The sequence below is a fragment of the Rhinopithecus roxellana genome, chromosome 15 (genome assembly GCF_007565055.1).
Source record: "Rhinopithecus roxellana isolate Shanxi Qingling chromosome 15, ASM756505v1, whole genome shotgun sequence".
NCBI lineage: Eukaryota > Metazoa > Chordata > Mammalia > Primates > Cercopithecidae > Rhinopithecus > Rhinopithecus roxellana.
In genome coordinates, this window is record NC_044563.1 from 7737968 (window position 1) to 7882146 (window position 144179).

Sequence of the window (144179 nt, forward strand, 5' to 3'; positions counted from 1 at the left end):
TTTATGGTTTTAGATTTTACTTTTAAGCCTTTAATCTGAGATAGTATAAATTTCAACTTGTAACATGCAAATTCATACATATTTATTTTATTTTAATGCTCAATTTAGAGCATTCAGTTTGAGAAAACAATTGCTCATGTGGGATACAAAAGCAAATTTTTTGTAAGTTTCAAAAAAATAAATCTAGTATGTAACTGAAAGAGGAAACCTTGCTTGTCAAAGAGGAAGCCAGAGATGTGGGGTGGGTGAAATGCGTGTGCAAAGACCGTGCTAGGGGAGGAAAGATACATGGTAGGGAAGGGGTGTTAACTCTGTTATCTCTTCCTTTCAGGTAGCAGCATGGTTAAAACTCATCTTGATAATTTTGCCTCACCAAAAAAGTCAGTCGTTTTGTCATATGTTTCAATGTTATTATTGTGAAAGATGACAAAACATGACTGTAGGGAACCAAAGTGTAGGCATAGAAGATAATAAGTAACTTACGAAGGGGCAAGGAGGTGGTTGTGAAAATTGAAATAGGAAACAATTTGGAGTCCATAAGGTATGACAGGTTCTGATTTTCATTTTGCAAGGTTCTGTTGACAATTCTCACAAAATAGCACCGTGTGCAAACACCAAAGACCATCTTCCGTTTGTTTCCAGTCTAAATCTCAACTTCAATTCCTTATTATTTGCTGCACAAATAATGAACTACTATAAACTACTAGGAAATGCCACACAGAACCATGACTTCAGGACTTTGCCCAGCAGGCGTGGGGTAATTTCACTAAGAAAGAGGCAATAAGGCTGGGTGTGGTGGCTCACACCTGTAATCCCAGCACTTTGGGAGGCTGAGGCGGGTGGATCACCTGAGGTTGGGAGTTCAATCCAGCCTGACCAACATGGAGAAACACTGTCTCTACTAAAAACACAAAATTATCCGGGTGTGGTGGCGCATGCCTGTAATCCCAGCTACTCCGGAGGCTGAGGCAGGCGAATAGCTTGAATCCAGAAGGCGGAGGTTGCGGTGAGCCGAGATCGCACCATTGCACTCCAGCTTGGGCAATAAGAGCGGAACTCCATTAAAAAAAAAAGAAAGAAAGAAAAAGAAAAAGAAAAAAAGATAAAATGAAAATTCGTGGCTGGGCACAGTGGCTCACTCCTGTAATCCCAGCGCTTTGGGAGGCCAAGGTGAATGAGTCACCTGAGGCCAGGAGTTCAAGACCATCCTGGCCAACATGGTGAAACCCTGTCTCTACTAAAAATTCAAAAAAATTAGCCCCCTGTAGCTGCACACTCCTGTAGTCCCAGCTACTTGGGGGGCTGAAGCAGGAGAATTGCTTGAATCTGGGAGGTGGAGGCTGCAGTGAGCTGAGATTGTGCCATTGCACTCCAGCCTGGGTGACAGAGTGAGACTCTGTCTCAAAAAAAAAGAAAAACAAGAAAATAGAAAAATGTTGATGCTATCATTTTAATTTTAAGTCTGGTCTCAAATGTTACCTTCTCAGGGAATTCCTTCCCTGAACTCTACATATCCCCTATCAGGTAGAATTGTTATACCCTTCTATGTGTTCCAACATCCTCTAGCCTCCAACATATTGGGTAATAACATATCATTTGTCTTTGTTCTATTCTGCTTGATTGTGGACTAGAAGGACCTGGGATTTTGGCATTCATCTGTGCATGCACAGTGATAAGGGCAGTGCCTGGCATGGAACATTAAGTTCTTTTTGGATGAACGTATAAGTGAGTAATCTCTATTCCTTAATTCTAATAGCACCTTGGTTAGGTCCACCAATTCCTGAAGACACCATGGGAAGATGACACCTGAGTTAATAAACTTGACTACAAAAGCTATACAAATATGTCTTTTAGTGTCCTCTGTTTATGTAAATATCTTAGTTTTCAACAAAAATACTTTCTTTTTCACATCCCCCCCCCCCTAAAAAAACCACACATGATTAGAGGTGTGATTTTTAGTATCTTAAAAATTATTGAAGAGCCATTCAAGGTTATGTTTACAATTAAACTGAAATAAAAGAGATTAAAACCTTCTGTGAATCTTATCTGTACTGATTTTACTATGGTCTAGCTAGTTACGGTACAATGATCACATGGTTTAGCCCTGATTCTAACTTAGGCATACTGTTTAATCCAATGCTGTTTAGATTTGCTAGTGGGATTTGTTATAAAGTTCATGCCTCTCAGTGTTTTCACTATCCCATTCATGCCATTGTAAAGATCTAAGCACCATCAGTCTAATAATTTAGCAGACAAGGGAGTCTTCTTAGCTTTTACACACTATCAGGTATGGTTCACAGCAGTTATAATGCAGCCTGTTGTATTTCCAAGACCATCTGCTGCAGAGAATCACGTAAACAGTTTCCAAAAGACAGAAAGAGAGAGGAAGATGATAGATATTAACGTCAGAGATGGATCTGGAGATTCAGAGACTAACACACACTCACTCACATACAAAAACAGCACTTCAGTTTTGGGTCCATGTGTGAAACCAAGTATGCCTTAAACAAGGAAGACAAGCTTTTCAAAAGTGCAGTTGGAGAACTTCTGCCAGAGAAATGGCTGAATTAGGACACAAGGGGGGGAAATTCCAGAAGAAGGGTACATCTCTTTCTTTTCTGCAGTTCGTTCTCACCTTCTCAATTTCTAGTAAAATGTCTCATTTTCAGGTTCTGTAAATCCTGCTAGTCTCAGGCAAAATTATGCTCCAGGAGTCTCAAAGTTTCTTATTTCATATGAGTCTTTATTTAGTAGACTTCTCAATTTTTCTATTCATTACAAGTGAAAGCCTGTTGATCTTAATCAGCCAGGAAACTTATCTGTCTGGCAAATGACACATGTATAAAGATAACCATCAGTGTCATGAGGTAACCCATTTCAACTGCCTATTCAGAGCATGCAGTAAGAGGAAATCCACCAAGTCTCAATATAACAATATTCTTTACTCCTGGATAGCTCAGTTAATGAAAAAATGGACACAGAAAGTCATCAGAGAGCAAATCTTTCTCTCCCACAAGAGCCGTCCAGGTAGGTACAGGGTATTATTTTTTTCTACTCTCAGTCACTTAGTGGCAGGGGAAGTCATAGTTACAGTGCTTAGGAGATGAAACTTTATTGATTTAGGCATGGATCCATCTAGTTTAATTAATATATTGGGTATGAGGAAGCTACTTGCCGTACTTTCCAAGAGATTCTCTCTCCCTGGAAGGGAACATTTTTACTCAGCTTGTAAAGTGGAAGTAACAGATTTTCTCACATTAGAAGCTCATTTTCTGGGTATGAGACAGGAGAGTTCATACTAGGTATGTAGATCTCTTGCTTCTGTGTCTGATATGTGCTGCAGGACACATATCCTTCACACATGCTTTTGTAAATACTTTATAAAGTAACCTGCTTCTTGATTGGTCTTTATGATCCACAAGCTGTGGGATGCTTCTTTGAAGATGAAAATAGTAAGAGTCCCATCTAGCCATTCAAAGTCATCCCCTCATTGCATTCTGTGTACATGAAGTTGGGGTTTGTTACTGACATAATATATTCAGATACATTTCTATGTTAAAAGGATTGTGAGATGCATAGGTAACTGTGTTTATTTTCAGTTTTACTTATCAACATAGATGAATGAGAAAGAACTTGAAAGTAACACTGGATTAAGAATAGGAAAATTTGGCATGGATTTTGTTCCATTTTGTCCCATCTAATCACTTGGATAGTGTTCAGGTGTTCTTGGTCAGTTACTTGGATGCTCTGAGTTTTAGTTTCTTAGTGATTACAATGAAGATTTGAGTTACAGGATGGCTTTGAAAAAATAAACAAAACGCCCCTTTCTGTCAGTCGAGGATGTTGCACAGGGAGTTAGAGAATGTTCTTATGACTGAATTGCTTTTAAATTTCACAGTGTGCCTGCATTTGAAGTCTTGGCAGTATCTCCCCAGGAAGAATCTTCAGGCGGACTATTGAAGTCAGCCTCATCCCCACCACAGCATACATGGCTGACAGTTTTGAAAAAAGAGCAGGAGTTCCTGGGGGTGAGTTAGCCTCCTCCAACTTTGACTCAAGTAAGGGTTGGGTCTAGAAAAGAATACTGAGTTGCATCAACTGTTTTCCCACTTGGATTCATGAGAGGTGGCAGGTCCTCTAAAAAACATGGTAGATAAAGTGTTGATACTAACTGGGCCCTTTTGGGAACAGAGAAGCATTTCCTCAAAAAGACTTTAAATTGCTAGGATGAGAATGGCCAATAGGAGTGAAGAATTCATCATCTTTCTCTTTACTTAGACGTAAAGAACAATTACTGATGTTCAACATGAGTACGTACATAAAGGCGCATGGAGAAAAGTATTGGTCATCCATGCATTAGGTAGTGCTTATATCAATTCCTATAGCGGCCAGGGTATTCTGGAAAGTCTTACGTGTGGATCACTTCTCAAGACAGTCTAGGACACTAAAGCAGTTTCTCATGTTCGGCCTCTATTATTAAAAAATGATACAATCTTGGGAAAATATTTTGATTTTCATGAAATTCATGTGTTTTTCTATAGGTAACACAAATTCTGATCGGTATGATATGCCTGTGTTTTGGAACAGTTGTCTGCTCTGTACTTGATATTTCACACATTGAGGGAGACATTTTTTCATCATTTAAAGCAGGTTATCCATTCTGGGGAGCCATATTTGTGAGTATATATCTATAATAGTTTCTGAAATAACGTTGAACATAGGTCTCTCTCTTGCTAAGAACTAACCAGTTATTTCCAGTATTAAGATGATATTTATAATTCCTAACATAGATATGCTCATTAACAACAACAAAACATTCTTTTTATAATTAACATTGGGTTAAACATTTAGCCCACAGTTTTATCTGATGAGAAACCTGAATCTAATTCAAGTTAAATGACTTGCCTAAGCGACACCTGGCTGATAGTAACTGAACCTAAACTTTCAGAATCCAACTGCAAGAACATACCTCTAGCACTATTCATCAATAAAGTTATACGATGACTACATACAGCTTTATATGTCAACTAAAAATAATAGCAGAGGTTGAGCATGGTGGCTCACGCCTGTAATCCCAGCACTTTGGGAGGCTGAGGTGGGTGGATCACCTGAGGTCAGGAGTTCGAGACCAGCCTGGCCAACATGGTGAAACCTCGTCTCTACTAAATATAAACAATTAGCTGAGTGTGATAGTGCATGCCTGTAATCCCAGCTACTCGAGAGGCTGAGGCAGGAGACTTGTTTGAACCTGGGAGGCAGAGGTTGCAGTGAGCTGAGATTGTGCCATTGCGCTCCAGCCTGGGCAATAAGAGCAAAACTCTGTCTCAAAATAATAATAATAGAAAACAAAGTTATCTTCATGAAAAATGAGGAAAGAGATTGCTGGGGTGAGAAAAATTAAGATCAATGGGCATATGGTGACCTTCTATGCCCTAGAAACTTTTAGGTATTTTCTCATGGCATCTCTTTTACTCAATGTTCTATGTGGAAAAACAGGTGGATGAGTGAGATAATAAGGTGTATAACTTTTTAAAGGTCTAATTGACATATAATAAATTGCAAGTATTTCAGGTGTACAATTTGCTCACCTTTGACACACATAGACACACATGAAAACATCACCACATTAATACAATGTATGTATCTATCATTTCCAAAAGCTTCCCTGTGTATCTTTGTAATTCTTTCTTCCTCCCTCCACTCCTTCTCCTCTCATCCCCAAGAAACCATTGATCTGCTTTCTGTGAATATAAATTAACTTACATTTTTTTATATAAGTATGTTCTCTTTACTGTTTGTCTTCCTTCGCTGCAGTTATTTGAGATTATTCATGTTTTTTCATTATATCGATACTTCATTCATGAGAATACATTTTAATTCTAAACTATATCACATTCACTTTGCATTCTGCTAAATCCTTAGTGCTCAGATGACTTGTTCAGGACTCTCCTTGAACCTCCACCCCTGTTACAATTGAAACTTGTCTCTACTGTCTTTTTATTTCAAACACAGCTTATTAGGTGTCTCTCAACCCATCAAACTCACAATCTGAGTCTTTAGGAGATTGCTTTGAATTTGTGCTATTGACTTATATTTATATCAAACATGTAAATGTTTGGTAAAAATATCATCATGTACATTTTCATAATTACTCTATATTCACATGATATATGTCAAACTCTGGAAATATGCATGCCACAAACACATGTTTCTTGCCTAGAGGAGCTGATGAAAGATGCACATACAAATAGACAATTGCAATAGAATGAGAGTGGTAGTCTAACAGATTCATGCCCCTGATGTTGCTGGACGTTGCTACTCCAAGATTAACCGCTGCATTGTCAGGGTTAGCATCTCCTGGGAGTCTCATGTAAATGAAGAATTTCATGCTCCATCCAGGACCTAATGAATAAGAATCTGCATTTTAGCAAGACCCTCACATGATTCATATACACTTTTTTTTCTGTTAGATGGAGACTCACTCTTTTCACCCAGGCTGGAGTGCAGTGGCATGATCTTGGCTCACTGCAACCTCCACCTCCCGGGTTCAAGCGATTCTCCTGTCTCAGCCTCCCTAATAGCTGGGACTACAGGCACACGCCACCATGCCTGGCTAATTTTTGTATTTTTAGTAGAGACGGGGTTTTGCCCTATTCGTCAGGCTGGTCTCGAACTCCTGACCTCAGGCGATCCCCCCGCCTCGGCCTCCCAAAGTGCTGGGATTACAGACATGAGCCACCACACCCGGCCTTATTCGTATACACATTTACTTTTGAGGAGCACTCTACAGAAAATAAGAATAAGGAAATACTGGGTTCACAGGTGACATTAATAAGTAACTTTATCAATACCCCAAATTGTACCTATGTTTGGAAGATGGGGTTACAAAGGACACATTGAAAACAAGAAACTCATTGTGGCTCTTTTTTCCTCCTTTTTGAACAGTTTTCTATTTCTGGAATTTTGTCAATTTTATCTGAAAGGAGAAATGCCACATCTCTGGTGAGTTGCCTGTTTCTGTCTTTGTTCCTCTTTGAAAAGGTAAGAAGAACGGAGTTTGAGGAGTCTTAAGGGGAACATTCGTTGTCTCCTATATTATAGTGAATGTGGATATATGACTTTGTTTCAATCTATTTTGTGTCCTGGGGCTTTTTGCAACAGAAGTTGGATATAATCATTAGAAACATAAATTGCACCATTTAACATACAATGAAGTTTATGTTTACCTTGATGCTCGCTCTAAAAAAAAGTGTTCCCACACCGGCATTGTCCTTGTAGGTATATTCACATGATCAAATAAATAATTAGTTTTCAATTAAGAAGGAGATTTGAGGAAAGACCGTATGTGTCCATGTGGTTCCTGAATGCAGTCCAGCGAGAAAGAAATATATGCTCATTAAACAATGCGGCCATTTTCAGGGCTTCCCTTTTTAACCAAAATTTGGAAGCAATGTGGAATTTACTGAATGCATCCAGCCCTGAAATGAAGACAGGTTTATTGAATGTGCCAGCAAGTGCAGGCCCAGGTCTGAGTGTTCCTTATTATCATCAGGCGAGAGGAAGCCTGGGAGCAAACACTGCCAGCAGCATAGCTGGGGCAACAGGAATTACCATCCTGATCGTCAACCTGAAGAAGAGCTCGGCTTATATCCACATCCACAGTTGCCAGAAATATTTTTCGACTGAAAAGTGCTTTGTGGCTTCCTTTTCCGCTGTATGTATTTTTTTGTGTGGGAAGACTAAGATTCTGGGTGCTAATGTCAGTAAGAAGCCCTCTTTTCTTGTTCCATGAACACCATCCTTTTCTGTAACCTCCATTACATAGTGCAGTGTTCTGTAAGTTCACACAGTCCAGGGAGATGCTGGCTGCCCGCTCCCCTCAATCCAGGCAAATTCCTTGGGGTTAAAGTTATCTACTACAAGTAACCATCTCTGGGTTTTCCTTTGTCTGCGTGTGTGCGTGTGTGTGTGTGTGTGTGTATGTGTGTGTCACTTTAGAAGGACTGGTCAGATGATGGGGAGATGAAAGCAGGAGATGCTTTAAGAAAATAAACTTTTGGGGCACCTACCATGTGACTCTTGTTGTTTATCGTTTGTTGCTGTTCAATAGGAAATGGTAGTGATGATGCTGTTTGTCACCATTCTGGGACTTGGTAGTGCTCTGTCACTCACCATCTATGGAGCTGGGGAAGAACTCAAAGGAAATAAGGTAGGTAGAAGCCTGATCTAAAATCCTGAATGACAGGTTAAAGAATTGGAGCTTTATTCCTTAAAAATATGGGCTGGGTTTTCTGAAACATTTCTTCCAGAAAATAGTTTCTCCAGGTTTTATTATTTTGGTTTCCAAATCTCACATTTTAAATCACATTTTATACTCATAAGTAGCACACATTTCATAGTATATCCCCTCTGAATGAGGGTTGGGAAAATAGGATCTGTATAATGTCAGAAAATATGGATGCCTTAAAGTGTGTGGAGCACGAGAGACACATGTGCAGGTGGCTTGTGAGGAAACCACCCAGGTATCTGGCCTTGTTTTCTGCCCCAGAAGTAACCGCCTATTCCTGTTTCTGTTTTATTCCTTTATTTCTTGACTTTTCCTTTCCAACTTGCTCTAAAACCTCAATATTCTTTCCTTTCTGATTCATGACTACCAACTGTTTCCACTTGCCTCACCCGCCCATTCTACCTTTGATGAGAACCACCAGCACCTGGTGCTCACGTACTTGCCCATGTCTGATGGATGAAACATACTCTCTCCATCTGTCCACTTTCCTGAGGCATTTAAGTCTAGCCACCTTTTAAAATCACTCTCGTCCAGGCTGGGCAAGGTGGCTCACGCCTGTAATCCCAGCACTTCGTGAGGCCGAGGAGGGTGGATCATTTGAAGTCAGGAGTTCGAAACCAGCCTGGCCAAATGGCAAAACCAAATCTCTACTAAAAAGTACAACAAAACAAAACAACAACAATGAAAACAAAAAAGGAAACATTAGCCCAGTGTGTTGGCAGGTTCCTGAGGTTTCAGCTCCCCAGGAGGCTGATGCAGGATAATCGCTTGAGCCCAAGAGGTGGAGGTTAAGTGAGCCAAGATCATGCCACTGCACCCCAGCCTGGGCGACAGAGCCAGACTTGGTCTTAAAAAAAAAAAAAAAAGTAGCCAGGCCAGTGGCTCATGCTTATACTTCCAGCACTTTGGGAGGCTAAAGCTGGAGAATCATTTGAGGTCACGAATTGGAGACCAGCCTGGCCAACATGGTGAAACCCTGTTTCTACTAAAAATACAAAACTTAGCAGGGCATGGGGATGCACGCCTGTAATTTCAGCTACTCATGAGGATGAAGCAGAAGAATTGCTTGAACCCGGGAGGCAGAAGTTGCAGTGAGCTGAGATCGTGGCTACTGCACTCCAGCTTGGGTGACATAGTGAGACTCCGTCTCCAAAAAAAAAAAAAAAAAAAAAAAAAAAAATCACTCTCTTCCAAAGATAGATAAATAAGACAGCAGATATACTAAGGAATAACCTCACCAACTTGTCATCGACTGACATGATTTCTTTTGGGCCCACTTAGCCAGTCAGTCTGGTTTGGTTTTCTGGAACCGAAAGAAATAATTAGAGTGTAATGACAGAGAGTGTGAGAGTCAGAAAGACAAAAGTAGATGAGTTAAGTCTCTTGAGCAAGACTTCTAGGGATGGGAAATTTGTGGTGATTGATATGAAATGATTTTTCCCTTATCAGGTTCCAGATGATCGTGTTTATGAAGAATTAAACATATATTCAGCTATTTACAGTGAGTTGGAAGATCGAGAGGAAATGTCTCCTCTCACTGATTTATAAGAATCACATATCCAGAACACTCTGATTCACAGCCAAGAATCCAGAAGGCCAAGGTCTTGTTAAGGGGCTACTGGAAAAATTTCTATTTTCTCCACAGCCTGCCAATTTTACATTAGATTTATTCGCCAGATGAGAATATTTTGTTTTTGTTGCTTCTGTTCCCCTTAATATTCTCCTTCCATTTGTAGATATGATAGACTCCTATTTTTCTTGTTTTATATTATGACTTCACATACCTCTCTGCTGGAATGTCAACATGTAATAAGCAAGATTTAACTGTTTGATTATAACTGTGCAAATACAGAACACCAGAAGGCTGGCTGAAAGTTGAGTTAAACTTTGACAGTTTGATAATATTTGGTTCTTACGTTTTTTTTTTTTATTTTTTAGCATTCCTAATAGTTACAGTTGGGCATGATTTGTACCACACACCCATACCCACACAGTCACACACACATATATATAACTTACACTATATATAACTTTCTATGTAAATATTTTACCACCAGTCAATAATACATTCTTGCAATGTATTGCATGAAGTTTTATAAAAATCTGTATAATTGCCTAAATCACCAGCACATTCACTGACATGGTATTATTAGATAATGTTTGCAGATTGATAAGTAGGAAGTGGGGAATTTTATTAAGTTACCCATTGTCTGGGGAGGTAGATAGGTAAAAACAGGGAAATTGCAAGTGGAGAGATCATTTAGTGAGACATTTGTGAAAAAAAGAAGAATAAATTAAGACCTGAGCTGAAATAAAGTGAGTGGAAATGGAAATAATGGTTATATCTAAAACGTGTAGAAAAAGAGGAACTGGTAGACTTTGTTAACAAATTAAAGAATAAAGTTAGACAAGCAACTGGTTGACTAATACATTAAGTGTTTGAGTCTAAGATGAAAGGAGAACACTGGTTATGCTGAAAAAAAGGATAAAAAGGACCAGGCACAGAGGCTCACGCCTGTAATTCCAGCACTTCCGGAGGCCGAGGCAGGCAGATCACGAGGTCAGGAGTTTGAGACCAGCCTGGCCAACATAGTGAAACCCCATCTCTACTAAAAATACAAAAATTAGCTGGATATGGTGGCATGCGCCTGTAGTCCTAGCCACTAGGGAGGCTGAGGCAGGAGAATCACTTGAACCCAGGAGGCAGAGGCTGCAGTGAGCTGAGATGGCGCCATTGCACTCCAGCCTGGGTGACAGAGTGAGACTCCGTCCCCTCCAACCCCCCCCAAAAAAAGAAAAGAAAGTGAATGAAGCAAACTTACTTGAATTTCCATTATATCTCCAGCCTTCTGCTGAAAGCCTAACTTGTGTTACTTCATTTTAATCTATGAAACAAACTCTTGAGGTAAGAAATACCTCTTTTTTAAAAACTGTAAGCGTCTTTACATAACAAGAATGAAAACAATTTGCCAAGACCACTTAGCCACGAGATTATGGAGCTGGGATTTAAACCCAGGCTGGCTTCACTTTAGTGTCTGTGCTCCTCCTACTTGGCTTAACTACCTGTCTTAGCTATGGGAGTTGTGAAATTAATGAACACTCTCCTCAAAATGATTGTGCATTTGAGATAGAAAACATGGAGCATTAATTGGTGGTACAGTTCTATGTAGTTATCTCTACATAACCATTAAAAAAAAAAAAAAACCTAGACACAAGAACTAACTTCTTTACACCTCACACTCCAGCCCCTGGAAATCACCTATTTCCAGGTCTCTGGTATCACCTGATATCTTGGGCTCTCTTCTACTAGGGTTTGTAACAGATGGAAGATGTCTACTTCTTTTAGAATTCCTCTCTGAAGGGAGGATGACACTCTGAATATGGAGTGCCCACTTGATTATCTTAGGTTTTATTACAGAATAAAGACTCTTGCTTCTAGAGGTGTCATGGCCTGAACTATGTTCCCCTCAGAGTTTATATGTTGAAGTCCTAAGCGCCAGGACCTCAGAATGTGACGTATTTGGAGACATCATCTTTAAAGAGTAATTAAATTAAAATGAGATATTCAGGGTGGACCCTAACTCAATATGAATAATATTCTTGTAAGAAGAGGAGTTCAGGACACAAACATGTACAGAAGGAAGACTATGTGAAGACAGCAAGAAAACAGCTATTTACAAGCCAGTAAGAGAGGCCTGGAACAGATCCTTCCCTTACAGTCCTCAGAAGAAACCAACCCTGCTAAAGCCTTGATTTTAGGCTTGCTATAGCCTACAGACCTGTAAAAAATAAATTTCTATTGTTTAAGCCACCCAGTCTGTGGTACTTTGTCATTGCAGCTGTAGCAAACTAATACAAATAGGATGAAAATTAGCAGTCTGAGAAACACCGAAATTCCCAGTTAAGGATAACCAAGACATTTGGAATTAGATTGTCTCCTCAAAGCAAACTGCAGCAATTTCTCAAGGAGAATTTAAAAGCCCAGGTGATAAATGAGCCTCAGACCCACAGGTATCTCTCTCTTCTTCAGATAAATCTAAAGAGAGAATAATGAAAAGAGATTGACCATACTAATTTACAAGATTTAAAATAAATGCACGGCCAGGAGTGGTGGCTTACTCCTGTAATCCCAGCACTTTGGGAGGCCGTGCGTGGAGGGTGGATCACCTAAGGTCAGGAGTTCAAGAACCTATTAAATCAGAATTGCCAAAAGAGTGAGCCTGTTGAGAGGGATAAAGCAACTCCTTCTTGGATGCTACTTCACCACGTTTGTAACCAGCAAAAAGGGTCTGGCTGCTTGCTGAACTTCTTTCTTACAGAATGACATCAAAATAATAATGCGTTATGATAAGAAAGAGTGATATTCCTTTATTATCCGTTCTAGGTAGGGGGAAGTGTACAGAGCAATTCCACTCTTCGATTTGTGGAGGGTACGCAGGGTGTTTTAAAGAAAGGGTTTGGAATACAGAAGAGAGAAGGGGCTAGGAGGTACCAGGTGTCACGACTTGCTCCAATGTCTCCTCTTGAATTATTGTCTCATTTGGTGAAGGGGTTGGCACCTGGATCCTGCCAGGTTATAAATTAGTTGCAGTCAGTCTGATTGTCACCTGGAGTGGATTCCATCCTTGAAGTAATCTTTTACTGGAGACAGAATTCCAGAAGTGCCTGGTCCCTATCAGGATCTGACCCATGAAACTTCCAAGAAAAGGTAGGACCAGATAAGAGAGCATGGTGTGTGCTTAACAAGTATGTAGGTAAATAAATGTGCATAAGTCATGGGAGCATAGCACGGGAGATGAAAGGGAGTGGAGGTTCACAAAACATTCTGAGCCTGGATTTAAAGACGAGAGGTAACACATACGCAGTTTGTCTCAAAGTTGTATCTTGAGACTGGGATGGGAAAGAGGAAAGGAAAAGATAAAAAGTTTAAAATGCAGCTTGAGGCTAGGTTGCCGGGCTGCTAGGCTGCTTGGCTGCGTGCTGACTTCTGATTGACCCCTGTTCTGGGAATGCCTCTAAGATTTCTACTTTATCTACTGTTACTATACATCCTGCCTTTAAGGAGATGTACACAATGTTCTTGCCTTTCCCTGGGGAATCGACTTCAATTGTCCTATTGTTACCAATCACAGGTTCTTAGACTCTCATGTAATAAGTGGCATGAGGCCCAACAAGTTTCCCAGTCAAGGCCTTTATTAAGGGTTTGTGTTGGAATAAAAGGGAGCCAGCGCTGGAGTTAAAGTTCTCGTGCTGTCTCCGTAAAGGCTGTGCATTGTGGTGCCTTAATACATTTATGCCTCATGCTCCATTATTAGAATGCTAAGATGTGGGAGTTATTCGTATCCTATTGCTCAAGGTCATCACCAAGGTCTGATTGCAAAAATTCAAAATATTGAAACCTCAGGCACAAGGGGGTTAAGGAGAGTGACACGCATAATTCATGCATGTCACCACGTGTGTGGGGTGCAGTGCAGGGTGCACAGGTATAGTAAGAAGTAATGCTAACACATACATGACATGGTTAGAAAATGGCAAATAAGCCTCTCCCTGGGTGGGGATTTTAGTATTATAAGGAGGCAAAGGTAAAGACCAGTCATCCTTCTGGTGTTGTGCACATGAGGGTGATAGGGTTAAATTCTTTGAGTGAAATCTATGTTGGAAGGCCATTTGCTCTAGCTTTTCAAAGGTCCTCCAATCAGAGGACCTTGAATGAAATGTATGGGACAGTATCTTGGCTTGTAAGGTTTTTCCATCAACAGGGCTGGCACTAGAGGAAGTGGGAGTGCAAGGTCTTGTCAATGAAAAGAGTTAAACTGTAAAATATTTTAAATTTGTTCTGAGTCAAATATGAGAAGCAATGATCCATGACGCAGCCTCCCAGGGGTCTTGAGAACATGTGCGCAAGGAGACTGGGATACAGCTTGGCTTTAAATCTTTTGGGGAGGCATATGACATCAGGCAATACATGTAACATGTACATTGGTTCAGACCAAAAAGGTGGGACAACTTGAAGGACAGAATTCAAAGATTTTTTGATTGACAATTTGGTTGAAAGAGTTTATTACCTAAAGACTTGAAATCAATAGAAGTGAGTGTCTAGGTTAAGATAAGGGGTTGTGGAGATCAAGATTCTTATGCAGATGAAGCCTCCAGGTAGCAAGCTTCAGAGAGAATAGATTGTAAAGGTTTATCAGACTTTAAAAGGAGCCACAATCTTAGTTGATTCTCTTCTGAACCAGGAAAAAGACCGGGAAAGGGAAGGAGATTCTCTACGGAATGTAGATTTTTCTCCACAAGAGACAGCTTTATAGGGTCGTGTCAAAATATGTAAAATATATTACAGAAATATATTTTGGGATAAGATACTTCAATTTTTTTCAGGGCTTGTTGGCTTTTGCAAACCAAAGGTATCTGAGACAGGTCTCAATCAATTTAGATGTTTATTTTGCCAAAATTAAGGCTATGCCCATGACACAGCCCCAGGGGTTCCTGAGAACATGGGTCCAAAGTGGTTGGGCTACAGCTTGGTTTTATACATTTTAGGGAGACATAAGACATCAATCAATATATGTAAGATGTACATTGGTTTGGTCCCGAAAGGCAAGACAACTTAGAGCAGGCATGGGGATGGAAAAGGGAGAAGGTGGAGTGTTGGTTGGGAGGCTTCCAGGTCATAGGTGGATTCAATGATTTTCTGATTGCCAGTTGATTGAAAGAGTTTATCTAAAGACCTGGAATCAGTAGAAGGCAGTGTCTGTGTTAAGATAAGCTGTTGTAGAGACCAAGGTTTTTACTATGTAGATGAGGCCTCCAGGTAGCAGGCTTCAGAGAGAATAGACTGTAAGTGTTTCTTATTAGACTTTGCAAGGTGCCAGAATCTTCCTTGATTCTCTCTTGGATCAGGAAAAAGAGCTGGAAAAAGAAAGGGATTGTCTACAGAATGTAGATTTTCCCCACAAGAGACAGATTTGCAGGGCCATTTCAAGAAACATCAAGGAAATATATTTTGGGGTAAAATACCTTGATTTCTTTCAGGGCCAGCTATCTGTCATGTTGGTATCCTATTATTATAAAGAGTCTGCTTTGCCAGTCTTAAGGTCACTGTTTTAATGTGAATGTTGGTCAGTTGTGCCTGAATTCCAAAGGGAGGAGGGTATAATGAGGCCTATCCAACCAATCCTTCCAACCATGGCCTGAATTTGTGTTTTAGGCTAACTTTTGAATGTCCTTGGCCAAAAGGAGTGGTCTATTCAGTTATTTGGGGGGTGACAGGGAAGCTTAGAATTTTATTTTTGGTTTATGCTGTCATGTGATTCTATGCTACAGGGGGTTGGAATTTGGTGTCTTATTGCTACAGAGAGTCTGTTTTGTCATTCTTAAGGTCTTGGTATTAATGTTAATGCTGGTCAGTTGTGCTTGAATTCCAAAGGGAGGAGATCATAATGAGGCATGTCCTACCTCCCTTCCCATCACGACCTGAACTAGACTTTCAGGTTTAGTTTGGAATACCCTTGGCCAAGAAGTGAGTTCTCTGTCAGTTGGGGAACTTAGGATTTTATTTTTGGTTTACAGTCTGGATGGTCTAGTTGGGATCTCCAGCAGCTATAGGGCGTTTACCAGTCCGTAGTACAGGCCTTAGGGGGATGGGGCACGTTGGGGCTTCTTTATTGAAGGTTATGGAGGAGGTGATGCAGGAACTCCTGGCTAAATTGAAATAGGGAAGTTGCAGGTTGAAGCCTCTGTCCACTGTTGCCCGATATTGCTAGGCCAGCCAGCAGCAGCAGTGTGGAGCCCTGGGGGCCACCTGATCTGCCATGAGCACTGCATTCTGCCCTCTTCTTGGGCTGTGTCCCAGCACCCCAGGGGCAGCATGCAGGACAAGCAGGTCTGAAAAAAATGCATTAGTGGGGTTGGGAGTGCCGAGTACCATTCCTATTGTGTCTTTGTACACATTCATTCCCTACAGTATATAAACCCTGGATCTGGCGGTAATGGCACAGCAATCCGTCGCCTTGTCACTTTGCTGTATGTGACATAGTCATGGCTTCTGTTCCTAAGTCTCTATTAAATGATTCTTTCTGAGAAACTGGATATGTCAGCCTCTTTCTTTGGTCTCTCAGATTTCTTGAAGTTTGGGGGTAGGATTGCATAGACTTTATTGCCATGGAATACCTGTCTAGTTTAAGATACATTGAGTGTGGTCAATGTCAAAGCCTGAAATTTTGATACACAAATGATCTGCCTATCACTAGGAACCCCCTCTAATGACGACATAGAGTAGAAAAACTGACTCTCAAGTGATCTTGATGTTCTGGTGCTGATATTTTGGAAAAGCTTTTCCTTCTCCAAATACTTTTTTTTTTTTCCCTTTCTCTAGGTACTCTAGACTATGATTGGTATTAAATATTTCCTTTTAGGAATAGTGGGGTATTTAATTATATTTTTAAAAGAGGACAATATGATTTTGTTTTGCTGCCATATTGCCTCTTCAGTCTGAGGAGCATATTTGTGACCATATCTCTCCCATTTACTTCTAAAATTAAATAATTACCCCATTAATTCTTCAGACAATTATTGCATGCTCATCTGGGCCAGCCGTATAACTTTTATAAGTTATAACAATTCACACATATAAGACAACATCTCTTTTGAGGAGCTGGCAATCCAAAGGAGCCCAAATACATGAATCAGAGCAAATCCAGAGCAAGTTCTAACTGTTCAGGAAGAGTTGCCTTGGTATTTGGACCTCTGGGTGCTATAATGGTCATGAAAATCCTTGTGGAAGAAGCCAAACTGTTGAAGTGTGAAATGAGAGGCAGACCTGAGAAGACTTGACTAATCTGCAAGGGATTCTGGGGTGAGGATGACCCTTCAGACTGTTCTTTTTTTTTTTTTTTGAGACAGAGCTGGAGTGCAGTGGCGCCAGCTCGGCTCACTGCAAGTTCCGCCTTTTGAGTTCACGCCATTCTCCTGCCTCAGCCTCCCAAGTAGCTGAGAATACAGGTGCCCGCCACCACACCCGGCTAATTTTGTTTTTGTGTTTTTAGTAGAGACGGGGTTTCACCGTGCTAGCCAGGATGGTCTCGCTCTCCTGACCTCGCGATCCGTCCGCCTCGGCCTCCCAAAGTGCTGGGATTACAGGCCTTAGCCAATGTGCCCAGTCCATACTGTTCTTAACATGTAGAAATGGCCAAGCTTGTTTATACTCCTGCCTTCCTCAGTCATCTGATATGGCTTGCCTGGGAGGTTTTAACATGAGTTGAAGCATCTCTCTAAATTTGAGGCAGACCAATACAGAGTTTGCTCACTGCATTTCTCACCCCTGGGAAGTAAGTCCTTCCTTGAAGGGGCATCTGGGCAGCACATCTTCATATTCACCTGAAGATCAGTCCTGAAAATGGCATGTGACAAGGGCATGCCAAGGGCACTGGGTGATTGAGCCATAAAGGAGGATTTGACCCCAGGTGCAACAGTGAAGTCTTAATTTTCCATTTTGCAATCTTCTGTTTCAGTTTTAGAAACATTGTTGCACTTCTCGAACTCAATTTTGAGTCTGAATTTGAAAATAAGCCTGACTGAGGGCCTGGGAATGCAATTCCGGCATTCTCGATCTTTTCTAAGACACCAGGAGAAAACTGGGACATTTCACTCAGTCAGAGAGGAGTAGATCCTCGTATTATTTTTCCTTGGAAATTCACGTTTTTCTCTTCTCTAATGGATAACCATCATATTGAAGAATAATGTTTCTGTAAGCTGTCAATTGCATTATTTTTCTATCATTGTTTGTGACAGGGGATTAATGTGAAAATGAACTATTGTGCCATTCTGTAGATGCTGTGTTAGAATGTCTTTGATAAAACCCTGAAACTTGCTGTTCTTGCCTTATCAACAAAGTTCTCCTACAGTAAGAGAAAAGTAGGTCACAGCGAAGTAGGTCAGAAGGACAAGAAATGGCAAGAGATTCTTGTTGGCTGTTCTAAACGTTTTTCATCCAGTTATCGCCTAGGTTTATTTCAGGAGTCTTATCAAAAATAGGAGCTAACAAGTCCTATTGGTTGTAAAACTGGTTCAAGTTGGAAATACGTCACTCATGAAAAATTGACTCCTGACTTATTTAAAAAATCAATATGAAAAACCAAATTTTGAAAACACAGACCCTGAGAGGTAAAATTTGTGGTGTCCAAGAGGATGTTGAGCACGTTCTTACTCATATGTGGGATCTAAAAAAACATTGAGTTCCTAGAAAAAGAGACTCAAATTATGGTTATTAGGGGGTTGGATAGGTAGTAGGAAGGGGAGGATAGGGAGAGATTGGTTAATGAATACAAAATTGCAGGTAGATAGGAAGAATAAGTTCTAGTGTTCTTTAGCACTGTAGGGTGAATATAGTTAACAATCATTTATTTTATATGTTTAAAAAGAGAATTTTGAATGTTCCCAATACAAAGAAATGATAAATGTTTGAGTTGATGGATATTGTAATTGCCTTTATTTGATCACTGTACAGTATACACAGGTCTGAAAATATCACTCTGTTCCCCATAAATATGCACGATTATGTGTCAACTAAAAATAAAAGGAAAAAAAGTGGATTGTGAGATTTTCTCCAGCAGAAATATGGTTACACGATAAAAAAGGAGTAATTCTAAACACTGTTTATTGAAGCTTAGAACTTAACGCATATGCCTGTTATTCGGAAGATTTATAAAACCCAAATGAAAGATGACAGGATTCTAGAATAGCTTGGTTATTTATGGCATTTGGGGAAGCACTTAGAACAATAAAAAGGCTTTTCAAAGCAAACTTAGTGATTTAAAAGCCAAGATTAAATATTCAAATTAGAGAGACCCTGTCTGCTTGTGACTACTACACTGCTAAAAGTTGGATAAACATTTAACACATTAGGTTGCCAATAGAATGAGTTACTCCAGGTTAAAGTAGAATTACAAGGAAAGAGCCAGATAAACAAGCTTCTCTCCTGTGTTCCATCTGCCTGTAAATTTCTTCTGTAAAATGTGTATAATAGAACCTATCTCATAAGGTCACTGTGAGAAATCACTGAGTTAATAAATGTAAACTATTTAGAAGAGTGCCTAGGGATGAGAATGTACCCCCAAAAAACATTGAGTTCCTAGAAGAAGAGAGTAGAATTGTGGTTATTAGAGTCTTGGTTGGGTAGCAGGGCGGGGATGATAGGGAGACACACACACACACACACACATACACACACACACTTACTGCTATTCTAATTACCTGACCAAGATAATAATCACCTCTCTCTTTTAAAGTAAAATCCACAAGGATACAGCCCAGGAGCAATGAGGAGATTACTATTGATTTCATTCATCAATTCACAAATTATTTATGAAGGGGCATACTTCCTAGGGCTCATTTTCACTCCGGAAGACACAGACTTGAACAAGAAGTTCTCTGCCCTTAAAGGAGGCAAATCAGAAAATAAGCATGTTGAAAACTAAATGCATTCATACATGTATGCACATATGCATAGATACAGTTATACATATGTCATAAATATAATCTTAGGAAGTGAATAATACTGTGAAGAAAATCTATTTAAGTAATAGGATAGAGAGTAACTAGTAGGTGGGGTGAGAGCCTGGTAACTGCGTGACTCTGGGCCTTTTGCTGAATCTTACTTTGCTTGTGTTCCCTCACCTGCAAATGGAGATAGTAACAGTATCTGTCTCACATCTTGTGGGAAAAACTGGTGTCACAATTTATGTATGAAACTCAGATATAATGATGGCAAAGTGATGATAATGTTGATGATAGTGATGATAATGTAGTTAAAGCTCAAAATTATTATTATACAGTAGACGGGGAACCTGAGGAAGTGATGTGAAAGCTGAAATCCGCATTTTGACAGGCGTAGAGCCATACATGAACATCTGAGGGAGAATCCTAAGCTGAACGAGCAAGAATTGCATGCACCATAAAACCAGCCCAGCCTCTTCATCTGAAGGATAGAGAGATTCTCAGAAGCCATGTTGAGGTTTTTACATTGTATTAGTCAGGGTTCTCTAGAGGGACAGAACTAATAGGATAAATGTATACATGAAGGGAAGTTTATTAGGAGAATTGAGTCACATGATCACAAGGGCAGCCTGCAAGCTGAGGAGCCAGGAAACCAGTCCGAGTCCCAAAACCTCAGAAGTAGGGAAGCCGATAATGCAGACTTCAGTCTGTGGCTGAAGGCCTGAGAGCCCTTGGCAAATCACTAGTGTAAGTCCAAGAGTCCAAAAGCTGAAGAACTTGGAGTCTGATGTTCAAGAGCAGGAAATATCCAGCAAAAGGGTAAGATGGAGGCCAGAAGACTTAGCCAGTGTAGTCTTTCCATGTTCCTCCACCTGCGTTATTCTAGCTGAACTGGAAGCTGATGAGATGGTGCCCCCCAGATTGAGGATGGGTCTGCCTCTCCCAGTCCACGGACTCAAATGTGAATCTCTTTTGACAACCCCCTCACAGACACACCCAGGAACAATGCTTTGCATCCTTCAATCCAATCAAGTTGATACTCAGTATTAACCATCATATACATCTGTCATTAGATTTATACCTATTTTATATTTTTGATGCTTCTGTAAATTGTATAATAGTTGATATTAAGATGATTATCAGTATACAGAAACAATTTTGTATTGGCATTGAAGTATTGGATCATGTCATTTGCTAATTAGTATTTCTTTCCGATCAATATATTCTATATTTAAAATATTTATTCATTCATTATTTATTTATGTACTTATTTTTTTAGAGACAAGCTCTTACTCTGTTGCCCAGACTTCATTGCAGTGATGCAAGCATAGCTCACTGCAGGTTTAAACTCCTGGACTCAATCCATCCTCTCACCTCAGCCTTCAAAGTATCTTTCTAATTTATTTTTAGAGCAGTTTTAGATTTACAGAAAAATTAAGCAGAGTACAGAGAGTTCCCCAATACTCCTCTGCCCTCAACAGTTTCCCCTTTTATTAACATCTTGCAATTGTGTGGTATATTTGCTACACTTGATAAACCACAATTATGGGGTAGTTAGGATGACAAAAATAGCATTAAAAAAAAAAAGACATACACCACTGAATCATATAGCTGAATGGGCACCTTCTCTGATTTTTTTTTCTTTTTTACACTCAATTATTTACCAGATTTGAGTTCCTCTTTCAAAATAGCCTCATTTTCCTATGAAAAAGTACAAAATGAACTTTTCAGGATGATTCTATCATCTCCAGGTTCAATGGATAGCATGTCTCTAAGCATAAGTGAATATAGCAAAATTTATTTCAGGGAACACTGAGGGTCCCCAAGACCTTTACATGGTCCATGATATCAAAACTATTTTCACAGTAATGCTAAAACATTACTTAGCTTTTTTACTCTTCTTGTCTCACAAGTGAATTGTCAAATATTTTAGAAGCTACCTTAACTATTGTATTACAACAGGTTAAACAATGAATCAAAATTAGAATCTAGATGTTTTCTATTAAGTCTAGCATTAAAAGACTTGTAAAAGTGTAATGTGATGCCACACATGTAGCATGTTTTCTTTCTGTTTTGTTTGTTTAGAAAACTTATTATATGTTATTAAATGTTATTTAACATAATTGGTTTATTACTATCTTTAAATAATAAACATTTTATAATTTTCTCAGTATTAATTTCTAATACAGTAGATAACTGTTAGATACAACTTACAAAACCAAAAACTTTTGGAGGCCTTCAATCATTCTTAAGAGTGAAAACTTTGAAGATCGAAATATTTGAGAATTGCTGAGATAATCAATTAAGTCTGTCCCACTGACCATATTGATTGATTCAGGCAAATATGGACCAAAGTTTGAAATGCTTGGACAAGAGGTCTTCTTTTCAGGTTGGGCGCGGTGGCTCAAGCCTGTAATCCCAGCACTTTGGGAGGCCGAGACGGGCGGATCACGAGGTCAGGAGATCGAGACCATCCTGGCTAACATGGTGAAACCCCATCTCTACTAAAAAATACAAAAAACTAGCCGGGCGCGGTGACAGGCGCCTGTAGTCCCAGCAACTCGGGAGGCCGAGGCAGGAGAATGGCTTAAACCCAGGAGGCGGAGCTTGCAGTGAGCTGAGATCCGGCCACAGCACTCCAGCCTGGGCCGCAGAGTGAGACTCCGTCTCAAAAAAAAAAAAAAAAAGAGGTCTTCTTTTCCTCTATTATGTGGTACACACATCTGAGGGCTAGACCTCTGAAATCTTTGGTGTTTTTAAAAAGGCATTCAGCCTGAAGATGCAGCCATCACTCAGAGAAGAGCAGAATTCAGAAGAGTAGGAAATTGGATGTGGAGCACTTGTGATATCTTGAATTTCTACAGCAAACTATTCTTAAGGTCTGCCCTACTTGTGAGCTTTTACATGTGTAAGCCAGCAGTTACTCACTGTTGGGTTTGTGATCATCTTACACAATCTAGTGAGAATGAGAAAATGGTTAGATGAGTGAGGTGAAAGAAAGAGATGAGTGAGATTGACAGGCTACAAGTTCCAGTGAGATTGCCAGGCTACAAATTCCAGGGGGTTGCCTGGCACCTAAGCATTCTGGGGAAGGTGGGGAAGCAAGTATAAGTCAATTAAATAAAAGTAGTAGATTTCTTCTTCTTCCTCTCATAAGTGGATTTTATTTCATTTTTAAAAAATAGATCACCGAAGCTGGTGGAAAGAAGCATAAGCCCATTTACAAATCAGCCACTTATATAGCATGATCAACCACAGAAGGAAAAGGACAAAAATCTGTTTATATAATGGGGTCATTTAATCCAGGGGCCCCCAACCCCCAGGCCGTGGACTGGTGGCCTGCTAGGAACTGGGCCACACAGCAGGAGGTAAGCAGCAGGTAACCAGGGAAGCTAGATCTGTATTTACAGTCACTCCCATTGGTCACATCACTGCCTGAGCTCCACCTCCTGCCAGATCAGCAGCTGCATTAGATCCTCATGGGAGTGTGAATCCTATTGTGAACTCGCATGTGAGGGATCTAGGCTCCGTGCTCATGAGAATCTAATGTCTAATGGTCTGAGGTGGAGCTGAGGCAGTGACGCTAGTGCTGGGGAGCGGCTGCCAGTACAGATTAACACTAGCAGAGAGGTTTGACTGCACAGAGACCGTAATAAATCAATTGCTTGCAGACTCATATGAAAATTCTATCAGTGAGTGGCAAGTGACAACTATACGCTGCATCTGTTGGCAGGCTTTATAGTGCCAGGTGAATTAATATACTTAAAAGTGATGTACTGCCGGGCGCGGTGGCTCAAGCCTGTAATCCCAGCACTTTGGGAGGCCGAGACGGGCGGATCACGAGGTCAGGAGATCGAGATCCATCCTGGCTAACACGGTGAAACCCCGTCTCTACTAAAAAGACAAAAAACTAGCCGGGCGAGGTGGCGGCGCCTGTAGTCCCAGCTACTCAGGAGGCTGAGGCAGGAGAATGGCGTGAACCCGGGAGGCGGAGCTTGCAGTGAGCTGAGATCTGGCCACTGCACTCCAGTCTGGGTGACAGAGCGAGACTCCGTCTCAAAAAAAAAAAAAAAAAAAAAAAAAAAAAAAAAAAAAGTGATGTACTTAAAAGTTGATATACTTAAAAGTGAGTGGATGGCCTTAAAATTATGTTTGAGACAACTTCAAATCTCTGTACGTTCTGAATTAAAGTCAAGGCAGAATCTCCTGAGATTGCTACAAAAGCACTGAAAAGCCTGCTTCCATTTCCAACATCCTATCTTTATGAAGCAGGGTTTTCAGCAGTGACAGCAACCAATATGGTATTATAGAGTAGATTGGACATAAGCAGCATGCTTCGGGTGTCACTCTCTCCCATTGCCCCCAGACAGGACCATTTAGTTGCAGGAAAACAAACACGGCTCCCACTGATTCTACATTACGGTGACTTCTGTAATTATTTCATTATATGTTACAACATAATAATAATAGAAAAAAGCACACAATAAATTTAATGAACTAGAGTCATCCTGAAACCATCCCCCCCGCTGTAGTCCATGGAAAAATTGTATTCCACAAAACTGGTCCCTGGTGCCAAAAAGATTGGGACTGCTGATTTAATCCTTACCACTAGAAACAACAACAACAAAAAAACCCAGAATCTTATTATCTCTACTTTACAAATGAAGAAACAAATTGGGCAAAGAGAGCTTCAGGTAGAGTCCAGATGGGACCAACATTCTTGCTCTTAGTCATTCTCTTGGCTTGCTCTGAGCTTTGTGATTAATTCCATAACAGAGGCCGACTTGGGTTATAGACGCAAATGGGATCCAGATTATGGATTCTGAAAATTTTGGTGATTAAAGTGGGGGCAGCATAACACATGAACCTCCTTAAAGCAGGAAATGAAAAGAAGGGGAGAATGGATATAAACCAGAAAGTGTGTCTGAGGCAGGTGTCAATCAATTCAGAGGTTTATTTCACTATGTTTGAGGATCCACCTGGGAAAAAAGACACAAGCTACAGCAGGATATGTGACCTGTGTTTTTTCCAAAAAGGCTTTGAGGACTTCAATATTTAAGGGGGAAAGAGTGGCATAGGGGAAAGAGGAGAGGAAAAAAGGAGGGTAGGTAGTGAGATAAGTGTTCCTATCCTTATGAGGCTTCGATTAGTGCTCACTGAATCCACATGTTACACGTGAAAGGAGAGGACAGAGACACAGTCAACTGTGCATTCATCTTGTGCTTAGTAAATCTTCATTTTACATAACATAAAACTAGACATAGAGTAGAGGAAGAAGTCAAATATGTATTTGTCTCAGGCCACATGTGTGTGGTCTTCCGGGAAAGGACTGTTATTAATTTTGTGTCAGAGTCAAGCCATAAACTAAATTCCTTCCCAAGGTTAGCTCGGCCTACGTTCAGAAATGAACAAGGACAGCTTAAAAGTTAGAAGCAAGGTGGAGTCGGTTAGGTCTGATTTCTTTCACTGTCGTCATTTCCTCAGTTATAATTTTTGCAAAGGTGGTTTCAATCCAAGCCCTCTTTCTTTCTGTAACCTCAAGATGGCATATAAGCTTCTAAACCCCATTAAGGCGTAGGAGTAATCACTCTGTGGTTCTTCCCTGTGCATGTTAATAAATTTGTATGCCTTTTCTCCAATTAATCTTCTTTTGTGGGTTTTTTCAGTGAACTTTCAGAAGGTGAAAGGAAAATTTTTCCTTTGCCCCCTACATGGTTTTAGAGCATTCAGTATACTTAATTGTTGTCCCAATTAGTTTGAATTAAGTTCACTGTCCAGATAATTTTCAAAATGTGGCTGAGCCATCAGGCATCTGTGACACCCGTTTCTGCAGCCTTCAACCTCTTAGTGATTCAAGGGGTTTAGAGTGTTCAACAAATTAACATGATTTGAGAAATGTCATTAGGAAAGGAGGGAGATTTTTCAGATACTGATACATTTCTTCTCTTTTCACTAATTTATCCTTTTAGGGTTCTCATCAATTGCAGCAGCCCAGTGTTGACATTTTTCTTTCTTGATAGTTTAAAGATATTTTGAGTAATGTTTTTAAGACAGGAACAGGATGATTACTGGGGACTGATTGTACTGCTATACTCAATTATCTTCAAGGTGAACTTTCAACAGTCACCACATAATCAGAATTTTCAGTCACATAAGTACCACACATTGTTTTTCTTGGATACCATTTGAAGTGTGGTGGATGAGAAATTATACCTGCAAGTGCAGTGAAGAGCAAATAGAAGTTTAAGCTATGCCTATGTTAAAAATAAGAGCTTGGAGTCATAAAGAAAATGAGCACTGAAACAAAAGATTTCTCAGCAAGGCAAGTTTACTTCTGCAGAAGGGTGCAGCTTGCGCAGTCACGATCCCAAGAGCACACCGAGTGGGGTAGGGCAGGTGTTTTTAACCCCAAGGCAGTTCCTAACACTTCTGTGTTCTTTCCCCATTGGCTGGGGTTGGACCTCACAATCTAAGCTAGTTTGATTGGCTAAAGTTTAAAATTGAATAGGGTCTATTAGGTGGGAAGGAAGAGAGACTGTCTGTTACTAGGCAGGAAGGTATATCTGGACTTGTCTGGGCACAGCAAAGGCGGAAAGGTTACAGAACAGGTAGCTACGAGACAAGTACAAGGAAGTGGTCTCTTTATTTACTAATTTTTCAAAAATACATTGAGATATATGAATTTAAGAATCCTTGCAATAAATGTTATCTATTCTCCTCTGTCTTTCTAAATGTCCAAGGATTTAAAGTTCATAGTTTGTGAAACACTGGACAATATTTTATAATAGAGCCTAAATAACATACTTTCCTAGATAATTGACAGGTTTTTCTAAGAGAATATTTGAGGTAGGGTACATGTTCTAAAATTCCACACCAAATATGATCTGATGCAGGCTAAACATATGGAAATTTCTCAGTGAATAATAGTGCACTTAACAATTGATAACTGCTTGCTTTTAGTTCATTGTACCTTGGGATTGAATGTTGTCCACATTGTGGTTACAGGCTGAGGAACCATCCTCTCCATGAAACAGTTTAATGTTGTTTAATTCTCTTTTCTGTCTTCATAATCATCAATCCTGGATGTCTGTATTTTGAGACCTATTGTTTTAACTGTAAGCATTTGATCTCTAGGCTGGTTAACCTGTATTACTTTGATCTTAATATTGGTCTTTGGCTCTAAATAATTAGAAAAATTTTAGATTTCAAGAAAAATTAAGTTGGAAATTATAGAAGATCAGTCAGGGTGGTGGGAAAAATTATAGGAGGAAGCAGAGGTTTTGCAAAAGCTTCAGGAAAGGATGTAGCTGAAGGCAGCTGAATTCTCTCAGAGTAGATAACAAGGAAGCACAATGGAATTGATCTAGATAAGTTAGTTTACTTAGGTCTTGGAACTTGGCCTTTAATTATCTGCATGCAGGACTGTTCTCCCTGGGGGCGGGGCCCAACCATGTTAATTACTCAAGGCCTTTGTCATTAAATCTGTACTGAATAAATGCCCACAATGCTGGCTTGTTGAGGCTGTAGCTGCTGACTCTTTATGGCACCCTCCTCAGTGTCTTTGAGCAGCCCGGTCCCCTACCCACACGGACAGGCAAAAATCCTGTGTCTGTGTACTCCATTCATCCATGGCTCTGTCAGGGACTGAGGGTCAGACCCAGCAGGATATCACAGGAAACTGTTTTTAAGATAGATTGCTGTTTTACATAATTCTTCCAAAAACGTAGAAAGAACAACTCAAACTGTTTTTCCTCTGCTGTCACACCAGAATAATCAACATAGACGTCTGCAACCGAATGTGTGGGGATTTCTCCCCACCAAAAAAGCAAGCAATCATTTCTGGCGTGAACACCAGCTGGGTGTCCTTCAATTCTGTTGAGATACCATCTAACCTGGAGATAATATCAGATTCCATGGTTTGAGGGCTCAGTCTCACAAGACTTTTCCCCATTTCCAATGCTGACCAGAAGCCCTGGGTTATTTTGCCTGTACTTCTGACTCACCCACTATAAATCAGGGATCCCATGCCCCCAATCTTGGACTTAACTAATTTGCTAGAGCACCTCACAGATCTCAGGGAAACATGTTTATCAGTGTATTATAAAGGAAATAATAAAGGATACTGTTGACCTAAACAAAGAAACCAAGACAAAATTAATATAGGTAGAGAGTGTATTTTGACTAAGGTTGAGGACTGAAGCCCAGCAAACACTGGGAAGTGCTCCTGAGAACAAAGAAAAGGCTCACGTTTTTAAAGAGAAAAGGTAGAATTAGGGGAGGTGATGACAAAAGTTCTCTTTTCAGAAATTTGCACTGATTTACAGAGATAACATGGATTCATGATTGGCTATAGGGTTTGAATTATGTTACCTGCATATGGTGTCATTATGTTAATTTATAGCTATTGATGTGACTCAATCTAGAGTCCATATAGCAAGTGGCTTAAAATGATTACGTAGCTCAAGGAGGAGAGGGTGGGACGTAACTGTGGTCTAATTTCTTTTTTTTTTTTTTTTTTTTTTTTTGAGACGGAGTCTCGCTCTGTCACCCAGGCTGGAGTGCAGTGGCCGGACCTCAGCTCACTGCAAGCTCCGCCTCCTGGGTTTACGCCATTCTCCTGCCTCAGCCTCCGAAGTAGCTGGGACTATAGGCGCCCGCCACCTCGCCCGGCTAGTTTTTTGTATTTTTAGTAGAGACAGGGTTTCACCATGTTAGCCAGGATGGTCTCGATCTCCTGACCTCGTGATCCACCCGTCTCGGCCTCCCAAAGTGCTGGGATTACAGGCTTGAGCCACCGCGCCCGGCCTGTGGTCTAATTTCAATGTCTCTCTGGGCTTGATAATTTGAAAGGGAGATCACATTTCACAGATAAAAAGTTTCTTTTCTTTTGCAAAACAACCAACCAGATAAAGAGGTATATAGGGCAAGGTCCAGAAGGGTCCCAAGCACAGGAGCTTCTGTCCTCATGGAATGTGCTAAACTCCCTGCACATTGAGTTCTTGTTTACCTTCTTGTAAGCCTGTGCATTGCCTGGAAACCCTCCAAAACCTGTCCTTCTGGGTTTTCTGAAGGCTTTGTTATATGGGCATGACTAATTGAACCACTGGCCTTTGGTGATTAACTTAATTTTCAGCCCCTCTCCCCTTCGTGGAAGTTGAGGGTTGAGACTAAAAAATCCAACCCTCTGGGCACAATGAATGGTTCCCCTGGGAATCAGCCCTCCATCCAGTTGGTTCTAGGGCTTTCTAAAAATTGCCTTATTAACATAAGCTTACGAATATTTTAAAGCACTTGTTGCAAATAACAAAAGACTGTCTTTCAACTTTATCTTTTAGGAGTGACTTCAGGAGTGAAGGACAAAAGTCAAATACTTTAACAAAAGATATTCTTACTGCTTTAGTACTTGGGGCATGAGAAGGCTTATAGGAATCTTCCTAGTTGAAAGCTAGGAATCATGGATGGACATAAACAAATTATATCTATCATAACATCATAAATACTTATAAACATAAAAAGAAAATAATATTTCTGAGAGCCCAATATGAGGCAACCCCATTGAATGACTTGTATATGTTAGCAGGTTGGATACTAGCAACGCTTTTATTTTTGTAATTGCTCGACAGGTTTTTCTTGCCCACTGCACAGCTGGAACCAATTCGTAGACAGCAGTATTACAGTAAAGATTTTAATAAATACAGAGCTAGCCAAACGGAAGGACAGGAGTTTATTACTCAAATCAGCCTCTTTGAAAGCTTGGGGGCTAGAGTTTTTCGAGGATAGTTTGGTTTGTAAGGGGCTAGGAAATGGGAAATGCTGATTGGCTGGGGATGAAATCATAGGGGTTTGGAAAATAGTTCCTGTGTGCAGGCAGCATCTGGGTGGGGACCACAGGATCAGTTGAGTCATGAGTCATGAGTCCAGGTGGAGTTAGTAGGTTATCAGAACGCAAAAGTCTGAAAAACATCTCAAAAGACCCATCTTAGGTTCTACAATACTGATGTTATCTCTAGGAGAAATTGGGGAAGTTACAAATCTTGTGACCTCTGGAACATGGCTGGTTATTATCTAGGTCTGCCTACATTTTAGCAGAAGTCAGGCCTCTCCCATAATTCTAATCTTTCATTAGTTTTACAAAGGCAGTCATGTCTCTGAGCAAGGAGATTTGTTTTGCAGAGGCACTATTATCATTCTTGCTTCAAAGTTAAACTCTGACCTAATTCCTCCCATGGTTAGCTTGGCCTACACCCAGAAATGACCAAGGACAGCCAATGTTTGAGTCTAAAAGCAAGAACAAATAAGCCATGCTAAACTTCTCTCACTGTCATAGTCTTTGCAAAGGGAGTTTCATTCTTAAAAACTATAAAAAAATCCAAAGATGATTTCTTTAATAAGTATTACAGCTATAATTTAAAATCTAGCACCTCTGAATGCAGTGTCTACATTGTTTTTGCCATTATCACACTGGTACCAACAAGAAAAATATATAATATAAATGAATTATAAAACATTTTGAAAGACTTGTCTGCTGACACTTCCTTCCTCAAAGACTGTAAGACCTTGCTAGAGATCAGGATTTGTGTTTTCCAGTATGATTCCAGAAGCATGAATACTTAACTGCCTCTCTAACGGCTCTTAGGGTGTTTAGAGCTCACTGAATAAAATCTGATTTTCTGGTTAATGTTGGAGCTCAGAAGCCAATAACTCAAATTATGACACTTTAACATGCTGAACTGAAGAAGGCTCAAGGTCTTTCTGACCTTCCTTGGGCTTCCACCATTTCTCCCAAAGAAGTTGAAGTGCCTTTATCTGCCTAAATTCCGGACCCACCAAGAAGAACAGTTGGATTTTTTCTTTGCCTTTCTGTAAGACCAAAAATGTAACAACACCTGAATAGACCCTTTCACTGTCAAAGAAAACTATTTAAAAGTTAATCTGTTCCCAGGGATCCTTTTATTCTTCCTAGTAATATCCTCAATACAATTCCTCTTCTCTCCCTTCCCATAACCTTTTTGGCCAGTATAATGTAGTAGCATCATTGTCTGGGATAATTTCCAAGGTTCGTTGTCCTACGACATGGAAAGCTAGGAGGCAGACACATCAGAGTGAGGTTAAGCATGGATATTTAATTTTTTTTATTATTATTATAATACTTTAAGTTTCTAGGGTACATGTGCATAATGTGCAGGTTTGTTACATATGTATACTTGTGCCATGTTGGTGTGCTGCACCCATCAACTCGTCAGCACCCATCAATTCGTCATTTATATCAGGTATAACTCCCAATGCAATCCCTCCCTCACCCCCATGATAGGCCCCAGTGTGTGATGTTCCTCTTCCCGAGTCCAAGTGATCTCATTGTTCAGTTCCCACCTATGAGTGAGAACATGCGGTGTTTGGTTTTCTCTTCTTGTGATAGTTTGCTAAGAATGATGGTTTCCAGCTGCATCCATGTCCCTACAAAGGACGCAAACTCATCCTTTTTTATGGCTGCATAGTATTCCATGGTGTATATGTGCCACATTTTCTTAATCCAGTCTGTCACAGATGGACATTTGGGTTGATTCCAAGTCTTTGCTATTGTGAATAGTGCCGCAATAAACATACGTGTGCATGTGTCTTTATAGCAGCATGATTTATAATCCTTTGGGTATATACCCAGTAGTGGGATGGCTGGGTCATATGGTACATCTAGTTCTAGATCCTTGAGGAATCGCCATACTCTTTTCCATAATGGTTGAACTAGTTTACAATCCCACCAACAGTGTAAAAGTGTTCCTATTTCTCCACATCCTCTCCAGCACCTGTTGTTTCCTGACTTTTTAATGATTGCCATTCTAACTGGTGTGAGATGGTATCTCATTGTGGTTTTGATTTGCATTTCTCTGATGGCGAGTGATGATGAGCATTTTTTCATGTGTCTGTTGGCTGTATGAATGTCTTCTTTTGAGAAATGTCTGTTCATATCCTTTGCCCACTTTTTGATGGGGTTGTTTTGTATTTTTCTTGTAAATTTGTTTGAGTTCTTTGTAGGTTCTGGATATCAGCCCTTTGTCAGATGAGTAGATTGCAAAAATTTTCTCCCATTCTGTAGGTTGCCTGTTCACTCTGATGGTAGTTTCTTTTGCTGTGCAGAAGCTCTTTAGTTTAATGAGATCCCATTTGTCAATTTTGGCTTTTGCTGCCGTTGCTTTTGGTGTTTTAGACATGAAGTCCTTGCCCATGCATATGTCCTGAATGGTACTACCTAGGTTTTCTTCTAGGGGTTTTATGGTATTAGGTCTAACATTTAAGTCTCTAATCCATCTTGAATTAATTTTCGTATAAGGAGTAAGGAAAGGAACCAGTTTCAGCTTTCTACTTATGGCTAGCCAATTTTCCCAGCACCATTTATTAAATAGGGAATCCTTTCCCCATTTCTTGTTTCTCTCAGGTTTGTCAAAGATCAGATGGCTGTAGATGTGTGGTATTATTTCTGAGGACTCTGTTCTGTTCCATTGGTCTATATCTCTGTTTTGGTACCAGTATCATGCTGTTTTGGTTACTGTAGCCTTGTAGTATAGTTTGAAGTCAGGTAGCGTGATGCCTCCAGCTTTGTTCTTTTGACTTAGGATTGTCTTGGCAATGCGGGCTCTTTTTTGGTTCCATATGAACTTTAAAGCAGTTTTTTCCAATTCTGTGAAGAAACTCATTGGTAGCTTGATGGGGATGGCATTGAATCTATAAATAACCTTGGGCAGTATGGTCATTTTCACAATATTGATTCTTCCTATCCATGAGAATGGTATGTTCTTCCATTTGTTTGTGTCCTCTTTGATTTCACTGAGCAGTGGTTTGTAGTTCTCCTTGACGAGGTCCTTTACATCCCTTGTAAGTTGGATTCCTAGGTATTTTATTCTCTTTGAAGCAATTGTGAATGGAAGTTCATTCATGATTTGGCTCTCTGTTTGTCTGTTACTGGTGTATAAGAATGCTTGTGGTTTTTGCACATTAATTTTGTATCCTGAGACTTTGCTGAAGTTGCTTATCAGCTTAAGGAGATTTTGGGCTGAGACAATGGGGTTTTCTAAATATACAATCATGTCGTCTGCAAACAGGGACAATTTGACTTCTTCTTTTCCTAACTGAATACCCTTGATTTCTTTCTCTTGCCTGATTGCCCTAGCCAGAACTTCCAACACTATGTTGAATAGGAGTGGTGAGAGAGGGCATCCCTGTCTTGTGCCAGTTTCCAAAGGGAATTTTTCCAGTTTTTGCCCATTCAGTATGATATTGGCTGTGGGTTTGTCATAAATAGCTCTTATTATTTTGAGGTATGTTCCATCAATACCGAATTTATTGCACGTTTTTAGCATGAAGGGCTGTTGAATTTTGTCAAAAGCCTTTTCTGCATCTATTGAGATAATCATGTGGTTCTTGTCTTTGGTTCTGTTTATATGCTGGAATACGTTTATTGATTTGCGAATGTTCAACCAGCCTTGCATCCGAGGGATGAAGCCCACTTGATCACGGTGGATAAGCTTTTTGATGTGCTGCTGAATCCGGTTTGCCAGTATTTTATTGAGGATTTTTGCATCGATGTTCATCAGGGATATTGGTCTAAAATTCTCTTTTTTTGTTGTGTCTCTGCCAGGCTTTGGTATCAGGATGATGTTGGCCTCATAAAATGAGTTAGGGAGGATTCCCTCTTTTTCTATTGATTGGAATAGTTTCAGAAGGAATGGTACCAGCTCCTCCTTGTACCTCTGGTAGAATTCAGCTGTGAATCCATCTGGTCCTGGACTTTTTTTGGTTGGTAGGCTATTAATTATTGCCTCAATTTCAGAGCCAGCTATTGGTCTATTTAGGGATTCAACTTCTTCCTGGTTTAGTCTTGGAAGAGTGTAGGTGTCCAGGAAACTATCCATTTCTTCTAGATTTTCTAGTTGATTTGCGTAGAGGTGTTTATAGTATTCTCTGATGGTAGTTTGTATTTCTGTGGGGCCGGTGGTGATATCCCCTTTATCATTTTTTATTGCGTCTATTTGATTCTTCTCTCTTTTCTATTAGTCTTGCTAGTGGTCTGTCAATTTTGTTGATCTTTTCAAAAAACCAACTTCTGGATTCATTGATTTTTTGGAGGGTTTTTTGTGTCTCTATCTCCTTCAGTTCTGCTCTGATCTTAGTTATTTCTTGCCTTCTGCTAGCTTTTGAATGTGTTTGCTCTTGCCGCTCTAGTTCTTTTAATTGTAATGTTAGAGTGTCAATTTTAGATCTTTCCAGCTTTCTCTTGTGGGCATTTAGTGCTATAAATTTCCCTCTACACACTGCTTTAAATGTGTCCCAGAGATTCTGGTATGTTGTATCTTTGTTCTCATTGGTTTCAAAGAACATCTTTATTTCTGCCTTCATTTTGTTATGTACCCAGTAGTCATTCAGGAGCAGGTTGTTCAGTTTCCATGTAGTTGAGTGGTTTTGATTGAGTTTCTTAGTCCTGAGTTCTAGTTTGATTGCACTGTGGTCTGAGAGAGAGTTTGTTATAATTTCTGTTCTTTTACATTTGCTGAGGAGTGCTTTACTTCCAATTATGTGGTCAATTTTGGAATAAGTGCAATGTGGTGCTGAAAAGAATGTATATTCTGGTGATTTGGGGTGGAGAGTTCTATAGATGTCTATTAGGTCCGCTTGGTGCAGAGATGAGTTCAATTCCTGGATATCCTTGTTAACTTTCTGTCTCGTTGATCTGTCTAATGTTGACAGTGGAGTGTTGAATTCTCCCATTATTATTGTATGGGAGTCTAAGTCTCTTTGTAAGTCTCTAAGGACTTGCTTTATGAATCTGGGTGCTCCTGTATTGGGTGCATATATATTTAGGATAGTTAGCTCTTCCTGTTGAATTGATCCCTTTACCATTATGTAATGGCCTTCTTTGTCTCTTTTGATCTTTGATGGTTTAAAGTCTGTTTTATCAGAGACTAGGATTGCAACCCCTGCTTTTTTTTTGTTCTCCATTTGCTTGGTAGATCTTCCTCCATCCCTTTATTTTGAGCCTATGTATGTCTCTGCATGTGAGATGGGTCTCCTGAATACAGCAGACTGATGGGTCTTGACTCTTTATCCAGTTTGCCAGTCTGTGTCTTTTAATTGGAGCATTTAGTCCATTTACATTTAAGGTTAATATTGTTATGTGTGAACTTGATCCTGCTATTATGATATTAACTGGTTATTTTGCTCGTTAGTTGATGCAGTTTCTTCCTACCCTCGATGGTCTTTACATTTTGGCATGTTTTTGCAATGGCTGGTACCGGTTGTTCCTTTCCATGTTTAGGGCTTCCTTCAGGGTCTCTTGTAAGGGAGGCCTGGTGGTGACAAAATCTCTAAGCATTTGCTTATCTGTAAAGGATTTTATTTCTCCTTCACTTATGAAACTTAGTTTGGCTGGATATGAAATTCTGGGTTGAAAATTCTTTTCTTTCAGAATGTTGAATATTGGCCCCCACTCTCTTCTGGCTTGTAGAGTTTCTGCTGAGAGATCTGCTGTTAGTCTGATGGGCTTCCCTTTGTGGGTAACCCGACCTTTCTCTCTGGCTGCCCTTAAGATTTTTTCCTTCATTTCAACTTTGGTGAATCTGGCAATAGTGTGTCTTGGTGTTGCTCTTCTCGAGGAGTATCTTTGTGGCATTCTCTGTATTTCCTGAATTTGAATGTTGGCCTGCCCTACTAGGTTGGGGAAGTTCTCCTGGATGATATCCTGAAGAGTGTTTTCCAACTTGGTTCCATTTTCCCCCTCAGTTTCAGGCACCCCAATCAGATGTAGATTTGGTCTTTTTACATAATCCCATACTTCTTGCAGGCTTTGTTCATTTCTTTTTCTTCTTTTTTCTTTAGATTTCTCTTCTTGCTTCATTTCATTCATTTGATCCTCAATCGCTGATACTCTTTCTTCCAGTTAATCGAGTCGGTTACTGAAGCTTGTGCATTTGTCACGTATTTCTCGTGTCATGGTTTTCATCTCTGTCATTTCGTTTATGACCTTCTCTGCATTAATTATTCTAGCTGTCAATTCTTCCACTCTTTTTTCAAGATTTTTAGTTTCTTTGCGCTGGGTACGTAATTCCTCCTTTAGCTCTGAGAGGTTTGATGGACTGAAGCCTTCTTCTCTCATCTCGTCAAAGTCATTCTCTGACCAGCTTCGATCCGTTGCTGGCGATGAGCTGCGCTCCTTTGCAGGGGTAGATGCGCTCTTATTTTTTGAATTTCCAGCTTTTCTGCCCTGCTTTTTCCCCATCTTTGTGGTTTTATCTGCCTCTGGTCTTTGATGATAGTGACGTACTGATGGGGTTTTGGTATAGGTGTCCTTCCTGTTTGATAGTTTTCCTTCTAACAGTCAGGACCATCAGCTGCAGGTCTGTTGGAGATTGCTTGAGGTCCCCTCCAGACCCTGTTTGCCTGGGTATCAGCAGCAGAGGTTGCAGAAGATAGAATATTGCTGAACAGCGAGTGTACCTGTCTGATTCTTACTTTGGAAGCTTCCTCTCAGGGGTGTACTCTACCCTGTGAGGTGTGCGGTGTCAGACTGCCCCTAGTGGGGGATGTCTCCCAGATAGGCTACTCAGGGGTCAGGGACCCACTTGAGCAGGCAGTCTGTCCCTTCTCAGATCTCAACCTCTGTGTGGGGAGATCCACTGCTCTCTGCAAAGCTGTCAGACAGAGTTGTTTGCATCTGCAGAGGTTTCTGCTGCTTTTGTTGTTGTTGTTTAGCTGTGCCCTGTCCCGAGGTGGAGTCTACAGAGACAGGCAGGTTTCCTTGAGCTGCTGTGAGCTCCACCCAGTTCGAGCTTCCCAGCGGCTTTGTTTACCTACTTACGCCTCAGCAATGGTGGGCGCCCCTCCCCCAGCCTCGCTGCTGCCTTGTGGTTAGATTGCAGACTGCTGTGCTAGCAATGAGGGAGGCTCCGTGGCCGTGGGACCTTCCCAGCCAGGTGTGGGATATAATCTCCTGGTGTGTCCATTTGCTTAAAGTGCAGTATTGAGGTGGGAGTTACCCGATTTTCCAGGTGTTGTGTGTCTCAGTTCCCCTGGCTAGGAAAAGGGATTCCCTTCCCCCTTGCGCTTCCCAGGTGAGGCAATGCCTCGCCCTGCTTCAGCTCTCGCTGGTCAGGCTGCAGCAGCTGACCAGCACCGATTGTCCGGCACTCCCTAGTGAGATGACCCCAGTACCTCTGTTGAAAATGCAGGAATCACAGGTCTTCTGTGTCGCTCGCGCTGGGAGTTGGAGACTGGAGCTGTTCCTATTAGGCCATCTTGCTCCGCCCCTTTTCTTTTTTTTTGAGATGGAGTCTCACCTTGTCACCCAGGCTGGAGTGCAATGGTATGATCTTGGCTCACTGCAACCTCCACCTCGCAGGTTCAAGCCATTCTCCTGCCTCAGCATCCAGAGTAGCTGGAGTTCACCATGGAGTCTTGAACCCAGATTCTGAACCCTGAACCCATCTCCTGAATTACTTACACTAAATCTAGCTATGACTGCCATTTACTCACAGTTTCTGGTATTTCTTTGGCATCTTCCCATACCTTTCAAATGGCCACCATCAGCCATTCAATTAGGGTGTGGTCGCCTTGCCTTGTCACTGCCTGATCACCTGCAATCACTGATGGCGGGAGGGATGAGTTGTAATGGAGGCCAATTTTTCCATTTCAGAGGCAGAGCAGATGATGCTGTTGGCTCCCTCATCCCAAAGATGAGGCATCCAGGCAGGTAGAGGTTCCCCTGAGTGCTGCTGACACTGTTTATCTAATTCCCACAACGTAATTGGGGTATAGGCACCATATGACATCTGCTTTGTCATGGTAGGGGGTCCCCAAGCCCAACCCTGGGACCCCAATGGCTGTTCCTGCTCTATTTTCTGATGGACCACTGGGCAAACCTGCAACTGACATTCTTATTCCTCAGTATCAGACTGAGCAGGGGTCTCTGACCAGGATGGTAGGCCCAAGCCCACAGTAATGGCAGCCTCTAATTCTCATTCCAAGCTGTGTATCTGGGCCTCCAGGTGTTCTGTTTGTACCTGGAGGTCCCCTACCTTTGCTGCACCCTGCAGGGACTGAGTGTGCACTTACCATAGTATAGTCAAAAACACCCATTGAACTCTGCCAGCAAAGGCATTGTCCTCTGATTGCTCTGTGCTTCCAGGTACTTCAGTGCCTTCTCCTTGCTCACAGGGGACCTGTCCACCACCATCAGTGTTTCCTCCAAGGCCCATCCTAGCAGCATGACTGCCACCAGGTACCACAACCGATGCTGGGGCCACATGGCTGACCTGGGATCATTGAGGCTGAGGGCTCATTCATCTTGGGATCCTACTGAATACGCCAATTGACAGGTTCCAACCTGAGCTGGGTTCTGAGGGGAGGTGGTGGACAGGTGGTGGGTGGCTATAAGAACACTTGGATTGTAGGCAGTTGGGACATGGCTTTATTCTCTCTCCTGTCCTACAGGGTCAGCAGTGCAGTTACATTAGTCACTGACGTAGTGGCTCAAAGCCAGGTATGAGCTCACACAAACAGGTTATATTAAACAGCTACATAATGCATGGGGTTGTGCACCTGTGCTCCAAACCCGCTGTGTCATACCATAATGGATGTCTACCTTGGCCTACTCCTGACTTAAGCACAGCTACTTTCCTTATAATAATAAAGAATTTTCGAAAAATGCAGTAGTTTCTCCTCACTGATGACATGTGGAGACACTGTAAAGGACAAAAGTGGCAAGTGTGATTTCCTATGGTCAAATTAGCTACCTCCAGTGAATTCTAGATACCTTGGTTTGCCTTTTTCTATTTCTCTTGGGAGGAAAGTTGTTCCTCATTATCACCACAAGGTGTCAGTAGAGTCAATTGTACAGAAATTGGGAAAGACCAATAATTGTAAAATCTTTCTCCTGCAAAGGGAAGAGAAAACATGCGTCCTACACAGTCTGAGTTACCTTATTTAGAGCGTTCTACAACTTTCTCTCTTTTTTTCCTTTCTTTTTTTTTTTTTTTTTTTTTTCCCAAGGTCTCACTCTGTCCACCAGGCTAGAGTGCAGTGGCAAGATCATGGCTCAATGAGCCTCAACCTCTCAGTTTCAGGTGATTTTCCTGCCTCAGCCTCTTGAGTAGCTGGGACTACAGGCATGTGTCACCACACCTGGCTGATTTTTTTTCTTTTTGTAGATGTAGGATTTGGTCATGGTCCCCAGGCTCGTCTCAAACTCCTAGACTCAAGCAATCTGCCCGCCTCAATCTCCCAAAGTGCTGGGGTTACAGGCATGAGCCATCGTGCCTGTCCCAGACTTTCTTGAAGAAATGAAAGATTAGATGAGTATAATTAGGTTCCAAATCCCAGTGATGTATTGGGGTTGAAGTTAATTTTAGACATAGAGAATGGGAGTGAAAGGGAAGGAAAGTTGGACTATGGAAGTGAAAAGCAAAGGGAAGTAAACACAATAAAACTCAAGTTCACTGAGCATCTTTCATGTGTCCGCTATAATGGTAACTGCTTTACAAAGGTTATCTCAATACATCTTCTGTCTCAAGCTAGGCATCATTCTCACTTGACTTGGGCTAAAGGGGCATGTCTACTTGAAAGAAAATATATCAGTGACTGACATAGCAGTGAGGTTGAGCCTAGGATAAAAGGTGGTTTTGAGTGTTGCCTAAAGGACTGGATGCCTTTTCTGATAAAGAAGTCAAAGCTGAAGAGAGACCCGGGGGCAACTTTGAAGACCAGAAGTTTGACTGCGTAATCAGTAAGACTTCTGGTATCCAGAGTCCTGTGGTGGTGGTGAAGACATGGTGGCAGGGGGTGAGGAACAAAGCTGGAGTGTGAGTACAGTAGATGAATACACCAATTGTGACTCTGCGTTATAGTTCTCTCCTGTGGCAGAAGGTGGCACCATGTGATTGATATGGGGGAAGGTGGATTTTCAAAGGAAGGACTCTCTCTCTCTCTCTCTCACATACACACACACACACACACACACACACACACCTGTTTATCTGTTTATCCCCTACATTCTTTTAGGCAGAAGAAGTTTGCTTTATTCTGTGTTCAAATAATAATTAGTGCCTGGTAAACATCCCTAATTTCATTGTCATCTCTGTTTCTCTTATTTGACATAGTGTCTCGTATCCAGTAAGTGTCAATAAAAGTTGAATGTGGGCCGGGCGCGGTGGCTCAAGCCTGTAATCCCAGCACTTTGGGAGGCCGAGGCGGGCGGATCACGAGGTCAGGAGATCGAGACCATCCTGGCTAACACGGTGAAACCCCGTCTCTACTAAAAAAATACAAAAAACTAGCCGGGCGAGGTGGCGGGCGCCTGTAGTCCCAGCTACTCGGGAGGCTGAGGCAGGAGAATGGCGTAAATCCGGGAGGCGGAGTTTGCAGTGAGCTGAGATCTGGCCACTGTACTCCAGCCTGGGTGACAGAGCGAGACTCCTTCTCAAAAAAATAAAAAATAAAAAATAAAAGTTGAATGTGCACAATAGGTAAATAAGTAAAAGAAATGGTGTGTGTCAGTGGGGGGTGCAATGGACAGGGAGAAGACATAATGAACGAGAGTTTGAAGATAAAGCTAAAATCAAAGAATCTGACAGTAAGCAGAAAAGCTGTCTGAGTATCAGGATATCTGATACAGTGGGTATGACCCCTGCTACCGTGGGTAAAAGCAAGAGAAACATGACCAGTTCTTTCAACGAAATGGAGCTCATGTAAAATTGAAATACTTTTCTACGTGTGTGTGTGCGTGCGCGCGCACATGCTGAGACTTAACATTTATACACAAGCAATTGGTCTTTCTTACAATAAGAAAATAAGTATCAACTGGTCGTTGCCTCATAACAAATAAGTATTCCTGGTTAGCTTTTGTTTGCTCATTAGTTTTGCTTGAATATTTGGTGGGGAGAAAATGGAGTTCAAATTTGGGTTTATGCCTGTCATTGTTGACTTATTCTGTGTTTAAAGGAAAAAACAACAAATTAAGTGTCAAAACAAAATATGCACTCAAAGATTTTATTTCGAAGCCAGCTACTTTCATGGACCCTGAGACTTCATTGTATGGGGCTTGCCTTTACACACTAATGAGTAAAATCCATGGGATAAAACACTGGCACCAGTATAAAAGAGTCTGAGCACCGCAACAAGTCAGTTAACTCCTGTTGACTGTTGACAATTAAGGGGTACAATAAAAGGTTGTGCCCTTTGCTTCACTGAGATCCATTGAAGGATCATTCTGCCTAGTTTTCTGGGAAACATTTTCTGGGAAATGTTTCTGGGAAGGATTATTCTGCCTAGTTTTCTGGAAATTCAGACTATTTGGCTAGTCTAGTAAATGGTAATTTACAGCTCTTTGCTTTTGCTGAAGTCAATGTCAGGCAAATCAAGAGATCCCCAATGAACACATATCTTAAATGACAGTGAAATAATGTTTTGTTTTAATGTTCATTACTTTAAAAGCTTACATTTGGGAAACTCAAGCTTTGCTTTTTTATAACGGTTAACTTTTCCATATTATCATAAGAATCAACTTTCTGATTAATATTTCTCCCTTTTTTTCCCTAAGAAGTCAATAGTTCTTCATATCCAGGGCCATGAGTCATCTTTGAGGACATGCCAGAATTATCGATGTAACTGTGAGGCAGGAAAAGCACACTCTAGAAGAAACAAAGTATGTTAGATCTTCAGACTTCAATCAGGTTCAAGATAGATGTATATATGCCATTTTTCCAACTGTATACATAGAATTCTTAGCTAATCCAAGATAAGTAGAGCATATTACCAGGTTCTTCAAATAATTGCAACTTATCACTCTAGTATTCATTCTACACTCTATAACACAATTTTGGATAAATCAAGACTTTTTAATTCAGTTAAATAAAGCCATGAGTCCATGGGGTGGTATCCCTTGGAATTTGATTCAACAGTACATTTTTAATATGTCTTTTAAAAGGAAAAAGAATTTAAAATCACCAGGAGCAAAAGCAGAGCATAAGACATTCACTGGATCCAGTCACATGTGTAAAGGCCCTTTACCAAGTCAATACTATTAGAGAGATCAGTGGTTGTGGCAGAAACTGTTTCTGCTTAGAAGCGAGGCAAGCCCGGTTCTAGTGTCCTCAGCACAGGCACAAACTCATAGCATAATGCCAGGCAAGTCATTTAACTTCCCAGGGTCTCATTCCCTTCATTGACAAAATGGGAAGATTGAACCAGTTGATTTCTCATGATTAACTATTTTCATATCCAGTGAACTCTCAGCTTGTCAGCTACTCAATTGCCATCTGCTTTTCTTCTCTGTCTTCCATCACCATGAAAATGCCCTCCCATGTGTATCTCATGACTGGCTGGTTGTTCCTTCTACCGTTCTTGGTGACATAGCTCAACACAGTGCAGAGATAAGATACACTAGGCAAGATTAAGCGAGGCTGGCCAGCGCACTCACCCCAGGGAAGTCAGAGTAAGCCTGTTTCCACCACAGCACAGCAGTGAGCACAGCTAGGCAGAATTCCAGCAGAGTGCAAATCAGCATCAGAGACAGAGTTCCCTGAAAGTCAAGAAATGAAAGATTGGTGGTGCTTAGGTCAGCTGAAGCTTTCATGCCTAGTTGAGAGGTGACCATAGAGATGAAGACTTCCTCAACCGTTAGAGAATGAAGTAACACCACCATCAGGAAGATAACGCTGCTCCTCCTACACCTCACAATTGTCTTAATTCAACCCCTTGACTCATTCATTTCCTTGAGAGGAGAAAGGGAGATGAATAGTAACTAAATCAAGTAGTCCACTTCATACACTTACTTCTTCTCTGAGACATCGATAGTTCTGATGACATTGTTTACTCGGCAAGAAAGCAGAGTGGTGTAATAACTCCCAGGACTGAGAATCAGCAGCTCCGTTCCAGTCTCACCTTTACTGCTGAGTAGCTGTGTAAGCCTGGACAAGTCTCTCTCTTTCTCTGTTTCCTCATGTATCAAACATGCCTACTAACATTTCTTTCTCAGAGATTTGTAAGGATCAAGGAGGCTTTGACTGTGCAAGTCCTTTGTAAAATTCAGTATTGACATCCCCGTCTATGTATCTGAACCCCTTTGGATTTCTTCTTGATCTTTCTTGTGGTTTCTTTGTTGTTTTTTATGTTTTTGCTTTTTTGTGTGTGGCTGGAAGGCTTAGAAAAAATCCATGAAGGTAGTAAACTGCCAGAATTGCTCATCACTACCACCAACTCACAAGGAGGGGTTTCTACCATTTCTGTCTTGAGACATTCTTTGTGCAGAACTGACCATCTGATAACAAAGGGAGATAATTTGATCACATGAACTTTTGGTTTGTGATATTTACACACAGTTAAAGAGAAGAAGATATAAATATAACTTTTTTCCATTACCTAGAAATTGTTCCAGCAAGCAAGTTCAACAGAATCTCTCTTATTTCCAATGCATCATGAATTTATACTTTTTCACTACCAAATTTCTCTGAAATTTCTCTTCAGAATTTTCCCAAGGTGGAATTGGCTGCGCCCAGTGTTAATCTGTACCATTTACTGTCAGCCTGATTTACTTGTACTTTTTCTCATTATACCGTTACCTGGGGAGCAAGGCCTTCTTTATAGTGAGTGCTGTACAAACATGACTTTCTCCAGACCTTTCTGTCTATCTTCCAGCTGAGTTCCTGGCTTATCTCATTTTTATGATTGCAGGACAACAAATATACTGCAATCTCTTTACTCTTTTTTTTTTTTTTTTTGACATGGATTCTCGCTCTGTCACCCAGGCTGGAGTGCAGTGGCGTGATCTCAGTTCACTGTAACCTCCGCCTCCCAGGCTCAAGCAATTCTCTGCCTCAGCCTCCCAAGTAGCTGGGATTACAGGTGCCCGCCACCACGCCCGGCTAATTTTTGTATTTTCAGTAGAGGCAGGGTTTTACCATCTTGGCCAGGCTTGTCTTGAACACCTGACCTTGTGATCCATGCACCATGGCCTGCTAAAGTGCTGGTATTACAGGCCTGAGCCACTGCGCCCAGCCATCTCTTTACTCTTATGCTGTCTGTTTTTTTCTCAATGTGTTGCTGACCGTGCACATGCCCCTTAATCTTTCAACTGCAGACACATTATTTCTGTTAGCCAAACTTCGTTGTTTTTCTTCTTGCAAAGAGATAGAATTCTCCCGCAATCATTCTCAGTTACACTCTGCATCTCCCTATATTTCTTATCTCCTGATTTAATGTCATACTTCTTTCAGCTATAACAAAAAGCAACAATAATATTGCATTCTCACATCAGTAGTATTCATTATTGTGATCATCATGAGAAGAAGCCCTTATCTTCTGTCCCCATATTTCCTATTCTCTTTTTCTTAGTACTGAATCTGATGTCTTCTCAAACCAAATTCACTCCTCACCACACACACATACTAGGTTTCCTTGTTGGCATATTCTGATCTCCTGGGTCTTTCTGCTCTGTTTCCATTCTTAATTCACCACTCCATGTACCGAAATTCTCAGTCTGATAAACTCATAATTTATGCTTCCAAAATTGGATTAGTTTGATAATTAAGAACCTCTACACACAATAAGTTTTATTTTTTCATCATCAACCTTATTTAACATTTTCAGTTCCACCCTATTACTATGTAATCGCCTTAGTCTCATCCATGTAGTCCCCTTTGATTTACATAATCCTGACCTTTCTCCAGATGCCCAAACCAGAACCAACAGAGAGATTTTCAAAAGAAGGAATAACAAGAAATCCAGGCTTTTGAATACCTCATAAAATTAGAACATCCCATCTAAAATACTTACAGCCAGACTGGCTTTGGCTGTATAGCAGTCCGTGGTATAAAGTGAATCGTGATAGTAGTAAGAAACATAACTTGTGGTTGGTGTATGATTTTTGTCCAACTCACACTGCAGTAAAGCAGGATTTAAGGCAGCCAGTTCGACAGACAGGATAATGAAACCCACCAGGGCAGACAGAGCACTCAGAATGCTTCCAAACAGGCTGCTATGTACCTGAAAGAAAAATGCTGAGTAAGGATCACTGCTAATGACCCATGAATCTCTTATATGTCTTTGCCATTAAATTGTAAGTTATTCCCTTATCTGTCCCCTCAGGAGGTCTGGGATTAATCATTTATTGCTGTATGCCTCTCCAGTGTACAGCAAAAATCTCTCAATCTCCGAGGTACATCTTGGCTGAACGAATGAACATATGAACTGGTTCCCCTTAAGCAGGATCTCGGTGGTGTGGTAGAGAATGTTACTCTCCTAAATTCTTTCCCCAGGACAGATAGCAGGGCTTTCATGAGGCTTTCCCTGCAACATTACCGAGACAGCGTGACCCAAAGCAAAGGTGGCAATGTACCAGATGCAGTTTCTCTGTCACTCAACTCAAAAACCCCTGGTGGAAGCATCAGCTACACGGAAAAGGTAGATCATGTATTAGCATGGTGCAAAAGGAATTGCGATTTTTGCTGTAAAGCCACAATTATGTTTGCACCAACCTAATAGTTCACTCTTGCGTGCCCATTGCCTCTCTCAAAAGCACACCTCTCAGAGATGAGTGAGGGGGTGGTTCTTAGTCTCAGGCAGGCCCTGGAACCTGGGCAGGCATACAGTTGGCCACACTGAGCGCAGCATGGGGTGACTGTGGGCAGAGGTCTAGGTGCAGCCCAAGGATGGTGTAATGTGTGGGAGGCAGTGGGAGGCATAAGAAAAAGGTCTGAACTGGAGATCAGAATATTGAGGTCACAGTACTAGACTTGCCTTGGCTTATACCCTTGGGTAATCAGTTCCTTGGTTTTAGTTCCCACTCTGGTTCTCATTTCTACATTTATGAAGTGAAGGGAATAAATAAACTGACCTCAGAAGTGACTTCCTTGACTCCCACTCACACAGAAAAGAGAATTGAGCTAAGAGCATTCTGAAAGCTATAGTTACAGGTAGGTAGGCTCCAGGGCACACCCCACAGCCGTACAGTAGAGAGTTATTTAATCCCACATGGGTACTTCTTCTTTTAGAAACTCACCAGTTAATGCTCTGGGACCCCAATTTCCCAACATAATGACTAAAGGGCCTCCTGGTAGCCAGTAGTAGTCTTGATGCCTAGAGTACATATTTCCTAGAATAAGCTAGATTTGTCTTGAGATGGCACTCCTCTTCAGTCTCAAAAAGGGCTGGTACTATGTGTGACAAGAGCAGAACTCACTAAAGCCTCGATGTTTCTGGTGAGTGTGAGCCCACCCCGAGACCATATCCTGCATCCTTGAGCTTCCTGCATGTTCACTGTGGGATTGTTCTCTGGAGTAAAAGGCCCATCTATTTCCTCCTGAAAGTTTGAAAGCACTAAAAGTTTGTGCCAGGCTACTCAGTGTGGTTGCCAATAGCCACATGGACTATCTCTATTTAAAGTAAAATTAAGAGAAATTTTTATTTGGTTGCACCACCTGTATTTCACATCATCAACAACCACATGTGACTGCCATGTTGTACAGTGCAGCTGTAGTGTATTTCCATCATCATAGACAGTTAAATTAAACAGCGCAGATCTAGTTAGTAGTTCAGAGTCTAACTGAGGGTTCCAAATAATAATCTCTAAATACTGATGAGAAAAAAATTGGCATTTTTCTGGGTACTCTTTCTCACTTCCTTGCTGACTTTGGGAGATTTTTGTAGCCAGAGCTTCTAAATTGAGTTTTGGTGCAATTGCATCATATGACGTTCTCTCACATCAACCCCTTAAGGGATAATGGATTGAGTGAAGACTTAATGAAACTTTAGAGACAAGAGAAGATTCTCCCTATAATCCAGCCTTTATCTCCTTGCCACTTCCAACTCTAGTTTTTGCTGGAATAAGGGTTAAAGACTGGTAAAGCTTTTTATTTTCTTTTCTTAGCCAATACAAATGACTAAGGACAACTTTTTAGGGTGCAAAAATTTATACTCAAACAAAATAAAAGTATTATTCTTCTGGTGAGGTAGATGAAAGACTACACTCAGCCAGCACTACCCAAAATGACTGAAGTCCTCAGGGAAAAGGAAAATCTGAGACAGTTTAAAAGAGCCTGAGGAGACATCATGCCTAAATGTAATGTAGTATACTATAGTAGCCTTTGTGTCTGCTTTGGATACCTCACATGAACAAAACTTTGACTCATTTTTTTTCAAGGGTTGTAACACCTAGGCTTAAAGAGTGGACTCCAACCAATAGACCCTTTATAACACTGTTAGCTTCCTTGCCACTGAAAACCTGAATTTGAAGGCCAATTGTCACCGAAAGGACATCATAACAGGCACAGTTTCTCTGTGATAGACGCTGCAGCATGGGCAGAGGGAATATTATAATTCTCTGAATGCAGACTTTGATGTAGGGCACAATAATTGGATAAATGTGCTCTGAACAAGGATACAGAGGATCCAGGCCCAGCTCCTAACTCTAACAACTGACTGCTCTGGAACTGAAAAGTTTGAAAAGTTTTCAACTTTTCCAAGTAGAAAGACTGACCTTAACGAGTTCTGTCTAAGTTTTATTTTGATCCATTGGGTTGTGGGTTACAGTTCTCATACTCACCAAAAGCTTGGTTAACCTTTTCTCTGTGGCGATTGATAGAGAGCCAGAAATGATAAACTAAGATAAAAGAGAAAATGGTCAGGTCACTTTCCATGTACAGAGTAACTGCAATGTCACTATCAAAATGTTGATAGAAAACTGTCATGGGAAAAGCCTTGAGAAACCAGTGATCAATGAGGTAAGTTCCATTTAAAGACATATATTTGTCCCTTTGTCCATATAACATTCAGATAGCATCAGAAAAAAAAGATAACAGAAATATATCCTAATAAAAAGTATCCCACTAAACAAAAAAATACCTTAAAAGCCAGGAAAGAATTTTTTTTTTAATAAAACGAGACAGTTTTGGTGTAAGATGTTCTCTAGGGAAGGACATGAATGCAATGGTTAAAAAACAAAAAAAGTAGTAATTTCACAGAGGAGAAACCTGGAAAATACTACCCCAACCACATGATCACCGATAATTGTGTCAGTGACATTATGTTGGTAACATGACCCTTGATATGACTTGATGAAAATGGTGCTTTACCTCGTCATCATCACCCAAAAATTCATCACCACACTCTAAACATAAAAAAAAAAAAAAAAAAAAATCAGACAAACCCAAAATTAGGAACATTCTATAAAAATCTCAGGCAGCACTACCCAAATCTATCAAAGTCCTCAAGGAAAAGGAAAATCTGAGACAGCCTAGAGGAGCCTGAGGAGACATCATGACAAAATGTAATGTAGTGTAATACAGTAGCCTGGCATGGATCTTGGAACAAAAAAAAGGTCATTTGGGAAAAACCAATGAAATCCAAATCCAAGTGTAACTTTAGTTAATAAGAGAAGAAAAATGGACAAGATACACAAAAAGGTGGACTTCTTGGTGCATCAAATACACAAATGTGAGAAAAACAAATAGCTACCGAATTGCAGGAAGTTGAAGGAAAAAACATCTATGAAAGGGAAACTTAACTATGAGAAAGCCTCCATCTAAGAGAAAGCAGTTCTCTGAGAAAAGGACTAAGTTCTTTTGAAACTCCAGACTTGCAGCTATTTCAGAGGAATTTCAGAGGAATCACTGGGCATAGCTATCGGCTCAGCCTTACCCGGGAATCAGTCAATGCAGTAAAAGTATTTTCAAAATGTTCAGAGATGTAAGTTTCCTTCCTCCATGATCCCCACAAGCATGGGGGGATCACAGTGTGGTTTCTCTGTGAGTGTATGCTGTCTTCCATTGATGCTCATTTTTTTTTGTATGAAATGTTCCTTCCCAACTTTATCGTAATTCATGGATTTTTTTTTTTTTTTTTTTTTTGGCCTAAACCTGGAGAGAAGTCACTAGCTTCATCATAGCTCAAGATGATAATGTGAAAAATAAGATAATCTTAAAAAGAAATGCTTATTTGAGTCTAATAATAAATTGATCTAAAATCAGGCAACCCCTGTCATCCTACCCTACTCAGTCCTCCCTGAACTACACACACAGGAGAACAAGCTTCACCATTGACTCCTTGCTCCCAGCAGATCAAACATAGCAAGGTGGCAGGTGGAAAGTCTAAGCTATTGGCATCTTCCTCCCCTCTTCGCCCCATCCTGCCCTCCTCAGAAACTCTACTCACAAAAAAGGGTCCTATGAATGGGTAAGCAGAGTTCAACAGTGTAGAAGTCACTTGGGTAAAATTTGGAGAGAAGGAAGCAGATGCCAAAATGATTCCCAAGCTCAACACCATCATGCCACACAAGATCTGGATAGTCTGTGGGGAGAGAAAGGGAGATTGAGGATGAAAACCAGCATTTGTAAAGACAGGGCCTTTTTGCCTCTCCCATGGCACTAATGCATTATCACCTTCTGCAAGATCCCAGTGAGGATACAAACCCTGTGGAAACTCTGGAGTGAGAAACATGAAAAGACACCCTGGAGGGTGTGCGGCTCTGCCACAGAAGCCACAGTCTCGGGTGTCTGGCAGGTGCTCAGGAAGGCTTCTGCATTTCTGCCTCTCAGGCCCTGGTGTGCTCACGGCTCCTGCTTCCAGCTCACAGCAAGTGCTGGGATTTCCTTTCCCAGTTCTCAGGACCTCTGAGTCCATGACTAGTTAACTGGCTTTCTACCTCCCTGAAAACAAGGGGCACCTGAAAGCCTCCACATTCCCTGCAGTATTGGCAGTGCAGAAGTCCCTCCCCTCATCTCCCAGACTCCACTGGACATGGAGTTTGCCCCTCTGGTCACCTCCTTGGAAACTGCAGTTCACAAACCAAAAGCTGAAGTTCTGGAAGCTCTTTCATTTTTTACTTTTATTTTAAGTTCAAGGGTAAAAGTGCAGGTTTGTGACATAAGTAAACTTGCGTCATGGGGGTTTGTTGTACAGATTATTTCATCATCCAGGTATTAAGCCTAGTACCATTAGTTATTTTTCCTGATCCTCTCCCTCCTCCCATCATCCACCCCCAGAAAAGCCCCAGTGCGCATTGGCCCCTTCTACGTGTCCGTATGTTCTCATCATTGAGAAGCCATCACCCTTAGCAAACTAACAGGGACAGAAACCAAGTACTGCGCGCCCTCATGTCTAACCGCAGCTCTGTCTTAGGCGGTAGTTTCCCTCCTGGACGTCCACCTCAGAGATTCACAGCTCTAATATCATCTACTAAGAAGTTTTCTAGACCTTATGTCACATGAGCCTCACAGAAACCCACGTGATTGTACACGAACGAGGCAAGGAAACCAGTCCCACCGGGCCCTGAAATCCAGTCCAGCGGAGTGCCTCACCTCAGATCACATAAGTGCAGAGGCAAACAGAAGGAGAATATCATTTCCATTCTCAAAAAAGTAAGGAGAAAAGAGGGAAAGGAGGTGTATATTTCCTCTAATTTGCAGTGAGGGTAAAATTCTTTGCAAAGAGTCAGTGTGGATTACTAAGCATGCAATTATGAAATATATATACACACACACACACACACACACAAAATATGTAATTATTTACCACCATTACTTTTGTAAAAAAAATATATAGAGAGAAGCACTGTATTGTAAAAATACAACATAGAAAATGAATTCCTCATATTCAGAATAAGGAAAAATATATTTCTAAGACAACCTCTTGTGGAAAAGTTCTGGGACAGTTTTCTCCAAGTGGCTTCTACCCTAAAATCCCTCTGGCAAAACTTAAGGGTCTCCACACGCAGGACAGATGTCCAGTCCCAAGACATACATCATCTCTAGGCACTTCCCCCAACCCCTCTCCAACATGTTCTGAATTAGATTTACCCCAATAACTTTGACTTCTGCCTGTAGACGTTTCTTCAGGCTATCCTGCCCCTGGTTGGTGGGTTTGGGTTTCTCTGCTTGGGAGAAGCTGATGACATTTGATGGGAGCACTATCACGGTCTCATTGGGAACAGGTTGTGACGTCATGATGGTGTTGCCAACTATGGAAGAAAAAATAGATTCAGCTCTTAAAAAGTACAGAGCTCTCAGTTTCTGGCTCCAAAAACTGTAACTTAGTCTTTGCCAATTAGTCCAGGCTTGGCCTGTCCATTAGAGAAAGAAACTAATACTATGGAACAGTGAAAACCACACAACCTTGGTTTTATGAGGATTTTTCCACAATGCTTGACACAGTCCATTACAGATAATAAACACATCACGGGGTGGCAACAACATGAATCTTGAGAGACCCCAATATCCAGAGGCAAAGGGTCACAAAATTTGCAATATGCAAAGGCAACCTCCCTTTCCCCCAGTCCTATGAACAACAACTGTATTGCCATATATTTGATGAATTTTCAGACTGAACTCTGCTTACTTATTTTTTGTCTAATAATACTATTTATTAGCATTTGTCTTAGATGTGTTTATCATATTTTACTAGACATGTTCTTAGTTTTTATCCTGCAGTGCTTTTAATCCTTATAATAGCTCTGCATGTTAGTTAGTAAAAACATGTAATAAATAAGGAAATGAAAAATAAAGTTTAAGTTATGAATGCAAATAATATACATATTGCGCATGTGTGTGGCCCAGAGTTAATGCTGAAGAAATATTTGCAGTTACCCTTATTGTTCACCCTGGTTCACACAGCTGGGAAACTGTAAAACCAGTCTTGGATCGCAGCTTTCCTGGAGTCTGAAGCCTTTGCATAAATCTCTAGATCATTCCACCTCTTCCTACTTTCCCACCTGGCAATGCCAGCCTGTGTCTGAGTTTACTCAGGCTGCTTCTCCTGCATGCAGTGGTATGAGAACAAGTCTTGGAGTCATAACATATAGGCTTGCATCCTCAGTCCTCCCCACTTTTTAGCATTAAGACCAACGAGGCTGTGGTATTTGTTGCTAAGCTCAGTTTGGATCCCTTTTCACTACACCATTCTCAACCCACAGGCTGCCCAGTTTACAAATGGTCTAAACACATTTGAAGAGACAAGAGCTCTGCTCCCATTAATTACACAACCTTAGGTAAGCGACTCACTGAGTTCATGCAATCAGAATACAGCAGAAACAGAGTTAAAAACAGATACTCCTTCCATCTGCCCACTCTATTTCCAAAAGGCTCTAGTGTCTCTTAACGGCTGTCAAGGAGTTTCAAGTCACATTACTCCTCTCATGAGGTCACGGCAAGGGAACGGTGAAATGAGAAAAGCCTTTCAGCATGACTTACCTGTGGCCGTTGTTTCAGCTGAGTCCTCAGAAGCTCCCAAGAGGTTTTAACTCTGGGTTCTCAGTCCCATCAACGGTTTCTACTTACCTTCATCTTCTGAAAGTCATCAGCCCGCCCTTATTCCAGCGTTTACAGCTATATAGGATGTGATACTTACAGACTGTAGATTTGTGAAATGCGCCTGCACTTCCTTTTCTGTGAACTTCTAGCAACTTCAGAAAAACCATGAAAAAGACCACCTCATAATTGTGGGAGTTCGGGAGTCACGGAGCCTTCTGTGTGAATTGCCACTTCGAGGTGTACAAGTTCCCTGTTATTAGGCAAGTCTGTTCTTGCAGCTTCAGTTTTCTAATCTGTTCAATAGAGGAGCAATACCAACACTGGAGAATTGTCATAAACATGAGCAAAAATATTTATAAAGAGCGTATGCTGCTTCGAGGCTTTCAATAACCTGTAAATAATAATAATAATAGTGCTAGTAATCATAATATAGATAAATAACAATATTCCATTGTATGTAACCAACCATAATAATATCAATAATAATAGCAATAATGACTATACTGCTTTAAAGGAACATTCAGTAATATATAGCTAATAATATAATATAGAACATAACAATTTTTTTAAAAAGTGTTTTATGGATAGAGTTTGTGTATTTGCTTGTTTTGTTTTGCTTTTCTAATTCTCCAAGTCTTGGCAGGCTGAAAGCAACCTTTCGATACTCATTGCCCAACTGCTGCCTACCCTGAAGTCCTCTTCCTCCTCCGGCTGCTCTCTTCCTCTGACAACAGATCTTTGCTCTCCAGGAAGGTCGGGCCCCTCTAGGGAAGTATTGAAATATTGAAATGGAGAAGGAACAAATGGGAAAGATTCAGCAGGACCTAAATGAATTCAGCAAACTCATATGTGGCCTGGTTTTGTGAGGACAGAGGCACCGTGCCCCTTCAAACCCTTGGGTGGCATTCTTTGGGAGCTGACTTCAATGTATCAGGCAAGGAAACCAGAGCCAGTCAGGGTGATGGCAAAGCCCCAAGCTGCAAGCTTCCTTCGTCCTTTCCTTGGGGGAGCTGCCAGAATGAACCCAGAAACACAACCTGAACCATCACCGCCACCTCAGAGGGTCATGGGTTCTGCACTTAATTCCACACATTAACTCTTCTGTTGAAGAAAGGAGTTAAGAAACACCATTCAGAAGGCTGGATTCGTTCTCAGCATCAGAATGACACAGACGTTATGAATGTAATTGACTTCTCTTAAGTTCTAACAATAAATCTGAGAGGGGGAATGGACTCACCCAGAAAGCCTGGGAGGGGGCAGAGTCACCTCCAACCTCACTCACCTGTGCTGCTGGTGTTCCCTTCCCCTTTCACAGAGTGCCGGCTGTGTTTCCGGCGGGTGCCCTGCATCTTTGCCATCCTCACAGCATCTGTGAAACACTGGAATGCAGCTCTCCTCCTGAGCTTTGATTAAAAAGGAGTTTGGGTCTCTTCAGGAGCAATCACACCCCCTTTCCCTTCTGGGGAATGTGCTAATAAACCAGTTTAAGTTGCCTACCCAAGCAAAGACTCCCTCTCCAGTCTGTTTTACTCTCTGTACTATTTATTTTAAAATGATTTCTGAGTTTTAAGGTTTATGTGAGACAACACACGTAAGGTGCTTAGCACAGAACCCTACAGAATTTGACCTAAAAGTGGTCTGCTGACTCTTTCCTCCCCCAACCTTCCTTTTTTTCCATTTTGACTTCAGTAAGCTCCAAACAAGACTCCTCTCTCTTGTCTTTCAGCTTACACTCATTCAGCCTTTTACATTCCCAGTTTTTTCCAGAGTCTGAGCTCTACCAACCTAACTAGAGGGGAGAAGACTGATATATCAATAACATATTCTGATTAATGATCTTGGACAGGTTTCTCAAATAAGCTACTAATGCCACTTTGGACTAGGCAATTCTTTGTAGTAGGTGGCTATCCTGCGCACTGTAGTATGCTTAGCAGACTCCCTGGCCTAGGCCAGCACAACCCTACCCTACATAACAACCAGAAACATTATCAGATATTGTCAGATGTCTCCTGATGGAGGGAGAACAAAATCCCCTCACATTCATGTTGAGAACTACTGACCTAGGAGCAAAAGGGCTTTTGTGTGTTCTGCGTAAAGGCAGGTGTGCAAGAAACAAAACAATGTTTTCTTTAAATCAATTTCTCAACTTCCATTTTTAAAATTTTAAATTGTGGTACAAAATACATATAATTCATTATTTTAACCACTTTTTTAGTGTACAAACCACTAATATTAATTTTGTTCACACTGTCGTGTAACAGACCTCTAGAACTTTTTCATCTTGCAAAACTGAAACTCTATACCCATTGAACAACTACCCCTGTCCTTCCTATTCCCAGCCCCTGTTAACCACCACCCTACTTTCTGTTCCATGTTTGCTCTGTGTCTAGGGGAGGAGATCACCCCTCATATTGTTTTATGCCTAATTTCTGCCTCCAAAGAAAGAAGAAGTAAAAACTAAAAGGCAGAAATGAAATCCACAGGCAGACAGCCCGGCGCTGCACCCTGGGCCTGGTTCAAGATCCACCGCTGACCTAAATGGTTATGTTATCTATAGATTCCAGACATTGTATGGAAAAGCACTGTGAAAATCCCTGTCCTGTTCTATTCTGTTCTGATTACCGGTGCGTGCAGCCCCCAGTCACATACTCCCTGCTTGCTCAATCGATCATGACCCTCTCATGGGGACCCCCTTAGAGTTGTAAGCCCTTAAAAGGGACAGGAATTGCTCACTCGAGGAGCTCGGGTTTTAGAGATGTGAGTCTTGTCGAAGTTCTCAGCCGAATAAAGCCCTTCCTTCTTTAACTCGGTGTCCGAGGGGTTTGTCTGTGGCTTGTCCTGTTTCATTTCTTGGTTCCCCTGACTGGGAAGCGAGGTGATTAATGAATGGTCGAGGCAGCCCCTTAGGCAGCTTAGGCCTCCCCTGTGGAACGTCCCTGCAGGAGACCCCAGCCAGCCTGAGTGACGTGGATCCTGAGAGCGCTCCCAGGTAGGCAATTGCCCCCGTGGAACGCCTCGCCAGAGCAGCGCGTGGCAGGCCCCAGTGGAGGATCAAAGCAGTGGCTGAATGCCAGGAAGGAGCAGGCACTTGAAGTCTGGACATCTGAAACTTGGTAAGACTGGTCTTTGGAACCTGCCCACTCCATTTGAGTGGAAGAGTGGTCTGATCACCCATGACGTGCCTGTACTTGCAGTTTGGTTTTTGTTTTTGACTTGTCTTGGATTGCTTGATACTTTGGTTTTGGTTTTGACCTGGCTTGGACTTCTGGATACTCTGATTTTGGTTTTGATTCTGTTTGATACAGTTTGGTGTAAACTGTAAAAGTGTGTGTGTGCCCTTTTTACCGATTCTTTGTTTTGTAGTGTGTGTGTGGTGTGAGCGTGGTGTTTTGTCTCAAGGAGACATGGGTCAGGCACAAAGTAAGCCCACCCCACTAGGAATTACATTGAAAAATTTCAAGAAAAGATTTAAGGAAGATTACAGTGTTACTATGACACCAGTAAAACTTAGAACTTTGTGTGAAATAGACTGGCCAGTATTAGAGGTGGATTGACCATCAGAAGGAAGCCTGGACAGGTCCCTTGTTTCAAAGGTATGGCACAAGGTAACTTATAAGTCAGGGCACCCAGACCGGTTCCCGTACATAGACACTTGGTTACAGCTGGTTTTAGACCCCGCTGTCCCCCCCACCCCTGCCCACCCACAGTGGTTAAGAGAACAGCAGCATAAGCGGCTGGCAGAGGCAAGGAAAGACCAGCAGAGAGAGAGAGAGGAAGAGACAGAGAGACACAGAGGGAGTCAAGGAGAGAAAGAGAATGAGAAAGAGAGAGGCAGAGAGAGAGCGAGAAAGAGACAGAGGCAAAAGGAAAGTCAAAGAGAAAGAGATAGAAAGTCAAAGAGAGAAAGAAAGAGATATACAAGTAGTTAAGAAAAAAACCAGTGTACCCTATTCCTTTAAAAGCCAGGGTAAATTTAAAATCTATAATTGATAATTGAAGGTCTTCTCCGTGGCCCTACAACACTCCAGCACCACCTTGTTGTAAGTGTAAACAAGGGCGTAGCCCAAAAGCACTGAGGCTGTTGACAACCTGTAGCCTTCCCATAAAAAATCCTTAACCTAGTAATCTGCGGATGGCGCAAATGCATTCTATCTGTAATGGCAACTGCTTTGCTAACAGAAGAAAGTAGAAAAATAACTTTTAGAGGAAACCTCATTGTGAGCACACCTCATCAGTTCAGAAGTACCCTAAGGAAAAAAAAAGATTTAACATTAACCACTGAAAATTCCCTTAACCCAGCAGATTTCCTAACAGGGGATCTAAATCTTAATTACCATATAAAGGTCCTACCAGACCTAGGAGGAACTCCCTTCAGGACAGGTTGATGGATGGTTCCTCCCAGGTAATTGAAGGAAAAAAAAGTCATCTATACGAATTCTAAGTTAATTTGGACTAAACAATGTCTTATTAAAAGCAAAGGATAATTGAAATCCCAAACTTACAACGTTTTCAACAAAAGTAAAGTTTGCTAAAAGTTAACAGTGTAACATGTATTATAGTAACTTCTAATCTTGTGGCCTTAGACAGTCTAGATAACAGACATAAAGAAAATTCGCTTTGGAAAAGAATGGTTATCTTCGAAAAAAAAAAAAAAAAGCAACAAAAGGGGGGGCAGAATTTATGTAAAAAGAATGTTATATGGTAAATTCTTGTCCTGAAATAAATTAACTGGTTGTTTAAAGAAAGAAATGTTTGTAATAAGTCAGAAAGTTGAGGTATGTCGAAGAATTGTCTGCAAAAGTCATGAAAAAGAAAAAAAAAGTCATAAAAAAATTTATGCAAGAAATGGTGTATAATTTAAAAGTAACTTGGCCTCCTGAATGTAAAACTATTGAAAAAACAGTTTGTGTGCAAGGTGTATAAGAAAAGTAAAATATATCTCTGGTAAAAGGATTACAAGGAGGCATAAGAATGTGGATTTTTACTTACATTAATAGGTTAAAAAATTGTTTTGAAGGTTTAAGTAAGTTTTAAAATATTAACTGTAAAGGGAATTCTGTGTGTAAACATATTGGCTAAAGTTAAAGGGGTATAATCCAGTTTTTCTGTGAACTGAATATTAAAATTAACACAACAGATTTTTCTTAAAGCATTAACCTGCTCTTCAACAAACACTACAAAAGGTTTAAAAGAGTCTATAAAAATCTTACTTTGTGGTCTGACATTAAAAATTAAATAAATATGTCTACAAAGCTTTATTAAAACTAAGTTTAACATTAATAGCACACTAGTATAAAGGTGAAATTTAGTTTACCTGGTCAAAAAATCATACAGGAAGCATTGTCAAATATAGAATGGTGTTTGGCTTCTTTGGTCTAAAAACTAATAAAAAATAGGTGCTAAAGGAAATTTCTCAGTAGAAAGGCACCAAGGACTATAAAGTCCACTGCTGATGTCCCCACATTTAAAACAAAAGGTCAATTTCTTAAAAATTACATACTTGGTTTATATTCCACTTCCCTTTCCCTCAAAACTAAAAGTCTTTTAGCACACGTACCACCCCTAGAATTTCCGGTAAACCAGCACCAGCTTGAAGATCACATTCTCATCAAAAGGTGAAAAAATAAAGTAAACTCAAGCCAGCCTAGGAAGGACTTCAACTGACCTTCCTCAGACGACCTTCCTCAGACTGAGGACTGTTCCCAGTGTATACATCAAGTCACTGAGGTAGGACAAAAAGTTGTTACAGTCCTATTATTTTATGGTTATTATAAGTGTACTGGAACTCTAAAAAGAACTTGTTTGTATAATGTTATTCTATACAAGGTACGTAACCGAGGAAATGACCAACCTGATGTGTGTTATGACCCATCTGAGCCTCCCATGACCACAGTTTTTGAAATAAGATTAAGGACTGAGGGCCGGGCGCGGTGGCTCACGCCTGTAATCCCAGCACTTTGGGAGGCCGAGACGGGCGGATCACGAGGTCAGGAGATCGAGACCATCCTGGCTAACACGGTGAAACCCCGTCTCTACTAAAAAATACAAAAACTAGCTGGGCGTGGTGGCGGGCGCCTGTAGTCCCAGCTACTCGGGAGGCTGAGGCAGGAGAATGGCTTAAACCCGGGAGGCGGAGCTTGCAGTGAGCTGAGATCCGGCCACTGTACTCCAGCCTGGGTGACAGCGAGACTCCGTCTCAAAAAAAAAAAAAAAAAAAAAAATTAAGGACTGAGGACTCGTGGGGGCTCATAAACGATATGAGTAAAGTGTTAGCCAAAACAGAAAAGAGGTGCCGAAACAAGTCACCTTAAAATTTGATGCCTGTGCTGTCATTAATAGTAATAAGTTAGAAATACGACGTGGTTCTCTTAATTAAAAAAGAGGCTATATGACAAAAAATAAGTACATTTGTCATGAATTAGGACTGTGTAAAAATAAATGTGGATACAGGTCTTGTGTCATTTAGGCTACTTGGATAAAAAAAGAAAAAAAATCCTGTCCACCTTCAGAAAAGGAAAAGTGGCCTTCCTGTACCAGTGGTCAGTGTAACCCCTTAAAACTTGGAATAACCAACCCCCTTGATACTCGCTGGAAAAAAAGGGGAGCATGTAACTGTTTGGATGAACGGAGGCAAGATGGCGCACTTCCGGGTTCTTCATCCCCCCCCCCAACTTTTCCCGCGCGCGCGAAAATCCAGCCAGCGACCCGGGAAGGTGCAGACCAACTAGGCATGCGCCAGGTGATGTCAATCTGAAGAGACCAAGATTTACCTGGTCGCACCTGCGGAACGCCCCTGGACACGCCCGTGCCCCGCCTATCGCCCTCCCACTCCTAGAAAAGCCGCTCCGGAGGATCGCCACGCGCGGACTTCCCAGCTTCCCCACTGCGGTCGGTTCCCCACTGCGGTCGGAACTGTTGGAACTCCGTCCGAGAGCTGTACGGGTGACTCTGGGGGCCCCTTTTGTCGGGGGCCAACAGACCTCTCCCTACCCACCTTCTTCCCTTGAAGCTAGGTGACCAAAATAAACTTGCAGTTTTGCTCCTACCCTTGCCTAGTGGCTGGTTCTTTTGTACCCGCTCTGGTGGTCTTAGAAAAACAAAACAGTAACCCTAGAAATCGATGGGGCTGGACTGGATCCTTGAGTAAATATTGTAGTTTGAGAAGAAGTTTGTAAACGTTCTCCTGAGCCAGTATTTCAAACTCCTATGATGAACTGATTGTGCCAGTACCAGAAATTCCAGGAAAAACAAGAAATTTGTTTTTGCAATTAGCTGAGCAAGTAGCCCAGTCTCTCAATGTCACTTCATGTTATGTATGTGGAAGAATTGTAATGGGAGATCAGTGGCCATGGGAAGCCTGAGAATTAGTACCTACAGACCCAGTTCCTGATAAATTCCCGGCTCAAGAAAATCACCCTGATAACTTCTGGGTCTTAAAAGCCTCAATCATTAGATAATACTGTATAGCAAGAGTGGGGAAGGACTTCACCCTTCCTGTGGGAAGACTCAGTTGCCTTGGGCAAAAACTGTATACTACAAACACAGCCACCTAGTGGAGTTCAAACCACTGCTAAGAAAAATCCATTTAGTAAATTCCCAAAGTTGCAAACCGTGTGGACCCACCTGGAGTACCACCAGGACTGGACAGCCCCCACTGGATTATACTGGATATGTGGACATAGACCTTTTGCCAAATTACCCAACCAGTGGGCAGGTAGTTGTGTTATTGGCACTATTAAACCATCTTTCTTCCTACTGCCCATAAAGACAGGCGAACTCCTGGGCTTCCCTGTCTATGCTTCCTGCAAAAAGAGAAGCATAGCTATAGGAAATTGGAAAGATAATAAATGGCCCCCTGAGAGAGTCATACAATATTATGGGCCTGCTACTTGGGCACAAGATGGCTCATGGAGATACTGGACCCCCATTTACATTCTCAACCGAATCATACAGCTACAAGCTGTCTTAGAAATAAGCACTAATAAGACTGGCAGAGCCTTGACTATTCTGACCCGGCAAGAAACTCAGTTGAGAAATGGTATCCATCAAAATAGATTGGCTCTTAGCTACTTGCTAGCAGTTGAAGGAGGGGTCTGTAGGAAATTTAACCTTACTAATTGCTGTCTACACATAGATGATCAAGGGCAAGTAGTTGAAGACATAGTTAGAAATATGACAAAACTGGCACATGTGCCCGTGCAAGTGTGGCATGGATTTGATCCTGGTGCCATGTTTGGAAAATGGTTCCCAGTGCTAGAAAGATTTAAAACTCTTATAACAGGAGTTATAATAGTAATAGAAATCCACTTACTGCTCCCTTGTTTGCTACCTGTACTTCTTCAAAAGATAGAAAGCTTAATTGCTACCTTAGTTCACCAAAATGCTTCAGCACAAGTGTACTGTGTGAATCACTATCAATCTGTCTTGCAAGAAGACATGGGTAGTGAAAATGAAAGTGAGAACTCCCACTAATGAGTGAGATTCTCAAAGGAGGGGAATAAGGGAGGAGACCACCCCTCATATTGTCTTGGGCCCAATTTCTGCCTCCAAAGAAAGAAGAAGTAAAAACTAAAAGGCAGAAATGAAATCCACAGGCAGACAGCCCGGCGCTGCACCCTGGGCCTGGTTAAAGATCGACCCCTGACCTAACCAGTTATGTTATCTATGGATTCCAGACATTGTATGGAAAAGCACTGTGAAAATCCCTGTCCTGTTCTGTTCTGTTCTGATTACTGGTGCATGCAGCCCCCAGTCACATACCCCCTGCTTGCTCAATCAATCACGACCCTCTGATATAGACCTCCTTAGAGTTGTAAGCCCTTAAAAGGGACAGGAATTGCTCACTCTGGGAGCTCAGTTTTTGGAGATGTGAGTCTTGCCAAAGCTCCTGGCCGAATAAAGCCCTTCCTTCTTTAACTCAGTGTCTGAGGGGTTTTGCCTGCAACTTGTCTCGCTACATATCTACTTTGGATACCTCATATGAGAGGAATCACAGAGTATTTGTCTTTTTGTAATGGCTTATTTTCCTTAGCATGAGATCTCCAAGTCTCATTCTTGTTGTAGCACATGATAGGATTTCCTTCTTTTGTAAGATTGATTAATGTTTCATTGTATGTATATACCACATTTTCTTTATTCATCCATTGATGGACATTTGGGTTGCTTCCACCTCTTGGCTATGATTAACAATGCTGAAATAAATATGAGTGTACCAATATCTCTACAAGATCATGTAACTCATAGATATTTATTTCTTTAAAGTTAGTTTCTGGAGATGTGTTGTGTTCCTTTAGTTGGGCCATGTTTTCTTTCTTCTCTGTATGCCTTGTGATCTTTTATTGAGATTTGGGCATTTGAAAAAAACATCGACCTTTTCCAGTAATTACAAACTGACTTCATGTAGTGGAAGACCTTTATTGGTTAGCATAGTTAGAGATTCTGGGGGCCCTTCAAATTTTTTTGGGATGTGTGTGTGTAATTTCCTAGTAAAAGGGTTTTGCCTGCTTCTTCCTCTTTCTCCCCCTGGTGTCTGCCTGCAGTACTACAGTCTCCCTAGTGCTGAAACAGGGGGCTTGCCTTTGTTCTCAGAGGCTCACAACATGCCATTCAACTCTGCACTGAGTCAGGCAAGGCAGAAACCAGTACCTTGGGTAGCCCCCACAAAACCCAGAATGCTGGACTCATGGTCTACTCCTCTGGCCTCTTTAAGGGAGAACCTGGTGCAGCGGGATAATTGGAGAGACCGAGGGGTTGAGGAGGAATTATTTAATTGTTTAGGTGCACCAACCCAGTCAGATTAACATCCAAAGGACTGAGCCCTGAGCAAAGAGTCTGATTAACTTTTAAGTATTTTGTGGGTTGCGGGGAGATCTGTGCAGGGGGAAGCATATTACAGAAGTGAGAAACAAAGACAGTTATTTAATTAAGACATGCATTACATCATTTCTTCCTTTTCAAGGAACAGTATGTCTTATGACTTGAGATTATCTGCCTGGTGACCTTGCAGCTGCACAGCTAGAGAAACAGAGTCTTCACAATGGCTGGGAAAGGGAGAGATAAGGCTGACTAGCCTCAGAAAGAAAAACAGGCAGTTAATTTTAAAGGACTCCAGCCTTTTCCCTTCCTTAAGGGGAATTGGGCTGTTTTACATACAACTGAGTTTTTGCTTACACAGTTTTTAATTTCTTTTAATTCCTGTTCCACCGGGACTTTAATGTTTTCTGTAGATCAAGTCGCATTGTGCCAGGGTGAAGGAGTAGCTGGGATGAGTAAAATGTGACAACATTTTCTCCTCATTTTGATGCATCTTTTCCTGGCTTTCCATTCACCTAAGGTGCTACAACTTCTTAACTAGTTTCTGGAGTTCTCACAAAGGCAATGTAGTTCATACACTGTTGTCAAGTCAGTCTCTCCATGGGGCAATGAGGGCCTGAGGCTTCCTATTCCACCACCTTGCTGATGACACTCAAGTCAGTTTCCTATTGCTAGAGCCTATTGTGCTGAGAGGTCATCTAGTTATCCCAAGTTCCTGTGTCAGAACTCAAAAACAGATGCTTATGTTTGACAACAAGGGGTTGGAGAGAAATGTTGGAGTTCCTCTAAGTATATATACAACTCCCTGTGCACATTCTCCATAAAATATATTTTATTCCTGCAGGTCCATGAGCAAGTCTGTCTCTCTGGCCTTTCTAGTTCCAAGGATCTCTCCTTAGAGAATAAGAAGGACTTAACTCTTTGGACCCAAAACAATTATTTGTGTTTTTGTTTCCTAGCTAGCCCTGTTTCCCAGGTCCCATCTGCATCTCAGCCTTCATTACCCACTTTCCAACTCCTCTCCTTTAGGACCAGAAAATCTTCTATTCTGTAAGGACATCTGTGCTTCTCTTATCATGTTATCCCTTCCATTCCATGGTACCTCTCGTACCCCATACACTAGGAACTCTTCCCTTTTGATATATCTTTCTGAAGCATTTATTGTAAAATCTCTAGTGAGATATTATTCTTTGGATCGCTGGAAAACAAAAGCTAGAAGCTGGTAAGCAGCATCTCCTTTTGCATATATTATCTTAAGCAAAGAACTAAGAAGTCCCTAAATGGCTGGAATAGAGAAGAAAAAAATGTTTATGTGCTTGTAAGAATTTTTTCTTATAATTTCCATTGAATAAATTAGTATTGGGCAATAGGACATCTTCAGTTGAAAACACAACTTGGCAACTATTCCAGCATTCAAGGGATTCAGAGAAGGAGGGGCTAATGTTCAGCATAAACTATTTCATAAAAGTGACTGTGATTTCTCATACATAAGTGAGAAGTTTCTTTCTATAATGGAGGAAAACAGGGAAGCGTGAAAGAAAGAAAGGAGGAAACAATGTCCTCAAACTGACAATTAAGCAAAATGAAGTGTGACTCTTTGTGAGGAGGAGGAATCAACAGCTAGAAAGAGTCCTCCAGGTCTGGCTGATCTCTGCGGCTCTGTGGGTGTTTCTAACACGATAAAACCTTATTTGTTATATGAATAATAGCCTCAGATCGATTCCTTTCTAATTGTGCCTTATATTTTATTGGTATATTTGTTTAATGGTTTATATCTCAAAATGTCTTGAAACATCTCTGTCCAAATCATTAATTTGGGTCAACTAATAAAGAGATAGCAGTTTTATGGTTTTGACAAGGTTGATGGTGTTCTGAGTAAGTTAATACTTGCACTTAGCACCTCGGCTATGCGAGGAAACATTGACTTACCTAAGATATATACATGGTTTAAATCATGCCATGAACTGACATGAGATCAAGGCTAATTTCCTCATGAATAATGAACATCGACACATAATTAGGATCAATTTATCTAAGAGTTTGCTACAATTATGTGTTCCCAGGAAATGCAAAACATTTATAGCTTGATATCCAAGTTTCTGTCTTTCAGTTATAACGAGTAATAAAGTAGAGTAACACATTTAGGCTGAGAATAGAGGATGAGATGACAAATTTAATGGATGCTAAAACCATCCAGTGAAACTATGTTTGGAGACATAATATTCACATTGTCTTAAAAGTATCAACCTACTGATTACTTTTTAGTTACGAAGTTAAAAGTGTACCTTTAAAATGAAGATAGCATGTGAATACCACCTGTCTTTGTTCACACTGTTAAAAATACCATAAACTAGGTAACTGAAACAACAAATATTTATTTCTCACCATTCTGCAGGCAGGGGCATCTGACATCAAAGTACTGGCAAATCCTCACGTCTGATGAGGGACAACTTTCTGATTCAAGAATCTCTGTCTTCTAGCTGTGTCCGTCCACACATGGTAGAAAGGAATGAGAGAGCTCTCTGGGGTCTCGATCTCTCTCTCTTTTTTTTTTTTTTTTTGTTTGTTGTTTGTTTTGTTTTTCAGACAAAGTTTCACTCTTGTTGCCCAAGCCGCAGAGCAATGGCACGATTTTGGCTCACTGCAACCTCTGCCTTCCGGATTCAAGCGATTCTCCAATTCTCCTGCCTCAGCCTCCGCAGTAGCTGGGATTACAGTCACCCGCCACCATGCCCCGCTAATTTTTTGTATTTTTAGTAGAGATGGGGTTTCACCATGTTGGCTAGTCTGGTAGCGGACTCCTGACCTCAGGTGATCCACCCGCCTCAGCATCCCAAAGTGTTGAGATTACAGACGCGAGCCACTGCACCCAGCCTGGGGTCTCTTTTGTAAGAGCACCAATCCCATTCATGAGGACACCACCTTAGTTACCTAATCACCTCTCAAAGGCCCCACTTTTTAATACCATCACATTAGGGGTTAGAATTTTAACATATGAATTTGGGGAAAACATAAACATTCAGTCGATAACACCATCTTAATCAATTGATCAAAGTAACCATCGCCAAAACTGGAGTAAACTTTTATCATGTGCCTCCTTGTGTGATGCAAGGGAAGGTTGGTAAGTAGACCATATACTCTATGTTGTGTTCTTATTAAAATAGTTAACTTGAACTCATGGAAAACAAGAAGAAATGCCCAAGATATGGGGTGCTATATAAAACAAATGCTCCAGACTGAATATAACAGTCGGGCCGGACACGGTGGCTCACGCCTGTAATCCCAGATATTTGGCAGGCCGAGGCGCATGGATCACCTGTCAGGAGTTCAAGACCAGCCTGGCCAACATGGTGAAACCCTAGCTCTACTAAAAATACAACAAATTATCCAGGCGTGGTGGCAGGCACCTGTAATCCCAGCTACTTGGGAGGCTGAGGCAGGAGAATGGCATGAGCTCAGGAGGCAGAGGTTTCAGTGAGCTGAGATCGCACCTCTGCACTCTAGCCTGGGCAACAAGAGCAAAACTCTGTCTCCAAAAAAAAATGTCATAAAAGGCTAAAACAAATACGAAACCAAACAACAAAAAAATAGTCAGAAGCTTCTCTAAGAGTAGATTATGGGAGACTCAAAGGACAGGAGAACCAAATGTATGAGTGAACCATAATTTATGTGTTTATTTACATCTAAACACATAATCCCCTCCTTTATCCCCAAAGTTTATGTAAAAATAATTTGGGGATAATGGAGGAAATTTTAATAGGAACTATATTTTAGATCATTATATTAATAAATTTGGGGATGTAATAATAATGTTAAAGCTACGTAAGATAATAGTATTCTTAGGAGACATGTTCTATGTATTTAGAGATCCAGTATCATGATGTCAAGCACTTACATTCTTAAATTTTATTGTACATATTTAAGGTATACAACATGATGTTATGAGATACATATGAAGAATAGAATGCTTACTATAGTGAAGTAAATTAACATATCCATTATCTCAAAGAGTTACCCATTTGTATTTCAATGTGTGGAAAAAGCAGCTAAAATCTACTCATTTAGCAAAAATGCCAAATATAATGCAATGTGATAAACTATAGCATTTATATGATACATTAGATCTCAAGATCTGCTCATCCTACATATCTGCTGTTTTGTATCTCTTGACCTACAGCTCACAGCTCCTCAGTTTTCTCCCTTTCTCCTGTCTTCTACCCCTGGTAACCACAGTTTTTCTCTGTCTCTGTGTATTCTACATTTGGTTTTTGTTTGTTTGTTTGCTTAGATTCCACATATAAATGAGATTATTCAATATTTCACTTAGCACTTAGCATAAGGTCCTCCAGGTTCTTGCTTGTTGTGGCAAATGGCAAGATCTCCTTTTTAAAGGCTGAATAACATTGTGTGTGTGTGTGTGTGTGTGTGTATGTGTGTGTTTCTTTATCCATTCATCTGTCAATAAAAACAGCACTCTGTGCCTGTTCTGGGAGTGGGAGCCTCAAAGATCTCCCAAATACCAGTGGGGTCATTCCTCCACTGGTGGAATGTCCTGGTGAGTAGCATCTGGCTTCCACCTACCCATACTGATTTCTTATTTAAAATCACTTAAAGTGACAAGCTTGGCCACACCGTCAGTCTTCTCCCCTGGACAGCTTTTTATCTCTACATGGCCAGGCTGATAATTTTTTTTTTTTTTTTTTTGAGACAGAGTCTTGCTCTGTTGCCCAGGCTGGAGTGCAATGGTGCGATCTTGGCTCACTGCAAGCTCCACCTCCCGGGTTCATGCCATTCTCCTGCCTCAGCCTCCCGAGTAACTGGGACTACAGGTGCCCACCACCATCCCCGGCTAATTTTTTGTGTTTTTAGTAGAGACAGGATTTCACCGTGTTAGCCAGGATGGTCTCAATTTCCTGACCTTGTGATCCGCCCGCCTCAGCCTCCCAAAGTGCTGGGATTACAGGGGTGAGCCACCGTGCCCAGCCCCAGGCAGATAATTTTCTAAATCTTTACATTTCAATTTTCTTTTGATTATAATTTTTTTGATTAATTTATTTCTCTCTTCTCATACTTTACTATAAGCAGTCAGCTCCCTAAACACTTTACTTGCACACTTATTTCACCAAATATCCTAGTTCAGTGCTCTTAAGTTTTTAAGTTCTGCTTTCCACAAAACTCTAGGACATGGACACAATTCAGCTAAGTTCTCTGCTGCTTGGTAACAAGGATGGTCTCTCCTCCACTTTATAATAAAATATTTCTCATTTTCATCTGACACCTCAACACAATGGTATTTACTGCCCCAAACCGGGTAATTTATAAAAAATAGCAAATTACTTCTTATAGCTTTGGAACTGAGAAGTCTATGATCAAGGTGCTGCAGGTTGAGTGTCTGGTTAGGGTCACCATGCTTGCTTCCAAGATGGCACCTTGTGGCTGCATCTTCCAGATAGGACAAACTCTGTGTCCTCATATGGTGGAAGGAACGGAAGGGCAAAATCGTCAAATGTCTTGTGAGGCCTCTTTTGTAAGGATCTTAATTTCATTCATGAGGGAGGAGTCATCACGACCTAATTGCCTCCTAAAGGCCCAAACTCTTAATACTATTGCATTTGAAATTAAATTTCAACATGCATTTTGGAGGGGATACAAATATTCAAACCATAGAAACCATCTATGTTTGGGTGTATTTCTTGGCTATCTATTCTGACCCACTGGCGTATATGTCTGCTTTTATGCTGGTGTCATACTCTTTTGATTACCATAACTTTATAATATACTTTTTTTTTTTTTTTGAGACGGAGTCTCGCTCTGTCGCCCAGGCTGGAGCACAGTGGCCGGATCTCAGCTCACTGCAAGCTCCGCCTCCCGGGTTCACGCCATTCTCCTGCCTCAGCCTCCCAAGTAGCTGGGACTACAGGCGCCCGCCACCTCGCCCGGCTAGTTTTTTTGTATTTTTTTTAGTAGAGACGGGGTTTCACTGTGTTAGCCAGGATGGTCTCGATCTCCTGACCTCGCGATCCGCCCGTCTTGGCCTCCCAAAGTGCTGGGATTACAGGCGTGAGCCGCCGCGCCCGGCCGATACTTTTAAATCAAGAAGCATAATGCCTTCAACTTTGTTCTTTCTCAGAATTGCTTTGGCTATTCAGGGTGTTTTGTGATCCCACATGAATTTTAGCATTTTATTTTATACTTCTCTGAATAAGGATTGTGTCAAATCCTTATATTATGTTGGGTAGCATTGACAGGGACAGGAGGCAGGGAAATTCTGGGCAGAAGAGAGCAGGTCCCGGGAGAGGGCCCCACTCTCAAGCCAAAAAGCCCAATACTGCAGCTCAAAGTGAGAACATTATATTCCTGTTTTCCTGCTTGAATGTTGCCTTTTCCAAAACCACCCATGGCCCACAAGCCCTCCATCCTGTGCCCATAAAGACCTCAGGTTCAGCCAGCAGACTGAGGAAAAGCAGGACATTGGAGACTACAGTCAAAATCAGAGAGAAGAGGCTTGTCTTCAAAGGAACAGCTTGACGGCATAGCTTCAAAGAGGAGTCCAGTCCAGGAATGGCTGGACTCCAAGGGAAGATCAACATCCCACTCCATCCCCTTTTCAGCTCCCCTTCCCACTGAGAGCCACTTTCACAGGCAATGCAATTTCCCACATTTGCTATCTTCAATTCCTTCATGCAACCTCATTCTTCCTGGACACTGGACAAGAACTCAGGTGCCATGAGTGTAGGTGCAAAAGGCTGTCACACTGACCCTCCACTGAGCTGTTAACATATAAGCTGTCTGCAGATGACAAAGCTAAAAAGCCCTGTAACACTGCCTCTGGGGCTTCAAGGGTCGTGGATACCCTCTCCTAGATGCTGCTGCACAGCTGGTATGAAGTTCACTCTTGGTGTCACCCAAAAGTGCTTGCCCTGACTCCTGCACCTGGTCACCTGCACACCCTCTCCCATGAGGGATGGAGCAGCAAGTGAGTGGAGTTTGCCTTTGCTGGCACCCATGCACTCCAGTTCCCACCCACAAATGGATCAGAGAAATATCCTGCTTCATTTGGGGGACCATCCGGGATATGTCAGAAGGTGAGTAAATGCGGATCTGCCAGATCTGTCTCTTCTTGTTCTCAAACTTTGAGAGTACAGTTGGATGTCAGGAGTTTGTGGCAGCTATCGTGACAGCATTGGTCATTTGAGTCCTCAGTGATAGGGCTTTTGGTTTCCTCTTTAAATCATTTTCCCCACACTGGAGAATCTTCGCTGAGGGAATCCCTTTTGATATTTGATCTAACACAGCCCACAGGCAGCCACAATAGTGTTGAAATACAAGGTACAGCCTCTTGGGGTAGCTGTAGAGCCAAGGTTCTGGACCCACAGTCTAGGAAACAACTTCCACCTAAGTCTTGGTGCACTGTTTTACTCTCCAGGTCATGGTGAATGTAGATTAGCCACAAAGCTAGAGTCTGTGACTCTGAGGTACCCCAGCAGCTCAGGCCCAAGAGGCAGGGATGGAGCTGTGACTGACTCTGCAGGGCAGAGTGAAGTATCACTATCGTTCTGGAGAAAAAGTAGGTGGTTGACAGGTTTAGGCCCTGGAGAACCAAGTGCATCTGCAATCAGGTTCTGGAGTCAACAAGGCGCAGCCAACTCAAGACTTCAAGGGCACCATTTAATTATGACTCTGGATCCTGGGTCATGAAACATGGCAGCAGCTCAGGCTCTGAGAAGGGAAGTGCAGTGGCAGCAAAGATGCAAGGATGGTGAGAGGCAACTGTAGCTTGGGCCCTGGGAGGCAGGGAGTAGTGCAGCGATGCTCCATTCCCTAAGAGACACCTTACCTCAGCAGCTCAGATTCCAGGTGACTAGTCTCATTCCAGGGAGGCAGAGAGCTCTAGATATTTAGTCCTCAGTGTAGGGCGGCACAGTTCGGTAAAGGCTTTGGTTCCCCAGGAGGTGAAGCACCATGTCAGCTCAGGCCCTTGTAGGCATGACTGCTTGACTTGACCAATATTCTGTTTCTTTAGAAGGCAGAGCACTGCATTAGCTGAGGTGCCACGAGGCATGACTATTTGGCTGGGCCAAGACTCTAGAGTTCCCTGAAATGGGACATTGCATGAGCTTAGGCTCTGGGAGCTGGGGCTGCTTGAATCAACCAAGATTTTATTTCCCAAGAAGGTCAGGCACTGTATTAGCTCAAGCAACCCCTGTCTGGGTTCATTAGGAAACAGAGCCTGAGATATGGATCTAATGCCAATACTTTAGTTGAAAGAGCACAAAAAGTGCGTAAATCATAAATGTACAGGTCAATTATCAAAAAGTAAATACATGTGTGTTCCTACCATCCAATTATAAATTAAGAAATAGCAAATACTAAGAAGGTATAGAGCCTTTTGCTCCCTTCTAGTCACTATACCCCAAGAGTAACCACTATCTCAACTTCTAATACCTGTGATTAGTTTCAGTGCTTTTGGTCTTTTAATTAATGAAATCATATGGCACACATTTTTTTATGAGTTTGATTTCTCTTCAGTTTTATTGTGTTACTTTGCTGGGTAACATACAAGCAAAAAACTCAGGGATTAAATTAAATCTGTATATTTCCTCTCAAGTTTGTAGGTCAGTGAGGTTTCAGTATGATGAAAAGAGGCTAATTATACGAAAAAAATAAAGTTAGGAATTTATGTCAAGTTTTTATTTTCACTTTTAACTGAGAATCACACTGAATGTGCTAAAACTGCCTCCTGAAGGATAACTGTAGAATGAAGCTAGAATGTCAGCTCCATGAGGTCATAGACAGCTCAGTTAGTTCACTCTATATTCCCAGTAGTGCCTGGAATGTAGTCAGTGCTCAATAAACATTTGTTGAATAAGGATATTTTGCTATAGAGTTAATTTACAGATGTATTTAAGAGCTCTGTCTTCAACCCTGAAGATGCCTAAATGTATGGATTTTGACTCTTTATCAAGCTAAGAACATTGGGATTTATACTGTGCCATTTAGAATTATTTAAACTCTCTTGGCCAACCCCAACGTCAATTTCTTTGTTAACGACTTGCAACTAGCCTAATGGGTTTGACAAAACCTGTTTCGACTTCTCTTCAATGGGGTACAGAAAGTTTCTTGCATAGATCTGGGCAGTTCAAGTCAGAAACTGGCATGGTTCACGTGTCTGGTTAGGCCTATGGGGATCTTGTACTGTGGAATGTCTCCAGTGCTTGCCTACTCTCTTGCTGCATTGTACCCTTTGCCTTTAGATAAAGCCTCATGTGAGTACATTCTTTGGTGTTTGTTGAGTCCTTTCAAATATCTGCCTGGGGAAAATAAGAGACTCTGACTTGGGCAATATAATTGGAAATAGATAATATATCATATTTATAAACAAAAACTTTGAACTGATTTTCTTCTTGAATCAAATATCTTTTAGATAGAAAAATAAAAAGTGACTGAAATATGAAACTTCTGCTTTCTAGGTAGGCTAAAACAAATATATGCATATGATACATTTATAAGCAAAATTTGCAGAATTTGCAGGTACATTTCCAGTTCCAGAATAAATTATATCAAAATTTTGAAACAATATGAACAAGTGCTAAATAACTAAATTTTCTAATCCTAATTCTAGAAAAGATAATCTTTGTCAACAAAGAAGGAATCTTATCTTACATGCAGATGGTGCCAGTTTTACAGCTTAAAAAAGTATATGCATATATGTATATGGAAAATACATACATTTGTTAAGTAATATACAAGTTATATATATATTAGTTATATTTTCAAATAGCATATATTTGTATGTAATATAAATGTTATTTATGTTTTTAAATGTTTTTAAAAACATACCTTTATATGTAATATACAAGTTATTTATATATTTAAGTGTATTTTCAAAAAACAAATGTGTGTAATATACAAATTATTTATGTATTTAAATATATTTTCAAATAACTTAAAAATATATATATTCCATATATACGTGTGTGCATGTATATGTATACACACACATATATATATGCATGTATGTAATTTTGGCGACCCTGTTAGGGGCACAGTGTCTGTGGTTTCAGAGCTGGAGGTAAGATGGAAATGTTTTCATTTTTTTCCAAATATGAGGGAATACTAAGTAGAAAAAAAATTAAGATAAAAAATGAATTACTGGAAGTAATCAGCAAGGGTTGAAGCACTTTGCTGCTGGCATAAAGGGAATAAGGGGAAAAGAAGCACCCTAGATGATAGCTAGCTAGTACAGCACTATGTGGTTCCTGAGCCCCGTCCAGACTGTGACTTTCCTCCTCTTGATGTCAAGCCCCTCCTGGCCGAACTGAAAACATCCATTTGAGAGATGGGAGCAAGTTACCCACTGCATCTGGTGAACCTGTACCTGGAGTCTGAGAAGGATGAAGGATGAAAACAAGCTGTCTTGACCTTTTACTGGGGGAAAATATCACCCTTTGCTGAAATTGATGATGAAAAGATCCAGAGGGGAAACCACAAGGAACTTTCTGAACTGCTTCTTCTGCTAGAAAGAGTGTACTTATTGGAGATGAATTGTTTTCTTAATCTAGTATGATCAGCCTCACAGAGTTATTCACAAGTAATTAAGTTCCTGGGAATCACATGAGCATTAGCAATCCCAAGAAACCTTAGTCAGTAAAAAAATAAATCGCTGATCTTGAAGAGATTCAAACAGGAAGGCAAGAGCGCCGTCAGCTTTGTTCAAACTGTATCTCAAATTTAGTTGTTTTTTGTTTTTCTATCCACCAGGCAATCAAAAGGATGTTGCTTTACACATCTTTTCTGTGTTTTCATACAGTAAACTCAAAATTTAAACCAAGGGACATATTTGAATTAATTAAAAGATTTAAATATTTTCCCTGGGAAGTGTAACAACTTTATCTTATTATATTTTTTGTATTTGTTGTTGTGTGAAGAAAAGACCTTTGAGCATATATTAAAACTGTCTGGATATTACTATATAAAACATTGGAAAATATCACAAATTAATTTAAATATAAAATAACTGGAATGTGATTGGGTCTTTTAATAGCTACTTCATGAAACTTAAATAAGGTGACTAAAAATAACAGCATATAAAAATGACAATACTTCAATTTTCTGCTTGGATATTTTAAATTAGAAGTATTGATTTAATTAAGTTACATATGTTGACATGCTTAAGTAAATTTTGAATATAAAGAAAGAAATAAAAATGCTAATATTTATATTCATGAGAATCTTTTTTTTTTTTTTTTTTTTTTTTATTATACTTTAAGTTCTAGGGTACATGTGCATAACGTGCAGGTTTGTTACATATGTATACTTATGCCATGTTGGTGTGCTGCACCCATCAACTCGTCAGCACCCATCAATTCATCATTTATATCTTGTATAACTCCCCAATGCAAGCCCTCCCTCCTCCCCCCTCCCCCCTCCCCATGATAGGCCCCAGTGCGTGATGTTCCCCTTCCCGAGTCCAAGTGATCTCATTGTTCAGTTCCCACCTATGAGTGAGAACATGCGGTGTTTGGTTTTCTGTTCTTGTGATAGTTTGCTAAGGATGATGGTTTCCAGCTGCATCCATGTCCCTACAAAGGACGCAAACTCATCCTTTTTTATGGCTGCATAGTATTCCATGGTGTATATGTGCCACATTTTCTTAATCCAGTCTGTCACAGATGGACATTTGGGTTGATTCCAAGTCTTTGCTATTGTGAATAGTGCTGCAATAAACATACGTGTACATGTGTCTTTGTAGTAGAATAATTTGTAATCCTTTGGGTATATACCCAGTAGTGGGATGGCTGGGTCATATGGTACATCTAGTTCTAGATCCTTGAGGAATTGCCATACTGTTTTCCATAATGGTTGAACTAGTTTACAATCCCACCAACAGTGTAAAAGTGTTCCTATTTCTCCACATCCTCTCCAACACCTGTTGTTTCCTGACTTCTTAATGATTGCCATTCTAACTGGTGTGAGATGGTATCTCATTGTGGTTTTGATTTGCATTTCTCTGATGGCGAGTGATGATGAGCATTTTTTCATGTGTCTGTTGGCTGTATGAATATCTTCTTTTGAGAAATGTCTGTTCATATCCTTTCCCCACTTTTTGATGGGGTTGTTTGTTTTTTTCTCGTATATTTGTTTGAGTTCTTTGTAGATTCTGGATATTAGCCCTTTGTCAGATGAGTAGGTTGCAAAAATTTTCTCCCATTCTGTAGGTTGCCTGTTCACTCTGATGGTAGTTTCTTTTGCTGTGCAAAAGCTCTTTAGTTTAATTAGATCCCATTTGTCAATTTTTGCTTTTGCTGCCGTTGCTTTTGGTGTTTTAGACATGAAGTCCTTGCCCATGCATATGTCCTGAATGGTACTACCTAGATTTTCTTCTAGGGTTTTTATGGTATTAGGTCTAACATTTAAGTCTCTAATCCATCTTGAATTAATCTTCGTATAAGGGGTTAGGAAAGGATCCAGTTTCAGCTTTCTACTTATGGCTAGCCAATTTTCCCAGCACCATTTATTAAATAGGGAATCCTTTCCCCATTTCTTGTTTCTCTCAGGTTTGTCAAAGATCAGATGGCTGTAGATGTGTGGTATTATTTCTGAGGACTCTGTTCTGTTCCATTGATCTATATCTCTGTTTTGGTACCAGTACCATGCTGTTTTGGTTACTGTAGCCTTGTAGTATAGTTTGAAGTCAGGTAGCGTGACGCCTCCAGCTTTGTCCTTTTGACTTAGGATTGTCTTGGCAATGCGGGTCCTTTTTTGGTTCCATATGAACTTTAAAGCAGTTTTTTCCAATTCTGTGAAGAAACTCATTGGTAGCTTGATGGGGATGGCATTGAATCTATAAATAACCTTGGGGAGTATGGCCATTTTCACGATATTGATTCTTCCTATCCATGAGCATGGTATGTTCTTCCATTTGTTTGTGTCCTCTTTGATTTCACTGAGCAGTGGTTTGTAGTTCTCCTTGAAGAGGTCCTTTACATCCCTTGTAAGCTGGATTCCTAGGTATTTGATTCTCTTTGAAGCAATTGTGAATGGAAGTTCATTCCTGATTTGGCTCTCTGCTTGTCTGTTACTGGTGTATAAGAATGCTTGTGATTTTTGCACATTAATTTTGTATCCTGAGACTTTGCTGAAGTTGCTTATCAGCTTAAGGAGATTTTGGGCTGAGACGATGGGGTTTTCTAAATATACAATCATATCATCTGCAAACAGGGACAATTTGACTTCTTCTTTTCCTAACTGGATACCCTTGATTTCTTTCTCTTGCCTGATTGCCCTAGCCAGAACTTCCAACACTATGTTGAATAGGAGTGGTGAGAGAGGGCATCCCTGTCTTGTGCCAGTTTTCAAAGGGAATTTTTCCAGTTTTTGCCCATTCAGTATGATATTAGCTGTGGGTTTGTCATAAATAGCTCTTATTATTTTGAGGTACGTTCCATCAATACCGAATTTATTGAGCGTTTTTAGCATGAAGGGCTGTTGAATTTTGTCAAAAGCCTTTTCTGCATCTATTGAGACAATCATGTGGTTCTTGTCTTTGGTTCTGTTTATATGCTGGATTACGTTTATTGATTTGCGAATGTTGAACCAGCCTTGCATCCCAGGGATGAAGCCCACTTGATCATGGTGGATAAGCTTTTTGATGTGCTGCTGAATCCGGTTTGCCAGTATTTTATTGAGAATTTTTGCATCAATGTTCATCAGGGATATTGGTCTAAAATTCTCTTTTTTTGATGTGTCTCTGCCATGCTTTGGTATCAGGATGATGTTGGCCTCATAAAATGAGTTAGGGAGGATTCCCTCTTTTTCTATTGATTGGAATAGTTTCAGAAGGAATGGTACCAGCTCCTCCTTGTACCTCTGGTAGAATTCAGCTGTGAATCCATCTGGTCCTGGACTTTTTTTGGTGGGTAGGCTATTAATTGTTGCCTCAATTTCAGAGCCTACTATTGGTCTATTCAGGGATTCAACTTCTTCCTGGTTTAGCCTTGGGAGAGTGTAAGTGTCCAGGAATTTATCCATTTCTTCTAGATTTTCTAGTTGATTTGCGTAGAGGCGTTTATAGTATTCTCTGATGGTAGTTTGTATTTCTGTGGGGTCAGTGGTGATATCCCCTTTATCATTTTTTATTGCGTCTATTTGATTCCTCTCTCTTTTCTTCTTTATTAGCCTTGCTAGCGGTCTGTCAATTTTGTTGATCTTTTCAAAAAACCAACTCCTGGATTCATTGATTTTTTGGAGGGTTTTTTGTGTCTCTATCTCCTTCAGTTCGGCTCTGATCTTAGTTATTTCTTGCCTTCTGCTAGCTTTTGAATGTGTTTGCTCTTGCCTCTCTAGTTCTTTTAATTGTGATGTTAGAGTGTCAATTTTAAATCTTTCCTGCTTTCTCTTGTGGGCATTTAGTGCTATAAATTTCCCTCTACACACTGCTTTAAATGTGTCCCAGAGATTCTGGTATGTTGTATCTTTGTTCTCATTGGTTTCAAAGAACATCTTTATTTCCGCTTTCATTTCGTTATGTACCCAGTAGTCATTCAGGAGCAGGTTGTTCAGTTTCCATGTAGTTGAGCGGTTTTGATTGAGTTTCTTAGTCCTGAGTTCTAGTTTGATTGCACTGTGGTCTGAGAGACAGTTTGCTATAATTTCTGTTCTTTTACATTTGCTGAGGAGTGCTTTACTTCCAATTATGTGGTCAATTTTGGAATAAGTGTGATGTGGTGCTGAGAAGAATGTATATTCTGTTGATTTGGGGTGGAGAGTTCTATAGATGTCTATTAGGTCCGCTTGGTGCAGAGATGAGTTCAATTCCTGGATATCCTTGTTGACTTTCTGTCTCGTTGATCTGTCTAATGTTGACAGCGGAGTGTTGAAGTCTCCCATTATTATTGTATGGGAGTCTAAGTCTCTTTGTAAGTCTCTAAGGACTTGCTTTATGAATCTGGGTGCTCCTGTATTGGGTGCATATATATTTAGGATAGTTAGCTCTTCCTGTTGAATTGATCCCTTTACCATTACGTAATGGCCTTCTTTGTCTCTTTTGATCTTTGATGGTTTAAAGTCTGTTTTATCAGAGACAAGGATTGCAACCCCTGCTTTTTTTTGTTCTCCATTTGCTTGGTAGATCTTCCTCCATCCCTTTATTTTGAGCCTATGTCTGTCTCTGCATGTGAGATGGGTCTCCTGAATACAGCAGACTGATGGGTCTTGACTCTTTATCCAGTTTGCCAGTCTGTGTCTTTTAATTGGAGCATTTAGTCCATTAACATTTAAGGTTAATATTGTTATGTGTGAACTTGATCCTGCTATTATGATATTAACTGGTTATTTTGCTCGTTAGTTGATGCAGTTTCTTCCTAGCCTCGATGGTCTTTACATTTTGGCATGTTTTTGTGATGGCTGGTACCAGTTGTTCCTTTCCATGTTTAGGGCTTCCTTCAGGGTCTCTTGTAAGGCAGGCCTGGTGGTGACAAAATCTCTAAGCATTTGCTTATCTGTAAAGGATTTTATTTCTCCTTCACTTATGAAACTTAGTTTGGCTGGATATGAAATTCTGGGTTTAAAATTCTTTTCTTTAAGAACGTTGAATATTGGCCCCCACTCTCTTCTGGCTTGTAGAGTTTCTGCCGAGAGATCTGCTGTTAGTCTGATGGGCTTCCCTTTGTGGGTTACCCGACCTTTCTCTCTGGCTGCCCTTAAGATTTTTTCCTTCATTTCAACTTTGGTGAATCTGGCAATTATGTGTCTTGGAGTTGCTCTTCTGGAGGAGTATCTTTGTGGCGTTCTCTGTATTTCCTGAATTTGAATGTTGGCCTGCCCTACTAGGTTGGGGAAGTTCTCCTGGATGATATCCTGAAGAGTGTTTTCCAACTTGGTTCCATTTTCCCCCTCACTTTCAGGCACCCCAATCAGACGTAGATTTGGTCTTTTTACGTAATCCCATACTTCTTGCAGGCTTTGCTCATTTCTTTTTCTTCTTTTTTCTTTTGGTTTCTCTTCTCGCTTCATTTCATTCATTTGATCTTCAATCGCTGATACTCTTTCTTCCAGTTGATCGAGTCGGTTACTGAAGCTTGTGCATTTGTCACGTATTTCTCGTGTCATGGTTTTCATCTCTGTCATTTCGTTTATGATCTTCTCTGCATTAATTAGTCTAGCTGTCAATTCTTCCACTCTTTTTTCAAGATTTTTAGTTTCTTTGCGCTGGGTACGTAATTCCTCCTTTAGCTCTGATAAGTTTGATGGACTGAAGCCTTCTTCTCTCCTCTCGTCCAAGTCATTCTCTGACCAGCTTTGATCCGTTGCTGGCGATGGGCTGCGCTCCTTCGCAGGGGGAGATGCGCTCTTATTTTTTGAATTTCCAGCTTTTCTGCCCTGCTTCTTCCCCATCTTTGTGGTTTTATCTGTCTCTGGTCTTTGATGGTGGTGACGTACTGATGGGGTTTTGGTATAGGTGTCCTTCCTGTTTGATAGTTTTCCTTCTGACAGTCAGAAGGACTGTCTGTTGGTCTGTTGGAGATTGCTTGAGGTCCACTCCAGACCCTGTTTGCCTGGGTATCAGCAGCAGAGGTTGCCGACGATAGAATATTGCTGAACAGCGAGTGTACCTGTCTGATTCTTCCTTTGGAAGTTTCCTCTCAGGGGTGTACTCCACCCTGTGAGGTGTGCGGTGTCAGACTGCCCCTAGTGGGGGATTTCTCCCAGCTAGGCTACTCAGGGGTCAGAGATACACCTGAGCAAGCAGTCTGTCCGTTCTCAGATCTCAACCTCCGCGTTGGGAGATCCACGGCTTTCCCCAAAGCTGTCAGACAGAGTCGTTCGCGTCTGCACCGGCTCCCGCTACTTCCCCTGTTGGTCTTCAGCTGTGCGCTGTCCCCAGAGGTGGAGACTACAGAGACAGGCAGGCTTTCCTTGAGCTGCTGTGAGCTCCACCCAGTTCGAGCTTCCCAGCGGCTTTGTTTACCTACTTAAGCCTCAGCAATGGCGGGCGCCCCTCCCCCAGCCTCGCTGCTGCCTTGCCGATAGATCGCGGCAGACTACTGTGTTAGCAGTGAGGGGGGCTTCGTGGGCGTGGGACCCTCCCGGCCAGGATTGGGATATATTCTCCTGGGGTGCCTGTATGCTTACGGCGCAGTATTGGGGTGGGAGTTACCCGATTTTCCAGGTGTTGTGTGTCTCAGTTCCCCTGGCTAGGAAAACGGATCCCCTTCCCCCTTGCGCTTCCAGGTGAGGCGATGCCTCGCCCTGCTTCAGCTCTCGCTGGTCAGGCTGCAGCAGCTGACCAGCACCGATTGTCCGGCACTCCCTAGTGAGATGACCCCAGTACCTCAGTTGAAAATGCAGAAATCACCGGTCTTCTGTGTCGCTCGCGCTTGGAGTTGGAGACTGGAGCTGTTCCTATTCGGCCATCTTGCTCCGCCCCCGAGAATCTTTTTAAAGTTGAAGCTCAGGTCTTCCAATTATGATAGAGCCAGACTTAATCTTCCACTCTGTACAGTTAAAAAACTGGGTTGGGCACAGTGGCTCATGCCTCTATTCCCAGCACTTTGGGAGGCTGAAGTGGGAATCCCTTGAGCCCAGGATTTCAAGGCTGCAATGACCTATGATTGCACCACTGCACTAGAACCTGGATGATAGAATTAGATCTTGTCTCAATAAAATTTTTTAAATCATAAAGAAAACTGGAAAAAAAATAAGTACAACTCTTTCCAGACATTGGACAAAGTTAGTGCAGGACTTTCAACATTGACAAATGAAAAAATAAAGTGAATATAATAATTGCTCTGGTTTTCTGCATGAAAAAACTTTCCATACCATGGTCAGGGGGAGAGATTTATTCTGATGTTGCTGAATTCAGAAGACAAAAACCAGAATTTGAGGGCACTGAGACAGCTGGAATTAGTGAGAAGAGAACCATAACAGGGATAGCTCTACAGAGACAGAGTTCCAGAAATCTGCAAGTATCCTAAATTTGTTGTCCAATACTAAGCTGTACCTTTGTAGGTTGAAATTTTAAAAGTACAGTCAAGGACTAGCCAGGTAGTTGTGAGCTGTATGATTATCAGGGCTCACACAATGCTGAGAGACATTCAAGTTCCAATCAGCTAGAATGTAGGGACTTCCATGAATACTTGGGTGATAGAATAGAGACCTCCAGAAAGGTTATTAATAATAAGTCAATTATTATTGCTTTAATAATTAATCTGTTAATAATAAGCCAATTATTACTGAAGCATACCCCCAATTAATAACAACTATAAACTTTCTGATATTGTTTGGCTCTGTGTCCCCACTCAAGTCTCATGTTGAATTGTAATCCCTAATGAGGCCTCAGGAAACTTAAAATCATGGCAGAAGGTGAAGGTGAAGCCAGCATGTCTTATGTAGCGGAAGCAGGAGGAGGAGAGAGTGAGGAGGGAAGTGCTACACACGTTCAAACAACCAGATCTTGTGAGAACTCACTATTATGTGAACAGCAAAGGGAGAGTCCATTCCTATGATCTAATCACCTCTCACCACTCTCCGTCTCAAAACAAAAAAAAAAGAAAATATGAATGCCTATGCAAATTCAATACTTTTAATCTTATAACAAAAATATCACTTCCTCAGAAAGAACTTTCCTGGTTACACACATGCCACGGTAGTTTGCTGCACCCATCAACCCGTCATCTACATTAGGTATTTTTGCTACTGCTATCCCTCTCCCAGACCCTCACCCCTCAACAGGCCCCGATGTATGATGTTCCCCTCCCTGTGTCCATGTGTCCTCATTGTTCAGTTCCCACTTATGAGTGAGAACATGCAGTGTTTGGTTTTCTGTTCCTGTGTTAGTTTGCTGAGAATGATGGTTTCCAGCTTCATCCATGTCATTGCAAAGAATATGAACTCATCCTTTTTTATGACTGCATAGTATTCCATGGTGTATATGTGCCACATTTTCTTTATCCAGACTATCATTGATGGGCATTTGAGTTGGTTCCAAATCTTTGCTGTTGTGAACAGTGTGGCAATAAACATATGTGTGCATATGTCTTTATAGTAGAATGATTTATAATCTTTCGGGTATATACTCAGCAATGGGATTGCTGGGTCCAGTGGTATTTCGGGGTCTAGGTCCTTGTTTTTTTTGTTTGTTTTACTTCTTATACATGACATTTTCCAGTCAGTTTCTTTTTGGTTGCTTTTCTGTACACTTAGAAATAATCAACATCTTTAAGTTACTAAAAAACTCCTTAGGGCACACATTAATCCTTACAATTCTGCAATTTAATTATTGTTAAGTCAATTTCATATGAGACAGAACAGTTTACATGATTCACATCCATGAAGTGTTTTAACATATGAAACAAAGGGGGGGGGTTTCAAATAAATGCCAGTGTTTTAAGTTTTTATTAATATATGTCTATTCTACTGGTAAGGTGCTCTCTGTGACACATTTCACTAGACCATCACAGCTCCTTTTGTGCCCCCTTTCTTCCTTTTGCATCTTCATTTCTAAGTGTATTCAATCTGCCATAGATATGCATGAAAGGAATATGCTTTCTCTTGAAGCCAGGAAACTTAGGCTGTAATCCTGCATGCCCCACATACTGGCCCTATGACCAAGTTTCCTGAGGTTAGACAGTGTCCTGAATGGCCCTGGGTTACCTTCCTGTGAGTGTGTGACACACGGAATGAACTCAGCCCTGCAAATACCACTTCCTTTTTTTGTACTAGAGCAATGTTAAAGTCATTGAGACTCTCATTGCTGAAATCACACACACACACACACACACACATGCGCGCGCGCGCAGACACTTAGTTCTTACAATATAGAGATGCTTTGCTTAGACTGGGCTATATCTGAGAGATCTGATTTACATCTTATAAAAATAGAACATCAGAGTTAGAAGAGACGTAGAAATCTTCCTACACTGAAATATGAGAAGACTGTGGCCCAGGGAAAGAAAGTGATTCACGTGAGTCATGAAGGTAATGAATGTACAACCCAGATTTTCTGTTTTTCCTATTATCCCCTTCATGTTGACGTTGATGTGTCGTATTTAATTGAGCCACAAGAGGGAGAGAGTGGACAAGAAAATGTGCTTTGAATTCCTGCCTAATCTGGTGTCTTCTGGGAGGACTTTATGAAAAGCCAACTCTCAGCTCTGGTCTTGTGTACTAGCTCTGGGTTGGGTCCTATTTCTATCCCATATTTTCTGGGAATCTAGTGGATACAGGAAGTCATCCCTCTGACCCTCAGCTTTTTCATCTGCTAAATGTAGATATTATTTAGATATTATTACTTATATCAAAAGGTGTTAGTGAGGATATCTGAGAATGAATATTGAAAACATCACAAGTTGATTTTCAAGATAATATTAAAGTGTTTTAATTTCCAAGGGTGCTTTTCATACCATCCTAACTTTATACCACTTTTTTTATCCACCCCCACCCCATTCTCTGCACTCTGGATGAACTAAAAACATATTTTAGATTTTATCTAATTGTTATTTACTCTCGTCTCCCCTCCCCTCTCCTGTCTTTCTCCAGATTCTGTAAAATGTGAGCACATGCAGGATGGAGGAGGGTGTGGATACAGCTGGAGGGAGAGGCTGAGACTGCACATCTCACCTGGTCTCATATTCTGAAAAATCTGGGTTATAAATTACCATGCCCTCCTCTCTGCTTTTTGAAACATGGATCTTATTGCCAAAGGTGAGGGTTTGGGAAGGCTTCAGGATGAGTGGCCAGGTGGCACCACCTGTGCCTGGCTTCTTCCCATCTTGGTGGAGCAGCCGCTGGCCTCTCATACAGGAAATAACGTGAACCAGCCCGACCCTGAGAGCCTCCCGCATGGTGCTGGACTTATAGATCGCACATTAAGGAAATATGTCCATGAGAGATTTTGGGATGACGCATATGGTTTCATGGATCTAGAAGTGACTCTGAAAGTGAATGAGCCAACCTAGTTGTTTCTAGTGAAACTGACTAATGGAAATGAACCAAGCATTTATTTTCCAAAGCCATAGAGTGGGTCAGTGAAAGCTGGGTGGAGAGAGGATTTCAGCAAAGGGAAGATGCATCTTAACAGGATCACTCTGGCCACCTGTCTTGGTAAGAATAGACTGAAGGGAGGCAAGGGAAGATGTGGGGAGAATAGTGAGGAGGCTCCAGCAGTAGTCCCAGAGAGAGGATGGTGGGTTGGGTTGTTAGGACACAGCGCTGCTACTCACTAAAATCCTGGGAGGTGAGTGCCTACGCCTCTCTTTCTTTTACTCCCCACATTCAGTCACTTTGAAACCCTGAACAAACCAATAACAAGTTCTGAAACTGAATCACAACAAAAAGCCTACCAACCAAAAAAAAGCTCAGGACCAGATGCATTCATAGCCCAATTCTACCAGATGTATAAGGAAGAGTTGACACCATTCTACTAAAACTATTCCAAAAATTCAGGAGGGAAAGATCTTCTCTAACTCATTCTATGAGGCCAGCATCATTCTGATACCAAAATCTGGCAGACACACACACACACACACACTCACACACACACACACACACACACACAAGCACAAAAGAAAACTTTAGGCCACTATCCTTGATGAACAGAGATTCAAAAACACTCAAAAAAAAATACTAGCAAACCAAATCCAGCAGCACATCAAAAATCTAATCCACCATAATCAAGTAGGTTTTATTTCTCGGATGCAAGGTTGGTTTAACATAAGGTGAGTCAATAAATGTAATTCACCACATAAACAGAACTAAAAATGGGATCATCTCAATAGATGCAGAGAGGGCTTTTGATAAAATTCTACAGGTCTTCATGTTAGAAAACCCTCAACAAACTAGGCATTAAAGGAATATACCTCAAAATAATAAAATAATAAGAGCCATCTCTGACAAACCTACAGCCAACACCATATTGAATGGGCAAAAACTGGAAAGTTCTCCTGGTGGACTGAAACAAGACAAGGATGCCCACTCTCACCACTCCTTTTCATAGTACTGGAAGTTCTAAACAAAGCAATTGGGCAAGAGAAAGAACTAAAATGCATCCAAATAGGAAAAGAAGAAGTCAAACTATCTCTGATTGTAGATGATATAATTCTATACCTGGAAAACCCCATAGTCTTTGCCCAAAACCTCTTACATCTAACAGACAACTTCAGCAAAGTTTCAGGATACAAAATTAATGTATATAAATCAGTAGCATTTCTATATACCAACAACATCCAAGCTGAGAGCTAAATCATTCACAATAGGCAAAAAAAAAAAAAAAAAAAAAAAAAAAAAAAAAAAAAAAAAAAAGAAAAGAAAAGAAAAGAATAAAATATCTAGGAATATAGTTAATGAGAGAGGTGAAAGATCTCTACAATGAGGATTAGAAAACAGTGTTCAAAGTAATCAGAGATGACACAGACCAATAAAAAAGCATTCCATGCTCATGGATAGGAAGAATCAATATTCATAAAATAGCCATAGTGCTAAAAGCAATCTACAGATTCAATGTTATTCCTATCAAACTACCAATGACATTCTTCACAGAATTAGAAAAAAACTACTTTATAATTCATATGGAACCAAAAAGAGCCTGAATAGCCATGGAAATCCTAAGCAAAAAGAAGAAAGCTGGAGGCATCATGGTACCTGACTTCAAACTATACTACAAAGCTAAGTGTAGGAGGCTGGTACCTACACTTGTAACCAAAACAGCATGGTAATGGTACAAAAACAGACACGTTGACCAATGGAACAGAATAAAGAGACCAGAAAGAAAGTGACATGCCTACAACCATCTGATACTTGACAAAGTCAGCAAAAACAAGCAATGTGGAAAGGACCCCTATTTAATAAATGGTGATGGGATAACTGGCTAGCCATCTACAGAAGATTGAAGCCATCATGTTGTCAGCTGGTTATGTAGACTTGAATTTTTGTTCTGAAATTTGGACAGGAAGGCCCAAACAGAGCTTCCCAGCTTACCAGGAGTGGAAGCACCATAGGAATACATCAATTATAACTGATGAGCTGCTGGATGCTCACTGTGGACTAACTTGGGAGCTGAAACTCCATGAGGCTCAGTCTTGGGGAGAGGTCAAACACTTGCATGGCTTTTACCTCAAAGTGTCCTACCAGGTACTTAGTGTAAAGAACAGAGAAAAATCTTCTTGTGCTTCTGGTTAGGGAAGGTAATATAACCATTTTTGAAATACTCCAGGGCATTCTGTTGTCTTTAACAAAAAAGTCTTCCCTCAAGGGAAACTATGTTTTTCAGATTCTGATTGACTCTGATTGATTTGGATAATAGCAAAACCTAACCAGTCTTGGAAAAGGTCAATACGTAACTCCACCTTCCTCTATCCTTCCACGTGGGGAAATTGATATTCAGTTACATCTCTCTCTAGTGTCCTGCCTGACCTAAGTTCAAGTGGGAGCTAGGAAGCACTTGCAAAGTTGATAACTGAGGAGTACAAGTTGCTAAAGGCTGGGACCTAATTGTGATACTAGAGGATGTTTCCCCTCACTCTACACTACCATCAGTTGAATCAGGATCCTGTATGATAACAGGAGATTACAGCAAATTAACTGTTGAACTGTAAACCTCAGACCCTATTTAAGAAGTGGTGTCTAGGAAGACGCAACAATAATAGGGGAGACCAAAACAAGGACATTAGAGGAAATTTCAGCCTTTGACACAAATAGCTACAGCAAACAATAAATGCAGCCTAACTTCTAGTGAGATAAACATAATACCTTACATAAAAGGCCTATTTACAGCTATCAACAAAAAATTATGATGTAATTACAAGCAACAGAACAAGACTCAAATGCGGCAGAGGTTTTGGAATTATCCGATCAGAAATTTAAAAGAACAATGATTAATATTATGAGGACTCTAACAGGAAAAGTGTACAACATGCAAGAATAAATGAATTGGATAAGCAGAGAGAAGGAATTTCTAGGAAAGAATGAAAAGGTAATGCTAGAAATATAAAATACAGTAATAAAAATTTTAAAAATGTCTTTGATAATTTCATCAGTATACTAGGCGTGTCAGAGGAAAGAGTCAGTAGGCTTGAACATACGTCAATAAAAACTCCCCAAACTGAAGAGCAAAGGGAAAAAAATGGGAAAAAAAAAAAAAAAAAAAAGAACAGAATATCCCCAAAGTTCAGGACAACTACAAAAGGCATAACGTTACACATAATGGAAATACCAGAAAAAGAGACAAGAGAGAAAGGAAAAGAAGAAATATTTGAAGTTTAAATAATGACTGATATTTTTCCAAAATTAGTAACAAGCCAAATCTCAGATCCAGGAAGTTCAGAGAATACCATGCATAGTAAATAATAAAACATCCATACATGGGTATATCAAATTCAAAAGCAGAAAATCAAAGACAAAGACAAAATGTTGCCAGAAGCAATAAAGGAGAAAAGGAAACTTAGCTAGAGAGGAACAAGGATAAGTATTGCATTAGGCTTCTTTTCAGAAACTATGCAAGCAAGAAGGGGGTGAAATGAAATATTTACAATTTTGGAGGTTAAAGGCTCAGGCACCATTCACTCTTCCTTGTTGCAGTAGACACTGGTTGAGATGTCAGGTCTTTCAGCCCTGGAGTTCTGCCTATGTGTGCTGCTATGTTGTAGCCAGGTCAACTCAAAAGAGATTCAGGGGCTGGGAGCGGTGGCTCACGCCTGTAATCCCAACACTTTGGGAGGCCAAGGCAGGCGGATCATGAAGTCAAGAGATCGAGACCACCCTGGCCAACATGGTGAAACCCCGTCTCTACTAAAAATACAAAAATTAGCTGGGCGTGGTGGCGTGCGCCTGTAGTCCTAGCTACTCGGGAGGCTGAGGCAGGAGAATTGCTTGAACCTGGGAGGCCGAGGTTGCAGTGAGCCAAGATCGCACCACTGCACTCCAGCCTGGTGACAGAGTGAGACTCCATCCCCCCTCCAGAAAAAAAATCCATAACTGATCAAAGGTGCTCCAGGTCATTTAAGGGATAGGATTCAAACCCAGCTCTGTCTGATTCTAGAATCTTCACTCATGAGACAAATGCATATTTGCTTGTATGTGAGATAGTTACATACTAGACACACACTTTAAAAATGATAGATTAGGTGGTAGATGGATGGATGGATAGATAGAAGATAGATAGATAGATAGATAGATAGATAGATAGACAGATAGACAGATAGATACAAGATATAGAGAGTTATAGGTTTATGAACTAGATAGCCAAGGAATGGAATATCAAGTATATGCGATTTTTGCTTGGCCAGCATATTTTCAAAGATTTTCTGTAAACATACCCAGGCATTTTTCTTTGAGAAACACCCCTACACTATTGAAAGTGGGATATTAGAATACCTATACTTGTCCCTCCTCTTTCTCATACTAGAGTCATGTAGTGTTTTTGGTTCAGTTGTTATTTTATATTTTACATTAAAATTACTTATTTTCTGAGCTTAATTACTATCACTTATTTATTCCCTTAGACTTAAATCCTTATTGCTTTATTTGCTCAAAACTATTTCAAGTCTTTGAAATTTTTCATTAGATCTTTATTTTATTTTGCTGGATTATATCCTTTAATCATTTAATCAGTCAAAGAAGTTCTGAGGTAGCCTTCTGTGTCTTGTTATTTCTTAGACGATCCTTATTTTTTCTCACTTTCAAGCATAAATTTTTTGTTGGGACATCTCAGAGTTTTTAATATGTTAATGTGCATGGGGGTCTACCAGAAGGCTACGTTTCTAGTGCCTCCTAAACTTAATGGTCCATGAGATCTACTCACTCTGTGTTTGCTCCTCAAAGCATCTAAGAGAACTGGGGTTCAACTGAAACACCTTGGGAAATACCAACATAACCCACTTTGAAAACAGGAGATGATAGGAGAGGTGACTTCTGGCATTTGGTTGGGCTTGGCCAGTGGTAGGAACTGGAGAGTAGGAGAAGAGCGAGGCCAGAGGATTTATATAGGCATGGGTGATTCACCTTCCTATGATTCAAAATAAGAAGTACATATCCTACGCCCATTTTTAATGGGGTTGTTTACTTTATTCTTGTTAATTTATTTAAATTTCTCACAGATTCTGGATATTATACTTTTGTCGGATGAATAGCTTGTGTATATTTTCTCCCATTCTAGGTTGTCTGTTTACTCTGCTGATAGTTTCTTTTTGCTGTAAAACAGCCCTTTTGTTTAAGGAGGTCCTATTTGTAAAGTTTTGTTTTTGTTGCAATTGCTCAAAAGAAGACATACATGCAGCCACCAAGCATATGAAAAAATGCTCAACACCACCAATCATTAGAGAAATGCAAGTCCACAATGAGATACCATCTCACACCAGTCAGAGTGATTCTTACTAAAAAGTCAAAAAATAACATGCTGGTCAGGTTTGCAGAGAAAATGGACCACTTATACACTGCTGATGGGAATGTAAATTAGTTCAGAGATGGTGAAAAGTGGTTTCAAAATTTTTCAAAAAACTTAAAACAGAACTACCATTAGACTCAGCAATCCCATTCCTAGCTATAAACCCTCCAAAATATAAATTGTTCTACCATAGAGATGCGTGTATGCATATGCTCATTGCAGAACTATTCACAATAGTAAATACATGGAATCAACCTAAATGCCCATCAACAGTGGGCTGGATAAAGAAAATGTGGTACATATACATCATGAAATGCCACATAACCATGAAAAAGAATGAGATCATATCCTTTGCAGCAACATGGATGAAGCTGGAAGCCATTATCCTAAGTGAACTAACACAGAAACGGAAAATAATATACCACTTGTTCTCACTTATAAGTGGGAGCTATACAATGGTTACACATGGACACAAAGGAAAAAGCGATAGACACTGGGGCCTACTTGAGGGTGAAGGGTGCAAAAAGTGTGAGGATAAAATACTACCTATTGTATATTATGCTTATTACCTGGGTGATAAAAAATGTGTCCATCAAACCTTCAGGACATGCAATTTACTCATATAACAAACCTGCACATGTACTTGCTGAACTGAAAATAAAAGTTGGAAAGAAAGATGAAACAATAAGTAAACTCAGAGAAGTGAGTCCAGAATTTGTGATGCTTTTATTAAAGAGCATTTTCTGATTCTGGGAGATGTAGTGTGGTATCTAATTGTGGTTTTAATTTTCATTTTCTTGATTACTATTAAGGTTAAACAAAAGATGTTTTTAAATATCTTTTGGGCATTTGGATATTCTCTTTTGTGAAGTGTCTGGACAAGTCTCTTGAACAATTTTCTGTGGAGCTGCCTCTTTTACTTAATGCATACAAGCGTTCTTTATATATTCCGGATATATGTCCTTTCTTAAATATATGTATTAAAAATACCATCTAATCCTCTGTGGGATGTGAATTTTTGCTTTATATGTTTAGGAGGTCTGATATTAGATATGTACACACTTAAAATGATTACATCTTCCTGAAAATTGAACTATTTTTATAAGTAAGAAATAATCCTTTTGTTCATCACTAACATTTTTTGCTCTAAGGTCAGATTTGATAAGTTTTTTGGTTTAGGGTTTGCTTGATGTATTGTTTCTCATCCTTTTATTTCATACTTTTTGTATGCATTAAAATATACCACTTTTAAATAGTAAGTATTTCACTTTTGAGTTTTTAAGATTTTGTCTGAAATAGTTATACTTTATTACATATAATATATTTATTCACATAGTTAGGATTAAATCTACCATTACACTATTGGCTTTCCTGGAGGAAATGGAAGCTCTAATTCTTATTTAAATTTAATAAATCAAAAGCACATGCTTTAATTTTAAGATTAAAAGAAAAGACATAGTAAAAGACTTTATAATTATTAAATTAACTGGAGGGAGAAATAATGCAATATAGGGGAGATAAAGGTATGAAGCCAGGTTATAAATACAGATTGACTATGATCTAGGTGGGAGAAAGTCCTCAGCTTCTCTAGACTAAGGTGACCTCTGTGTCTTCATCATCAGAATCCCAGCTCTATAGTGTGAACTCAAGACTTTCATTTAATGATCAATTCCATAATCTTCTCTGCTTTTTTCTTTTTCTTTATACCCTGTTAATTGAAAGTTAGATGTGATTCTTGTCTCTTTCCTGTTTTTTGTTTTTGTTGTTGTTGTTGTTGTTTTTGACACAGAGTCTCACTCTGTTGCCCAGGCTGGAGTGCAGTGGCGCGATCTCGGCTCACTGCAAGCTCTACCTCCTGGGTTCATGCCATTCTCCTGCCTCAGCCTCCCGAGTAGCTGGGAGTACAGGTGCCCACCACCACACCCAGCTAATTTTTTTGTATTTTTAGTAGAGGTGGGGTTTTACCCTGTTAGCCATCTTTCCTGTTTTTTACTCAGAGCTGGCACTCACATTCTGTATACTTATCTAGAGCAGAACCATAATTTTGCTCATAAAACAGTTCCCATATTTTGTTTTTGGAATAAACACCTTGTTATGTGATGCCTGGGTGAGGGAAAGAGGATCAATTGGCCCAGTTTTCCATCATAATTTAAAAAAGCAATTACCTTGACAACTGCTCAGGGCTCCAACCTCCTCCCCTGCTGCTTCTAGTTTTGACACTGAACTTGAGCTCTTTCTGATTTGCTCTTATTTGCATAGTAGTTTTGTTAAATGCTTACTTTGAGGTAGGGTGATTTTATTATAAATAAATATATATATATTTCTCTGTCGAATTTCATGTTATTGTTCTCTTGAAATTGTTATCTACTAATAATAACCTGATAATGTCTCATTTCACACCATATGGAGTGGGAGGAGAGATTGATGCCTGTCCTTAGTCTAGAATTTCAACCTCTCTTAGGAAGTCGTGAAACTCTGTACCCTTGTCTTCTGCAATGCCACACTTTCCAATCTTGCCTGCTGTCTTCCTTACCCTCTTTTTCATAATCCTCTGGGAACTCTTATTTCTGATATACTGTTTCTATCCTCTAGAAAAACGGTTTGACATTTTCTGCCTCCACCCACAAGCCTGGGTGACCTCATCCCTCTGGATGAAGAGTGGTTGGGTTTACCTCTACAGCCATGGTCTCATTCCTAGCTCCTGCCAGTTAGCCAATTCTTGTCAACTTTGTTTGAAGGTGCCTACACAACTCTGATTAAATACGTTCAAAATTTTACTCTTTGTTCCTATAGTTCTGTCCTGGTTCATGTCTATTGCCTTACTGAATGGCTCTATCTCTCATTCAGTTTCCTAACCTGGAATCTGAGTGTCATCCTTTTTTTTTTTTTTTCTCCTGATTTACATATTCATTATACCAACAAGTACTGTCATTTCTCATTCCTAAACAGCTTTCAAATCCATTCATTCTCTCCAACTTCACTAGCATCACAGGTAGTTCAGGTAACCATTATCCCTTCCCTAGAGAACTGCCTCTACCTTGAGCCTAACTCTCTAATTTTATTATTATTTATCCCTGTTGTTTGAAACCAGGACAATATTTCTGAAATATAATCTATTTTAATTTTGAGAATTATAATTTCAGATTATAGACCACATAGTTTTTGGAATTAGGCAAAACTGGATTTCGATCTCATCTATACCAGCTATAGGAGTATCTCTGAGTTTCAGTTTCTTCTGAAAAATGGAAATAATGTTACCTTCCTTCATTCGCCTTCCATTTGTGCGTCTTTTGTTCATTCATCTTGTCTCCAATTAGATGTTCCCTTATCTAGGAAGTCTCCTCTGCCTACCCAATGTTGGGTTCATTGATCCTTCTATGAGCTCTCTTAGGATACCCAACTTTACCTTGCAGATCACTGATGATTTATTTGCTCATCTGTGTTGTCACTTTACCTTGCAGATAACTGATTGTAATGAATTGTAGTGATTTATTTACTGGTCTGTTTTTCCAAGTAGTCTACAAACTCTTTGAGTGAAAATTATTTTTTACCATTTTATCAGAAGCACATGGCACACTGCTTGGCTTATAATAGTTTTTCTTTATCTTTTTTTTTTTTTTTTTTTTTTTTGGAGTCCTGCTCTGTCACCCAGGCTGGGGTGCAGTGGCCGGATCTCAGCTCACTGCAAGCTCTGCCTCCCGGGTTTACGCCATTCTCCTGCCTCAGCCTCCCGAGTAGCTGGGACTACAGGCGCCCGTCACCTTGCCCGGCTAGTTTTTTGTATTTTTTAGTAGAGACGGGGTTTCACCATGTTAGCCAGGATGGTCTCGATCTCCTGACCTCGTGATCCGCCCGTCTCGGCCTCCCAATAATAATTTTTCTAAAGAAAATGCTGAATGAATGAAAACTGCACGCCATTTTGCTTTCCTCCTCCATGTAAAGTAAACATTATTTTATTTTATAAATGAATCGTAGGTTCAGGAGATTAACAAGGTCATGCAAGAAATGATTGTCATTGGTTTTATCTTAGTCAAAGGCCAGCTGGTTCTATGATACCAGCTGCTTCCTTCACTTAGAAACGTGTTGTTTTATTGCCATACAACCAACTTGTTGCCATTTTATGGCCACTCATGATGAATCTCTAAAGGTGGAAATTCATGTAAATAAAACATTTAAGTTGTGTATGTTAAGGTTGGTGCAAAAGTAATTGTGATTTTGGCCATAAAAATGGCAAAAACCGCAATTACTTTTGCACCAACCTAATAAAATAGTAATAGTAGCTCAACCTAATAAAATAGTAATAGAACACTATGGAAATGTGTGACACTGTGAAAGGGGGTATTTATAAAATACCATTTACTTGGCTTGTGTATATAATGCCCTTTGAAGAGGGTCTTGCATACAGTAAATCCTCTACCACTGATACCCACAGTAATTAGTAGTATTATTTTCATAGGAAAGACTGTATCAGGCAGCCACTGCTTTTTCAGCAAAATTCAAAATAGGCATCCGTACCCATATTGGGAACACAAAATCAGTTAATGCTTCCGATATAAAAGAGGAACTAGTTGTGTGTCTCAGAAATTCTCAGCACAGCCTTTAAGGTTCCAAACATCTGCTAGAAGAGGAATGCAGATTTAAACTGAGTGAGGTGTGGAGTGGTGGAAGCTGACTGGGTCTGGCCAAAGAACTTCGAGGAACTTGCCCTGAGCCCTGCATGCATCAGACCTACAGCAGACATTGCAGGCCTGAAGGAAGGTAGGTCCAGGGACTTGCCTTCCTAGGCTTTCGGGCTGATGGTTTGGTTCACTTCCTGGGTTTAGGATTTCTGGGAGTGGAATGAGAAAAAAAATGAGGCCAGTTCCCATGACACAAGCTGGTAGTCAGGGTTGGGGTGGGTTGAGTGCACCTTTAAATGTGCATTTGGTGAGGGTTGTGGTTGAATGAGAACAGTCTTTGCTACAGTTGATGGGAGTTAGAAAAGCCTCCTCAAGGCTGACATTGGAGGCTGCATAAGGTTGTTTAGTTACTTTTGTCCCCTAAGTCCTCAGAATACCAAAACACTGAAAGCAATATTTTAAACTTTTGACTAGTTACCTCATCTATTGTTAATGCCCTTCCTCCATGGTCTTTATTCTCTGTGTCTGACTGGTTATTTTTATAATTCAGGATTTAAGAACAGATGTATTGCATGCAGAATTTGGTGTACATGGAGTAGGGCACAGGCAGGGTCCCCAGCCTTGTATATTTAGATGGGCTGTAACCTGACCTAGTTCTCCACTGGTCTTTGGCACTCTTCATGGGGCACCCAGGCAATAAACTGAGGCTGCTCATGATAAAATCTACTAATGAAAAATGCCTTGTAGACTTTTAGCATTCTTAGGATAAGAAAGAAGCTTGTAAGTAGTCGTGGCCACTGTAATCTTTCCCCAGATGAAGTAAATGAAACCCAGAAAAGGGAAATAATGTACCCAGAATCACACAAGTTAATAAAAGGGCTGGGAGCAAACAAACAAACAAACAAAAAAGAATTCTTGGTTCCTAGTCCAGGCCTTTTCGCTTCCCGTGCCACAATTTCTGCATCCCCATCATCCTCCTAAAAACTATCCAGATTCAGGCCTCATTTTGGGTTTCTAGTCTATTTGATAATTTTGCCAAGAAAAAGGGGAGTGTACCACTCTCCTCATGCTCCTCCTTGTGATTGTGACCCATGAAGGGGATGGTGACATAAAAATGAGGAAACAAGAGACTGGTGGTGCTGCTGATCCACAAAGAGACTGGGGCCAATCAAAGAGGGAAGGGTGGTCTAGGTTCCCTCACCTCTTTTTTTTGTTGTTGTTGAGACAGAGTCTCGCTCTCGCCCAGGCTGGAGGGCAGTGGCGCATCTCAGCTCACTGCAAGCTCCACCTCTCGGGTTCACGCCATTCTCCTGCCTCAGCCTCCCAAGTAGCTGGGACTACAGGTGCCTGCCACCAAACCTGGCTAATTTTTTGTATTTTTAGTAGACACAGGGTTTCACCAAGTTAGCCAGGATGGTCTCCATCTCCTGACCTTGTGATCTGCCTGCCTCGGCCTCCCAAAGTGCTGGGATTACAGGCGTGAGCCACTACACCTGGCCTCCCTCACCTCTTTATCCGGGGAGCGGGGAAGACATTGTAGTTGTCAAGAGCCTGATGCATATAGGTGATGGGACAAAACCAAGGTTTTGATTCTTCTCCAACCCGGAAGAAATGTCCCTCATATGTATCCAATATTCTCAGCAGTTTAAAAAAAATTGAATAGAGAGAAGTTAAGCCCTGGATGGTAAACAAATGTTTTTGTCCTTGGGGACTTTATGGGCTGTAGATAATTAACACAAGGATTTCTGTGGTGGAAAAAGAGGAGGCAGTTATATGAATTTATGGCCAGAGTTTCTTAGAATGACAAAGCACCAGCCTTGAAGGACCAGAACCTGACCTATGTTACCAAAGAATTATGGGAAAGCATAAGAGTCAGTTATAAGCTTTGCTTTGATATAATGGCTCTGCCCTCGAGGAAGCTTACAATCTTGACAGAGAGGCACTAAACACAGAGAGAGAACCACCAGTGTGTTTGATAAGACAGACCCAACATGTCCTAAATTCTCAGTCTGAAGATGTGTGTGCCTGAGAGATTGAGGCAGAGGTTCTTTTACATTAAAGAAGAAGAAAGTACACATTTAGATGGACTAAGAAGAATCATCTTTAGTCACTTTCCAAATAACTTTGACTTTTGCAATGTAGAAGGACCATAACACAGCTTTCTTAAATCCTTAGTTACCATCATAGGTTGAGTAATCCACGTGTGGGCAACGGTGGGTAAGTGGGGGGAATAGAGTCTGAGAGAAGATAGAGACTATACAATGCTGTTCGTGTGTGAGAAGATTAGATGATGTGGTGGGTTCGTTTTTGTTCTTACAAGGTGGTCACAGGAGGGGTGGAACATTCCTGCAAATGGGTTCAATATATGCAAACATCTCAATATAAGAATGAAATAACTTCTTTGGAACAACTTAAATAAGTCAAATATACTTGGGGCTTTAAAACTTAAAAGGAGAGAGATTTGAGGTAAGACTACAACAACAGATTTGTGCTGAAGTAGCAGAGGTTTTGTTATCAACATTAAAAATTTTAACTCTATGCTAAGGGTGGTAAAATGTAAAAGAAGGCTTTTAAAGGGGAGGGTGACTCACTTGATTTTATATTTGATCATTCTGGCTACAACATCAGGGTGGATTGAATATCCAAAGCCACAAATGGACACAGGGAACATTCAGAGGCTATAACGAATTCTTCTGATGAAAATAGGATAATGGCTTGCCTTGAGGAGAGAAATACACAGAGTTGAAAAATTGTTGTGTAGGATTAAAATGAGATTGATTGAACATAGAGGGTAGGCAACAGAAGGAACTAATAACAAACTACCAGATATTTTTGAGACAGGGTCTCACTGTGTTGCCCAGGCTGGAGTACACTGGCGCCATTGTGGCTTACTCCAGCCTCGACCTCAGCCTCCTGAGTAGCTGGGATTACAGGCGCCCACCACCACACCCGGCTAATTTTTGTGTTTTGTGTAGAGATGGGGTTTCACCATGTTCCCCAGTCTGTTCTCGAACTCCTGGGCTCCAACAATCCTCCCACCTTCATCTCCCATAGTGCTGGGATTACAGGAGTGAGTCACAATGCCCGACTTTAAACTTCCAGATTTTTAACATGGATAGTGTAGTTAATTGCTGGGCCTTCCACCAAGAAAGGACACTTGCACTCCCATAGCATTAGGGTTCCTGTTCCCTTTAGCTCTTGCCACTCTTGATTAGGGACTACTTGCAGGGCTCTGAAATAATCTCCACATACTGTTCCTTGCGCCACCTTACTTTTTTGAAAGAGAAATTTTGAGGAAGACTGGATGTCTTCTATTTAGGTCTTCTAAGGTTTGAAATAAAAGTTACCTCTTCTCCCTTCTGGAACAAGTAGGTAAATTGTCAGTTTCTGGGTTTTATTAGAATGACTTTAAGCCCAGGGAAGAACAATTGCCTTAAGTGTAACAGAATCTAAGGATGTGGATTAAAGGTAAGACCAAAAATAAGACCTATTTTATTTTAGCCATGTGCTCCAAATCTAAATTTTGTGTTCTGTCCAGGGAGTGCTAAAAGTGTGTACATAGGTCTGAATATACCTACTCCATAGCATATATATGTAACCCATCTCCCAAATTCCATTATCATTGGAACAGAGACTGCAAGAGGAAGAGGAGGGCCTCTTGGCCCACCTCTATGTAGTCTTGTACCTAACTTAGTCCAAATTGGGTGGTTTGCTCCTTTTAGCTATTATAGATAATGCTGCTAAGAAAATTAACTGTACAAGTTTTTGTGCAAACAAAAGAGATCTTCTATTCACCAGACTATTGTAGTGGATCCCCTTAAGCAAAGGAGTTCTGGAATTACAGCACCTGGATTTAAATTTTGGCCCTGCCACTGTTTACTCAAGTTACTTAATCTTGTGTTTCTATAATTCTGCCCTATAAATAATAGAGTATATCTCTCAGGGGAATTTAATGATGAAATAACACAAACAAAACATTTAAACCAGTGCATGTCACTTAATAAATGCTAAGTACATATTAACTGTTATTATTGATATTCCTACTATCACTTACTCATTTCTGGCTTGAAGTATAAAACATAAACTTCCTTTAACATTTCCTGCCACTCAAAGGCATGCTAGACAGGGACTTTATTCCTGTCATGACCCTGCTCCAACCTGCTCCTGTCTTGGGGCAAGTGGAAAAGCAGATAAGAGGGGTCTATATAATTGGAGAGAGCATGTTATTCACGGCACTGTGTTGTCAGATGTTGACACTTCCTCTCTTTTGCAGTTTGTCTCAAAGATTGGTCAGAAGAGTCAGGATTGTCCTCTTTTTTTTGCTCTCATGGAACAAATTAGATACAAGACTATGCAGAGGTGGACCAAGAGGCTCTCCTCTTCCTCTTGCAGTCTCTGTTCGAACGATAATGGAGTTTATGAGGTGGGTTACATTTACATGCTATGGAGTAGGTACATTCAGACCTATATGCACACTTTAGCATCCTCTGAGCAGAACACAAAATTTAGATATGGAGCAAAGGGGTAAAAAAATAGCAGGCCTTATTTTTGGTCTTAAATCTAATTTGTACTCTCAAATTTTGTTAAACATTGGAGAATTGTCCCCCTCTGGGCTTAATTTAAAGTCATTCTAATAAAGCCCACAAAATGACAATTTACCAACTGTCCCAGAAGGAAGAAGAGGTAATATTTCTTTCAAATGTTAGAAGACCTAAATAGAAGATACTCAGCCTTCCTTAAAATTTCTCTTTCAAAAAAGTAAGGTGGCACAGAAAAAGTATGTGGAGATTATTTCAGAACCCTACAAGCAGCCCCTAATCAAGAGTGGCAAGAACTAAATGTAACAGGAACCCTAAGAGGGCTATGGGACTGCAAGTGTCCTTGCTTGGTGGAAGGCTCAGCAATTAACTACATTGTCTGTGTTAAAAATTTGGAAGTTTAAGTTTGGGCGCGGTGGCTCACTCCTATAATCCAAGCACTATAGGAGGCTGAGACAGGAAGATCACTTGAGCCCTGGAGTTTGAGACCAGCCTGGGTAACATGGAGAAACCCCATTTCTACAAAAAATACAAAAATTAGCTGGGTGTGGTGGCACATGCCTGTAATCCCAGCTACTCGGGTGGCTGAATTCGAGGCTGCAGTGAGCTGTGATAGTGCCAGTGTACTCCAGCCTGGGCAACAGAGTGAGACCCTGTCTCAAAAAAGTCTGGTAGTTTGTTATTAATGATTTCTATTACCCACCCTCTATGCTCAGTCAATCATGAAATGATAACCTTCTTTGCCTCTTTTGACAGTTTTTGACTTGAAGTTTATTTTACGTGACCTAAGTATGGATAATTATTCTCTTTAGGCTACTATTTGCATGGAATAGTCCATCCCTTAACTTTCAGCCTATGTTTCTTCTTAAGGCTAAAGTGAGTCTCTTACAGCATTTAGTTAGATGTTGTTTTTTAAAAATTTTCCAGCCACTCAATGGCTTTTGTTCAAAGAATTTAATTCATTTGTATTTAAGGTTAGCATTAATAGATAAGGATTTCCTCGTGCCATTTTATTATTTGGGGGAGGTTGTTTTTGTAGACCTTTGTTTCTTTCTTGCTCTCTTGTCTACCTTTGTGATTTGGTAATTTTATGAAGTGCTAAGTTTTGAGTTCTTTAACATTTGTGTATCTGCTGTAGTTCTTTGCCTTGTAGTCATCATTAGGCTTACATAAAACATCTCATAGTTATATAAATTGACTATTTTATGGTGACAGTAGCAATGTTTATTGAAACAAGAACTCTAGACTTGTACTGTCCTCCCACGAAACTAAATTTTTGGTATCTTTGTTTTCTACTGCTGTAAAAGACCATTGAAGACTGGGTAATTTACTATAAAAATGTATTTCACTTATAGCTCTAGAGGCTGGGAAGTCTAAGGGCATGCATGGTGTAAACCTCTGGTGAGGGTAATCCCATGAAGGAAGGTGGAAGTGAGCGTATAAAGCAGAGAGAAAGATGGGGCCAAATTTATTCTTTTATGAGGAGTCCACTCCTGTGATAACTAACCCTCTCCAATGATAATAACATTCATCCATTCATGCAGGTAGGGGTGTCCTGATGTAATTACCTCTTGAATTACCTCTGGAAGGTTCCACCTCTTAATACTGTTACAATGGCAGTTAAGTTGTCACATGAGTTTTAGAGGGGACATTGAAACCATAGCATTTCATCCACAGCCCTCCAAAACTCATGTTCTTCTCACATACAAGATGCAATAATTCTGTCTCAATAGGCTCAAAGTTTTTACCCATTCCAGCATCGACTCTAAAGTTCTAAGTCCAGAGTCACATCAGAAGCAGATATGGATGAGACTCAAGGTATGATTTATCGGGAGGCAAATGTTTCCAGCTGTCAGCCTGTGAAATCAAAACAAGTGATTTGTCTTCAAAATATAATGGTAGGGCAGGTACAGAATAGACTCTCTCAGTTCAAAAGAAAGAACTAGGCAAGAAAAAGGCATAACTGGTTTCAAGTGAGTCCAAAACCCAACAGAGAAAACAGCATTAAGCTTTAAATCTGGAGAATAATTTCCTTTGACTCCATGTCCTGAATCCTGGGAATGCTGACTGCGGCCCTCAGACAGTCCTGCTTGCATATCTTCACTGGGCTCAGTCCATGCTTCAGCTCTGTTAGGCTGGAGTTGCATGCTAGCGGTCTTATAGTTCTGAGATCTTAAAGGTAGCCTCACTCCCATGGCTCCACCAGGCATATTCCTAACTGTGACTCTCTGTGTTGGCTCTGACCCCATATTTCCACTCAGCATTGCCCTGATGGAGGCTCTTTGAAGTAACTCCACTCCCATAGCTGTTTGTGACATCCTTTGATCCTAGGTGGAGAAAGCCATGCCCCTACAGCCCTTGCAGTCTGTGAGCCTGTAACACCACATAGTTAACACCACATGGTTGCCATCGAGGTTGACAGCTTGTACTTTTTGCACTATAATAGTGGCTGTGGAGCTGGGGTCCTAGGCTCAGGGTCTTGCAAAACTACTGTGGCAGAGGTTCACTCACCGAGGCATGGGTGGATACAGATTACCCACAAAGATGAGGCTGTGACTCTGAGGCATACCTCAGCAACTCAAGCCCATGGGGCAGGGATGGAACAGTTACTGATGCTGGGGTCAGTGTACAACACCAGCATGGCTCCAGGGCAAGAGGAGGGGGGCTCTGGAGGCTTGAGCTCTGGGAGCAGGTTACAGTCGAAATTTTGGTTCCAGAGCCAATAGGGCACTGCAGCAACTCCAACCCTGGGGGATGGAGTGCCACATAGTGGTAACTCTAGACCCTGAGATGTTAGGGCATGGCAATATCCCAGACTGTGTAAGGCTGGATGTAGTAGCAGCAAGGCCTCAGGAATGACTAGGCCTGTCTGTGGCTTCGTCATTGGGTTTTTTGAAGCAGTACAGAAATGACCCCCTGGAGAGCCAGGTTTCTCAGAAGCTTGGACTCCAGGAAATTAGTCAGTTCCAGGGAGGTAGGGCACTGCAGTTACTTTGCCTGGATTGTTGGGTGACACAGTTTCAGCTTGAGTTTGGAGGGGCAGAATGCACCAGCGACTAAGATGGGGGCATGGAGCAGTTCCATGGCAGCCTGGCCTCGGCAGGTAGAGAGTGGACAGCAGCAGTTTGGCTTAGGTATGGCTACCAGGTGTGTGTGGTATAGTGGTGGTTAAGCCTCAGAGATGGAGGGGTGCAAATGGCTACTCATTCCTGAAGCAGAATGCACTCTAGCAGTGATTCACTTCCAAGAAGGGGCAGTACAGTAGCAGTTCAGGCCACGGAGGCCACCTCTGGAATGTGGACTTCAGGTAGCTCCATCAGCTGAACTCAGAGCCTGTGAAAACTCTAAGTTTCTTCAGTAGTAAGATTACAGGTGTCCATGGTGTTGATGGGAGCTGCTGAGGTCCTCTCACTTACCTTTTCCCTGCAGGAAGAAGGCCCTCCTGACTCAGAGCTGGTCCTAACTGGGGGAAAGGTGGTGGAAGAAAGGTGTTTTTTCTCCTTCTTCATGCAGCCATCCTGGGTTTCTATGATCTACAAGATTTCTGCTACTCCTTTGGTGTTTTCAAGTGCTCTTCTTTAATTATTTTGGTTGGAATGCAGTTGTTTATTCATTGTTTTGGGGAGTGTGTGTGTGTATGTGTGTGTGTGTGTATTGATGATGATGAGGGTTAGGAACTTCTAGTTGGCCTTCTTGGTGACATTCTTTAGAATTCTAATCAGACATATTCTAGACCTTTTAATTCTACTCTTCCAATCTTTTAACCTCTCTTCTATTATGACCATTTTCTTGTTTCTCTACAGAATTCTTGGTGATTTCTTCAAATTTTTCTTCCAGTTGACTAATTCTATTTTCAGCTATTCCTTATTATTTAACACATTGACCAATTGTTTTCTGTCAACACTATTTTATATTTGAAATTTATTTGAGATTATGTTCCAAATATGTCCTGTCACTCTATGTGCTTTATCTTTGACTTCATTTTTGTGATTTAATTTTCATTTAAATAAGTTATCTGTACTCTTTACATATTCTATATGTGATATATAAACAGGTGCTCCTAATCTGTGGGACTTCTTGGAGGCTTGTATGAAGGATATCTACTTCCTTCTTTATGGACTCCAATGTAGGACTTATTCAGAGACTGATTGCTTTCTAAATATGTGGCTTTTTGGTGGGATTTCTCCTTTACTACTGACTTTGATGATTCTCAGAACTATACTTTTCCAGGGAAGTGACAGTTATCAACTGATGTATTTAATTCCCAGGATTGTAAACAATAATTTATGTTGTACACCTCGGGGGGCCTCTCATCTTTGATAAGTATACTCTGAAATCTGCGGCCATGGTGTCCTGTTTCTTTCATACTCTCGCTACACTTCTCTCCAAATGTATCCTCATGTAATCTTTGTTTTTAACACTCATTTCACCTGATTTATAGAAATGTTAGTTGTTTCACACTTTCATAAAAACAATGGAGTTCTAATTCTGTTTGTCCAAATTGTTTTTGGAACTTTTCTAAAAGTGATAAGAATAAGAACATTGACTTTTTCAATGTTACATTCTTATATTTAATTCCTTATCTTAACTACTTCAGTCATATTTACATTATATATTTCTCATTTATTATATTTGTCTTTCTTTTTTAAAAGAAATTCTTATTTTATAATTTGTAATTCTGTACTTTTAATTTTACTATTTTTCATAATTTTAAGTATATACATTACTAAAGTTAAATTCATGTTCTAAATGATTAATCTTTTCATTTTAACTTTTCTCCTCTTTCTCTGAAATTCACTCTCCTTCTGACTGTAATCAGTTTTATTGTTAGATAGTTAATAATTTATTTCCTTTGATGTATTAAAAATAAATACAAGATGATAATTTTTTCAGAGAAATCTTAATTTTTTTCTCACCATAGTAAATTTGGAGTATAACAATTTTTTTTTCATTTATGTTACCAATAAAAGGGCACACATCTCCAAACTTGAGACTTTTATAGGGGTTCAATGAAGCATAAATGATATCAAAATTAACTATTACTTCAAGGATATTAGCAAGCTTCATTTCCCTAAAAATTATGGAAGTGGATCATGAAACACCTGAATATGAATTCAAATACATAGATAAAAATTTCCATGTAACTTTAGCATATCTCGACATGACTTGGTTGGAGTTATTACATTGAGGACAGAAAGAAGTATAAGGATAATATGTTTGTGCTTAGATTCTCAAAAAATGATTTGATGGGTCCTTGCTGTGTACCAGCAAGTTAGGATTTAAAGCAATGTAATAGGAAGAGATTTAGATTTGTGGTGCCAAGAATATGACTCAGAGCCATTAGTTTCATTACCAAATTTCAAAGTTTGTGGGACAAAATACAAGGTTACATAAGTCACACCCAGCAAGGATGAACATAGGAAGATTTTTCAGCCCTGTGAATTTAACTGTGCCCTGATTAGAAAAGGAGGAACTATACAATACTATACAATAAATTGGAAGGCAGATGAGTTTGTGTACTTTATCGCTGTTATAAAAGTAATCCTTTGGCCGGGCACGGTGGCTTACGCCTGTAATCCCAGCACTTTGGGAGGCCAAGGTGGGCAGATCACGAGGGCAGGAGATCGAGACCATCCTGGCCAACATGGGGAAACCCTGTCTCTACTAAAAATACAAAAATTAGTTGTGCATGGTGGCGTGCGCCTGTAGTAACAGCTACTCAGGAGGCTGAGGCAGGAGAATCATTTGAACACAGGAGGCAAAGGTTGAAGTGTGACGAGATCGTGCCACTGCATTCCAGCCTGGCAATAGAGCGATACTTCATCTCAAAAAAAAAGTAATCCTTCGTGGGGAAGTGGCTGTAATCAAGGGACTAGACAGTAAGAGGGATAGAAATAAAATCGGAGCAGACTTGGAATGGAACTTAAATAAATTTCTCTAATTTTAGAGGTCCAACAGGTTTACCTCATTTCTGTCAACATGTCCCTCTCTGCGGGACTTTCTAGCATCTTGATATCATATGACATTTAGTTTCTCCCCCTGCCCCACCCTTAATGTGTTGCCTATTCCACTTCCCTGGCTCTAACAGCTATTATGATATGGGAAGGGAATGTAGACCAGATTTTGTCCTTAGGGAGGAACCTGCCCCAAAGTGTCATGTCCTCCTTTGTCATTTCCAGGACATCATACTAAATTACATTTCTTATTGTAGCACCTTTTCTGCTGCCATGACAACCATGCGAGGAATGGAACAGGCCATGCCAGGGGCCGGCCCTGGTGTGCCCCAGCTGGGAAACATGGCTGTCGTACATTCACATATGTGGAAAGGATTGCAAGAGAAGTTCTTGAAGGGGGAACCCAAAGTCCTTGGGGTAAGTTGCAAATCTAGGTGAAGACCAATGGTGTTGTAATCTCATATTTTGTAAGACCTAATGCCAAATACACTGTCCCACTAACCTCATAATATAACAGCCAACCCTTGCAACATCAGTATTTACTTTTCACGCTCTTCATCTGAAAAACTATATAGTATTCTATCACGATGTGCTTCCAGTTGAGTTATATTTGAAATATATTGACTTCAGATCTATTCTAGGGTTGTGGGTCATCCATGATAATTGTATTTAAACTCAGCATGGAAGAGCAGTAAAATAAAAGGCCACCTATGCACTACTAGCTGACGTCCCCTTTATAGGCCCTCCTGAATAGCTGACAGATGCATATTGCTACTATTTCTTTCTGGCACCTTTTCTTAGCCCCCTGCTCAGAGGATGAAAAATCTATTCTCTGAGCATTTTTATCTGGAGTCTCAGATGAGCATGCCTAAAAGAAATGAAGGATTAAAAGAATGACAGAATAGTGCAGGTGAAAGGACATTAAATATAGGTTTATCACTAGCCCAAGTTTCTTTTTTTTTTTTTTTTTTTTTTTTTTTTTTTTTTTGAGACGGAGTCTCGCTCTGCCGCCCGGGCTGGAGTGCAATGGCCGGATCTCAGCTCACTGCAAGCCCCGCCTCCTGGGTTTACGCCATTCTCCTGCCTCAGCCTCCCAAGTAGCTGGGACTACAGGTGCCCGCCACGTCGCCCGGCTACTTTTTTGTATTTTTTAGTGGAGACGGGGTTTCACCGTGTTAGGCCAGGATGGTCTCGATCTCCTGACCTCGTGATCCGCCCGTCTCGGCCTCCCAAAGTGCTGGGATTACAGGCTTGAGCCACCGCGCCCGGCCTAGCCCAAGTTTCAAATGGGAAAATGTCACTGTGGATATTTTGGATCCTTTTTTCACATTATTCATTTTTTGGAGGGTGGGGGAAATATAGCTATTTCTCATAAACGATGTTATTTATGTTGGCACTTACTAGGTTTATTTATTTATTTTTACTTTTTGAGATGGAGTCTCGCTCTGTCACCCAGGCTGGAGTGCAGTGGCACAATCTCGGCTCACTGCAACCTCCGTCTTCTGGGTTCAAGCAAGTCTCCTGCCTCAGCCTCCTGAGTAGTTAGGGATTACAGGCATGAGCCACCACGCGCAGCTAATTTTTGTATTTTTAATAGAGATGGAGTTTCACTATGTTGGTCAGGCTGGTCTCGAACTCCTGACCTCATGATCTGCCCACCTCAGCCTCCCAAAGTGGGTTTATTTTTTAATGTATGAATAATTATTTTAAAATATACTGTATGTTTTAGAGACGTTTTAGGCTTAAAGAAAAATTGAGAGCAAAGTACAGGTATATCCCATATGCCCCTTGCTCCCACACATGCATAGCTTTTTAATTATCAGCCTCCCACCAGAGTGTAACCTTTGTACCAACTGATGAACTACATTGACACATCATTACTAAAAGTACACAAATCACAATGGGATTCATTCTCTGTGTTGGGTGTTCTATGAGTTTTAACAAAGGTATAGCGACAGGAATCTACCTTTATAGTATCATATAGTATCCCACTAATCCCTGGCAACCACTAATCTTTTATTGTCTTCATAGTTTGCCTTTTCCAGAAAGTCAAACAGTTGGAATTGTACAAGAGGTGTTTTTTTTTAGGTTGCATTCCTTCACCTAAAATCATGCATTTAAATTTCCTCCACGTTTTCTTGTGACTTGATAGTTCATTTACTTTTAGTAGTAATATTTCATCGTCTAGAGGTACCACAGTTTATTTATGCATTCACCTCAAAGAACATCTTGATGGCTTCCAAACTTTGGCTATTAGGAGTAACGTTGCTATAAATATCTGTGTGGCAGGTTATGTGTGGATATAAGTTTTCAACTCACTTGGGTAAGTATGATTACTATATTGTAGGTAATAGTATGTTTAGTTTTGTAAGAAACCGCCATACTGTCTTCCATGTGACTTTGCCATTTTGAATATTTCAATCAACACTCAATGAGTTCCTGCTGTTCTACATAATCTCCAGCAGTTGGTAGTGTCAGTGTTCTGAATTTTTACCATTCTAACAGGTGCTAGTGGACTCTCATTATCATTTTAATTTGCATTTCTCTTGTGACATAAGATGTGGACCATCTTTTCACACGTCTCTTTACCATCTCTGTATCTTCTTTCATAAGGTGTCTTGTTAAATTCTTTGGCACATTTTTAAACGAGGACATTCATGTTCTTATTGTTAAGTTCTAAGTTTGTTGTATATTTTGGATAACGATCCTTTGTCAGATATGACTCTTGCAAATATCTTCTCCCAGTCTGATTTGTCTTTTCATCTCTTGACAATGTCTTCTGCAGAGCAGAATTTTTTAATTTTAAGAAAATTAAGATGATTTATTCTGTATTTCATGGTTTGTGCCTTTGGTATTGTATTGACAAATTCATCACCAAACCCAAGGTCATCTAGATTTCGGCCTATGTTCTGTTAGGAGTTTTATAGTTTTTAGTTTAATATTTATGTCTGTGATTCATTTTGAGTTAATTTTTATGAAAGATAAAAGGTATGTGTCTAAGTTTTATTTTTACTTATGGATATCAAGTTTTAAGTACTATTTTTTTTTAAAGACTATCTTTTTCTTTCATTGTATTACTTTGGCTCATTACCAAAGATCACTTGACTATATTTGTGTGGCTATCTCTAGGCTTTCTACTCTATTACATTGATCTATTTGTCATTTCTTTGCCAATACCACACAGCCCTGATTTATAGTATGTCCTAAAATTGGGTAGTATTAGTCTTAAAACTCCTTCTTCTTCTTCTTCTTCAAGATCATGTTTGCTATTCTAAGCTTTTTTGCCATTCCTTATAAATTTTAGAGTCAGTTTATCAATATATACAAAATAACTTGCTAGGGTTTTAATGGAGATTGCATTAAATCTACTGATCAAGTTGGGAAGAACTAACATTTTGACAATGTGGAGTCTTCCTATCCGTAGACATGGAATATCTCTCCATTTACTTAGCTAATTATTTTATCAAAGCTTGTAGTTTCTTATAGATTTTGTATATATTTTGTTAGATTTACACCTAACAAATACCAAATACCAATACCTAAATATTTAATTTTTAGAAGTGCTAATTTAAATGGCATTATGTTTTTAATTTCAAATTTCACTTATTCATTATAAGTACATAAGAAAGTAATTGTCTCTTATGTATTAATCTTGTATACTATAAGCCTAATATAATCATTTGTTAGTTCCAGGAATTTTTGGTTGCTTCTTTCAGATTTTCTACACAGACATCATGTCTTTTGGGAACAAGGCAGTTTTATTTTTCCCTGACCAATCTATATACCTTTATTTCCTTTTTGTGTCTTACTGTCTCTGTTATGACTTCCAGTACAATGTTAAAAGGAGTAGTGACAGGGCTCATCCCTGCCTTGTTCCTGACTTTAGTGAGTAAACTTTGAGTTTCTCCATTAAGTATGAAGTTCGCTGTAGGTTTTTATAAATATTCTTTATCAACCTGAAGAAGTTCTCCTCTATTGATAGGTTTTTCAAGTGTTTTTATAATAAACAGGCATTGGATTTTGTTCAATATTTTTTCTGCATCTGTTAATACAATCATGTGATTTCTCTTCTTTAGCCTGTTGATTGATGAATACATTAATCGGTTTTTCAACGTATAGTCAGACTTGCATACCTGGGATAAATCCCAAGTGGTGATGCTACACAATTTTTTTAATGCATTGCTAGATTTAGTTTGCAAATATTTTGTTGAGGATTTTTGCATATTTGTTCATCAAAGATGTTGGTTTGTAGTTTTCTTTTCTTGTAATGTCTTTGCGTGGTTTTTTGGCAGATGGTAGTGCTAGCTTCATAGAATTAGCTAAGGAGTATTTCCTCTGTTTCTATTTTCTGTAAATAATTGGTATAATTTATTTCTTAAGTGTCTGGTAGAATTCACCACTGAGCCCTTCTAGGTCTGATGCTTTCTGTTTTGGAAATTTATTAATTATTGATTCAATTTATTTAATAATTATAGACATATTCTGAGCGTCTCCTTCTTCTTGTGTGAGTTTTGACAAATTGTCTTTAAGGAGTTATCCATTTTATCAAGGCTATCAAACTGTGGGTGTAGAATTGTTCATAATATTCTTTTATTATCCTTTTAATTTCGATGGGAACTGGAGTGATGTTCCTTCTTTCATTTATGTGATTTTTGTCCTCTCTCTTTCTTAGCCTGGCTAGAGATGTTTTTATTTTATTTATACATACATATATTTTTAAAAACTGCTTTGGATTTTATCGATTTTGTCTATTCACGTCCTGTTTTCAATTTTATGATTTCTGTTCTAATTTCTATTATAGTTTTTCTTCTGCTTATTTGGAGTTTAATTTGCTCTTCTTTTTCTAGTTTCTTAAGGTAGACTCTCAGGAGATTGATTTTAGATCATGATTTTTTAATATATTTATTCAATGTTATAAATCTTCCTCTAAGCATTGCTTTCACTACATCCCATACATTTTGATAAGTTGTTGAAATATTTTTGATCCTTTGGAATGCCATGGGATAATGGTACTCTTACTCTGCTATGTTTAGATCCCTGGGTACTCATACTCATGTCCTCATACTCCAGACTTCAAGAAAATATTATATTTGCTCTTCTTTTTTTCTTCCCCTGTATATACTCTCCTTTCTTCAGGTTACTTCTCCTTGCTACAATAATTGCTTTCTAATTCCTAGGCCACTTCTCTGAGCTCATGATAAAAAGAGAGAAATAGTTGTGGTAGAAGTAACATCGTAAGTATCAGAAAAGCAACTCTGGGCTGGTTCTGGCATACTCCTCTTAACCTTGAAATTATTGGCAATGATAGACATCCCGAGTGGTAATATTGGTAAGAAAATATTCATGGTTATTTACGTGAAAAAAGAGTGATAAGAGAATACTAAGAAGGTCATATGACTATATCAAATGAAGGAGACTAAGGATAGCTTAGTAATTGGAAAGGGGGTGGCAGAAGCACTATTTTTGTGGTGGATAATCAGTTTTTACTTTCTTCATCATTTCTAGGTTGTGCAGATTCTGATTGCCCTGATGAGCCTTAGCATGGGAATAACAACGATGTGTATTGCATTTAGTGCTTATGGACGTTACCCTGTTTCTGTGTATATCGGGTACACAATTTGGGGGTCAGTGATGGTGAGTAGAGTATCTTTTGATATAATTGAAGATAACATAAAGCAGTTGTCAATACCCTGATCTTTGGAATCCTATTCTAACTGTATCTTGTAATTCTGTAAATCTGAGAGTGGTATCTATCTAACATTTCTTACTCAATTTTCTCATATTTAAAGTACTACTGATAGTATTATATTAAATCTAGGTAGATTAAATATTTATATATATATCCGTTAGATATACTACAGCAGCACATTGCCAAAGACCCAAACCAGAATGGCTTAAACATTGAAACCACTGATTAGTTCACAACAAGATTAGTGGCTTGTCGTTTCTAGGATTGCTTCATTCAGTGATGCAAGGATTTCATCAAGGATTGCTAGCCGACCATATCAGAGGGGAGATGGTTGACACATCCAACTTTCGGTAAATATTTTATATACATATTCCCAAATCAGCTGTCAGTAAAGACAACGAACTTGCCATTATTGGCTTGGACTAATCAAGATTTACCTCTCTAGCTGGGAGGACTCTACCCTACATTTAGCTCATGAGAAACTGAACAAAATAATGGTTTAGTTAGCAAGGAGGAAGAGGAGATGTGGCTGGTACACAAGCAGTTTCTAATATCTAGTCTACTGACTATTGAAACTCAGAAAATTGTTACCTTAGAAAATGAAAATGTTATTTGATATATTTTGTTTCATAAATTCATAAAAATATAATTAACATTAAGTTACTTATAACTATTATTAAATTTAAAAACCTTCTCCCAAGAGAAAACACAAGATAGTTTTAATGCAAATTGAGAGTAAAATTGAGAGTAAAATACCAAGTTTTATCCATTGATGAGAGAAAAATAAAATTTATAAGTTGGGTTTATGTTAGAATCAGGGACTATTCTAGCATTGCAGAGTTTCCATTTATTTCTAAAACTGAGAATGAGATAGTTTACAGTTATATAGTAGAGCTTGCTTTTTGCTCCCCTTCACCTGTTTACAGCAGAAGTGCAAGATTGGAAGAACAGTAAAGCTGTGCTTTACTTTTGGAAAGTTGCAAAATACTTCATATATCCAAAAATACTAATGCCAATAACAGCTCTTTTTTTTTTTTTTTTTTTGAGACGGAGTCTCGCTCTGTCGCCCAGGCTGGAGTGCAGTGGCCGGATCTCAGCTCACTGCAAGCTCCGCCTCCCGGGTTCACGCCATTCTCCTGCCTCAGCCTCCGAGTAGCTGGGACTACAGGCGCCCGCCACCTCGCCCGGCTAGTTTTTTGTATTTTTTAGTAGAGACGGGGTTTCACCGTGTTAGCCAGGATGGTCTCGATCTCCTGACCTCGTGATCCACCCGTCTCGGCCTCCCAAAGTGCTGGGATTACAGGCTTGAGCCACCGCGCCCGGCTACAGCTCGTATTAAACTCTTACTATCATGTGGATACTCTACTTAAAGCGCTTTATATGTGCAGTTTCATTTCAAACAATCACCACAAACTTCTGATTTTTCATTATCATCATTTTATGGATGAAGAGAGGTTAAGTAACTAACCCAAGATCACAACTGTTTGGTACAGGAATGAAGATTCAAATAGGGTCAGTGTATTTTCAGAATTGCATACATCTAACCACTTAGTTTTCTGCTTTTATTTCCATTTCCTTTTCAAGATCACATTAAAAACCAGCTTATGTGGTGCAAGCTTTCCACATATGTTCAGTAGATTACCAGGAACTGCAGGAGCCATTTGTCCACTGAGACATCACTCAGACTCTTGTAGGTGTTCCATTAGATGAGGCCTTTACTTAATTGGTGAAATCTTTTCGGTGGCTACCTTCCACTATTCTTTCAACCTTTTTTTTCCATACCTCATCTGTAAAGTGCCTCCTTCTAATCTTCTATACAGTGTAAGTACCAATACCAAGAACCATTCACAAGTTCCTCTTATTTTTGGCCTCTTCAGCTCTGTTCCTGTATGTTTCACATTCCTCGTTTTTTCCTCTGAGATAGTGTGTACATATTTTTTCCTGTGGTAAATGAAGTCCTCTTATTCAATCCTATCTTCAAATACACAGACATACATACACACTCCTAATGTGTATATATAATTTCTGTAAGGAATGTTTTTCCAAGGTGCCTTATTGAATTTTTAAAGTAGTTTATGGTAATTTTTAGTTCATATTCTTGAATGTTTGCGATACATATTGTTCGTATGTTAGTACTTAAATAAGAAAAGTTTTAACCATTTGCTCCAACTATTTTTCTTATATAATTATTTTGGTAAATATACCCAGAATAGTATTACATAATAGTCAGCATCTTTATCTCAATTTTGACTTTAATGAAATGGTCCTACTTTTTTTATCATTAAACGTAATTAAAGACTCTTAGACCAAGACAGATTTCTATCATGTTACAGAAATTATAATTCTTCATATTTTACCAGTAATGTTGAATTGTATTAAATGTCCTGTCCTATCAACACTGTAAATGTGAATAGCAATTAGCATGCAATTTTTTCTTAAATTCATTAATTGTATAAATTAGAATATTTCAATGTTAAAAAATGTTTGTAGAGCTGAAGGAACATCCCAAACGTTCATGATGTACTTTACATCATATGATGGGTGATTCCCTCTAGCGTTTTCATTCCAGTGGCGACTTAGAGAACATGAATCATCTGTATGGCTGGGTATTTGGAAGTTAGTTAAATAAAGTTATTGAACTTTTTAGTAGTTCAGTTTTTTTTTTATATTATAATATGATTTTTGAATCATCTGAAATCAAATTTGAAAGGCAAATAAAAAATTCCAATAGTTGAATACTATAAGGCAGAGAGTCTAACCAACTTGACTAGCTATTTTAGCTAAATAAAAAATAATTGCCTTATTGATGAAATCAAATGAACTAGTATATTCTAGTCAACATCTAATTGGGAATTTACATTTTTTGCTATTATTTTACTTATAACTTTAAAAATACTCTAAACGAGGCCAGGCGCGGTGGCTCAAGCCTGTAATCCCAGCACTTTGGGAGGCCGAGATGGGCGGATCACGAGGTCAGGAGATCGAGACCATCCTGGCTAACACGGTGAAACCCCATCTCTACTAAAAATACAAAAAAAAAACTAGCCGGGCGAGGTGGCGGGCGCCTGTAGTCCCAGCTACTCCGGAGGCTGAGGCAGGAGAATGGCGTGAACCCGGGAGGCGGAGCTTGCAGTGAGCTGAGATCTGGCCACTGCACTCCAGTCCGGGCGACAGAGCGAGACTCCGCCTCAAAAAAAAAAAAAAAAAAAAAAAAAAACTCTAAACGAGAATAATTTTAGTGTGTTTTTTGTTTAAATATCATCATCAATTTTGGTACCGTGTAAGAATTACTTTGTATCATAAGTTTGGAAACTTTATCTCCTAGTGCCCTCAAACAGGTTTGATATCATTTCAGTTAGACGTTATTTGAAAACCTTGATAAATTCTCCCATGGTTTTATCTGGTATAATTTCTCTGTTCTTTCTGGGAAAAGGGAAAATAATGTGCAAACCATTGTGGTTTTGTCTAAGATAATTGATCTGATTAACATACCTACCTAATTTAGAATTAAGTTTAGTAAGTTATGACTCCCAATACTGGTTTAAAGTTTTTTACCTTCATTTTTTCTCTCATTTTTAGTTTATTATTTCAGGATCCCTGTCAATTGCAGCAGGAATTAGAACTACAAAAGGCCTGGTGAGTAATATTTTCTTTTTTTTGGTATCAAAAAAAGGAAAGATTAACAAAAAATGTATTCTGCCAGGGTGTAAAATAGGTTTTGTTTCCTTGTTTGTAAAAAATCAGAGCAATTGTGCGTTTTACCTACTAAAATCTGTCTTTCAAAAATTTCAGTCAGGCTAATTACTGACATAGGACTGGATATTTTGGCAAGGTAGGGAATCTTACCCTTGCGAAGGGAATCTTTTTGAAGATATAGAGAATTATTGAGAAGAAATATTAAGCGGGACCACTCCAGCAAAACCCTGCAGCATGAGTCAGCCCATGACAGTGACACCAAGCATCAGTGTGGCATAATATTTACTGACCCATTGATTACAATGTAGATTCCAACTGTATTCAAAAAGGATTTTGAGTTTTCAATAAAAGAAATTCATAATAAGGTTATTACATAAGAAGCAAATTTAAAATGTAACTCTCATGCCAAGATACCTTTCATAAAGCCAATACAATGCAAAAGTCCATATCTTAATAAATGTTTTTTCTTGTTAAAGTCCATATTCGAGTTTTCTTTGTTCAAAAGATAAATATCAAATTCTGGAACATGACCAATATGTGTTTTTCAAATCTGGCCTAACCCAACTCCCTAGTGTCCCCTCCAGCTGCAGCCACATTACACATACTCCTCACACTTTGCTGTGCAAGTTGAGTTATTTTTTCTTTTTCTTTTCTTTTTTTGGTTTCTTTTTTTTTTGGTTTTTGGTTTTTTGAGACAGAGTTTTGCTCTTATTACCCAGGATGGAGTGCAATGGCGCCACCTCAGCTCACTGCAACCTCTGCCTCCCAGGTTCAAGTGATTCTCCTGCCTCAGCCTCCCGAGTAGCTGGGATTACAGGCATGCACCACCACGCCTGGCTAATTTTTGTATTTTCAGTAGAGACAGGGTTTCTCCATGTTGGTCAGACTGGTCTCAAACTCCTGACCTCAGGTTATCCACCCCCACTGGGCCTCCCAAAATCTGGGATTACAAGCATGAGCCACTGCGCCCAGTCAGCAATTTTAGTTCTTATTAAAAGCCTCCTTACCTTTATCCATGAGAAGAGAATGTACAGAAAAGAACATACTGCTGAGAGAGAGAATATACAAAAGGTATAGAGGCATGACAGACAAACAGCATTTAGAAAAATGATAAGAAGCCGGGCACGGTGGCTCACGCCGGTCATCCCAGCACTTTGGGAGGCCAAGGCAGGTGGATCACGAGGTCGGGAGATCGAGACCATCCTGGCTGACACGGTGAAACCCCGTTTCTACTAAAAATGCAAAAAATTAGCCGGGCGTAGTGGCGGGCGCCTGTAGTCCCAGCTACTCGGGAGGCTGAGGCAGGAGAATGGCGTGAACCCAGGAGGTGGAGCTTGCAGTGAGCCGAGATTGCACCACTGCACTCCAGCCTGGGTGACAGAGCAGAAAAGAAAAAAAAAAAAAAAAAAAAGAAAGAAAGAAAAATTTTAAGAAATCAGGCTTCAGAAGCAAGGAATGGCAGGGAAGGACACAGGGCTGTCCAGCTAAAGTGTGAAGGACATTGAAAACCCTGCTAAAGAGATTTGGAGATTATCTTATGTGCCCACAAGAATCATCTGAAGAATTTAAGCTGGGGGATAATGAGATCATGTTTGTGTTTTGGCAAGAGATTAGAGTTGAAACCACAAGACAAGTTAGAAGACTATTGAAATAATCAAGATAAAGATAGATGGCAGTAAGAAAGAAACGGTGGGTGTAAAGTGATTCATGGAGATATATTTGAGGATGTTGTTGGATTAATTGATTTTCATTCCTTTCTAGGTCCGAGGTAGCCTGGGAGTGAATATCACCAGCTCTGTACTGGCTGTATCAGGGATCTTAATCAACATAATTAGCTTGGTGATTTATTCATTTTATCACCATTACTGTAACTACGATGGCAACTCAAATAACTGTCACGGGACTGTGTCCATCTTAATGGTTGGTGCTACCTCTTTTCAGGGCATATTATCATAGAAGCAAGTTTGGGGAGTGCTGGCTCTGGCAACAACAATAATTAATAATCCCTAATTGCTGAATGACTGGGAAGTTGGAGTGATTAAGAAATAAAATAATCTTTCCTTTAGGATTTAGGTACGTGTCTCATCTCTGTCTCTACTCTACATGTGATGAGGCAAAATGGGAAGAAAGCGTAATAGTTACAGAACACCTACTCATTAATAGTTACTGTGCTGGGTATCTTGTATAAATTTTTCTGTTCAATTTCAAAACAGTGATGCAGTATGTACTGTTATCTCCTCTAAAACTGGGGCCCAGATGTCAGTTCCTGTTCTCTAATAATGAAGTAAAATTGTCTTGAACAGTATTTTCCAAGTGTCAAGTAACTCAGTATCCTTTCCAACATCTTTGGATGTTCTTGCAAGGTTAACCACTTTTTTCCTCAACATCTAGCTCCTGATAAATTCTTAATCTTCATTCTGAATTTTACTACTTTTTTGTACAATTTTTTCTTATCTTAATGCTATGCTAACTGCTTTATTCTGAAAATGCCACCTACACCATATTTTGTAGGTAGTAAAACTTCTTGACATTTTGGGCTATTGGGTAATTGTGGGGAGGAAGAGTTCTTGCAGCACATCACAGCAGACTAAAATGCACAATTAAATCTTTATTATTAAAAAGCTTGGCCGGGCGCAGGGGCTCATGCCTGTAATCCCAACACATTGGGAAGCTGAGGTGGGCAGATCACCTGAGGTTGGGAGTTCAAGACCTGCCTGGCTAACACGATGAAGCCTCGTCTCTACTAAAAATACAAAAACTAGCCAGGCAAGGTGGCATGTCCTGTGATCCCAGCTACTCAGGGGGCTGAGGCAGGAGAATTGCTTGAACCTGGGAGGCGTAGGTTGCAGTGAGCCGAGATGGACCCATTGCACTCCAGCCTGGGCAACAGAGCAAGACTCCATCTCACAAAAAAGAGAAAGCCTATTGGTCATTTTTCAACACCCGCAAATTTTTTGTTACTTTCCCTCTATATGAACTTTCAGCCTTTTGCCTTGCTGCTTAGTTCTCTTCCTTACTGTGTCCTTCCCTTATGTAAAAGTGGAAACCCAACATTCTTCCTAACTTACTAGGCAGAATCAATCGCATTCTGTTGACTTCATTCCTAGCGAATTCTACATAGTTTTGTGGGCTATATAATCACACCAAAATAACCCCTTGAGGTGTCTTTGCTAAACTTTGCTAAACTAATTTACTACCTTATTTACTACTAATTTACTTCCCTTGAGATTTCTAACGCTTTTTGTAGTAAGCAATTTTACTTCTTGCCACTCCCTCAAAATAAGAAAACGCTTCTATAGAGAATTTGACAAATTCTTTCAAGGTCATTCAGTTAGAAATTGGCAAAAAGAAGTTTAGATTCTACAACTTCTTGCCTCTAATTCCCCTATTATTTGCTATTGCTATCCTGAAGAAGGACCTTACTTTTAGTTTATGAAGGTCTCTTCATTGGTAGATTTTAAGGACACAATGACAGAGACAAAATCTGGAATTGGCCAACTCGATAGGGCTGATTTCTTGGGCATGGGACCCGTGCAGTTACTCAGGACTTCATGGTTCAGAGAGCCCTATGCTTGATCTAACGCTCTGCTGTTGCTATCTTGATATTGCCTTTAAAATTTTAAACAAGAGACTCTAAATTATGTAGCTGGTTCTGCGTTCATCTCAATTACGTTTCCCAGAGTCCATGATGGATTCCTGTTAATTGTGTGAACATTATTATGACTGTTTTTATAGCAGAGGACCTCCATAAGGGCTTCCTGGGATTTGAAGCAACCGGTCTATTCTTGCCTGGGCACCTGCACAATCAGTCCACAGGTCTATATACATGCTACTTTTTTTGGAGGCCCAGCCCTGTACCTGTTTTTGTAAATAAAGTTTCATAAATAAAGTTTAATTGAAATATAATGAAGCCCATTTGTTTACATGTTGTGTAGTGCTGCTTTTGTGTTATAATAGCAGGTTTGAATATGTGTGACAGAGACCTTATGGTCTGCAAAACCTACAATGTACATTATCTGGCCTTTATAGAAAGCTTGCCATCTTCTAGTCTACCCTTCTAGATGGTGAAATCCTTGAAGACAGGGGAACTGTCTGTTTAGTTTGCTGCTCTCTTCTGTGCCTACAACAATGTTGGAAACACAGAGGCCACTACAGCTGTTGAAGGCACAAGAAAATAAAAAAGCAATGAGTGCAAATATTCTCAAGGTCTCCTTAAGTCTGCATCACTCATCCTGAGCTCTTGGTCTATTGGCTTTTCCACAACAGAGGGACTATCCCTAACCATGGAGAGAAAAAGAGAGAATATTTAAACCAGATAATCCCTGCATCAATCCAGGGTAAAATGAATAGAAATGAGTGCACTGCCCAGTGTTCTCCAAATTTTGACCATGTTTCTTGGCTGAAGACTAGACCTAAAGTCAGTGCTCTGAAGAGATGGATTAAAGACTGACCTACTTGATATTCATTGTTGTATTAGCTTCTTACTGTTACTGTAACAAATTACTACAAATTTAGTGTCTTAAGACAACACAGTTTGGTTATCTTATATTTCTGGAGGTCAGAAGTTCAAAATGGGTCTTACTAGGCTAAAATCGAAGTGTTGGCAAGGCCGTACTCCTTTCTGAAGGCTTAGGTGACAATAAGTTTTACTGCTGTTTCTGGCTTCTGTAGGCTGCCTATGTTGCTTGGTTTGTCATCCTGTCCTCTACCTTCAAATCAAGCAATGCAGCATCTTCAAATGTCTCTTGAACTCTATTCTGCCTCTTGCTTCCACTTATAAGGATTCTGTCATTATGCTGAACCCACCTGAATGATCCAGGAAAATTATCTTATATCAACTAATAAGCAACCTTAATTTCATCTGCAAATTTAATGCTTTTTGCTGTGCAAAAAGAACAATGGTCCCCCAGGGAGGTCTGCGTTCTAATCCCCAGAAACTGAGGATTAGGGGGACAAGGATGCAGACCTCCCTGGGGGACCATTACTCTGCTTACAATCACTAAGATATGGAATCATAATATTTTGTCAATGATATGAGTTTCTAGTACTCAATAGGATAAGATGACAATTATCTTTATACTACCTTCCTAACTTTTTAAAGCACTTTCATCTTCCATGCCCACAATAGCACTGGGAGGTACTGAACTAGGGAATAAATGTCTGTGATTATTTTATCAGTGAAAAAAGTGAGAAGTTACTTCAGCAGATCAAGAATTGGTCAAGGGAATGGCTGCCACTGGGAGGCAGGTTTCCTGACTCCCAGCCAGTGCTTTTTCTCTGATGACATTGTGGTTACTGGTACATGTTTCCACTTGTCATCTCCATTTCTCACATTCTTTTGTTATGAGTTTTCTCCTAGGGTATGGATGGCATGGTGCTCGTCCTAAGTGTGCTGGAATTCTGCATTGCTGTGTCCCTCTCTGCCTTTGGATGTAAAGCAGTCTGTTGTACCCCTGGTGGGGTGAGTATTGGCCTTCATTTGAAGATGTCTGTATCAGTTTTCTATTGCTGTGTAATCACTTACACAAACTTAGAGTCTTAACACAGAATGCATTCATTATCTCTCAGTTTCCATGGTTCAAGAGTCTGAGCCCAGCTGAAGTAGGTCCTAGACTCAGGATCTTACAGGGCTGTCATCAGGAAGTTGGCTGGGGCTGTGGCCTTGCCTGAAGCTTCTGATTCTCTTCCACGCTAATGTGGTGAAATTCATTTCCTCTCAGTTGGAGAACTCAGGACAATGTATTTTATCTTTGAAACCAGCAGGTTGCTAATGCTTTAATCCTCTCATAAAGGGTTCACACGAACGGGTAAGGTCCATTCAGAATAATGCCTTTTTTGATAAATTGAAAGTTAAGTAGTTAGTACCTACACACAGAACTTGTATCTCATCCTATACACAGGTTCCATCCACACTCGAGAGAAGGGAATCACAAGGGGTTAGTGAGTGCCACCTTAGAACTCTGCCTAACACAATAGCTACATAAAAGCTCTTTTCCCCTTTCTTTCTACCTCAAAGTGCATAACCTCTGAATCCAGATATGAGGATATTTCACAATGAAGAAGTCCCCCAAAAATATTTTATTTTATTCCATTATCCTATTACAACAACTTTTCCTGGAATATTTCCATGAAATATCATGATCTCAGACTTCTCTATCAGTCTGTGCCCACCTATCCACTCTCTTACCCCAAGACCTGCAGCTGATGCTGCTCCTGGCAGTTAAACCCAAAGAATGTCACACGGAGAGAGGAAAGTAGGGAATGGAAGGAAAGAAGAGACCAAGAAAGAAGCTCTAGGAAGAATGGGGAGGGATATCCTCCAAGGGTTGAGGGTTCCAGAATGAGGAAATGGATAGTAAAATCCCAACAGCTACTCATTAGCTTCATTACCCAAAGGCCCACAGGCAGACAAAACCGACAACCTAATAATAAAATAATCATAAATAATCATAGTTTGATGAGATGGTTCTTCTGGTGCCCTTCTCCATCATCTTGTACCTCTTTGTCTTCTTTTGAGATTCCCAGGCAACACCACGTCTCACTCCTCTACAGCCCTTCCTCACTGAAGAGAGATTGACTATAGCACATTAGCTCTAATAGTGGGTTTTGCATTGTAAAACCTGAGAAGGGAGAGATCCTTAGCAATTACCAATGATTTTATAATTTCATTGACTAAAGGTTTTTATTTTTACTGAGTGAAACATTTGGACATGGAGGCAAACTCTTTAGTAACTTTCATGTCAGAGTATTTAAGCCTGTGCTCCCTTAGGCTCTTAGCATAGGAGCTGGGGAAGGTTGTTTCCTAATCTCCTGGTGTGAATTCAGAAAAGCAGTGGTTTTGGGGCCTATGATAGCTAGGTCTCTATCTCTTCCTGGTTCTTCCACCAACCCTATGTCACAATGAGTTTGTGGAAGAACAACCAGAACTTTTCTGAGTTTCGCGATGATCCCTGCTATTCTGGGCCAGTGTGGTTTTTGCAATGCGTTATTTATAACCAGCAAATCATGATTTGGGTATGTTGATGCCATCAGCACGAACAACCTGGTTTGGAAGAAGAGCCCCATATTTTTCATGACACCTTGGTTTACCCATCGTATCGTGCACTGTCATTCACATGTAAGACTGATTTACTTGCAAGACCAGGGCAGTGGTCATCACAGCTCGGGTCAAGAGCTACCACTGAATGTTGTGTCCTACATCAGGCCTGATCTAAAGAATGACTGAGAAGTCCCACATGCTTGATCTTGAGAATGAATCAGAGAAGAAAAGAGTAAACTCTGATGATGATGACAACGACTTCATGTGGGCAGGAAAGGGGCACTCTGAGGTTATTTGGGTGACTCACCTATGGCATTCTGATTGTTTCACAGGTTGTGTTAATTCTGCCATCAAATTCTCACATAGCAGAAGCAGCATCTCCCTCACCACTTAATGAGGTTTGAGGCCACCAAAAGATCAACAGACAAATGCTCCAGAAATCTATGCTGACTGTAACACAAGAACCTCACATAAAAAATTACCAGAATCCAACTTCGATACTGAGAGACATATTGATATCATTATTATATGTAATCCAATTATGAACTGTGTGTATATATAGAGAGAGATAATAAATTCAAAATTATGTTCTCATTTTTTCCCTGGAACTCAATAACTCATTTCACTGGCTCTTTGTCGAGAGTACTAGATGTTAAATTAATAAATAATGCATTTAATGAGGCAACAGTACTTGAAAGATTTTCATTCATCATAAGAACTTCATAGGCATTAAACTGGCAAATAAGATCTGGAAGCAGAACAGCAAAAAAGGTATTGCTAAAATGAGGCCTCCATACAAAACACATACTTCTGCTCCCTGTATAATATTCCTCCCATTTATTTAACTTTATTTTTCCTCCCACCTATGGTGACCAAAGGGCCTTTTCCTTCGGAAGTGGAGAAACATGGCCATCTCCACCTCCCTTTTTCCTCTCCTTCTTTTCTTCCCCCATAGAAAGTACTTTGAAATAGCACAGTCCATCCTTGCACGTGCACAAGCTATCATTTGAGTAAAGTATACATGGAGTAAAAATCACATTAAGCATCAGATTCAACTTATATTTTCTATTTCTTCTTCTTCCTTTCCCTTCTCCCACCTTCTACTGGGCAGAATTATATCTTAATCAAATTTGTATCCTATGCCATATATGGAAATGTGCAACATATGATATTTGTTTTCTTTTTTTTTTTTTTTTTTTTTTTGAGACGAAGTCTCGCTCTGTCGCCCAAGCTGGAGTGCAGTGGCCGGATCTCAGCTCACTGCAATCTCCGCCTCCCGGGTTCACGCCATTCTCCTGCCTCAGCCTCCCGAGTAGCTGGGACTACAGGTGCCCGCCACCTCGCCTGGCTAGTTTTTTGTACTTTTTAGTAGAGACGGGGTTTCACCAGTGTTAGCCAGGATGGTCTCGATCTCCTGACCTTGTGATCCGCCCGCCTCGGCCTCCCAAAGTGCTGGGATTACAGGCTTGAGCCACCGCGCCCGGCCAACATATGATATTTGTTAAATACATTTGTTTTTATTGCAGAGCAAAAATAAATAAAATGAGAAGCAACACTTTCATGTGCTACCTACTTCCTTTTCAGATGCAAAATAGTGGAAAGAGACTAAGTGTTGATGTCAAAAATACAGTGTGGTGGTAAATAATGTGGGCTTTCTAATCAGACAACCCAGGGTTTTTATCTTGCTACCCCATCTTTGTTGTTTACTACCTATGTAGCTATGAACATGCTACAAAATTTCTCTGCGCTTCATATTTCTTTTCAGGAAAGTAGTAATAATATTGTCTGTCCTACTAGACCTATGATACTTGGTATCATATGATATGATACTTGGTATAACAAAGGTAGAAAAACTAGGACTCTGTTTGGCACATATGGAGCCTCAAAGTTATGTATGTATATCTTTGCATATAATTTCTTTATATTAATTATATATATAATTACTTCAACATATAATGCATAGATATGTCTTTTATATATCAAGTTATTATATTCAGCTTTCTTGCTATAAAATTATGTTTTATTTTAATGTCACAATCTCATAATTGTATTTATGACATCATATTTTTAATTGCTTGGGAAAGTTTTTCTTATTCCAGCTTTAAAATATATTATTTTGTATTTTCTTCCCTTGCTTAATAATTTTGTCTCTGGCATTTATTTTTATGAATATTGTTTAATATTGTATATTGAATATATTTTTCATATTATTGGCAATTAAGACTATAGTACTTAATGTAGAGCCCATCATCACCTCACTGACATTAACTGTTAATGTTTTACCATGTCATAAAGAGATATTGGTCTATTTATGTACCTAATTCCAATCTTTTAATTATTGTGTATGTGCTGATATCTTGTTTTATTCCTCCAATATTGTTTTAATATTTGACAGATTTTGGTACTCAGCATTTATTCCCCATTTGTTCTGACAATGATAGTCTGATTTCCTCCAAAAAATCACCATTATCTAACTCTTAATTTACGTACAAGGGTGGAGCTCACTCGACTCCCAGCTTCAGGAGTTGACCTGTGTCCTACATCAGGGAAATGGCAGAATTACATCAACTCAGCTAGAGTGAAGTTCTGTGGTAGCCTTGTGACCTAGGAAAAACCAGTTGTGTGAATGACTGACACATTTCCAATCAAAATTAATCTCATCATTTTCACTTCAGTGACCAAGAAATGGTCTCCCCATCTTTCCTCTTTCCTGTTGGGTTTGGAGCTGTGAGGAGGTAAGTTTGCTGCCATCAGCAGCCATATGAACCCCATGACAGACAGATGCCCACAGGCAAAAGCAGAACTGAGAAGTGCCAAGTGAAAGATCAGACCCTAATGTAATTCTTTTGAGTCTCCAAGTCAAGTTTTACCTGGAGTTGACCCGATCCCTGGGGTTTTAAATATATAAAGACAAGGAAAGAGATTGATTCAGATAGTGCAATAACTGGGCAAAATCCTTCAATGACTTCCTCTCTAATTCAGAATAAAAGCCAAAGCTCATGTAAATCCTACAAGTCCTTACATCACCGGATTCTTTGTTGTTTCTTGGATTTTTAAAATATCCTGACTTTAATCCTGATATATTGCTTTGAGATTGTTGAAAATGGTCAGAGAGTGCCTTCTCTTGGTGATAATTAGTGCATACATAATTTTCTTAAGTTTAACACTTATATAAGCAACCTAACATCAGTGCATTTCTAGTTGTAAAAAGTTCATGCAAATATTTTGTGCTATTAGTGTAAGATATTATGATTCCAACTTTTAGACAAGACCACCTGCACTTGTTTCACATCATGTGATTTGAAATTTATTCTTCATTTGGTTATTCTTGGTTTTATCTATATGTGACTAGAAAGCAGTAGGAAATGTCCATGAGACTTTGCCTCCTTTTGCTACATTTACAATAAAAATAATTTTGTTGTTGTTGTTGTTGTTGTTGTTGTTTGAGAGAGAGGGTCTGGCTGTGTTGCACGGGCTAGAGTGCACTGCAACCTCCACCTCCTGGACTCAAGCCATCCTCCCACCTCAGCCTCCTAAGTAACTGGGACTACAGGTGTGTACCACCACACCCAGCTAATTTTTCTATTTTTTGTAGAGACGGTGTTTCACCATGTTGCCCGATTTGATTCGCTGTCTGCTTAATGATTGCAAGTGGCTGCTCTGCTAGGTTGAAGTTGGGCCAAGAATTACCCTTGTAGTGGTTGGTATGGTTGGGATGGTATGGTTAAAGCTGAACTCATTATTGAGGGAAGCATCTTGGGACTGTGCTTTGCCTTGTAAATAATAGGGAAAAAAAAAAAAAGAGTTATAAGGTCTTGAATATATAAGGTAATACTATTGATAACTTCTAACTATAAGTAGTCAAAGCTCTTCAGGTAGATGCAAGATATTTGTGACTAAAAATGATTTTTTAAAAAACATCTTAATCCAGTATTTTGGATTTTTGGGGGTTTTTTGTCTTAGACTCACTGAGGCAAAATGAAGGCTGAATTCACGCTAAGTTAAATTTGTGTTATCATATATTTCTGTCCCCTTTCTCCTCTAAAATCTAATTTCTCTTCTCTACCAGTCCTAAATATCAAAGATTATAAGAAAAGTAAGGATAATTAAAGATTAAATAATATTGAGACTTGTGTATTTTTTCAGGCAATGATAAAGAAATGGGCAATCAATAATGAGCAATTGGCTAGTGTACTATGATCAGCATTGCTGCAAAAACTGCTATCTATTGAGAAAACATGCATCCAACTATTAAAAGTAATTTATGTTTATAAAATCAAAGTAAGCTCACTCATAAATGTAAGAGAAGTCTCGAAGGGCTCATTGTTTTAACAGTGATAATAGGTATTTTTACATTTGAGGTTGTAAAATGATAATACTGAATACTGTATGCAAAGTCAGGGGCAAATCAACATTTCTAACAGTGATGTGTCACCCTTACATTACTCAGTAAATTGGATTATAGAGCATGGAACAGTTTGGGGAAGAATCATCTCGGGTGTTCCCAATGAGCATTAGAAATCTGTACTTCATCTTAAATTAACTATTTTTAAAATTTGCCATTTTCCACAACTCTATTTTTCCTGATTCTGAGTCCTAATCCCATAAACTTGTAATACTCTATGGAAAGGATTTCAAGAAAGATATACTTTTATCTTTAATAAAACCATGAATTACACCAGAAGGAAGGAAATAAAGAGTTGAAGGTCACTGCTGTGGCTGCTGAAGTAATCGATGCATTTTATCTTAATACTTGACTAGAAATTTCCTGTATCTTCATTTCGTATCTTATTATGAATCTTCATCATTAAAATGTATGATAGCTTTATGGTAGGTCTTGAAATCAGGTAGCATATGTCTCATATTATTTTTCTTCATTAACAAAATTGATTTGGTCATTCTAAGTCTTTAATTATTTCATGTAAATTTTGGAATTACTTCATCAACTTTGTGCAATCCAAAAAGACCTTCTTGGATTTTGATAAGGAAGGTATTAAGTCTATAGGTCTATAAGGGAAAATTGCCAACTTAACAATATTGAGTTTTCTAATCCATTAACAGAATATACCTATTTATTTATTTATTTATTTATTTTTGAGAGGGAGTCTCGCTCTGTCAACCAGGCTGTAGCACAATGATGCAATCTCGACTCACTACAACCTCTGCCTCCTGGGTTCAAGTGATTCTCTCACCTCAGCCTCCAAGTACCTGGGATTACAGGCATGTGCCACCAAGCTAGGCTAATTTTTTGCATTCTTTTAGTAGAGACGGGATTTCACCATGTTAGTCAGGCTAGTCTTGAACTCCTGACCTCAAGTGATCCACCTGCTTCGGCCTCCCAAAGTGCTGGGTTTATAGGCATGAGCCACCACCCCCAGCCTGTTTATTTAGGTCTTCATTAATATGTCTCAGCAAAGTTTTGTCATTTTCTGTTAACCTGAAGAACTTCCTTTGACATTCATTCTATTGATTTTTTTCTGGTGCTGAATTTTCTCAGATTTTTTGTTTGTTGTCTGAATACATCTTTATTTTACCTCCAGTTTTAATATTTTCACAGGATGTTGATCCTATGTTACAGCTTTTGCCTTCAAGTACTTTAATGATGTCTTTTAATTGTCTTTTGGCTTACATAATGGCTTATGGGCAGTCTGCAATTATTCTCATCTTTATGCTAATGTGTCTCTTCTTACCCTCTGCTTTTAACATTTTATTATTCACTTTTAGCAATCTAAGTTATGCTTTGGTGTGGTTTTATTTGTGCTCATTCAGCTTGTGATTGATTAGTTAAGCTGTTTGCATCTGTGGGTTTATACTTTTTATCAAATTTGGAAATTCCAATGATTTATTCAAATATGTTTTCAATTCATTCTCTCTTCCTCTTGTTGGATTCAGATTACATGTTAGACCACTTCATATTGTCCCACTGATATTTTATGAATCTTTCTAGACATTTTTTCCTAATATTTCTAGACATTTTTTCCTAATATAGAGATTCTATATCCATCTTCCAGTTTACTAACCTTTTCTTCTGGAAGATTTAATGTGCTGTTAATCATAGGCAGTGATTTATTCACTTCATGTATTGTGGTGTTTATCTCTAGAAGTTCTATTTGGTGCTCTTTTGTATTTTTCATTTTTATACTCTTTGCATCCATGTATTTCTAAGAATTCTTATGCGTGATTATAATATATATTCTAAAGCACTTCTCTTTTGTTGTAATCTGTAATTTACAGGTCTGTTTTTATTAATTTTTCTCCTGGCTATTTGTTATTGTGACTTTTCTGCTTCTTGGCATGTGTAGTAATTTTGGATTACATGCTGGATATTATGATTTTTATTTGATTGAGTGCTCAAATTTTTCTTTTTTCACAATGTATTACTTTATTTCTTGCAGGAGCTTAAACTTGAAGACCAATTTGATTCTTCTGAGACTTTTGAAAAGGCATAATACGGAGGGTGTATTAGTCCCTTCTCATATTGCTATAAAGAACTACCTGACACTGGGTAGTTTATAAAGAAAAGAGGTTTAATTGATTCACAGTTCCCTAGGCTCTACAGGAGGCATGGCTGGGGAGGCCTCAGAAAGTTACAATCATGGTGGAATGAAGGGGAAGCCAGCATGTCTTATGTAGTAGAAGCAGAAGGAAGCGAGAGGGAAGGGGGAAGGGCTACACACTTTTAAACCACCAGATCTTGTGAGAACTCACTAGAACAGCAAAGGGAAAGTCCACATGAGCCTCTGTGACCAACTCAGTTTTCTAACTGAACAGAGTGGAAGATTAAGTCTGGTTCTATCACAATTGGAAGAGCTGAGTTTCAACTTTAAAAAGAAGATCACAGGCTGGGCGTGGTGGCTCATGCCTGTAATCCCAGCACTTTGGGAGGTCCAAGGGAGCAGATCACTTGAGGTCAGGAGTTCAAGACCAGCCTGGCCAACATGGTGAAACTTCGTCTCAACTAAAAATAAAAAACTTAGTTGAGCGTGGTGGTACGCACCTGTAATCCCAGCTACTTGGGGGGCTTGGCAGGAGAATTGCTTGAACCCAGGAGGCAGAGGTTGCAGTGAGCCAAGATTATGCCACTGCATTCCAGCCTGAGCCACAGAGTGAGACTCTATCTCAAAAAAATGCTCATGAACACAGATGTTAGCATTTTTATTTCATTTGTTTATATTTAAAATTGATTTAAGCATGTCAACATACGTAACTTAATCAAATCAATACTTATAATTTAAAATATTCAAGCCGAAAATTGAAATATTGTCATTTTCACATGCTGATATTTTAGTCACCTTATTTGGGTTTCATAAGAAGCAACTATTAAAAGACACTAGCATATCACAGTTATTTTTTATTTAAATTACTTTGTGATATTTTCCAATGTTTTATATAGTAATATCCAGACAGTTTTTATATACACTCAAAAGCTTTGTTTATACACAATATAAATACAGGAAACATAATGAGACAAAGCTATACAAATCCAGGGAAAATGAACTTATTAAAATATGTCTCTCAGTTTGAATTTTGAGTTTACTGTAGGAAAACACATAAAAGATGTGTAAAGTAACTTCCTTTTGATTGCCTGGTGGATAGGAAAACAAAAAACAACTAAATTTGAGATATGGTTTGAACAAATCTGATGATGCATTTGCTTTCCTGTTTGAATCTCAAGATCAGCAACTCGTTTTTTTACTGACTAAGGTTTGTTGGGATTGCTACTGCTCATGTGACTCCCGGGAACTTAAGTACTTTCGAGTAACTGCGTGAGGCTGATAATACTAGATTTAAAAAAAATTCATCTCCAATAAGTACACTCTTTCCAGCAGAGGAAGCAGTTCTGAAAGTTCTTTGTGGTTTCCGCTCTGGATCTTTTTATCATCAATGTCAGCAAAGGGTGGTATTTTCCTTTCCGTAAAAGGGCAAGACCGCTTGTTTTAATCCTTCTCAGACTCCAGGTACAACTTCACCAGATACAGCCTGTAACTTGCTCCCATCTCTTGAATGCATGTTTTCAGCTTGGCCAGGAAGGGCTGGACATCAAAAGGAGGAGAGTCACAGTCTGGGTGGGGCTCAGGAACCTCACAGTGCTATATAAGCCAGCTATCATCTAGCGGTTTCTTTTTCCCCTTAAGCCAGCAGCTTCAACCCTTGTTGGTTACTTTCAGTAACTGATTATTTTGTCTTAAGTTGCTTTTTTTCTTCTTAGTATTCTCTCCTATATTTAGAGAATAATGAAAGCATTCCCATTTTACCTCCAACTCTGAAGCCATAGAAACTGTGCCCATAACAGGGTCGCTAAATGGCCTAAATGACATATATGCAAATACATATACACAAACACATGTGTATGGAATATATATAAATTTGTATATTATTTGGAAATATATTAAAATACATAAATAACTTGTATATTACATATAAATTTATATATATTTCATATCATATATGCATATACTTTTTTCGTACATTATAAAACTCTGGCAACATCTGCATGTAATGTAAGAGTCCTTATTTGTTTTGTTGACAAAGATTATCTTTCTCAGAATATGGATTAGAAAATTTAGTTATTTAGTATTTGGTTATATTATTTCAATATTTTGATTTAATTTATTTTGGAACTAGAAATTAGCCTGCAAAGTCTGCAAATTTTGCTTAGAAAGGTATCAAATGCATAAATTTGTTTTAGCTGACCTAGAAAATGGAGGGTTTATATTTCACTTTTTGTTTTTTGTTTTTCTATATAAAAGATATTTGATTTAAGAAGAAAATCAGTTCGAAGTCTTTGTAAGTCTGATATATTCTCTATTCCCAATTGTATTGCCCAAGTCAGAGTCTATTATTTTCCCCAGGCAGATACTTGAAAGGACTCAACAAACACCAAAGAATGTACTCACATGAGGCTTTTATCTAAAGGCGGAGAGTACAATGCAGGGAGAGAGAGAGCAGGCAAGCACTGGAGACATTCCACAGTACAAGATCCCCATAGGCCTAATCAGACACATGAACCATGCCAGTTTCTGACCTGAACTGACCAGATCTATGCAAGAAACTCTCTGTATCCCATTAAACAGTAGTCAGGCTTGTCAAATTCATTAAGCTAGTTGCAAGTCATTAGCAAACAAACTGACCTTGGGGCTTGCCGAGAGAGTTTAAAATTATTCTAAACTGCACATTATAAATTCCAATGGTCTTATCTTGACCAAGAGCCAAAATTCATACATTCAGCCATCCCCAGGATGAAGACAGAGCTCTTAAGTACCTCTGTACATTAACTCTATCTCACAATATCTTCATTCAACAAATACTTATTGAGCATCTACTGCATTCCAGGTACTACTGGGAATATAGAGTGAACTAACTGAGCTCTCTATGACCTCATGGAGCTGACATTCTAGTTTTGTTCTACAGTTATCCTTCAGGAGGCAGTTTTAGCACATTCAATACGAGTTCTCAGTTAAAAGTGAAAATGTAGAACTTAAAGTATAATAATAAAAAATAATAAAATTAAAAAATTAAAAAGTGAAAATGAAAACTTGGCATAGTTTCTAAACTTTAATGTTTTAATAATTAGCCTCTTCTCATCATACTGAAACCTCACTGACCTGCAAACTTGAGAGGAAATATACAGATTTAATCTAATCTCTGAGTTTTTTGGTTGTGTGTTACCTAGCAAAATAACACAAAACTGAAGAGAAGTCAAACTTACAAAAAATGCATGCCATATGATTTCATTCATTAAAAAGATCATGCCAATGAAACTAATCACAGGTATTAGAGGTTGAGATGGTGACTACTTTGGGGGTATAGTGGCTAGAAGGGAGCAAAGGGGCTGTATACCTTCCTAGTACTTGCTACTTTCCAATTTTTTATTAGGAAATAGGAACACACATGTCTTTACTTTTTGATAATTCATGGAGCTGTATGTTGATGATTTATGCCCTTTATGTGCTCTTCCAACTAAAACATTGACACTAAATCTCTGTCTCAGATTCTGTTTTCTAGTGAACCCAGACAGAGGGTGCTTGAGCTGACATCTACTATATTCCAGGCACTACTGGAAGTATAGAGTGAACTAACTGGGCTGTGACCTCATGGAGCTGACATTCTAGCTTCATTCTAGAGTTGCCATTTATGAGGCAGTTTTAGCACATTCGATGTGAGTTTTGAGTTAAAAGTGAAAATGAAAAGTTGGCATAGTCCCTAAACTTTATTTTTTTTCCTTATCGTTAGCCTCTTTTCACCATAATGAAACCTCACTGACCTACAAACTTGAGAGGAATAATACAGATTTAATTTAATCCCCGAGTTTTTTGGTTGTGTGTTGCCCAGCAATATAATACAATAATACTGAAGAGAAGTCAAACACACACAAAAATATATGCCATATGATTCCATTAATTAAAACTGCCAAAACCAACAAAACTAATCGCAGGTATTATAAACAGAGACAGTAATTACTCTTGGGGGTGTATTGGCTGGAAAGGAGCAAAAGAGCTCTGTACCTTCTTCATACAAGTTATTTTCTAATTTTTAATTGGGAGTTAAGAACACATATCTTTATTTTTTGATAATTTATCGAGCTGGACATTTATGATTTATGTACTTTTTGTGTTCTTCCAACAAAAACACTGGAACTAAATACCTGTCTCAGGCTCTGTTTTCTAGTGAACCCAGGCTAACACGATGAAAATCAATTTAAAAAAAAAGCTTTTCCACATTCTTATGTAAATAGATTCTATATGAAGACATTTATTTATGTGTAGTATATATAGAGATTTGTCTATGCATTAATCATTTTTGCCATGTTATCTATGCAGGGGAAAATAAAACATTATGCCAGCATTCAAGTTTTCATTTAAGAGAGGGAAGGGAAGGGAAGGGGATGGGAGGGGAGGGAAGGGGAGGGGAGGGGAGGGGAGGGGAGGGGAGGGAAGACTTCCAATGCAGAGCTTTACATGACAGATTTCAAAATTCAACATTATGCAGTTTTTTCTTTACTTTGTAGTTCCAAGGAAACAGGACTCATTGTATGAGGCTTGCTGTTAAGCCCTTTATAGACAGCTCTGCTTTTCTTTGAGCCAATAAAACACTACAAATTTAATGTTACCCAAACACCACCCTTCTCCCCAATCATGAAATAACCTCATCTCTTCTTTTGGTTGATTAGATGCCTCTTGGTTCTCCTAGCGTGCATTATCACTTATGAAAACAAGTCAATAAATCTACTTGTGTTCAACTACATGTTTGTCTCTAGTGGTGTTTATTAGATGGACATTATCATATGTAGATAATATTTTGTTTGTTTGAACATACATACATACATACATACACACACACACACACACACCCCCCGCATGCATATATTCCTGACATTTTGAAAGTAAGTGCAGTGACAGCAGCAAGATGACCAACAAGAAGTTCTTAGTGCTCATCCCCACCACTATTAACCAAAACAATGAAAAAAACTACTACATTTTGAAAAAAATAACCAAAGAAGAACTCAGGAGTAAAGCAAAACAATAGCAAACATACTATAGAGCACAGAAATCCAGATGGCTACATTTTGTGTCCTGGAAACACAACATTTTAACCAAGCCAAATAGCCACAGAGGGTACTTGAGCTGAAACAGTGGCAGACTTCCATGGGAAATAAGATCTTGGTTGAGTCAAGCAGTCCCACCTCTCAGGGCATGAGCTAATGCAATGTCCCACTTCTGGGTTACTACAGTGTTGGCCTAGCCAAACAGTCATGCCTCCTGACACCTGAGCTAATGCAACACCCTGCCTTCTGAAGAAATAGAATATTGATCATTTCAAACAGCCATGCCTGCAAGGCCTAAGCTGACATGGTGCCTCACCTCCTGGGAAACCAAAACCTTCACTGAGCTGTGCCACTCCACACAAATGGCCAAATATGTACAGTTTTCTGCCTCCCTGGAACTAGTCACCAGGAATTTGAGCTGCTGAGATATGCTGCCTCCTAGGGAATGCGGTCATTGCTGCACTACTCTCTGTCTCCCAGGGCCCAAGCCACAGTTGCATCTCAACATTCTTGTATCTTTGCTGCCTCCCTTTACTGAGCCTGGGCTACTTGCACTTCCCTTCACTGAGCCTGGGCTACTGCCATGTCCCATCAACCCAGAGTACAGAGTCATAATTAAATGGTGCCACATCCCATGAGGTCTGAGTTGGTATTGTGCGTTGTTGACTCCAGGACCTGAACTGCAGATACATCCTCCTGTTTTCCAGGGCCCGAGCCTCTGGACCACCCATCATTCTCCAGAAGTATGGTGATACTTCACTCTGCCCCCGAAAGTCACAGTCATAGCTCCATCCCTGGCTCTTGGGTCTGAGCTGCTGGAGTACTCCAGAGTCACAGACCTCAGTTTTGTGGGTAATCTACATTCACCATGACCTGGAGAGTGAACCAGTGCCCCAAGTCTTAGGTGGAAGTATTTTCATAGACTATGGGTCCAGGACCCTGGCTCCAAAACCACTCTAAGAGGTGGTAGTTCATACCCCAACACTGTGTGGCCACCTGTGGACTGTGTTAGACCCAATACTGAAAGAGATCCCCTCAGCTAAGATTCTCTAGTGTGAGGAAAATGAGTAAAAGAGGACACCAAAAGCCCTGTCACTGGGGACCCAAAGAACCAATGTTGTCACCATAGCTGCCACCAACTCCTGAAGCTTAGGGTACTTTGACACCTGCAGTCATCAATGATGTGGATCACAGATGAAGAAGCTGCATGATGCCTGAACCCCTGTGCACAACTGGAACCAGAGCCACCACATCCTGCCCAACTGGCACCCTTGGACCCATTTGCAAGTGAGTCTTTCTCCACAAAATCGAATCTGTAAAGTTTGAAAGAGATTATTGCTCCATTAGCCGTATTGACATGACCAGAGGCATCCAAGAAATGTGAAAAGGCAAGAAAATATAAAACTACCAAAGAAATACAATAATTCTCAAGCAACTGGCCTCAATGAAATGGAAATATACAAATTGCCTGAAAAGAAATTCGAGTTAACAATCTAAGAAAACTCAGTAAGATACAAGATAATATATATAGGCAATTCAACAAAATCAGAAAAAAAATTATATGAATGAGATGCAAAAATAGAAATCATTGAAAATAAACAAATATCATGAAGCCGAAGAATTCAATGAGTAAAATAAAAAACACAGTAGAACTTCAAAGGAGATTAGATCAAACAGAAAAAAGAACCTAGTAACTTAAAAGGAGGTCATTTAAAATTACCCATGCAAAGGTAAAAAAGGGAAAAGCAGTGAAAAAATGTGAAGAAAACCTACAGGACCAATGAAACACTATTAATCAAATAAATTTTTGCATTATGAAAGTTCCAAAAGGAGATAAAACAGAGAAAGGACCAAAAAGCTTACTTAATGAAATAACTGCTGAAAACTTTCTAGCTCTTGGAAGAGATATAGACATCCAGATCCATGAAGCTCAATGACGACCAATAAGGTTTAAACCTTATAAGTTCTCACATTATAATCAAATTGACAAAAGTCAATATCAAAGAGAATTTTGAAAGTAGCAAGAAAAAAGTGAGATTTTTAAATACAAGGGGATTTCTATTATGCTATCAGAGGATATTTTAGTAGAAAGTTGCAGGGCAAGGGAGAATGGGATGTTATATAAAAAGAAATTGAAGAAAAAACAAGACTTGCCAGCAAAGAATATTTAACCCAACATAGCCATCATTTTTTTCTTTTTTTTGGTCCCAGGGTACATGTGCAGGTTTGTCACATAGGTAAATGTGTGACATGGTGGTTTGCGTACCTATCAACCCATCAACTAAGTATTAAGCCCCACATGCATTAGCTATTTTTCCTGATGTTCTCCCTTCCCCCACCCACTATGCCCACCAACGGACCCCAGTGTGTGTTGTTCCTCTCCCTGTGTCTGTGTTTTCTCACTGTTCAGTTCCCACTTATGAGTGAGAACATGCTGCAGTGTTTGGTTTTCTGTTCCTTCATTACTTTGCTAAGGATAATGGCTTCCAGCTCTACTCATATCCTGCAAAGGACATGATCTCATTCCTTTTTATGGCTGCTTTGTATTCCATGGTGTATATGTACCACATTGCCTTTATCCAGTCTATCATTGATGGGTATTTGGGCTGATTACATGTCTTTGCTATTTATATTCTTTTGGGTGTTTACCCAGTAATAGGATTACTGGGTCAAATGGTATTTCTTGTTCTAGGTCTTTGAGAAATCACCACACTGTCTTTCAAAATGATTGAACTAATTTACATTCCTACCAACAGTGTAAAAGCATTCCTATCTCTCTGCAGCATTGCCAGCATCTGTTGTTTCTTGACTTTTTAATACTCACCATTCCGACTGGTGTGAGATGGTATCTCACTGTGGTTTTGGTTTGCATTTCTCTAATGATCAGTGAAGTTTAGGTTTTTTTCATGCATTTGTTGCATAATGTCTTCTTTTGAGAAGTGTCTGTTTGTGCCCTTTGTCCACTTTTTAATGGGTTTTTTTTTTTATATAAATTTGTTTAAGTTCCTTATACACACTGGATATTAGACCTTTGTCAGATAGATAGTTGCAAAAATTATCTCCCATTCTGTAGGTTGTCTGTTCACTCTGATGATAGTTTCTTCTGCTGTGCAGAAAGTCTTTAGTTTAACTAGATCCCATTTGTCAATTTTTGCTTTTGTTGCAATTGCTTTTGACATTTTCATCATGATATATTTGCCCATGCCTATGTCCTGAATGGTATTGCCTAGGTTTTCTTCAAGGGTTTTTGTAGTTTTCAGTTTTATAGTTAAGTCTTTAATTCATCTTGAGTTAATATTTGTATAAGGTATAAGAAATGGGTCATCCAAAAACTTCTTAAGCTGATAAGCAACTTCAGCAAAGTCTCAGATTGCAAAATCAATGTGCAAAAAATCACCAGTACCCCTATACAACAACAATAGACAGGCAGAGAGCCAAATCATGAATGAACTCCCATTTACAATTGCTACAAAGGGAATAAAGTACCTAGGAATACAGCTAACAAGGGAAGTAAAAGACCTCTTCAAGGAAAACTACAAGCCACTGCTCAAGAAAATCTGTGAGAAGCCAAACAAATAGAAAAACATTCCATGCTCATAGATAGGAAGAATTAATATCATGAAAACTACCATACTGCCCAAAGTAATTTATAGATTCAATGCTATTTCCATCAAATTACCGTTGACATTCTTCACATATTTAGAAAAAAACCATTTTAAAATTCATATGGAATAAAAAAGAGCCTGTAGGGACAAGACAATCCTAAGCAAAAAGAACACAGCTGGAGGCATCATGCTACCTGACTTCAAACTATACTACAAGTCTACAGTAACCAAAAAAGCATGACACTGATATGAAAACAGGAACATAGATGAATGGAACAGAATAGAGAACTCAGAAATAAGACCTCACATCTACAACCATCTGATCTTTGACAAACTTAACAAAAACAAGCAATGGGGAAATTATTCTCTATTTAATAAATAGTGCTGGGAGAACTGGCTGGGGAAGCCTCACAATCATGGTGGAGGGTGAAAGTCATGTCTTACATGGTATCAGGCCAAAAAGAATGAGAGCCAAGCAAAAGGGGAAACCCCTTATAAAACCATCAGATCTTGTGAGACTTATTTACTACCATGAGAATAGTGTAACAGAAACTGCCCCAATGATTCAATTATCTCCCACCAGGTCCCTCCCATAACACAGAATTATGGGAGCTACAATTCAAGATGAGATTTGGGTGGGAACACACCAAAACTATATCATAGCTTAAAATAAAGTATTCCAGCTTTAAGATGTTTTATATGAGACTATGGTAACTACAAAACAAAAAGCTATTGAAGATACCCAAATGATAGAGAGAAAGCCATTGTGAAAGACAATGTGGTGATTCCTCAAGGATCTAGAATCGGAAATACCATTTGACCCAGCAATCCCATTACTGGATATACACCCAAAGGATTATAAATTAGTCTACTATAAAGACACATGCACACATATGTTTACTGCAGCATTATTCACAATAGCAAAGACTTGGAACCAACCCAAATGACCATCAATGATAGAATGGATAAAGAAAATGTGGCACATACACACCACGGAATACTATGCAGCCATAAAAAAGGATTAGTTCATGTCCTTTGCAGGGATGATAAAGCTGGAAACCATCATTCTGAGCAAACTAACACAGGAACAGAAAACCAAATACTGCATGTTCAGAACATCACACACCAGGGCCTGTTTTGGGGTGGGAGGCTAGGGGAGGAATAGCATTATGAGAAACACCTAATGTAGATGATGAGTTGAAGGGTGCAGCAAACCACCACAGCATGTGTATACATATGTAACAAACTGGCACATTCTGCATATGTATCCCAGAACTTAAAGTATAATAAAAAAAACAGAAAGAAACAAAAAAGAATCAAACCTTAGTACTACAGAAAATAACCAAATAACAAAGGCAGACAAGAGAGGAAGAAAAGAAAACTGGATTTGCAAAAGTACCAGAAAACAATTAGCAATGTGACAATCACAAGTCTTTGTTTATCACTAATATCCTTGAATGTAAGTGAATTAAATGTTTCAATTAAAAGTCAGAGTGGCTGAATCAATAAGAAACAAGATCCAAGTATGTGTTTCTGACCAGAGACCCACTTTAGCTTTAAAGACACACAAGGCTAAAAGTGGAGGAATGGAAAAAGATATTTTATGCAAATAGAAACTGAAGGAGCTCAGAGGTGGTTATGATTTTATCAGATAAAATAGACTTCATGTCAAAAATTGTCACAAGACAAAGAAGGTTATTATTTAGTGATAAAGAGTTTAATTAATCAGGAGGACATAACAATTATAAATATATATGCACCAAACTTTGGAGCAACTAAATATATAAAGCACATATTAACGGACATGAAGAGAGAAATAGATAGCAATACAATAATATAGACATCTTCAATGCCTTAAAAATAAATGGATTAACCAGACAGAAAATTAATCAGGAAATTCTGAACTTGAATTGTCCACAAAATGGACCTGATGGACATATATAGAACATTCCATCCTAAAGCAACATAATATTCATTCTTTTCTGGTGCATATGGAACATTCACTAAGATAGATTATATGTTAGACCACAAAACAAGTGCTAATCATTAAAAAGATTGAAATTCTATCCAGTATAATTTCTGACTATACCGATACTTAACTAGAAATCAATAACTAGAGGAATATTCCTCCTCCACAAATTCACAAATGTGTGGAAATTAAACAACATGCTCCTGAACAACCAAAGAAGAAATTAAAAGACAAATTTAAAAATATCTTGAGATTAATGGCAATGAAAACACAACTCAAACCTATGGAATGCAAAAAAAAAAAAAAAAAAAGCAGTTCTAAGAGGAAAGTTTATAGCAATAAATGCCAGTATTTAAAAAAGAAAGATTCCAAATAAATAGTCTAACATTATGCCTCAGGAAAATAGATTTTAAAAGGTCAAAATGAACACAAAGTTAGCAGGAAAAAAAGAGAAAACAAAGATGAGAAATAAAGAGAAGATTAAAAAATACAAAGAAAAAATAGTAAACTAAGATTTGATTTTTAAAAAATAAACACAACTGACAAATCTTTAGCAGAACAATAAAAAAAGAGAGAAGACTCAAATAAATAAAATCAGAAATGAAGGTAGAGACATTACAACAGATGCCTCAGAAACAAAAAGGATAATAAGGGACTATAATGAATTATAGGCCAACAATGAGATAACCTAGCAGAAATTGAGAAATCTTTAGAATGTACCATCTACCAAAATAGAATCAGGAAAAACAGAAAGCCTGTCAGACTGATAACAAATAAAACGATGGAAGTAGTAATTTAAAATCTCTCAGCAAAGAAAATCTCAGGACCAGATAGCTTTATTGCTAAATTCTAAAAAAAAAAATAAAAATAAAAATAAAGAAATTCAAAAAAGGCCGGGCGCAGTGGCTCAAGCCTGTAATCCCAGCACTTTGGGAGGCCGAGACGGGCGGATCACGAGGTCAGGAGATCGAGACCATCCTGGCTAACACGGTGAAACCCCGTCTCTACTAAAAATACAAAAAGAAAAAACTAGCCGGGCGAGGTGGCGGGCGCCTGTAGTCCCAGCTACTCGGGAGGCTGAGGCAGGAGAATGGCGTAAACCCGGGAGGCGGAGTTTGCAGTGAGCTGAGATCTGGCCACTGTACTCCAGCCTGGGCGACAGAGCGAGACTCCACCTCAAAAAAAAAAAAAAAAAAAAATTCAAAAAAGAGTTAATACTAATACTTCTTAAACTATTCCAAACTAGACAAAAACACCATAAAAAATGAAAGTTGAGACCAACATATCTGAAGAATATTGATGCAGAAATCCTCAAAATATTAGAAAAGTAAATTCAACAACACATCAAAAATGTTACATATCATGACCAAGTAGGATTTATCCCTGGCACGTAAAGCTGGTTTAATGTATGCAAATCTATCAGTGTGATACATCACATTAACAGAATGAAAGATAAAACCACATGATCATTACAACAGATCATTACAACAGAAAAAGCATTTGACAAAGTTCAACATCCTTTTTTGTTAAAAACACTCGACAGCTTATGTATAAAAAGAAAGTTCCTCAATATAGTAAAGACTATTTATGAAAACCCACAGCTATCATTATAAATAATATGGAAAAACTGAAATATTTTTCTCTAATATTTAGTTCAGGGCAAGCATACCCACTCTCACCATTTCTATTCAACATTGTATTAGAAGTTCTAGTCAGAGTAATCAGAAAAAAAGAAAAATTAAAAGCTATCCAAATCAGAAAAGAAGAAGCAAAATTATTTGCCTGTGGCATGATCCTATATGTAGAAAACCTCAAAGACCACTCTCCACCCACTGGCACTGTTAGAAATAATAAATTAGTTGACTAAAGTTGCAGGATACAAAATCAACAAACAAAAATTAGCTAAATGTTTGCACACAATTAAAAACCTAGCTGAAAAGAAATAAAGAAAACAATCCTATTTATATTAGCATCAAAAGTATATATAGGAAAAACTCTAACCAAGGAATTGAAAGATCTGGATAGCGAAAACTATAAAACATTGATGAAAGAAATTGAAGACACAGGCCGGGCGCGGTGGCTCAAGCCTGTAATCCCAGCACTTTGGGAGGCCGAGACGGGCGGATCACGAGGTCAGGAGATCGAGACCATCCTGGCTAACACAGTGAAACCCCGTCTCTACTAAAAATACAAAAAGTTAGCCAGGCACGGTGGCAGGCGCCTGTGGTCCCAGCTACTCGGGAGGCTGAGGCAGGAGAATGGCGTGAACCCAGGAGGCGGAGCTTGCAGTGAGCTGAGATCCGGCCACTGCACTCCAGCCTGGGCGACAGAGCGAGACTCCATCTCAAAAAAAAAGAAAAAAAGAAAAAAAAAAAAAAGAAATTGAAGACACAAATAAATGGACAGATATCCTGTGTACACACATTAGAAGAAATATTGTTAAAATATCTATGCTGAAGTTTCCCTGACACCTACACAGGTGGGAACTGCAGAGCATGAGTGCCAGCAGAGGCAAATTCAACTCACTTGCTGCTCCACTCTTTCGCTGCAGGGGGAGCTCAGGTGACCAGGTGCAGGAGCCAGAGCAAGCACTTTTGGGTGCTGGCAAGAGCAAACTCCATACCAGCCCCATGGCAGCATCTAGGGAGAGCATGACCATGACCTCTGAAGACCCAGATGAAGTGTTACACTGCCCATTTTAGCTTTGCCATCCAAGGATGGTTTAAGTGTTAACAGCTCAGTGGAGGGTCAGTGTGACAGTTTTTGCACCTACTCTCATGGCACCTGAGTTCGTGTTTAGCATCCAGGAGGAATGAGGTTGCATGAATGAAGATGGTAAATGTGAGGGATTTTAGTGCTAGTGAAAGTGGCTTTCAGTGGGAAGGGGAGCTGTAAAGGGGATGGAGCAGGAAGGTAATCTTTCACCAGAGTCTGGCCAAGGACTAGATGCTACGCTATCAAGCTGTCCCTCTGATGTCAAGCTGCTTCTCTCTGCCATACAACCATAGTCTTCAACGTCTAGCTGCTTCTCCTCTCTCTGCTGGCTGAGCCTGGGGTGTTTATGAGCATAGAATGGGGGTGGGGCTGGATATAGGTGGTCTTGGGAAAGGTGACATTCAAGCAGGAAAACAGGGATGTATGTTCTCACTTTGGGCTGAGTTATCTGGCTTTGTGGCTCGACAGCGGGCCCTTGCTGGGGACCTGCCTTCTTCTGTACAGAATTTCCCTGCCTCCTGTCCCCATCAATGCGACTCAAAGCAGTATAAGGATTCAATACAATCCATCTTCACAGAAATATAAAAGGAAATGCTAAAATCCATGTGTATCACAGAAGACCCTGAATAGCCAAAGTAATTCTGAGAAACAAGAACAAAGTTGGAGGCATTATGCTTCTTTATTTAAAAGTACATTATAAAGTTATAGTAATCAAAACAGTATGCTACTGGCATAAAAGCAGATATATATACCAGTGGGACAAAATAGACAACCCAAAAATAAACCCAAATATTTATGGTTTCTATAGTTTGAATGCTTGAATGTTTGTGTCCTCTCCAAAATGCATGTTGAAACTTAATCTCAAATGCAATAGTTTGGGCCTTTAGGTGGCCATTAGGTCATGATGACTCATCCCTCATGGATGGAATTAAGGTCCTTATAAAAGAGACTTCACAAGACATTTGGACTATTTTGCCCTTCCATTCATTCCACCATGTGAGGACACAGAGTTTGTCCTATCTGGAAGATGCAGCAACAAGATACCATCTTGGAAGCAATGTGACCCCAACTAGATGCTGAACCTGTGGCACCTTGATCATGGATTTCTCAGTTTCAAAACTGCAAGAAATAATTTTCTATTTTTTATAAATTACCCACTTTGTGGTATTCTGTTATAGCAGCACAAATGGACTAAGAGAGACTAAGAGAGAAATTGGTACCAATAAGTGGAGTAGTGCTGCATCGAATACTTAAAAATGTGGAAGTGGCATTGGAACTGGGTAATGGGTGGAAGCTAGTCTCTAACAGGCAATTCTGGTAAGGACTAAGAATAAGAAAGCTGTAGACAGAATCTCAGTCTTAGAGATTACTTAAGTGGTTGTAATTACAATATTGATTAAAACGTGGGCAGTGAGTGCCATTCTGATGTGGTGTCAGATGAAAATGAGAGATACTTAAAGTGGAGGGGGCCAGGCGCAGTGCTTCAACACCTGTAATCCCATTCACTTTGGGAGGCTGAGGTGGGCAGATCACTTGAGGTCAGGAGTTCAAGATCAGCTTGGTCAACATGGTGAAACTCCATCTCTACTAAAAATACAAAAATCAGCTAGTCATGGTGGTGCACACCTATAATCCCAGCTACTTGGGAGGCTGAGGCAGTAGAATTGCTTGAACCTGGGAGGCAGAAGTTGCCATGAGCCAAGATCGCACCGCTGCACTCCAACCTGGGTGACAGAGTGAGATTCCATCTAAAAAAAAAAACAAAAAACAAAAAACAAAAAGGTGGATCAAAGGCCATCCTTGTTATCAAGTGGCAAAGAACACGGCTGAATTGTGTCTATGGCCCAGCATTTTGTGGAAGGCAGAACTTAAAGGCAATGAACTAGGATATTTGGTGAAATAAATATCTAAGTAAAGTGTTCAGAGAACTGACTGCTTATAGTAAAATACAAGAAGAGAGAAATCAATTAAAAGCAAAAATGTATAATCAAAAAGTAAGTGAAATGTAAAGATTTAGAAAATTATCAGCCTGGTCATGTGAAGATAAAAAGCTGTTAAGGAAAGAAAATTAAAGGTAAGGCCAAGCTACTGTTTAAATAAGAAATATATATGTGTAGGTGGAAGCCAGATGCCATTCACTAGAACAGTGGAGGAGTGATCCCAGTGATATCTGGAGGATCTTTTTGGCTCCCACTCCCATTACAGGTGCCAAGTGCTAAGTTTTTAATGACAGATGAATGGATAAACTGTGAGATACACACACACACACACGCACACACTAATATAATTCAGACTTAAAAAAAGGAGATCTTGCCATTTGCGACAACATGGAAGAAATTGGAGAAACTTATGCTAAGTAAACTTACCCAGACACAGAGAAATATTGCACAATCTCATTTACATGTGGAATCTAAAATAACAACAAAAAAACTAACAATATAGAATTCACAAACATAGAGAGTGAAACTGTGGTTACCGGGGTAGAAGAAGGGAGAGAGGGGGGAAACTAGTAGGGGAGAGCAGCAGGTCAAAAGATACAAGTAAAAGATACATAGGATGAGCAAATCTAGAGATCTAATGTACAGCACAAACACGATAGTTAATAACATTGTATTGTATTTGGCATTTTTGCTAAATGAGTAGATTTTAGCTTCTCCTGCCACATATAGAAATATAAACGAGTGACTGAAATAATAGATATGTTAATTTTTAAAATTATTATTATTATACTTTAAGTTCTGGGATACATGTGCAGAACATGCAGGTTTGTTACATAGGTATACATATGCCATGGTGGTTTGCTGTACCCATCAACCCATCATCTACATTAGGTATTTCTCCTAACGCTATCCCTCCCCTTCCCCCTCCACCCCCCCAACAGGCCCCAGTGTGTGATGTTCCCTTCTCTGTGCCCATATATTCTCATTGTTCAACTCCCACTTATGAGTGAGAACATGTGTTGTTTGGTTTTCTGTTCCTGTGTTAGTTTGCTGAGAATGATGGTTTCCAGCTTTCTCCATGTCCCTGCAAAGGACATGAACTCATTCTTTTTTATGGCTGCATAGTATTCCATGGTATATACGTGCCACATTTTCTTTATCCAGTCTATCATTGATGGGCATTTGGGTTGGTTGCAAGTCTTTGCTATTGTGAATAGTGCTGCAATAAACATATGTGTGCATGTGTCTATATAGTAGAATTATTTATAATCCTTTTGGTATATACCCAGTAATGGGATTACTGGGTCAAATGGTATTTCTAGTTCTAGATCCTTGAGGAATCACCACACTGTCTTCCACAATGGTTGAACTAATTTACACTCCCACCAATAGTGTAAAAGTGTTGCTATTTCTCCACATCCTCTCCAGCACCTATTGTTTCCTGACTTTTCAATGATCACCATCCTAATTGGTACGAGATGGTATCTCTTTTTTTTTTTTTTTTTTTTGAGACGGAGTCTTGCTCTGCCGCCCAGGCTGGAGTGCAGTGGCCGGCTCTCAGCTCACTGCAAGCTCCGCCTCCCGGGTTCACGCCATTCTCCTGTCTCAGCCTCCCGAGTAGCTGGGACTACAGGTGCCCGCCTCGTCGCCCGGCTAGTTTTTGTATTTTTTAGTAGAGATGGGGTTTCACCATGCTAGCCAGGCTGGTCTTAATCTCCTGACCTCGTGATCCATCCGCCTTGGCCTCCCAAAATGCTGGGATTACAGGCGTGAGCCACCATGCCCGGCCTCTTTTGCCCACTTTTTAATGGGGTTGTTTGTTTTTTTCTTGCAGGTTTGTTTAAGTTCCTTATAGATTCTGGGTATTAGCCCTTTGTCAGATGGATAGATTGCAAAAATTGTCTCCCATTCTGTAGGTTGCCTGTTCACTCTGATGATAGTTTCTTTTGCTGTGTAGAAGTTCTTTTGTTTAATTAGATCCCATTTGTCAATTTTGGCTTTTGTTGCAATTGCTTTTGGTGTTTTATTCATGAAGTCTTTGCCCATGCCTATGTTCTGAATGGTATTGCCTAGGTTTTCTTCTAGGGTTTTTATGGTTTTAGGTCTTATGTTTAAATCTTTAATCTACCTTGAGTTAATGTTTGAATAAGGTATAAGGGCATGGTCCAGTTTTAGTTTTCTGCATATGGGTAACCAGTTTTCCCAACATTATTTATTAAATAGGGAACCCTTTCCCCACTGCTTGTTTTTGTCAGGTTTGTCAAAGATCAGATGGTTGTAGATGTGTGGTGTTATTTCTGAGGACTCCGTTCTGTTCTGTTGGTCTATATATCTTTTTTGGTAACAGTACCATGATGTTTTGGTTACTGTAGCTTCATAATATAGTTTGAAGTCAGTAGTAACCATTTTATTCTCTACATGTATCTCATAATATCATGTTGTATACTTTAAATATGTACAATGAAATTTATTTTACAAATTGTAAGTGCTTGATATCATGATACTTAATCTCTAAATACTTAAGACATGTCTCCTAAGAATAATATTCTACTATATAGCTTTAATACAATTATTATATCCCAAAATTTATTAATACAATAATCCAATATATAGTTTTTATT

The 144179-nt window shown here is 39.8% G+C and overlaps 3 protein-coding genes across 6 annotated transcripts; 2 read left to right on the forward strand and 1 right to left on the reverse strand.

Moving 5' to 3' along the window:
* Positions 1 to 2728: 2728 nt before the first annotated feature.
* MS4A2 (membrane spanning 4-domains A2) lies at positions 2729 to 10886 on the forward strand. Its single transcript, XM_010384991.2, has 7 exons — positions 2729 to 3027; positions 3899 to 4028; positions 4542 to 4676; positions 6946 to 7002; positions 7553 to 7714; positions 8111 to 8209; positions 9737 to 10886. The coding sequence occupies exons 1-7, from the start codon at positions 2972 to 2974 to the stop codon at positions 9833 to 9835; spliced, it is 738 nt and encodes a 245-aa protein (XP_010383293.1). The 5' UTR covers positions 2729 to 2971; the 3' UTR covers positions 9836 to 10886.
* A 30318-nt stretch (positions 10887 to 41204) lies between these two features.
* Positions 41205 to 53504, reverse strand: MS4A6A (membrane spanning 4-domains A6A). 2 transcript variants are annotated; one of them, XM_010384986.2, is made up of 8 exons: positions 53342 to 53504; positions 52157 to 52352; positions 50611 to 50771; positions 48968 to 49102; positions 47361 to 47417; positions 44594 to 44803; positions 42240 to 42341; positions 41205 to 41451 (listed from the first exon to the last, which is right to left on the reverse strand). In XM_010384986.2, exons 2-8 carry the CDS (start codon positions 52224 to 52226, stop codon positions 41356 to 41358), a joined length of 831 nt encoding a protein of 276 aa, XP_010383288.1. In that variant the 5' UTR covers positions 52227 to 52352; positions 53342 to 53504; the 3' UTR covers positions 41205 to 41355. The 2 variants fall into 2 exon arrangements, with proteins under 2 accessions (XP_010383288.1, XP_010383291.1); XM_010384989.2 differs by lacking the exon at positions 53342 to 53504 and adding an exon at positions 52747 to 52991 and having other exon boundaries at positions 52000 to 52352.
* Positions 53505 to 54954: 1450 nt separating this feature from the next.
* Positions 54955 to 120469, forward strand: MS4A4A (membrane spanning 4-domains A4A). Of its 3 annotated transcripts, none has more exons than XM_030918460.1 (7): positions 54955 to 55172; positions 103618 to 103777; positions 108866 to 108994; positions 112629 to 112685; positions 114507 to 114665; positions 118105 to 118206; positions 120117 to 120469. In XM_030918460.1, the coding sequence occupies exons 2-7, from the start codon at positions 103634 to 103636 to the stop codon at positions 120186 to 120188; spliced, it is 663 nt and encodes a 220-aa protein (XP_030774320.1). In that variant the 5' UTR covers positions 54955 to 55172; positions 103618 to 103633; the 3' UTR covers positions 120189 to 120469. The 3 variants fall into 3 exon arrangements, with proteins under 3 accessions (XP_030774320.1, XP_010383287.1, XP_030774319.1); XM_010384985.2 differs by lacking the exon at positions 54955 to 55172 and adding an exon at positions 92832 to 93007; XM_030918459.1 differs by lacking the exon at positions 54955 to 55172 and adding an exon at positions 97169 to 97291 and having other exon boundaries at positions 120117 to 120466.
* The last annotated feature ends 23710 nt before the right edge of the window (positions 120470 to 144179 follow it).

Bases quoted from the DNA above. Each gene is read 5' to 3' on its own strand.
- MS4A2 (XM_010384991.2), top strand. From the start codon at position 2,972: ATGGACACAGAAAGTCATCAGAGAGCAAATCTTTCTCTCCCACAAGAG. The intron at 3,028-3,898 runs GTAGGTACAGGG...TAAATTTCACAG, and splicing joins CTCCCACAAGAGCCGTCCAG to TGTGCCTGCATTTGAAGTCT. The intron at 7,003-7,552 runs GTGAGTTGCCTG...TATTATCATCAG, and splicing joins GGAGAAATGCCACATCTCTG to GCGAGAGGAAGCCTGGGAGC.
- MS4A6A (XM_010384986.2), bottom strand. From the start codon at position 52,226: ATGGTTTTTCTGAAGTTGCTAGAAGTTCACAGAAAAGGAAGTGCAGGC. The intron at 42,342-44,593 runs GTAAGTATTTTA...CTTGACTTTCAG, and splicing joins CAGCCAAAGCCAGTCTGGCT to GGAACTCTGTCTCTGATGCT. The intron at 41,452-42,239 runs GTGAGTGCGCTG...TGTTTCTTCTAG, and splicing joins CTTACTCTGACTTCCCTGGG to AGTGTGCTTTTCCTGCCTCA.
- MS4A4A (XM_010384985.2), top strand. From the start codon at position 92,967: ATGCATCAGACCTACAGCAGACATTGCAGGCCTGAAGGAAG. The intron at 93,008-103,617 runs GTAGGTCCAGGG...TTCTTATTGTAG, and splicing joins CATTGCAGGCCTGAAGGAAG to CACCTTTTCTGCTGCCATGA. The intron at 114,666-118,104 runs GTTGGTGCTACC...GTTTTCTCCTAG, and splicing joins GGACTGTGTCCATCTTAATG to GGTATGGATGGCATGGTGCT.